The sequence below is a fragment of the Salvelinus namaycush genome, chromosome 25 (assembly GCF_016432855.1).
Source record: "Salvelinus namaycush isolate Seneca chromosome 25, SaNama_1.0, whole genome shotgun sequence".
In the NCBI taxonomy this organism is placed as follows: domain Eukaryota; kingdom Metazoa; phylum Chordata; class Actinopteri; order Salmoniformes; family Salmonidae; genus Salvelinus; species Salvelinus namaycush.
In genome coordinates this window covers 7,746,010-7,890,188 of record NC_052331.1, presented here as the reverse complement: position 1 = coordinate 7,890,188, position 144,179 = coordinate 7,746,010, and the positions used below count along the sequence as shown (strand labels likewise).

The 144,179-nt window shown below is 44.0% G+C and overlaps 3 protein-coding genes across 3 annotated transcripts; all 3 read left to right on the top strand.

Moving 5' to 3' along the window:
• Nucleotides 1-71,458: 71,458 nt before the first annotated feature.
• On the top strand, nucleotides 71,459-72,891 carry LOC120020589 (C2 calcium-dependent domain-containing protein 4C-like). The gene is made up of 2 exons (XM_038964292.1): nucleotides 71,459-72,196; nucleotides 72,340-72,891. Exons 1-2 carry the CDS (start codon nucleotides 71,459-71,461, stop codon nucleotides 72,889-72,891), a joined length of 1,290 nt encoding a protein of 429 aa, XP_038820220.1.
• Nucleotides 72,892-91,485: 18,594 nt separating this feature from the next.
• Nucleotides 91,486-136,221, top strand: LOC120020179 (CUGBP Elav-like family member 5). The gene is made up of 12 exons (XM_038963667.1): nucleotides 91,486-91,843; nucleotides 92,763-92,845; nucleotides 106,410-106,458; nucleotides 122,308-122,436; nucleotides 127,565-127,644; nucleotides 127,729-127,878; nucleotides 128,020-128,158; nucleotides 130,214-130,420; nucleotides 130,685-130,768; nucleotides 130,962-131,105; nucleotides 131,204-131,346; nucleotides 131,600-136,221. Exons 1-11 carry the CDS (start codon nucleotides 91,486-91,488, stop codon nucleotides 131,329-131,331), a joined length of 1,551 nt encoding a protein of 516 aa, XP_038819595.1. The 3' UTR covers nucleotides 131,332-131,346; nucleotides 131,600-136,221.
• A 955-nt stretch (nucleotides 136,222-137,176) lies between these two features.
• On the top strand, nucleotides 137,177-140,934 carry LOC120020178 (protein fem-1 homolog A). Its single transcript, XM_038963665.1, has one exon. It carries the CDS (start codon nucleotides 137,357-137,359, stop codon nucleotides 139,208-139,210), a length of 1,854 nt encoding a protein of 617 aa, XP_038819593.1. The 5' UTR covers nucleotides 137,177-137,356; the 3' UTR covers nucleotides 139,211-140,934.
• Nucleotides 140,935-144,179: the final 3,245 nt, after the last annotated feature.

Here is a 144,179-nt window from a genome sequence, read left to right as displayed (position 1 = left end):
GAGCTGTGAGGGGAACGGCACCTCCGTACCTTCAGGCTCTGATCAGGCCCTACACCCAAACAAGGGCACTGCGTTCATCCACCTCTGGCCTGCTCGCCTCCCTACCTCTGAGGAAGTACAGTTCCCGCTCAGCCCAGTCAAAACTGTTCGCTGCTCTGGCACCCCAATGGTGGAACAAACTCCCTCACGACGCCAGGTCAGCGGAGTCAATCACCACCTTCCGGAGACACCTGAAACCCCACCTCTTTAAGGAATACCTAGGATAGGATAAAGTAATCCTTCTAACCCCCCCCCCCCCCCCTTAAAAGATTTAGATGCACTATTGTAAAGTGGTTGTTCCACTGGATATCATAAGGTGAATGCACCAATTTGTAAGTCGCTCTGGATAAGAGCGTCTGCTAAATGACTTAAATGTAAATGTAAATGTAAATGTATGAGCGGAGAAAGACACTCATAAGACCAAAATTACGTATCACATACACTGTGGTATTCACATCTTCAAAGGCAGGCTGTTAATTAGGAACTGATGAATCTGACATATAGGTTTCCAGCAGGAACTCCCTCCTCTCTAAACCTTTAATCATAGCCAATTAAGACTAACAAGAGGACGGAAGTATTGTAGTACACTGAAATGGGAAATGGGGTTTAGGATAACGATGAAGAGTGTATCTAAGTATTGAGTATTGAACAAATTAAACCCATTTGTGTGTGTGTGTGTGTGTGTGTGTGTGTTCCAGCTGTGACGTGACCTTCGAGGGTCTTGCTCTGTGTGTGAGATGATAAGATGATTAATGTAGTTATGTTAGGGGAGAGCCCTGCTACTGTTAAGATGTGCTTCATTGATGACACACACACACACACACACACACACACACACACACACACACACACACACACACACACACACACACACACACACACACACACACACACACACACACACACACACACACACACAAACACAACACACACAGGCTAGATCGGGATGTTACTAAGTATAAACATTGTGAAATTTAGCAATAAATCATTTTTCTGAGAATCCTTTGCTTTTTAGACTGGCCTCGTGAAAGTCTCATCTTTACCGTTGATGAGGGGAAATGTAAATATTAGTGATCTGGCCGAGCTGATAACTATCTGTGTATGTGTGTGTGTGTGTGTGTGTGTGTGTGTGTGTGTGTGTGTGTGTGTGTGTGTGTGTGTGTATTTGAGTGGTTAAACCCTGTCAAACTTTTCTGATCTTTCCATTCACTCTCCTGTTGAGGTGGTCTTTTCATAATGAACCTTCCATATGAATGCCTTAGACCTGACAAACCAGTGAGTGCTGGTATATGTGCCCCAAAGGTGTTATTCAAAGAAACAAGCTGTGGAGGAATCCATGGCAATATTGTGTTGCATTTCCTCATCAAATTACCATTATTCTGTGTTCTATTCCGGACATTTCAACACTGACACCCTCTCACCAGGCTAAAAGGCTTGGTGTTGACACTGGACCTGTTGTCAGAACCCTCTCATACCCAGGCTGACAGTGTGAAATGGGATTTGGGTTTTCACCTGTTGTCACTAGGAAAGTACTTCTGGCATGATTGTAAATGATGGAGGAGGGGTGACAATGATACTCGATGAAGAGAAAGAGAGTTAAACATCCAAACCGGGCACAACAGAGGAGGCCTATACGCAGAGGAGGCTCTTGATACACCTAGGGGGGCACCCAAACCAAATCCCCCCCACCCCCTTCCTAGCACACCATCATTTTTGGTAAAAAAATCTGTGCACCAAGATGCAATTTGACGCATGGTAAATGTACTGTTGTAGAAAAGAACGCCTTCTAATAAAGCTATAATAACATTTGCAATGTGGCATATGCTACAGTTTCCACACATGGCGAACGTTTATTTGCAGGGTTCGAAATAAAATTGGCCTTTGAAAAACGCGTGTAATGAAAGAAGACATGAATGTTTCATAATACCACACAAATGACCGAAATGAGTGGCTACTCTGACACTGACAAACTGAGATCAATCTGTTCTTGAATTCAAACAAACAATAGCGCAGGCCAATGAAGTGACACCTAGATTGACCTATATTAGGAAGCAATATAAACTTAGTGAAGAAAGAAACGTCCTCTCACTGTCAACTACCCTAATTTTCAGCAAACTTAACATGTGTAAATATTTGTGTGAACATAACAAGACTCAACAACTGAGACACACAGACATGTCAAAATCAAAAGTAACAATCAGTATCTGGTGTGGCCACCAGCTGCATTAAGTACTGCAGTGCATCTCCTCCTCATGGACTGCACCAGATTTGCCAGTTCTTGTTTTGAGATGTTACCCCACTCTTCCACCAAAGCACCTGCAAGTTCCCGGACATTTCTGGGGGGAATGGCCCTAGCCCTCACCCTCCGATCCAACAGGTCCCAGACGTGCTCAATGGGACTGAGATCCGGGCTCTTCGCTGGCCATGGCAGAACACTGACATTCCTGTCTTGCAGGAAATCACACACAGAACAAGCAGTATGGCTGGTGGCATTGTCATGCTGGAGGGTTATGTTAGGATGAGCCTGCAGGAATGGTACCAAATGAGAGAGGAGGACGTCTTCCCTGTAATGCACAGCGTTGAGATTGCCTGCAATGACAACAAGCTCAGTCCTATGATGCTGTGGCACACCGCCCCAGACCATGACAGACCCTCCACCCACCTCCAAATCGATACTGCTCCAGAGTACCGGCCTCAGTGTAACGCTCATTCCTTCGACGATAAACGCGAATCTGACCATCACCCCTGGTGAGACAAAACCGTGACTCGTCAGTGAAGAGCACTTTTTGCCAGTCCTGTCTGGTCCAGCGACGGTGGGTTTGTGCACATAGTCGATGTTGTTGCCGGTGATGTCTGGTGAGGACCTGCCTTACAGCAGGCCTACAAGCCCCCAGTCCAGCCTCTCTCAGGCTATTGCGGACAGTGTGAGAACTGATGGAGGGATTGTGCGTTCCTGGTGTAACTCAGGCAGTTGTTGTTGCCATCCTGTACCTGTCCCACAGTTGTGATGTTCAGATGTACCGATCCTGTGGAGGTGTTGTTACACGTGGTCTGTCACTGCAAGGGTGATCAGCTGTCCGTCCTGTCTCCCTGTAGCGCTGTCTTAGGCGTCTCACAGTACGGACATTGCAATTTATTGCCCTGGCCACATCTGCAGTCCTCATGCCTCCTTGCAGCATGCCTAAGGCACGTTCACGCAGATGAGCAGGGACCCTGAGCATCTTTCTTTTGGTGTTTTTCAGTCAGTAGAAAGGCCTCTTTAGTGTCCTAAGTTTTCATAACTTTGACCTTAATTGCCTGCTGTCTGTAAGCTGTTAGTGTCTTAACGACCATTCCACAGGTGCATGTTCATTAATTGTTTATGGCTCATTGAACAAGCATGGGTGTCACGTTCGTTGTAGTGAGGAGACCAAAGCGCAGCGTGATGTGAATACATATTTTAATACAAGACGACTGAACACAAAGAACACTAACAAACAATACAAAATAACGTGAATGCTATAAACACGGAGTGCATACATGCAACATCAACATAGACAATAACCCACAAACCAAACTGGAAAATGGCAACCTAAATAGGATCCCCAATCAGAGACAAAGATAAACAGCTGCCTCTGATTGAGAACCAATCTAGGCCACCATAGACCTACATATGTCTAGACTAGACACACACACCTAGACATACAAAAAACCCTAGACAAGACAAAAACACACATACCACCCTCGTCACACCCTGACCTAACCAAAATAATACAGAAAACAAAGAATACTAAGGTCAGGGCGTGACAATGGGAAACAGTGTTTAAACCCTTTACAATGAAGATCTGTGAAGTTATTTGGATTTTTACGAATTTTTACGAATCTTTTACTTTGAAAGACAGGGTCCTGAAAAACAGGCGTTTCTTTTTTTGCTGAACTACCGTTCAAAAGTTTGGGGTCACTTAGAAATGTCCTTGTTTTCTATGAAAACATACATGAAATGAGTTGCTAAATGAATAGGAAATATGGTCAAGACGTTGACAAGGTTATAAATAATCATTTTTAATTGAAATAATAATTGTGTCCTTCGTCAAAGAATCCCCCATTTGCAGAAATTACAGACTTGCAGACCTTTGGCATTCTAGCTGTCAATTTGTTGAGGTAATCTGAAGAGATTTCACCCCATTCTTCCTGAAGCACCTCCCACAAGTTGGATTGGCTTGATGGGCACTTCTTACGTACCATACGGTCAAGCTGGTCCCACAACAGCTCAAAAGGGTTGAGATCCGGTGATCATGCTGGCCACTCCATTATAGACAGAATACCAGCTGACTGCTTCTTCCCTAAATAGTTCTTGCATAGTTTGGAGCTGTGCTTTGGGTCATTGTCCTGTTGTCAGAGGAAATTGACTCCAATTAAGCGCCGTCCACAGGGTATGGCATGGCGTTGCAAAATGGAGTGATAGCCTTCCTTCTTCAAGATCCCTTTTACCCTGTACAAATCTCCCACTTTACCACAACCAAAGCACCCGCAGACCATCACATTGCCTCCACCATACTTGACAGATGGCGTCAAGCACTCCTCCAGCATCTTTACATTTTTTTCTGCGTCTCACGAATGTTCTTCTTCACCTCAAACTTAGATTCATCCCGTCAAGTGTCTGTTTTCTTTTGCCCATCTTAATATTTAATTTTATTGGCCAGTCTGCCATATGGCTTTTTCTTTGCAACTCTGCCTAGAAGGTCAACATCCTGTGTCGCCTCTTCACTGTTGACGTTGAGACTGGTGTTTTGCGGGTACTACTTAATGAAGCTGCCAGTTGAGGACTTGTGAGGCGTCTGTTTTTCAAACTAGACACTCTAATGTACTTGTCCCCTTGTTCAGTTGTGCACCGGGGCCTCCCACTCCTCTTTCTATTCCGGTTAGAGCCAGTTTGCGCTGTTCTGTGAAGGGAGTAGTACACAGCGTTGTACCAGATCTTCAGTTTCTTGGCAATTTCTCGCATGGAATCGCCTTCATTTCTCAGAACAAGAATAGACTGATGAGTTTCAGAAGAAAGTTATTTGTTTTTGAGCTTGTAATCAGGAGTGGCTTCGGTACAAGTCTCTGAATGTCCCTGAGTGGCCCAGCCAGAGCCCGGACTTGAACACGATTGAACATCTCTGGAGAGACCTGAAAATAGCTGTGCAGCGAGAAACTCCCCAAATACAGGTGTGCCAAGCTTGTAGCATCATATCCAAGAAGACTCAAGGCTGTAACCGCTGCCAAAGGTGCTTCAACAAAGTACTGAGTAAACGGTCTGAATACTTATGTAAATGTGATATTTGTTTTTGCTTTGTCATTATGGGGTATTGTGTGTAGATTGATGAGGGGAAAAAACTATGTCATCAATTTTAGAATAAGGCTGTAACGTAACAAAATGTGGGAAAAAATCAAGGGGTCTGAATACTTTCCGAATGCACTGTATATATACTGTAGATAATTAAGCAGCCCATTATTAGAGCTGCACTTGTAGACTAGCACAGGAAAGCAGCACCACAGATGAAAGGAGAAACTAGTGATCAAACCTGAGTTAGTAAGTAGCCTATCTTTGTTAAATGTAATGAGCAATATGTAATACATTACTTTCCCAAGTAACTAATCATAACACTGATGATGATTACGGTTATTATTATTATTATTATTATTGCTCATGATTCATTTCGTCAGCATATTCTTGATGTTGACGTGATGATTTGAGAATGGACACAGCACACATTATTTTTCAGGTAACTTTGTACTTTTGCTATACTTTTGTGCTGCTGCTAATGTTGATAATTGGAATTGTGTATTTTATATTGATGGCTGTCAGCTCATGATCGAGTCAATTATATTCAGTTTCATTGTTTCCTATTTGGATTTTACATCTCATGTGCTCACCTTCTGCAAAATCAATTTCCCTCTGGGACAAATAAACTTCACTTTGTTATTTTGTATTTATTTTATGTAACAGGTGTATTAATACACTGAGTACACATCAGAGTAGGCACCGACGACATGCGTGAACAATATGTGCAAGGTGTGTGGGTAGATGGCACTTCCCTAACCATGATAATAATACACACTTCTACCTCTGATTATCGGCATGACAACAGGAAAATTACCAGAGAATTGATAAGCACTGCTTTATAGGGTAGCATAGCTTTATTGACATCAATGCTACAGGTATAATATCAGGACTTTTGTTCAACTCGGTTTGATATAAAGAATGTGAAATGTTCTGATCTTGTGCTTGTGCCCACTGTGCTTCCCCAAAGGACCAGTGTTTAGCCCTAAACGAGGGCCACTCTGTGGAAGTGTTATTTCTCTCTTTCTCATAGCAGGCCTGTTTGTTGTCACACCTCCTCCTGTATCTCTCCTCCTCCTTCTCAGTGAACACTACAGGCATTGTCTGTGCACTTTATTCTTTCTGTAAGTCCCTTTGGATAAGAACAACTATCACAATAACAGCCAGCTGACACTCTATGTCTTTCTGCCAGCCTTTATGTTGAACCCCACTGTTAATACCCTTTATTCATCACCTTAATATGGGATTACTTTGAAGTGATTGTTTTTAAGATGTTTCTAAGTAGGTGTAGCGGCTGCAACCTGTTTCTACTGGTTATATTACCATGGTAACTGTTCCTATCTGGCTCGAGGTACCATGAGATTTTTTTTTTAATAAGAACCTGTTGTATCGACTTACACGTGCATAGTATTGTTTATGGATTGCTGCATAGAAGGTTTGATTGAACATCAGTAAACAGTATCTGTGCACCTTTCTCTTTTATCTTCGCTCCACCTCCTTATCTGTATGAGACACATGACATGTTTCTGAGTGGTACCAGACAGATGCAGTGAGGCATGCGGACCTAGCTGTCCATAACTTGACTTGTCTGGACATGACCTGAGACTTGAGAGACATTTGAGAGTTTGTGCACAGACTTTTAATAAGATATTATATGAATCATAAAGCATGTATAAATAGAATGGCCAGGTTCGAATACCCATACCTGCATTGTGAATAGTAGGCATTTCGGGTATGCAAAAAAGAAACTCAGCAAAAAAAGAAACGTCCTCTCACTGTCAACTGCGTTTATTTTCAGCAAAATTAACATGTGTAAATATTTGTATGAACATAACAAGATTCAACAACTGAGACATAAACTGAACAAGTTCCACAGACATGTGACTAACATACATGGAATAATGTGTCCCTGAACAAAGGGGGGGTCAAAATCAAAAGTAACAGTCAGTATCCGGTGTGGCCACCAGCTGCATTAAGTACTGCATTGCATCTCCTTGGACTGCACCAGATTTGCCAGTTCTTGCTGTGAGATGTTACCCCACTCTTCCACCAAGGCACCTGCAAGTTCCCGGACATTTCTGGAGAGAATGGCCCTAGCCCTCACCCTCCGATCCAACAGGTCACAGACGTGCTCAATGGGACTGAGATCCGGGCTCTTTGCTGGCGTTGGCAGAACACTGACATTCCTGTCTTGCAGGAAATCACGTACAGAACGAGCAGTATGGCTGGTGGCATTGTCATGCTGGCGGGTCATGTCAGGATGAGCCTGCAGGAAGGGTACCACATGAGGGAGGAGGATGTCTTCCCTGTAACGCACAGTGTTGAGATTGCCTGCAATGACAACAAGCTCAGTCTGATGGTGCTATGACACACCGCCCCAGACCATGACGGACCCTCCACCTCCAAATCGATCCCGCTCCAGAGTACAGGCCTCGGTGTAACGCTCATTCCTTTGACGATAAACGCGAATCCGACCATCACCCCTGGTGAGACAAAACCGCGACTCGTCAGTGAAGAGCACTTTTTGACAGTCCTGTCTGGTCCAGCGACGGTGGGTTTGTGCCCATAGGTGACGTTGTTGCCGGTGATGTCTGGTCATGACCTGCCTTACAACAGGCCTACAAGCCCTCAGTCCAGCCTCTCTCAGCCTATTGCAGACAGTCTGTAAGCTGTTAGTGTCTTAACGACCGTTCCGCAGGTGCATGTTCATTAATTGTTTATGGTTCATTGAACAAGCATGGGAAACAGTGTTTAAACCCTTTACAATGAAGATCTTTGAAGTTATTTTGATTTTTACGAATTTACTTTGAAAGACAGGGTCCTGAAAAAGGGGCGTTTCTTTCTTTACTGATTTTAGAAAGTTGTATGTAAAAAAAAAAGACATTTTTTGGGGGGAGAATATTTATATATGCCTGGATTTCACTCTAATTTCAGCTTTTTATCTAGTAAAATTCTTTGCTTGCTATTTACGATGAGAATCGTCTTTTCAGACCCAGGTGTGTTTAACAACAGCTGATAATCAGCTGATATTCAGAGAACGGGACGGGCTGTAACAACGCAATTTCAAATACAATCATGAGTTTTCAGTATGCGTGAGCCTAGTATGTTGATATTTGTTGGCGGCTTAAGCACACGCCTACTATCGAGCTCTGCATACCAACTCTTGAAAGATAATGAAAAGTTTGTTATTTTTAACTACCAAGTTAATACTCGCTTGCTAAAAACACCCAGTCATTGACGGTTTAAGATTTTATATCTCAAAATGTCACACTGCACTGATAGACAGAGGAATCTCATGGCTAACTCCACAGCTAGCAATACCCAGGCTTCATCCAATGTCGTTATGCAGGAGGCAAATGCTTTGATTGACATCTACCACAACGATGCTGGCCCGAAAGACTCTGTGGCGGTGTTAGACAATTATTATTATTTATTTTTTTAACTAGGCAAGTCAGTTGAGAAAAAAATTATAATTTACTATGACGGCCAACCCCAGATGACGCTGGGTCAATTGTGCACCACCCTATGGGACTCCCAATCACAGCCAGATGTGATACAGGCTGGATTCAAACCAGGAACTTTAGTGACGCCTCTTGTGTTGAGATGCAGTGCCTTAGACCACTGCGCCACTCGGGAGCCCACAAAATATTTTCCTCCTTTATCTATTACCCCAAGCAAACCTCCAGCATCCAAGAAAAGCATGTTTTAACTGGGCCCAGATGCCGCTGCATATGCTGATGTCATCGCCACTCTTTCCAGGTTCATCAATACAAGGTTCGATGCCATAGAGAGAATAGTCGGAGACAATACAATGAAAATCGAGGTCTTAAAATGAAGGTTGACTTTGCATGCACGGAAATCAAGCAGAAGGTCGCCCACATCGAAAAGCGTGTCGTAAAAAAAGAGGGTAAAGATAGACTTGTGCCAAAGAAGAATCGAGGAACTCAAAAGCTACTCGGTGGAATCTGCTAATGTATGGAATTTTCAATGCTAACAAGGAGAACGTGCAAGAGACCCTCAAAGTCAGCCAAGCTGTCCTACCTGAGAAGGTTAAGCTAGCAGCTGTTGTCGACACTGTGCATCGACTCGGCACGAGAAGGCAGAATGACTCCAAGCCCAGAGGTATCATTCTCCAGTTCATATCACAGATCTACTGGCATGCCACTTGGAAAGCAGCAAAGAAATTGACCTTCTTACACGACAACAACCTGTGTTTGCTGAAAACCATTCGAAAGCATGCAGAGAAAGGAGAGAAACTGTGGCCGGCTGTGGAAAAAGCACGAAAAGAGGGGAAAGGGTCTTACTTTGTTGAAGGGCATGCGTTCATCAACTGATCCAAGATCAGCCTTCCTCCATGAGGATTTTCATCCTTTTGACAGATGTCTGATGGTCAAAATAGGTTACCTAGCTACCTTTGATGTGGGCAGATTTCTCTCCCGGCTCCCAGGTGATTTTACTGCACAGGATGACTGGGGTAATTTATTTAATTTATTTAATTTTTCACTTAATTCTTACTAGGCCTACTTTATTTCTAATATAATAAAAAAAACGCAAATGTTGATGCCAGTAATATATTTTAACTGCAGTATAAGCAGTGAGAAAGCTCTCTTTGTTGTTTTCTGGGCTGACAGTTTTTGTTATGCTTACTACTATTATACTACTTATACTCAATGCTAGGGGGTTAAGAAATATTGTAAAATCAAAGCCTTATTTATGTTTGTCAAACAGATGAATGCTTTTATCAAGAGTCTCATTCTATTTCTACTGTCATCGACTTCTGGAGATTGCAGTGGGGAAATTATTTATGGCTCTCTCATGGTTCTGAACACTCCACTGGAGACGTCACTCTAAATAATCATTTCAATGGCTCTTCTGTGGCCCTTCTGGTCACTTTCTTTGTCTTGTTATAAACATCATTAATTATTTATATTGACATTAAATTATTTGTCTGATTGTAACGTGGACGCTGGGAGTCAGGAAGCAAGTGCAGGTGGTGAGTTTAACCTCTTGACGCTATTTTTTTTAAATAACGTTCCCAAGGTAAACGGACTATTTCTCAGGTCCAGATCGTAGAATATGCATATAATTTACAGATTAGGATAGAAAACACTCCAAAGTTTCCAAAACTGTCAAAATATTGTCTGTGAGTATAACAAAACTGATTCTGCAGGCGAAAACCTGAGAAAATCTAATCCGGAAGTGATTATTATTTTTTTTACATCTGTGTTTCCTTGCCCGTTTTTCTTCCATTTAAAGGGGTATCAACCGGATTCCTTTTCCAATGGCTTCCTCAGGCTGTGACCAGGCTTTAGACATAGTTTCAGGCTTTTATTTTGAAAAATGAGCGAGATTTTTCAAAACTAGTCAGGTGTCCTTTGAATAGTTCCTGCGCGCGAGAGGGGTAGCTCTCCATTTTCTTTCTCTCTTTTATTGAATAGGTTACGGTCTGGTTGAAATATTATCGATTATGTTTGTTAAAAACAACCTGAGGATTGATTATAAAAAACATTTGACATGTTTCTACGAACATTACGGATACTTTTTGGAATTTTCGGCGAACGGAACGAGGCTTTGGTTTTCTGAACATAACGCGCAACCCAAATGACGGTTTTTGGTATAAAAGTAATATTTATCGAACAAAAATAACATTTATTGTGTAACTGGGAGTCTCGTGAGTGCAAACCTCCGAAGATTATCAAAGGTAAGCGATTAATTTTATTGCTTTTCTGACTTTTGTGACCATGCTAATTTGGGGCTAGCTGTTCTAGCATTGATTGATACACTCACAAAAGCTTGGATTGCTTTCGCTGCAAAGCATATTTCCAAAATCTGAGACGATAGGTGGATTAACAACAAGCTACGCTGTGTTTTGGTATATTTCACTTGTGATTGCATGATTATAAATATTTTTAGTAATATTTTGCGCCCTGCAATTCAGCGGTTGTTTAGGAAAATGATCCCGCTAAAGGGATCCGTAGCGCAGAGAAGTTAATAATAAAACGGAACATGGAACAAACACGCGTAGCATACAGACATGAAACACATAGTCAATAGCGCCTGGGGAATAGAACTAAGGGAGTGACAGATATAGGGGAGGTAGTCAGTGAAGGGATGGAGTCCAGGTGTGCCTATTGATGGAGAGCAGGTGCGCGTAATGATGAATCCCAGGACCGGTGCTTAGTAAACCGGCGATGTCGAATGCAGGAGGGGAGGAACGGGAGTAGACGTGAAAGTACACCCCCCTGACGCGCGGCTCATACCGCAGGACGACGCTGGTCATAGGGAAGGCCCCGAGGACAAGGAGCAGGCCGGTCCGGGTGGCGAAGATGTAAATCACGGATGATGTTGGGGTCCAGAATGTCCTCCACTGGAACCCAACACCGCTCCTCTGGGCCATTCCACTCCTAGTCCATCAGGTACTGGAGCCGACCCCCACAATGTCGGGTGTCCAGTAGGGATCTGACGGCATAGGCGGGACCTCCCTCGACATCCGGGGGGGTGGAGGGGTGTCATGGGGGACAGCATCAGCCAGGGGACCAGGACCCACCCACCTGAGAAAGGACACACGAAACGAAGGTGAGATATGGTAGTCACTGGGAAGCTGTGACCCTCCAGAAAACCTTGAACCACCCCACAAACCAGGAGCTCAGCTTCTTGCAGGGCAGGCGGAGTGGGAGGTGTCTGGTGGAGAGCCAGATATGATAACCAGGACGGAACACGGGCGCCTCACTGCGGTGGTGATCCGCCTGCTCCTTCTGGCATTGGACAGCACGCTGGAGCCTCACACGAGCATCACTCCAAACCTCCCCTGTGCGCCGGAACCATTCGTCCACCACATGGGCCTCAGTCTGGCTCGGAGTCCACGGAGCCAGGGCTGGCTGACACACTGGAAGGGAGTAAGCCCGGCGGAGGAGTGACGTAAGGAATTCTGAGCGTATTCCGCCCTTGGAAGGAATGCCCACTCACCCTGCCGGTCCTGGCAGTGACTCCTCAGGAACCTTCCCAGCTCATGGTTAACCCTCTCCACCTGCCCGTTGGATTGAGGCCGGTAGCCGGATGTGAGGCTGATCTTGACCCACAGTTTTTCCATGAAAGCCCTCCATACTCATGACGTGAATTGGGTGCCACGGTCGGAGACGATGTCCTCCGGAAGGCCATAGTGCCGGAAGACCTACTGGAACAGTGCCTCAGCAACCTGGAGAGAGGTAGGGAGACCAGAGAGAGGAATAAACCGGCATGATTTAGAAAATCTGTCCACAACCACCTGAATGATGGTGAAACCGTCAGAGGGGAGATCGGTAACAAAGTCAATGGACAGATGAGACAAGGGACGCTGAGACACAGGAAAGAGAATGAGTTTCCCTGCTGGAGCATGCCGGAGTGCCGGCTCATTCCATCCACTGGATGCTGCTACTGTCCGAAAGGTGAGCACGTACACGGCAGCAGTCTCGTCATCCTGCCATAGTTGGAGTAGGCGCTCACCCCCTCTCTGCCCTCCTGTGGATGATCAAAAATACATCTGAACAGAGCCACGAAACCCTCATACGAAGCCAGCTCCTCTTCTCCCCCAGACAGCCGGAGCCCACTCCTGCCCAGTCAGCAAAAACATAGCCATGGCAACCTTGGACGTCTCGGTGGTTGGGGCTCCCATCTGATGCTCAAAATAAAGGGAGCACTGGATTAGGAAACCATGGCATTTAGATGGGGTTCTACCATATTTATATGGGAGAAACAAATGGGCATCGCTGACCTGGGTGGACTGCTGAATAGACTGATGTGCTGGTTTGCTGGGTTGACTGGTGGCAGAGTATCCTCTGCTAGTGGAAGGTTACGACTCTCGGGCATGTTCGAGATGTTGAAGACTGCGAAGAACCTTTTCCATAGCCGTCCCCAGGTCGTGGTGCTTACGAAGTAGGTATCCCTGTTGGTCGACCATTTGGGAGATGTCTTGATTTCCTGCTGATTCCATTTGTTGAGGCCGTATTCTGTAACGTGGATGCTGGGAGTCGGGAAGCAAGTGCATGTGGAGAGTTTAATAATAAAAGGAACATGGCACAATACAGGCACCACACGTAGCGTACAGACATGAAACACATGGTCAATACTTCCTGGGGAATAGAACTAAGGGAGTGACAGATATAGGGGAGGTATTCAGTGAAGTGATGGAGTTCAGGTGTGCCTATTGATGAAGTGCAAGTGCGCGTAATGATGAATGCCAGGTTCGGTGGTTAGTAAACCGGCAAAGTCGAACGCAGGAGGGGAGGGGCGGGAGTAGAAGTGACACTGATACTGGCCTTGTCAGAGCACCCTATTGGAAGCATAATAGAGTTGGTCAAGATAGAGATAAAGAATGTATGTACATACTTCTGGAACAATGCTATAAATGACAATTCATACAGTAATAACTGAGAGTTTTTTAAATATGAGGTTGCAAAACATGGGAGTATTCTTGCCAAGACCAGGAGAGGTTAAGAAGAGAGTGTAATTACTAAGATCACCTCTCTTGCTCAGAAGCCTGTTGAATGTCCCAGCATCCCCTGTACCACTTCCGGCGCCGACCGAGATGGCCGCCTCGCTTCGCGTTCCTAGGGAACTATGCAGTATTTTGTTTTTTTATGTGTTATTCCTTACATTGGTACCCCAGGTAATCTTAGGTTTCATTACATACAGTCGGGAGGAACTACTGAATATAAGAGCAACGTCAACTCACCATCGTTACAACCAGGAATATGACTCTCCCAAAGAGGATCCTATGTTTTGCCTTCCACCCAATACAATGGATCTGATCCCAGCCGGTGACCCTAAACAACGACGCCGAAAAAGGGACAAACGAAGCGGTCTCCTGGTCAGGCTTCAGAGATGGGCACATCGCGCTCCACTCCCTAGCATACTACTCGCCAATGTCCAGTCTCTTGACAATAAGGTTGATGAAATCCGAGCAAGGGTAACATTCCAGAGAGACATCAGAGATTGTAACGTTCTTTGCTTCACGGAAACATGGCTCACTCAAGAGACGCTAACGGAGTCGGTGCAGCCAGCTGGTTTCTTCACGCATCGCGCCGACAGAAACAAACATCTTTCTGGTAAGAAGAGGGGCGGGGGTGTATGCCTTATGATCAACGAGACGTGGTGTGATCATAACAACATACAGGAACTCAAGTCATTCTGTTCACCAGATTTAGAATTCCTCACAATCAAATGTCGACCGCATTATCTACCAAGGGAATTCTCTTCGCTTATAATCACAGCCATATATATCCCCCCCCAAGCAGACACATCGATGGCCCTGAACGAACTTTATCTGACTCTTTGTAAACTGGAAACCACACACCCTGAAGCTGCATTCATCGTAGCTGGGGATTTTAACAAGGCTAATCTGAAAACAAAACTCCCTAAATTCTATCAGCATATCGATTGTGCTACCAGGGCTGGTAAAACCTTGGATCATTGTTATACTAACTTCCGCGACGCATATAAGGCCCTCCCCCGCCCTCCTTTCGGAAAAGCTGACCACGACTCCATTTTGTTGCTTCCAGCCTACAAACAGAAACTAAAACAGCAAGCTCCCGCGCTCAGATCTGTTCAACGCTGGTCCGACCAATCTGATTCCACGCTTCAAGACTGCTTCGATCACGTGGATTGGGATATGTTCCGCATTGCGTCCAACAATAACATTGACGAATACGCTGATTCGGTGAGCGAGTTCATTAGAAAGTGCATTGACGATGTCGTACCCACAGCAACGATTAAAACATTCCCAAACCAGAAACCGTGGATTGATGGCAGCATTCGAGTGAAACTGAAAGCGCGAACCACTGCTTTTAACCAGGGCAAGGTGACCGGAAACATGACCGAATACAAACAGTGTAGCTATTCCCTCCGCAAGGCAATCAAACAAGCTCAGTCCCAGTATAGAGACAAAGTAGAGTCGCAATTCAACAGCTCAGACACAAGAGGTATGTGGCAGGGTCTACAGTCAATCACGGATTACAAAAAGAAAACCAGCCCCGTCGCGGACCAGGATGTCTTGCTCCCAGACAGACTAAATAACTTTTTTTGCTCGCTTTGAGGACAATACAGTGCCACTGACACGGCCCACTACCAAAACCTGCGGGCTCTCCTTCACTGCAGCCGAGGTGAGTAAAACATTTAAACGTGTTAACCCTCGCAAGGCTGCAGGCCCAGACGGCATTCCCAGCCGCGTCCTCAGAGCATGCGCAGACCAGCTGGCTGGTGTGTTTAAGGACATATTCAATCAATCCTTATCCCAGTCTGCTGTTCCCACATGCTTCAAGAGGGCCACCATTGTTCCTGTTCCCAAGAAAGCTAAGGTAACTGAGCTAAACAACTACCGCCCCGTAGCACTCACTTCCGTCATCATGAAGTGCTTTGAGAGACTAGTCAAGGACCATATCACCTCCACCCTACCTGACACCCTAGACCCACTCCAATTTGCTGACCGACCCAATAGATCCACAGACGACGCAATCGCAAACACACTGCACACTGCCCTAACCCATCTGGACAAGAGGAATACCTATGTGAGAATGCTGTTCATCGACTACAGCTCAGCATTTAACACCATAGTACCCTCCAAACTCGTCATCAAGCTTGAGACCCTGGGTCTCGACCCCACCCTGTGCAACTGGGTCCTGGACTTCCTGACGGGCCGCCCCCAGGTGGTGAGGGTAGGTAACAACATCTCCACCCCGCTGATCCTCAACACTGGGGCCCCACAAGGGTGCGTTCTGAGCCCTCTCCTGTACTCCCTGTTCACCCACGACTGCGTGGCCATGCATGCCTCCAACTCAATCATCAAGTTTGCGGACGACACTACAGTGGTAGGCTTGATTACCAACAACGACGAGACGGCCTACAGGGAGGAGGTGAGGGCCCTCGGAGTGTGGTGTCAGGAAAATAATCTCACACTCAACATCAACAAAACAAAGGAGATGATTGTGGACTTCAGGAAACAGCAGAGGGAGCACCCCCCTATCCACATCGACGGGACAGTAGTGGAGAAGGTGGAAAGTTTTAAGTTCCTCGGTGTACACATCACGGACAAACTGAATTGGTCCACCCACACAGACAGCGTTGTGAAGAAGGCGCAGCAGCGCCTCTTCAACCTCAGGAGGCTGAAGAAATTCGGCTTGTCACCAAAAGCACTCACAAACTTCTGCAGATGCACAATCGAGAGCATCCTGTCGGGCTGTATCACCGCCTGGTACGGCAACTGCTCCGCCCACAACCGTAAGGCTCTCCAGAGGGTAGTGAGGTCTGCACAACGCATCACCGGGGGCAAACTACCTGCCCTCCAGGACACCTACACCACCCGATGTCACAGGAAGGCCATAAAGATCATCAAGGACAACAACCACCCGAGCCACTGCCTGTTCACCCCGCTATCATCCAGAAGGCGAGGTCAGTACAGGTGCATCAAAGCAGGGACCGAGAGACTGAAAAACAGCTTCTATCTCAAGGCCATCAGACTGTTAAACAGCCACCACTAACATTTAGTGGCCGCTGCCAACATACTGACTCAACTCCAGCCACTTTAATAAAGGGAATTGATGGAAATTATGTAAAAATGTATCACTAGCCACTTTAAACAATGCCACTTAATATAATGTTTACATACCCTACATTACTCATCTCATATGTATATGTATATACTATACTGTATATCATCCACTGCATCTTGCCATCTTTATGTAACACATGTATCACTAGCCACCTTAAACTATGCCACTTTATGTTTACATACCCTACATTACTCATCTCATATGTATAGACTGTACACTATACCATCTACTGCATCTTGCCTATGCCGTTCCGTACCATCACTCATTCATATATCTTTATGTACATATTCTTTATCCCTTTACACTTGTGTGTATACGGTAGTAGTTGTGGAATTGTTAGGTTAGATTACTTGTTGGTTATTACTGCATTGTCGGAACTAGAAGCACAAGCATTTCGCTACACTCGCATTAACATCTGCTAACCATGTGTATGTGACAAATAAAATTTGATTTGATTTGTCTTTCAGAAGAGGATCAATGTGTTTTGATTTATCTATAGCATACATTGGATGATATGTATCAACTGAAAGCAGAGGGAGCCTTTATCAGATCTAAGACGAAATGGCTAGAGGAGGGTGAACCAAATTCCTCCTATTCTTTTCAGGTTAGAAAATACCACTCTAAAATAATACCGATACAGTGCCTTCAGAAAGTATTCATACCCCTTGAGTTTTTGTACATTTCGTTGTGTTACAGCCTGAATTCAAAATGTTCTCATGCATCTACACCAGTTGAGGTTGGTGATGTTTAATGAGCATGACCTTATTTCTATTACAGCATATTGTATGACTGTCATTCATACCCAGCTCATCGATAGGTTTAGGCTACTACATGATACTTACATTTCCCCTATACCCATCACGAGGTTGCTACAACCTAGCCTTTGAATGAAAGTTTACAACGTAGGTGCACAGGTCGAAAGAAAGATTTGAGCAATCAGTGACAGACAGTGACACAGTCAATACCACCTTGCTCACTCTTGCCTGCATCTAGCTGATCTAGGGTGTAATCATTAGTTCAACAGTTGCAAACGAGAGTTTCTATTGGACAAATTCAGGTATGTTTTGTTCCGTTTGCTTCCGTTTAAGAAATGTTTTTCAACAGAATCGACAGAATGAATACACCCCTGATCACACGCAAACACAGTTCACTTTCATAGCAGCCACATACAAACAGCATTATCATTTTGCTCGTTGTAGAATTTCTCCTCTCATTTACATGGTCTCCTCCTCTCACCTTTTCCCTTTGCTTGTGGATTTCAGTACACAACACATCAGCTGTCTGTGACCAGGCGGAAAAACTTTTCCAAGCCAATTCTAACCACTACACGCAAGCTACCGTCATCATCGTAGCTACTAGATGTAATAAATTAGTAAACCCGCAACAATCATGCAGTACAGTGTACAGTCAGAAAGCAGTTTAGCAGTTACAATGGAGGGCCCCGGTGGCAATAAATTAACAAAAAACAAAACCTTATCTTGACTTGGAAGAGTTGGCACTAAAAAGTAAAAAAAGTGTTGATAGGGGACAGAATGCGTTCAGACCATCAAATAATTGGCATGTACATTTACTCTGACAGAATTTCCACGTGGGCAAGGATATTGGAAATGTTATCAAAGCCTATTGGATGATCACTTGTTTTTAACGCGGACAGAATCATTTATAACTGAATTTTCCGACATAACATAGGTACAGCAGATCCTCTTATTCTATGGGACACTTGTGCCTTTAGAGACCATGCAATTCAATACTCATCTCTAAAACAAAAGCAATTTAGGTCAAAAGAGTCCATATTAACAAAGGAAATAGAAGGACTAACGGTACAAATAAATGAAAACTGTACCATAGCAGCACAGAATAAGTTAGAGAAAAAAACAAAGATCAAGTGTAATACCTTATATTATAAAAATAAAGCAAACTAGATGTAACATTGGAAAAATGCACCAAATTATGTTTTTATCTTCAATGTAGAATTGCGACCAAAAATAATTTACTGAAACTTGTTGTCTACCATGATTCACCAAACGATATTTGGCAAGAGGAAGCAAAGTACTTTTAGCATATGTTTTCATTTCAGTCTCCTCGATCTCCACTAACCGAAGTTAATTGTATGGATCTTTTTTATACGAATCATGTAAAATTAACAGCTGTATAGAAAGAACCATGTGAATGCCAATGTCACGATCGTCGTAACTTTGAGGAAGAGTGGACCAAGGCGCAGCGTAATAACAATACATCCTTCTTTATTATAAACGAAGATGAACACGAAACGAAACACTGACAAACTGACGACCGTGAAGCTATACAAACAAATAGTGCTGGTCATGGCTGGCTGGCGGCTCTGGCAGATCCTGGCTGACTGGCGGCTCTGGCAGATCCTGGCGGCTCTGGCAGATCCTGGCTGACTGGCGGCTCTGGCTGGTCATGGCTGGCTGGCGGCTCTGGCTGGTCATGGCTGGCTGGCGGCTCTGGCTGTTCCTGGCTGGCGGGCGGCTCTGGCTGCTCCTGGCTGGAGGGCGGCTCTGGCTGCTCCTGGCTGGCGGGCGGCTCTGGCTGCTCCTGGCTGGCGGGCGGCTCTGGCTGCTCCTGGCTGGCGGGCGGTTCTGGCTGCTCCTGTCTGGCGGGCGGCTCTGGCTGCTCCTGTCTGGCGTACGGCTCTGGCTGCTCCTGTCTGGCGGACGGCTCTGGCTGCTCCTGTCTGGCGGACGGCTCTAGCGGCTCCTGTCTGACGGATGGCTCTAGCGGCTCAGGACAGACGGGCGGCTTTGACGGCTCGGGACAGACGGGCAGCTTTGACGGCTCGGGACAGACGGGCAGCTCTGACGGCTCGGGACAGACGGGCAGCTCTGACGGCTCGGGACAGACGGGCAGCTCTGACGGCTCGGGACAGACGGGCAGCTCTGATGGCTCGGGACAGACGGGCAGCTCTGACGGCTCGGGACAGACGTGCAGTTCAGACGGCGCTGGCCTGACGGATAGCCCAGGCGGCTCTGGGCAGACGGGCAGTGCAGGCGGCACTGGGCAGACGGCAGACTCTGGCCGGCTGAGGCGCACAGTAGGCCTGGTGCGTGGTGCCGGAACTGGTGGTACTGGGCCGAGGACACGCACCTCAGGGCGAGTGCGGGGAAGAGGAACAGGGCGTACCTGACTGCCGAGGCACACTATAGGCCTGGTACGTGGTGCCGGAACTGGTGGTGCCGGGCTGGGGACACGCACCTCAAGGCTAGTGCGGGGAGCAGGAACAGGGCGCACAGGGCTCTGGAGACGCACAGGAGAGCTAGTACGTGGGGCTGCTACAGGAGGTGCAGGACTAGGGAGGCGCACAGGAGGCCTGGTTCGTGGGACTGTCATTCCCAGACGGTTAGCACGCACCTCAGGACGAGCATGGAGAGCTGACTCAGGTAACATCACATCCCGCACACGCTCTGTCGGGTGGATGTTGTGCCTCACGCACCAACACAGCAGCTCCCTCATTTCACTCTCCTCCAAACTCCCCAATAAATCCTTAACAGTCTCTGTATCATTCCCATTGCTCACCTCCAATATCAGCCCGACTGGCTCTGGTTCCCTCTTCGGGTCCTCACGGGTAGCACGGGAAGTTGACGCAGATCTCCTATCTGAACTCGCCACACTCCCCATGTGCCCCTCCCCAAGAAATTTTGGGCGTTTCCTCGAGGGCTTCCTACCGTGCCGTCGTGCTCCTTTCTCCAACTCCATTATCCTGTAACCCTCCTCGCACTGCTCCAGCGAATCCCAGGCAGGCTCCGGCACTTTCTCTGGATCGCACGCCCACCTGTCTATCTCTTCCCAGGTTGTTCTCCACTCATCCTTTTCCCGGGTCCATTCCTCCACAAAGCGCTGTTCCCTCCTTTCACGCTGCTTGGTCCTGGTTTGGTGGGTAATTCTGTCCATGTGTAGTGTTTAGTGTCAGCACTATTTGTTTGAATAGCTTCACGGTCGTCTGTTTGTTGCTTTGTTCGTTTATATAAGTATTCGTGTTCGTCTTCTTAATAATAAAGAAGGATGTATTGTTATCACGCTGCGCCTTGGTCCACTCTTCCTCAAAGTTACGACGATCGTGACAGCCAAATTACAGAGGAGGAACTGCTTGATGCAATTAAAACCTTTAAGTCCCGGAAAACTCCAGGGCTAGATGGCATACCAGTTGAGGTACAGTGTTCCTTCCTTTAAAAGTTGCGTCATACTACAGCACAGCTTGTGGGGTGCCGCAGAGTTCTATGGCATGATATTTAACTATCAGCCGTTGTTGCCATTAATGCTAGTTAGTGCTAGTTTGACCACCAGAGGGCATCTTTGAAAAACTAAGTCAGGGTTTCTTAAACTTGTTCAGCCTGGGACCCAAATGAGAAATTCTGTGTTTTCCAGGGACCTAAGCTTAGGAAAATGTGCAACTATACATAAATATCGGTACATTTCATTGCCCTTATGCCTAAAACAAGTGCAATATAGACAAAAACAAATAACAATGAAATATCTAAATCTATGATCTATTATCTAATATCTATTAATGTTTACTTTCCCCCATTAAAAACACTCTTACATATCTGTCTAGGTTGGAACTGTTGCTGTTAAAATACAATACATCATTTTCATTCTGAACTGGAATAAACTGATTGATCACATCACACAGATGTAGACCAGAAAACACACACACACACACAGTAATAATGAGAGCATGTCTATTCTGGGCTCCGATTTTGACAGTACAACACTGAGGTGATGCTCAGCCTTGAAACTGTTTCTGTACTTGTTTTTTAAGTATGTCAGAGTTGAGAACCCTGACTCACACAGGCATGTGGTGACAAACTGGATCAGAACATCTACTGCTTTCTCAGTCAGGCAGGAGACCACTTCCTGCTGTAGATGAGCAACCCAGAACTGTGTGAGTGTGTTTGCCTCAAAAAGCATCTTGCTTCAATCAGTTTAAAAATGGTATTTTAACAGCAACAGTTCAAACCTAGACTAGTTTCCAACAATCATTTCTACAGTAAGATGTACTGTTACTAGGGTTGCACTATCAGTAGCTAGTTTGCTTTGGCGAATGTTAATCTATTAGCTGTGTACAAGGCCAGGGGATTGTTTGAAAGAGAAACGCACATCTACTACTATGACAGTTAGTTAGTGCTCCCTTATTTCTGCTGATCATCACCTGTTATAAAATGACAACAATGCATCGCTAGCTGACGTACTCTTCAACTGTCGAAACACTGTTTCCTGAAGCATTCTGCAGCGGTTCTGAAAGAACTCCCTGGGTTTACCATCGTTTGTTCGTTATGAGAGACTCATTACTAAGCACATCCCGGCACAAAACACATTGTGGGAGCTCCTCGTTATAAGTTTGTATGAAAGAGAGAGAAACTCATCGCTGTATATGCGTTTCATGACAATTGAGCTCAGTCAGAACTTGTTGCTAGCATGAGTCCATTTCATGACAGCGGTGAGTGATGGCTAGTGGTCATGACAAGTCAGTGGCAGACAGAGCATCATCTGCTGCTGAACGAAAGAGCTGCATCGTGTGTGTCGCAGAGTGATCTTCAAGAAAAAAAATCTGATAAACCGCGAAGCACACGGGCGTCTCCCTCCCACTCGCGCAGCTGCCAAACTAAGCACAGACCGCAGATGCACTTGGCCAAATCATTTCCAGTAATTAATGAAATAATTATACATTTACTCTGACACGTCGCGACCCACCATTAACAGGTCCGCGACCCACTTTGGTAATATTCATTAACTCTGTCTTTAATGCTTTTTCGAGTTGCATCAGTCATGGACAGAAACTTCTGAGACACAGTATTAATGATGAACACTCTGAGGTTCACTGATATGCCACATTTGCCTCAGGATCCTTCCCAGTTGGTATTCTATGTCCACTCGTGGTATCTCTCTTCGGTTACACATCCTTGGAATAGCAGAACAGCATAATGATCTGGACGGCCCTTGCTGTGCCTGGTGAGCAGTTCGTCAAGTTGCAGCAAATGCTTTGATCATCTCAACAATGTTTAACCTGTGGTCGTGGAGCTGGGGGGGAAGTGCAACTAAAATGTAGTTGAGATCTGATGCAGCACTCCATCACTCTCCTTCTTGGTCAAATAGCCCTTACACAGCCTGGTGGTGTGTTGGATGATAGTCTCACTAAGCGCAAACCAGATGGGATGGCGTATTGCTGCAGAATGCTGTGGTAGCCATGCTGGTTAAGTGTACCTTGAATTCTAAATAAATCACAGACAGTGTCACCAGCAAAGCACTCCCACACCATCACACCTCCTCCACTATTCTTCACGGTGGGAACCACACATGCTGAGATCATCAGTTCACCTACTCTGCGTCTCACAACGACACGGGGGTTGGAACCAAAAACCACAAATTTGGACACATCAGACCAATGGACAGATTTCCACTAGTCTAATGCCCATTGCTCGTGTTTCTTGGACCAAGCAAGTCTCACATTTTTATTGGTGTCCTTTAGTAGTGGTTTCTTTGCAGCAATTCGACCATGAAGGCCTGATTCACGCTGTCTCCTTTGAACAGTTGATGTTGAGATGTGTCTGTTACTTGAACTCTGTGAAGCATTTATTTGGGCTGCAATTTCTGAGGATGGTACTGTAACTCTAATGAACGTATCCTCTGTAGCAGAGGTAACTCTAGGTCTTCCTTTCCTGTGGCAATTCTCATGAGAGCCAGTGTCATCATAGCGCTGGTTTTTGCACCTGCACTTGAAGACACTTTCAAAGTTCTTGACATTTTCCAGATTGACTGACTGTCATGATTGACTGACTGTTATGTTTTAAGGTGTAATGGACTGTCTTTTCTTTTTGCTTATTTGAGCTGTTCTTGCCATAATATGGACTTGGTCTTGTACCAAATAAGGCTATCTTCTGTATACCACCCCTACCTTTGTCACAACACAACTGATTGGCTCAAATGCATTAAGAAGGAAAGAAATTCCACAAATTCACTTTTAACAAGGCACACCTGTTATTTCACAGTTTTGATGTCTTCACTATTATTCTACAGTGTAGAAAATTGTCAAAATAAAGAAAAACCCTTGAATGAGTAGGTGTGTCCAAACTTTCACTGGTACTGTATATGCGTGTCCATGTCCAGTTACTGATTTTTTTAACAAGGTAGAATTCTTTTTTAATTTTTTGGTGTGAAATTGCTTTATCCAACATTTTGTAGGATATTAGTAGGATTTTAAACAAACACTCAAATAGGCAACAGAAGCAGGAACAGCATAGGGCTGAGTGACTAACTCATTCCTGGCTTTTGTTCAAAATAAGTTATATTATTAAACAAAGTCTGGTGCTCTCTAATGTGTGGATAGGCCAATGGGAGTAAACAGATACCGCACTCTGGTCAAAGAGTGATGACAGACACAGAAGCCCAGTCTAGGAGTTTAAAGACTATCAGAAAGAAAGCCAAGGGGCCTCCCGGGTGGCGCAGTGGTCTAGAGCACTGCATCGCAGCGCTAGCTGCGCCACCAGAGTCTCTGGGTTCGCGCCCAGGCTCTGTCGCAGCCGGCCGCGACCGGGAGGTCCGTGGGGCGACGCACAATTGGCTTAGCGTCGTCCGGGTTAGGGAGGGTTTGGCCGGTAGGGATATCCTTGTCTCATCACGCTCCAGCAACTCCTGTGGCGGGCCGGGCGCACTGCGCGCTAACCGAGGGGGGCGGGTGCACGGTGTTTCCTCTGACACATTGGTGCGGCTGGCTTCCGGGTTGGAGGCGCGCTGTGTTAAGAAGCAGTGCGGCTTGGTTGGGTTGTGCTTCGGAGGACGCATGGCTTTCGACCTTCGTCTCTCCCGAGCCCGTACGGGAGTTGTAGCGATGAGACAAGATAGTAATTACTAGCGATTGGATACCATGAAAATTGGGGAGAAAAGGGGATACAATTTTTTTTTTTTATTATTTAAAAAAGAAAAAAGAAAGAAAGCCAAGAATGAGTGAGTCACTCAGCTTTATGCTGACAAATCCTCACGGGACTCTCTTTCATTCATTTTCTTCTTCACATCAGCAAAGAAGGACTCCATGTTTCAGAAACTCACTTTATATAGAGGAGCTATCACTCTTTCACACTGTGGTAAGTAAAGCCAGTTTGTTATTTTGAATTATTTCTTTCTGTTTTTAGTGGGAGAGAAACCAAACGCCCACCGTGCCTATTTTTTGAAAAGTGTAATTACGCCATTGCATTTACCTAAGTTCTCTCTCAACTCCAGGACCACCGCCAGCATTTTTTTTGCCTGATGCAGGAGAAGAGAGAAGAGAGAATCTTGGACTGAAACATTTACATTTCCATTAATTTACGAAAGATAGTCAATTTGTGCCACAGTTTAGAATACCGATAGATCAGCGTTGTAACTCCCCCTTGTGGTAGTGTGATGCAATGACAGAATGACGCAATTTACCACAATCTGCCACCATCTACCACAAACGGTCGCGGCATACGCTCAAAACTTTTAAACCTCTTAAACGTAAAGTCCCCATATTTGGAGACCCTATTTGATGTTTTAAATTCAATTCAGTCCGGCATGAGAACGGTAGCCCATATCTGCAAAAGCAGGGTGTCTGACGAAAGCTGAGTGTCTTGGATATTGATTGGTGCCTTCAAATCTTTGGTATGACTTACGCCCATATATGAGCATACACATTTATAAGGGCAGGCTGAGCCGATGACCTAATTTCAAGATGGCTGCAACCTACACTCCGGTTAGCGTTGTGAAGCATAAACTAAATTAACACGGAATATGTTGATACACACTGAAAGCAGGGGCTCCACAGATCATGAAGATATCTTATTTGTCTGCCTGTGACCTATCGTTATTGATCTCCAGCCCCGAGGGTCAACATTTTTATTTTACAGAACATTTTCAGCAAACAGCAAACATCTTACAAGGTAAGCTTCAATTTGGTCTGTGTTTGAGCTATAGCTACATCTGATGATGTATGACTTAATGCCAACATCGAATGTCCACCGAGTGAATATATCTTTGTGCATCAAAATGATGATGTTGACTGCTTACGTGCTGTAGGCATCCATATCCCCTGTATGTCCCCCGTCACCACCACACTGTTTGAAAGAGGTTGGTGTTGCAGACATTTTGTTTTTATAGTGGACAATAACTTTTAGGCACAGTGTGCAAAAACAGTGCAAATACCACATTCGGACACTTTGGAGAGGTTGAAAGGACATTTGAATGTACCCTGGATACCCCATAACACCACCACAATGTTTGAGTGAGGTTGATATGGTAGAAATTGTGTTTTTATACTGAACAAATAGCATTTAGGGATTGCTAATATGTAATACCACTGGAATTATCTAATTTGCAGACATATGCCACTTTGGAGAGGTTTAGGGACACTTGGAAATGCCTCGTGACCACACCTGACCTTGAGCAAAGCAGTTAACCCCCAACAAAAATGTACGTTCGCAGAACAGGTGAAATGTTTTTGTTTAAAAAAACTTTCAATTTTACTCATCAGGAAACGTATGGCTAAGTTCCCACAACTAATGTGAAATCAAAAATATACATTCCCATAACTTCCAAGGAACCAAATGTACTAGATGGGACATTTCCATTTTCATATGTGGGAAGGAAAAAAATGGAATTGGAATCTTTCAGAACATTTCTCTCATAAGTCTGGAATTCGAAAAACCAAGTGCTTCAGAAATCACTGCTCATCTGACACACTGACTCACCCTCATCACTTCCCTACATAAAGACGGGTTGATCCCAGACCTGCTCATCACAGAAACATGATGGGAATCATATTGAAGGATGGGAGGAGGAGAATATGGTGAGAGAGAGGGCTAGTTGAGTGGGCGAAAGATGCAAAACCGGGTTGGAAATAAATACTGGAGATTAATCCGATGGATCATCTCAAAAAAACTTAGGCCAAGAGTTAGACGGAGGGAAGCGATGATGGAGAAAATGGATGTAAGGGTAGGAAAAGATGGCAGGAGTATGTGCCACGGATGATTGAAGAATCAGGACAAGCACGTAAGCCAACACCTCCACATTCCAGAGATGTCATTGATCATTAGCTAGCTCTTTGTTTCAATCCTCACGCTTTCCAATAAGAGTATTTCAATTGGAAAGCCACTCCACGGAGACAATGAGTGACAAAACATGTGAAATAGAGGCCATCGTTTCCCCTTTGCAAGGGTAGACGACTTGATATGTGAGAGAGAGAACAACACTGTGCATTGCTAACCACTACATGTAATTCTCGGTCCCCGGTTCGCCTTGCGTCCACGTACTCCTATAAATACAGCCAATCATCCACGAGCACTTATGTGCTGAAGCATGGCAGTGAGTCACACACAAGGTGCCCTTATAATAGCCAAGCTAAGCACTAAGCAGGAAGGACTGAATTGAGAGAACGATGGGAAAAAGGGTGTAGTAAAGAGCAAGTTGATGTTATTGTCACGAATCTTGCCATTCCGCTAGATGGGCCAGCTGCAAAGTCATAATTGGCTATACTGTAAAAATGTGCTTCTTGGTCTTATTTTACGGTTAGGATTAGGCATTAGGGTTAGCAGTGTGGTTAAGGTTAGAGTTAATATTAGGGTTAGGTTTAAAATCAGATTGTATGACTTTGTGGATGTGCCAGCTAGTGACCACTCTATAGAGCTGCCTCCAGGGCAAGACTCATGACAATAAATGCCAACCTGCTAGAAAAAACCCCGGAGGCTCCTCACTTTGTTCCACTCGTTTGATTGGAAAGATACTTCACTCCTTCCATTTTCTCCTCTCCCTCTGGTCGATGTGTTGATGCCGTCAATCGAGCTCAAAACCAGCGGGAATCGTTCCTGCCGTCGGCGGCACTCTAAATAGACTTAAACTGCATCTATTAATACATCAATTGGAAATGAAATTCGGTTTGTTAATGGGGGCTGCTGGGGAGAGAGAGTCAGTAGTCACTTAATTGAGATCCGGCTGTCTGGAACACTCCACAGAGGGCTGTGAGATTTTTTTATTTTTATCTAACATGCACACCTTGTATATCAAGTGTTGAACAGCCTTTCATTCTGTACTCTATGGTTTAAAGTCAGGTTTGTGTTGAAGCATTTAAGTAGCCTATGTGAGTCCTATTTATTCATCCTTCAAGTGGACTTGTGATGGTTGATCTTCTCCCCCTCCTCACCCTAAGTTCAGATAGTATACATTTGATGCACACCTGATTCCCTTCTATTGATTCTGTTCATTTCACGAGTTCGGCTTCTTTCCAACCGACAAACATTTTGCAAGGGGTAGTAGTTGATTGAGTTTGGTATGAGGGTTTTAGAGAATTTTTCAGTACTGTACATCCAACTGGCCTCACAACCGCAGACCACGTGTATGGCATCGTGTGGGCAAGCGGTTTGCTGATGTCAACGTTGTGAACATAGTGCCCCACGGTGGTGGTGGGGTTATGGTATGGGGCAGGCATAAGCTACAGACAACGAACACAATTGCATTTTATCGATGGCAATTTGAATGCACAGAAATACAGTGACTAGATCCGGAGGCCCATTTCTTTTAAGGTTTCTGTGACCAACCGATGCATATCTGTATTCCCAGTCATTTGAAATTCATAGATTAGGGCCTAATGAATTTATTTCAGTTGACTGATTTCCTCATATGAACTGTAACTCGTTTATATTTTTGTTCAATATAATTCCTGTGTCATGTCTCATCATTAGGAAGACATGGTTATGAAACCTATGAGACATAAAAAAAGATGGGTAATGAGTAAGTCTGAACGTACAATGGCTATTTTGTCCGGAATATGTCGATTTTTACATGTTTAAAACTGTTATTTTCCGTGGTACGGTCTAGGGCTAATGTTAGCATTAGGGAGGAAACATTTTCTTAACGTTCAAACAACAATTATTTGATCTGTTTTCTGTTAAAACGATAAGAAAAATGCGGAAAATTCCACATGAATTCATAAAAGAGCTGCTGCCAGCAATGGTTTGGGTATCATGGTGCGTCCCTTTCAGATGGTTAAGCATTGCACCTGTACTACCATTCATGTACTGCACCTCAATTCCAACTCGCAAAGTTTGCATCTCCTTCTCATTTAAGTTCTCATAGTATTGCCATACAGGACTTCACTGCTGTCTCTTGCCTTTCTCTGCCATTTTTCCAGTTGTTAACGACGATGAAGTAGTGGTGAAGAGTCGACTCCAAAATAATGTATGAGTCAACTCCCTGCACGTCAACTCCCATTTCTAAATGTCAAGATTCAGTATTTTTGGAACGGAGGATAAGTTGCCGTACTTCCAGTGGCGATTTTAGCATGTAAATCTTTGTGGGGCAAACATTTTTTTTTATGCCTGCCAGCATAGCCACTACACAACACAATACTAAACACTATAATGGTGACAAACGGTGCCCACAAACTGTTAGGGCCTACATAAAACTGTCCCAACAGCAGAGTCCCAACAGCAGACCTTACCACTGCTACACCTGGCTATCAGCGGATCCTTGTCTGGCAGCGAAACAGTTCATTCAGCCTCATTTACTGCCTTTTAAAAAAACATAGTTGATATGACTGATTTGCCTAAACAAATGTGACAATTGAGATGTACAAACTATGGCATAAGGGGACGATGAGGGGATAAGAGGCAATCCGTAATTTCGATTAAGACAACAAGCGAGCTAGGAAGGACGTAGTCAATATAACTATTTGTTCAGCACTTTTGAAATGTACAGCGACAGAATTGAGCCGTTCTCACAGTGTTCTCCCTGTACACTACGATAAATAAAGGGGGCATAAAAGCAGACAATGAAAGCTCTTACAATATTCGATGATGACATTTCTCTAAAACAGGCTATAAGCTAAATGTGCACCACCAAGTCAGAACAGTACAATAAGTTATGAGGGGAAAAGGGACCAAATTATTATAGTGAGGCACATGGGCTACTAACAGTTTACTAAACAACATAAATGTAGTAATACTTTCTTAGTTACAGTATTTGTATTTATTATGGATCCTCATTTCCTGGGGTCCGGCAGATTTAAGGCAGTTATATAATTTTAAAAACATTACAATACATTCATTACAGAATTCACAACACACTAAGTGTGTGCCCTCAGGCCCAAACTCCACTGCCACATATCTACAACACAAAATCCATGTGTACGTGTGTGTATAGCGCATATGTTATCATGTGTGTGTATGCATGTGTCTGTGCCTATGTTTGTCTTACTTCACAGTCCCCGCTGTTCCATAAGGTGTATTTTTACCTGCTTTTTACCTGCTTTTTTGATTTTATTGCTTGCATCAGTTACCTGATGTGGAATAGAGTTTCATGTAGTCATGGCTCTATGTAGTAATGTGCGCCTCCCATAGTCTGTTCTGGACTTGGGGACTGTGAAGAAACCTCTGGTGGCATGTCTTGTGGAGTATGCATGGTGTGACCTGTTTGCTAGTATTTAAACAGACAGCTCGGTACCTTCAGCTTGTCAATATCACTTTCAAAAACCAGTAATGATGATGTCAATCTCTCTTCCACTTTGAGCCATGAGAGATTGACATGCATGTCATTAATGTTAACTCTCTGTGTACTTTTAAGGGCCAGCCATGCTGCCCTGTTCTGAGCCAACTGCAATTTTCCCTGACCACACTACTGAACAGTAGTCCAGGTGCGACAAAACCAGGGCCTGTAGGACCTGCCTTGTTGATAGTGTTGTTAACAATGCAAAGCAGCGCTTTATTATGGACAGACTTCTCCCCATCTTAGCTACTGTTGTATCAATATGTTTTGACCATGACAGTTTACAATCCAGGGTAACTCCAAGCAGTTTAGTCACCTCAACTTGCTCAATTTCCACATTATTCATTACGAGATGTAGTTGAGGTTTAGTGAATGATTTGTCCCAAATACAATGCTTTAAGTTTTGGAAATATTTAGGACTAACTTATTCCTTTCTATCCATTCTGATACCAACTGCAGCTCTTTGTTAAGTGTTGCAGTCATTTCAGTTGCTGTAGTAGCTGACATGTATAGTGTTGAGTCATCCGCATACATAGACACACTGGCCTTACTCAAAGCCAATGGCATGTCGTTAGTGAAGATTGAAAAAAGCAAGGGGCCTAAACAGCTACCCTGGGGAATTCCTGCTTCTACCTGGATTATGTTTGAGAGGCTTCCATTAAAGAACACCCTCTGTGTTCTGTTAGACAAGTAACTCTTTATCCACATTATAGCGAAGGGTGTAAAGCCATAACACATCAGTTTTTCGATAATGTCAAAAGCTGCACTCAAGTCTAACAAGACAGCCCCCACAATCATTTTATCATTAATTTCACTCAGCCAATCATCAGTAATTTGTGTAAGTGCTGTACTTGTTGAATGTCCTTCCCTATAAGCATGCTGAAAGTCTGTTTTCAATTTGTTTACTGTGAAATAGCATTGTATCTGGTCAAGCACAATTTTTTCCAGAAGTTTACTAAGGGTTGGTAACAGGATGATTGGTCAGCTATTTGAGCTTTACTATTCTTGACTTTAGCTTCCCTCCAGGCCTGAGAGCACACATTTTGTAGTAGGCTTAAATTGAAGATGTGGCAAATAGGAGTGGCAATATCGTCCACTATTATCGTCAGTAATTGTGGTTTTTTGGTTTGTCATTGTTAGGCGTACAATGTTGAGCGCAGTTTTTCGAGAGATAAATCAGGACAAGCCCGAATTGTGCGATGTAGTAGGGAGTTGTAGTTTCCAACAGGCCAATATTCTACATACTGTAGTTTAGCACAGTATGTAGAATGTGGTTATTAAACTACAACGACCATAATCCATTGCGAGTTTACTTGTCCGGTCTGAGACGGAGAGAAGAGACAGAAGAACACATTATCGAGAGCAGCTGCTTCTTGAGGTATCTACCTTGAAAATACATGATCTAAGATTGTTAGTTGGTATTCAGCAGTCATAACGTTTGCCTTATTTTCTTTGAAGAACTACTAAAATAGTGATTTTGTCAGACATCATAGGCAGCAGCTCTTCAGAGATGAGATAACTTGGAATGAAATAAAGTAATCAAATAGGCCTCAAACAAATGTGATATACACAACTGAAATATTTTATTAAAGTAATGTGAATAAATGGTTAATAAGTGAAAAGCAGTAATGGGCAGTCACTACTATCATGGGACTTGTTGTTGTGTTACAGCATTCAAACCAATGCATAGTGCATTAATGTTTTTGTTGTTGAAAACAGTGATTCTTTTTTTTTAATCTAACAAACCCAACCAACCTCAAAAGAAACTAATCTCTCAGTACGAGCAATAGCTATCTGACATTTGCTGTTGTAGCTAGCATATTGAATTATGCAGGAAAGAGAGACAGTCGTCACTGGTTCAAGGCCAAGTCACCACTAGTCAGGTCTAAGTTGAGTCACTGCGTGGGAGCTTGGTCCTAACTGCTCGGGAAAAGATGGGCACATGCTGGACGTTCAGAGAAAAGATGGGAACATGCAGGTGGTTCAGCCCCATCCTGGGGTGGGCGAAACACGTGGGGAAGGCTGCCCTGGTGGAACGGTAGGATCTGTTCCATCTCGGCGTGGGCGAGAACCATGTAGGGTAGGCCATGTGATGGCTATGATGTAGAAGCGGGAGTCTCTGCTCAATCTCTGTGTTGCGAGACGTGTTAGGAAGGCCACGCAATGGCCGTACGGTGGAAGTGGGAGGCTCTGTCCTGTCTCAGCGTGGCGAGGCACGTGTGGGCAAGGCCATGTGAAACTCTTGTGATGGAAATTTTATACATCTGCTTTTCTTATAATTAATTTCTGTGTTCTATTCATGTTCTGTTCTAATAACTAATTTATGTGTTCATGCATGTGACTGATTTAATGAATCCTCACTTATCAGTATCTACAATTTGGCAGTACGCCCAGACCTTGTTTTGAGAACAAAGATATCTCAGTTTCAAGGTCACATGTTATGAACCAGTAATGATTAATTATGCAAAATCATGCAAATATAACTTGTCTGTGTATGGCCGAATATAAGATAACTGCTGGGACTGCACCCGCAGGGCTTCTGACAAACGTTCACTATGGTGCATCGAGTTTGACAATAAACAATGATTAATTTAAGATTGACTTCAAGTGTCCCTGTGGAAGAATTTCCACAACATGGTGGTGAATTTCCACAACACTCGGGTCCATCTGGGCCTTTATAGCAGGCTGCAAGAAGAGAACCTAGACGCGAGGAAGGTCAGGAGGTCCAGGGTTTGGTTCAGGCAAAGTGCCAGAGCTCCAGGAGGGTGCCAAGTTGGACTGGCCAAGTTGCACTACGGTGAATAAGCTGAGTCATCCACTCGATCTGGTTGAAGTTTTTGCTTGTAGACATGCACTAGAGTGGAGGACATCGATGGCGCATTTGGCACAAAGGAGGTGAAATGAGCTGAAGGGGGTGGAAGAGGCAATAAGGTAGTGTAAGGAAGGCCAACCCCTCAATCCTGGACCGAGGTTGTGCTGAACCTGTCACGAATCCCGCTTCCTGAGTCTGGGTTTGCCTGTGTGTCTGTCCTGGAGTGTGTTTCAGGTGTCCTGGAACGCACCCTGTCTGGTTGCCGGGCGAATTAGCTCATTGGGAGATTGATTTCACCCGCACCTGTTTCCCGTCAGTAATCTGCACACCTGTCCTGATCATCATCTCTACCCTTCATAAGCTCTGACCTGACTTCCATTCCCTGCCGGATCGTTAGCCATGAACATTACTCACCTGGATCATTCACTCCATTCCCGCCTGGTTGACAGAGGATTCTGCTACTACATTGGATTCACCTATTTCCTCTCATCTACTCACCACCGCTGCCCGCTACGCCATCTGGATATATCTACCTTTTCACATTTCACTGTAAATAAATACTCACCTTCTTCCTACGCTCCTTGTCCTGGTCTGCTTCTGGGTTCGATCTTGAAAGATCGTGACGGAACGATCCGGCCAGTAATGAACCCAGCGGACCTGGACTCCTTTTGCCATGCCATTACCCTGCAGGAGAAGAAATTGGGACAACACAATACGGCGCTACAGGAGATAGCGGGTTCGATCCAGAATTTATCTGCTAGCTTGACACAAGTCCAGGATCAGCTCAGTTTGCAGGTGATTCATTCACCACCGGTTTCACCCATCTCACCTGCCGTGTCTGAAGCGGTTCCATTTCGTGAACCCAAGGTACCGACGCCTGATAAATATGAAGGGGATTTGGGAAAATTCCGTTCGTTTCTTATGCAGTGTGGGTTAGTGTTTGATCTACAGCCCCATTCTTACGCCACTGACAAGGCTAGGATAGCCTTTGTTATTGAACTGTTGCGTGGAAGAGCTCTGGAATGGGCTTCAGCCGTTTGGGAACGACAGGGAACCTGCACGGCTTCATATCAGGAGTTCACGGGAGAGATGAGGAAGCTTTTTGATCATCCAGTCCGAGGTAAGGACGCAGCTAAACGTTTGTTCTCTCTTCGCCAAGAGGATCGCAGTGTGGCAGATTTTATGATTGAGTTCAGGACATTGGCTGTGGAGAGTGGTTGGAATGAGGAGTCACTACAAGCGGTTTTTTACAAGGGGTTGTCAGATGAACTTAAGGATGAGCTGATTTCTTATCCAGAGCCTAGTGACTTAGACAGCTTGGTCGCTTTATCTATTCGGGTTGATAATAGAGTCCGAGAGAGAAGGAGGGAGAAGCAGTGGGGTCTATCCAATCAATCTGTAACTCGGTTACCATTCGGTTCAGGAGGTGAACCAGGACGTATTGATCGTTATTCTCCACACGGGATTAGTGGAGGAGTCTTGCCACCAGATTCTGAACCAATGCAAGTGGGGCGACACGGGCTAACTAAGGAGGAGCGCCAACGTAGACGTGAGACCAATAGCTCTTTCTACTGTGGTAGATCGGGACATTACAACTCCGCTTGTCCACAGCGCCCGTTAAACTGCCCGGCTCGCTAAATTTGGGAGGAATTTTAGCGAGCCAGTTTCAATCTCTCAAGGATCTTGTCAGACCCCGTTTTCCTGCGACCCTTATGAATAAGGATCAGAGTTTTGACCTGAACGCTTTTATCGATTCAGGTGCCGATGGCAACTTTATGGATGCCGACTTGGTGGAACAGCTGGGGCTTTCCAAGGAGCAATTGCCGGAAGCCATTGAAGCAACCACTCTGAACGGCAGTAGTCTGGCACGGATCACTATGAGGACTGAACCGGTTAAGATGTTGGTGTCGGGAAATCATTCAGAGTTTATCTCTTTCTTCATTTTGTCCTCGCCCCATGTTCCTCTGGTTCTTGGTTACCCCTGGCTGAAGGAACACAATCCCTCGTTTGATTGGGTGACAGGGAAGGTAACTAGTTGGAGCATTGAGTGTCATGCTAACTGCCTTAGGACTGCCTGTTCTCCTGCTGTTTCCAGTCAGGTCAGTGACTCTGCTCCTCCTGATTTGTCCCTGGTTCCAGAAACATATCACGAGTTGGGTGAGGTATTCAGTAAACAGAAGGCTCTGTCTCTTCCTCCCCACCGACCTTATGATTGTGCGATTAATCTGTTTCCTGGATCTGCCTTTCCCAAGGGACGGTTATACAGTATCTCTCGACCGGAACGTGAGGCCTTGGAGACCTACATCAAGGAGTCTCTAGCTACAGGTCTCATTCGGCCATCGTCATCACCTTTGGGAGCAGGATTTTTTTTTGTGAGCAAGAAGGATGGTTCTCTTCGACCGTGTATTGATTATCGGGGTTTGAATGAGATTACGGTTAAGAACAAGTATCCCCTGCCCTTGATGAGCTCGGCTTTCGATTCCTTACAGGGTGCTACGGTTTTTACGAAGCTTGATTTACGTAATGCTTATCATTTGGTTCGGATCAAGGAGGGGGACGAGTGGTTGACTGGGTTCAATACTCCGATGGGACATTTTGAGTACCAGGTGATGCCGTTTGGACTGACCAACGCTCCGGCGGTGTTCCAAAGTATGGTGAATGACGTTTTGAGAGATATGATTGGTATTTTTGTGTTCGTTTACCTGGATGATATCCTCATCTTCTCAAAGGAGCTTTCTAGCCACGTTCTGCATGTCAAGCAGGTCCTGCAGCGGTTATTGGAGAACCGTCTGTTCGTGAAGGCGGAGAAGTGTGATTTTCACGCCCATACAACGTCCTTCCTCGGGTACATCATATCCAGGGGAGAGATCAAGATGGACCAAGAGAAGGTTCGGGCGGTTCGGGATTGGGTCCAGCCCGGTACAAGATTGCAGCTCCAGAGATTCCTGGGGTTTGCGAATTTTTACCGGAGGTTTATCCGTGACTACAGCCGGGTGGCTGCACCTTTAACTGCCCTGACGTCTTGCACCAGAAAGTTCTGTTGGACTCCTGAGGCAGACCGAGCATTTCTGGACTTGAAGAGCCGATTCACCAACGCCCCGATTCTCTCTCAACCTGACACTTCCCGTCAGTTCGTTGTGGAAGTGGATGCTTCTGATGTGGGTGTGGGCGCCATCCTGTCCCAGCGTAGCTCCACTGACGGTAAACTCCATCCCTGCGCTTTCTACTCTGGTCGTCTTTCTCCAGCTGAAAGAAACTACGATGTGGGTAACCGGGAGCTTCTCGCTGTGAAGCTTGCCTTGGAGGAGTGGCGGCACTGGTTGGAGGGAGCGGAGCAACCGTTTGTGGTCTGGACTGACCACAAGAATCTGGCTTACGTACAATCGGCTAAACGTCTCAACGCCCGTCAGGCTAGGTGGGCCTTGTTTTTTGGACGTTTCAATTTTTCCCTGACGTTCCGACCTGGGTCTAAGAACGGGAAGGCGGACGCCCTGTCCCGGATGTTTTCTAAGACGGAGGAGAGTGGGGTCAAGACTGAGACGATTCTTTCCCAGAATGTTGTCGTGGGAGCCGTTACATGGAGGATAGAGGAGGATGTGATGGCGGCCCTTCGGACGCAGCCCGGCCCCGGTAACGGTCCACCCGGTCGGTTGTTCGTACCCGAGTCGGTCCGTTCTGCTGTCCTTCAGTGGTCCCACGCCAGCAAGATAGCTTGTCACCCTGGCGTTGCTCGGACTATGGCACTACTGCGCAGACGTTTTTGGTGGCCTGCCAGGGGAGAAGATACCCGGAGGTTTGTTGCCGCATGTCCTGTTTGTGCCCAGAACAAGAGTACCAATCGGCCCAGCTCTGGGCTTCTTCACCCCCTACCTATTCCTCGGCGACCTTGGTCGCATCTGGCCCTGGATTTTGTCACGGGATTGCCCCCTTCTGTTGGGAACACGGTCATTCTGACCATTGTGGACAGATTCAGCAAGTTTGCTCATTTTGTTCCTCTCTCCAAGCTTCCATCGGCTACGGAGACGTCCGAGATCCTGGTCAGGGAGGTTTTCAGGGTTCACGGATTGCCCAGTGACATTGTGTCTGACCGTGGTCCTCAGTTTACCTCTGCTGTCTGGAAATCCTTCTGTTTGGCCATTGGAGCTACAGTCAGTCTCACTTCTGGATTTCACCCACAATCTAATGGTCAAGCGGAGAGAGCCAACCAGAAGATGGAGTCCACGCTGCGTTGTCTTGTCTCCTCTGATCCCACCTCTTGGTCATCTCAATTACCCTGGGTTGAGTATGCCCATAATACCCTTCCTTCATCTGCCACTGGGATGTCCCCCTTCCAATGCCTTTACGGATACCAACCTCCTTTGTTTCCTTCTCAGGAGAGGGATCTCTCGGTTCCCTCTGTCCAGACCCATATTCGTCGTTGCCACCGGACCTGGCATCGGGCCAGGAAGGCTCTCCTTAGAGTTTCTGACCGGTATCAGATACAGGCGAACCGTCGCCGTATTCCTGCCCCAGCTTATACGGTTGGAGATAAGGTTTGGTTGGCTACACGGGATCTTCCTCTACGGACGGAGTCAAGGAAGTTGTCACCTAAGTTCATTGGTCCGTTTGTAGTGGAGAGAATCATAAATCCTGTGGTGGTTCGACTCAAGTTGCCTGCAACACTTAGAGTGCATCCCACTTTTCATGTCTCCTGTCTCAAGCCGGTTCACCTCAGTCCTCTGTTGCCTCCTCCTCCTCGTCCTCCTCCTCCTCGGATGATCGGAGGTTGTCCTGTCTACACGGTGCGCCGCATCATGGACTCCAGACGGCGGGGTCGAGGGTACCAGTTTCTAGTGGACTGGGAAGGATATGGTCCAGAGGAGAGGAGTTGGATTCCTCGGCGACAGATTCTGGATGACGACCTGATTCGTGACTTCTACCGCCTCCATCCTGGCGCTCCAGGTAGTCCGCCCGGTGGCGTTCGTCGGAGGGGGGGTACTGTCACGAATCCCGCTTCCTGAGTCTGGGTTTGCCTGTGTGTCTGTCCTGGAGTGTGTTTCAGGTGTCCTGGAACGCACCCTGTCTGGTTGCCGGGCGAATTAGCTCATTGGGAGATTGATTTCACCCGCACCTGTTTCCCGTCAGTAATCTGCACACCTGTCCTGATCATCATCTCTACCCTTCATAAGCTCTGACCTGACTTCCATTCCCTGCCGGATCGTTAGCCATGAACATTACTCACCTGGATCATTCACTCCATTCCCGCCTGGTTGACAGAGGATTCTGCTACTACATTGGATTCACCTATTTCCTCTCATCTACTCACCACCGCTGCCCGCTACGCCATCTGGATATATCTACCTTTTCACATTTCACTGTAAATAAATACTCACCTTCTTCCTACGCTCCTTGTCCTGGTCTGCTTCTGGGTTCGATCTTGAAAGATCGTGACAGAACCCCCCTTCCTGGTAGGGTAAACCCCCAATAGTTGACTGGTGTTGTGCTGGACTAGACACCCCAGAGAATGGTAGAAGTGGAGAGAGAGGTATCTTAGTTATCTTATGGTAGTTCTTACAGGAGCCAGTGAATATGCACAACGTCCTCTGGAATTAGCGCTGTCTGTCAAATCAAATCAAATTGTATTGGACACATACACATATTTAGCAGATGTTTTGCGGGTGTAGCGAAATGCTTGTGTTCCTAGCTCCAACAGTGCAGTAGTATATAACAGTGCAAAAGTATCTCAAACAATTTACAACAATACACACAAATATACAAGTAAAATGGAATTAAGAAATATATAAATATTAGATCTAGCAATGTTTTGGCCTCCCGAGTGGCACAGAGGTCTAAGGCACTGCATCTCAGTGCAAGAGGCGACACTACAGTCCCTGGATTGAATCCAGGCTGAATCACATCCGGCCGTGATTGGGAGTCCCATAGGGCAGCGTACAATTGGCCCAGCGTCGTCCGTGTTTGGCCGGGGTAGGCCGTCATTGTAAATAAGAATTTGTTCTTAACTGACTTGCCTAGTTAAATAAAAGGTTAAATTAAAAATAATGTTGGAGTGGCATTGACTGAAGTACAGTAGAATAGAATACAGTATATACATATGAGTAAAGAAGTATGTAAACATTATTAAAGTGACTAGTGTTCCATTATTAAAGTGGTCAGTGATTCCAAGTCTATGTACGTGTATGTATAGGGCAGCAGCCTCTAAGGCGCAGGGTTGCGTGACCGGGTAGTGATGGCTATTTAAGTCTGATGGCCTTGAGATAGAAGCTGTTTTTCAGTCTCTCTGTCCCAGCTTTGATGCACCTGTACTGACCTCGCCTTCTGGATGATAGCGGGGTTAACAGGCTGTGGAACGTGTGGTTGATGTCCTTGATGATCTTTTTGGCCTTCTGTGACATGGGGTGCTGTAGGTGTCCTGGAGGGCAGGTAGTTTGCCCCCGGTGATCCGTTGTGCAGACCTCACCACCCTCTGGTTGCCGTACCAGGCAATGTATACAGCCCGACAGGATGCTCTCAATTGTGCATCTGTAAAAGTTTGAGAGTTTTTTGCGGCCAGGCCAAATTTCTTCAGCCTCCTGAGGTTTAAGATGCGGTGTTGCGTCTTTGTCACCACACTCTGTGTGGGTGGACCATTTCAGATCGTCAGTGATGTGTATGCCGAGGAACTTGAAGCTTTCCACCTTCTCCACTGCGGTCCCGTTGATGTGGATAGGGGGGTGCTCCCTCTGCTGTTTCCTGAATTCCACGATCAGCTCCTTTGTTTTGTTGACATTGAGTGAGAGGGTATTTTCCTGGCACCACTCTCTCGGGGCCCTCATCTCGTCATTGTTGGTAATCAGGCCTACTACTGTTGTCGTCTGCAAACTTCATGATTGAGTTGGAGTCGTGTGTGGCCACGCAGTCATGGGTGAACAGGGAGTACAGGAGGGGTCTGAGCATCCACCCTTGTGGGGCCTCTGTGTTGAGGATCAGCATAGTGGAGATGTTGTTTTCTACCTTCACCACCTGGTGGCAGCCCGTCAGGAAGTCCAGGACCCAGTTGCACAGGGCGGGGTTCAGACCCAGGGCCCCGAGCTTAATGATGAGCTTGGAGGGTACTATGGTGTTGAAAGCTGAACTATAGTCAATGACCAGCATTCTTACATAGGTATTCATCTTGTCCAGATGGGATAGGGCAGTGTGCAATGCGATGGCAATTGCATCATCTGTGGATCTTTTGGGGTGGTAAGCAAATTGAAGAGGGTCTAGGGTATCAGGTAAGGTAGAGGTGATATGATTCTTGACTAGTCTCTCAAAGCACTTCATGATGACAGAAGTGAGTGCTACGGGGCGATAGTCATTTACTTCAGTTGCCTTTGCTTTCTTGGGTACAGGAACAATAGTTGACATCTTGAAGCAAGTGGGGACAGTAGACTGGGGTAGGGAGAGATTGAATATGTCCGTAAAAACTCCAGCCAGCTGGTCTGCCCATGCTCTGAGGATGCAGCTAGGGATGCCGTCTGGGCTGGCAGCCTTGCGACTGTTAACACGCTTAAATGTCTTACTCACGTCGGCCACGGAGAAGGAGAGCCCACAGTCCTTGGTAGCGGACCGCGTCGGTGGTACTGTGTTATCCTCAAAGCGGGCGAAGAAGGTGTTTAGCTTGTCCGGTAGCAAGACGTAGGTGTCCGCGACATAACTGGTTTTCCCTTTGTAATCTGTGATTGTCTGTAGACCCTGCCACATACAGTACGTCTCGTGTCTAAGCCGTTTATTTGCGACTCCACTTTGTCTCTGTACTGACATTTAGGCTACACGGAGTGAATAACTACACTGTTTGTATTCTGCCATATTACCAGTCACCTTGTCATGGTTAAATTAGGTGTTTCGTGCTTTCAGTTTTGCGCGAATGCTGACATCTATCCACGGTTTCTGGTTTGGGAAGGTTTTAATAATCACAGTGGGTACAACATATCCTATACACTTCCTGATGAACTCAGGCACCGTATCAGTTTATTCGTCAATGTTATTCTGAGGCTACCCGGAACATATCCCAGTCCGCGTGATCAAAACAGTCTTGAAACATGGATTGAGATTGTCAGACCATCGTTGAATAGTCCTTAGTACGGGTATTTCCTGTCTGAGTTTCTGCCTATAGGAAAGGAGGAGCAAAATGGAGTCGTGATCAGATTGGCCGAAGGGAGGGCAGGTGAGGGCCTTGTTGGCACTTCGAAGTTGAGTAGCAGCGGACAATATTTTATCAGCGAGAGTACTACAGTCAATGTGTTGGTAGAACTTCGGTAGCCTTTTCCTCAAATTTGCTTTGTTAAAATCCCCAGCTACAATAAATGCTGCCTCAAGATATGTGGTTTCCAGTTGGCATAAAGTCCAGTGTAGTTCCTTGAGGACCGTCGTGGTATTGCCTTGAGGGGTAATATACACGGCTGTTACTATAACCGAAGTGAATTCTCTTGGGAGGTAATACGGTCGGCATTTGATTGTGAGGTATTCTAGGTCAGGTGACAAAAAGACTTGAGTTTCTGTATGTTATCACAATCACACCATGAGTAGTAAATCATGAAACGAACACCCCCGCCTTTCTTCTTCCTGGACAGTTCTTTATTCCTGTCTGCGCGATGTACTGAGAACCCAGTTAGCTGTATGGATGGGGACAGTATATCCCGAGAGAGCCATGTTTCCATGAAAGAGTATTTTACAATCCCTGATGTCTCTCTGGAAGGAGATCCTCCCCCTGAGCTTGTCTACTTTATTATCTAGACTGAACATTAGCGAGTAATATACTCTGAAGCGGTGGATGGAGTGCACGCCTCCTGAGTCGGACTAGAAGTCCACTCAAAATAACTCTTCTCCGCAGGCAGTGTTTTGGAACAGCCCCTGGAATAAATTCATTTGCCCTGGGGTTACGAACAAAGGATCTAATTTGGGAAAGTCGTATTCCTGGTCGTAATGCTGGTGAGTTACCGCCGCTCTGATATCCAAAAGTTATTTCCGGCTGTATGTAATAACACAAGAAAAATTCTGGGCTAATAATGTAAGAAATAACAGACAAAAAAACAAAATAGTGCAAAGTTGCTAAGGAGCAGAGCTGCCATATCTTTCAGCGCCATCTTAAACCATCTTTAGCATCATCTTGTTCGTGGGTTGCTTTCATGATTGTGGTTTTATTTCCCAGTTTGGTGCATCTTTCAAAGGATTACCATGTTGATCGAATGAGTGATAAGACTTGCACAAAGGGCTAAAGTTGGTTCTGAAAGGTTAAGGCAAGCAAATGGTACAGGGTGTGGATGCCAGAATGGCTCATCTGGAGGAGCCAGGAACTGCCAGAAGGCAGCAGCGGCGAGAGAGGAGGAAGGGCCCTGGTTGAGCAGAGGCAGCCGGAGGCGAGGCCGGGCCGGTGAGGGAGGAAGAGGAGATAGTGGCAGAGAAGGCAAGAGGAGTGACCAAGTGATGTTTTGCTTTGTCATTCATTTCTCCTAGAGGAAGGGGAGAGAGGAAGAGGTCGCAGTAAATGGGGCAAAGCCCAGGAGCTCCATGTCGGGGGAACCCAAAGACGGAACCATGACAATGAACCCTGGCAGTGAGACATCATGATGGGTAGGTCAGGTAGGTGAGGCGGGCTTGTGGCTAATTAGAATTTGATGCAGTTGAGCAAATTGGCATGATCACGGCTCTATGATCAAATATGGAGTTCCTTGCTAGTAGGCAACGTTCCAATATGGGACTTTCTACTCCAGGGCCGCGTTCCAATATGAATGTCGGTGCCCATGTATGGAATTCCTGCTCTGGGCTAAGGTCGAATATGAAAGTCTGTGCCCATATACGGAGTTCTTGCTCTAGGGCTGCATTCCAATACAGAAGTCACGTTCCTTTTGTGGATTAGATGTGTAGTCTGAAGCTTAAAGCTCTCTACCCGAACTGAGTGATAAACTACACTTAAATAACTGAAAATGAAAGACGCACTTCAATGTATTCTTTGTGTGAGAATGGTTTGAGATATTGAAGAGGGAACTGGTGTTGATTACAAATCCATAGCTACAATAGATGCAGTGTTCTGTCCTTACTCATTAGGGAAGCTTACACATGTACAGAGATAACTGGGAGAAACACACACAGCAACAGATGCCTAGAAGAGAAGACAGACACCAACGAGACGACTTCATTATGTCTGTCAAATCAACACAGCGACTGGAGAGCGAGAAGTAGGTACAGGAGGATAGAGAGAGAAAATTAGACGGGGGATATGGGAGATAAAGATAATTACATTAATCTGAAACCTCGGATACAGTATATGACAGGCAGAGAAGTTATATTTTCTCTGTACAGCTTTCGGGTTGGTATGAATGTCTTTAAATATTTCAACTTCACAGGTATTCTGCTTGAGCTCTGGTTTGTCTGTGAATGAATTAAATAGATTTTTACAAGGATAAAGCAACTGCAGCAGGGATTTTGTTCATGTAGATGTTGAGGGATCAGAATGGTTTATGGCGGTTTAGAATGGTTTATAGTCTTCTCCCATTGCTCCAATGCAATATCCAGCCCTGTCTATGAGGAGTCTCTTATAAAGGGAAGGTATCACAGACTGTACTAAATTTACCTTTAACGAATAGTATTAATGGTATTGTTTCATGAGCATTGCTTAACAGCATTCATATGTGTGAATGAGGTGTAGTATTTTCCAAGGCAATGAGAAGGGAGATATTGTACTAAATTGTATTTGATAGGGAAGGGAAACATCCTTGACAGAGTTTATAGCTCCTTTATAGCCATGTGAAAACAAGTCCAGCTGGTAAGGGCCTGTAGGAGACAGAGGTATATAGCACACACACACACACACACACACACACACACACACACACACACACACACACACACACACACACACACACACACACACACACACACACACACACACACACACACACACACACACACACACACACACACACTAGTAAATTAAGGATAGCTCAGTGCTGTGCTAGCAGAGCTGTGGTGATAAATCTGTACAGCCCAAAGAAAATACAGAGAACACACACAATACGTATGGACCCAGAGGAGATGTCTGGATGTGAGATAGTACTAAGGAGTCCGGAGCAGGGAAGGAACACTCAGTGTTCACCCATGTGGCAGCCTAAAGTCAAGACAACCCACTAGAAAAAGTAAACCGATCAGCATTTAATTTTGTCTGGTGTTCCAGTTGTCAACAAACTTTGAATTTTCTCTTTAAATAATCTACATGTTGATCTCTTTCAGATTTCTGGGTGAAATCTGAGATTTAATTAAACAAGTCAAAGGTTGTCTGCGTCGATGGCCCACAAACACACAGAATGAGAGTGGCGATGAGACAGAGCTGATCGTTAATGAACTATGTAAACACCAATGACAAGAAAAACTATGTCGGCATAAAGTGATTCAGCCAACAAGATAATGTGTTGTGTTTCCTCTTAAACCTTGAATCCTTACTTGGTGAAACGGCCACGTCTGTTTGTGATATTGCAAAAACAAAGAAGTTACTGCAGACAGCGAACAACCTTTTTTTCGTCTCCGACATCATTGCACACGTGATAGAACAGCAGAATATGTACTGCAGGCTCTTCTCTTTCTCCTCAGTTTCAGTAACAAAACAAAAACAATAACAAAAGTGCTGGGGGCGAACAGTGGCACAGTTTCCTCTAATGCCGATTCAATCTTTAAGGTATATAGCCTTAGATGTACACTACATGACCAAGTCTGTGGATGCCTGCTCGTCAAACATCTCATTCCAAAATCATGGGCATTAATATGGAGTTGGTCCCTCCTTTGCTGCTATAACAACCTCCACTCTGGGCCTCCCGGGTGGCGCAGTGGTCTAGGGCCAGAGTCTCTGGGTTCGCGCCCAGGCTCTGTCGCAGCCGGCCGCGACCGGGAGGTCCGTGGGGCGACGCACAATTGGCATAGCGTCGTCCAGGTTAGGGAGGGTTTGGCCGGTAGGGATATCCTTGTCTCATCGCGCTCCAGCGACTCCTGTGGCGGGCCGGGCGCAGTGCGCGCTAACCAAGGGGGCCAGGTACACGGTGTTTCCTCCGACACATTGGTGCGGCTGGCTTCCGGGTTGGAGGCGCGCTGTGTTAAGAAGCAGTGCGGCTTGGTTGGGTTGTGCTTCGGAGGACGCATGGCTTTCGACCTTCGTCTCTCCCGAGCCCGTACGGGAGTTGTAGCGATGAGACAAGATAATAATTACTAGCGATTGGATACCACGAAAATTGGGGAGAAAATGGGATAAAATAAAAAATAATAAAAAAATAATAAAATAAAAAACCTCCACTCTTCTGGTAAGTGCTCAACAACTGTAGATGTTGGAACATTGCTGTGGGGACTTCCATTCAGCCACAATAGCATTACTGAGGTCGGGCACTGATGTTGGGCGATTAGGCTTGGCTCGCAGTCGGCATTACAATTCATCCCAAAGGTGTTTGATGGGGTTGAGGTCAGGGCTCTGTGCAGGCCAGTCAACTTCTTCCACACTGATCACGACAAACCATTTATGTATGGACCTCGCATTGTGCACGGGGGCATTGTCATGCTGAAACAAGAAAGGGCCTTCCCCAAACTGTTGCCACAAAGTTGGAAGGACAGAATCGTCTAGAATGTCATTGTATGCTGTAGTGTTAAGATTTCCCTTCACTGGAACTAAGGGGCCAGAACCATGAAAAAACGCAGACCATTATTCCTCCTCCATCAAACTTTACAGTTGGTACAATGCATTGAGGCAGGTAGCGTTTTCCTGGTATCCGCCAAACCCAGATTTGTCTGTCGGACTCCCAGATGGTGAAGTGTCATCAATCTAGAGAACACGTTTCAGAGTACCGCCACTCCAGAGTCCAATGGCGTTGAGCTTTACACCTCTCCAGCCAACGCTTGGCATTGCGCATGGTGATCTTAGGCTTGTGTGCGGCTGCTCGGCATTGAAACCCATTTCATGTAGCTCCCGGTGAACAGTTCTTGTGCTGACGTTGCTTCCAGAGACAATTTGGAACTCGGTAGTGAGTGTTGCAACCGAGGACAGACGATTTTTACACGCTGTGCGCTTCACACCCGGCGGTCCCGTTCTGTGAGCTTGTGTGGCCTACCAATTCGCGGCTGAGCCGTTGTTGCTCCTAGATGTTTCAACTTCACAATAACAGCACTTACAGATGACCAGGGCAGCTTTAGCAGGGCAGAAATTTGACCAACTGACTTGGTCGAAAGGTGGCATCCTATGATGGTGTCACGTTGAGAGTCGCTGAGCTGTTCAGTAAGGCCATTCTACTGCAAATATGTGTCTATGGAGATTGCATGGCTGTGTGCTCAATTTTATAGACTTGTCAGCCACGTGTGTGGCTGAAATAGCTGAATCCACTCATTTGAAGGGGTGTCCACATACTTTTGTGTATATATAGTGTAGATAGTAACCTATGGCCTGTGCTTCTGAAGTGAAAAGATAACTGGGTTGCTAATCTAAGGATTATGTTTATGTAGATACAGTGGACTGAATTTAGATGCTTTCTTATAAAGGCCGCACGGAGGAATCCTGAAAGAAAATACCTCTGGAGCATTTTGCCAGTCTTGTTTCACGAAGGAATATAAATAAGCATGTCTGTGTGTGCGCCTGCATTCCCAAATACAGGTATGCGTGCACGTTTGTGTGTGTAAACGCTCTGTATCTGTGTGTATCTAAAAGAGAGAGAGATCTATGGATGTGGCCACTACACAAATGATAGAATTTCATAGATCTATCTTCTCTTTTGTTCTTTATCAAGGCATTTTCTCTCATCTGTCCCCAGCTCCAGTCTATGGTGCTCAGTGGGAGGCAGCAGTCGCCTCACAAACCCCTGGACTTTAAATAGCAACAGGAGGTGAAAAACAGTCCCTAATTGGCTACTTGTCCTGTACCAATGAGATTTATTTATTCTCTTCATGGTGAGACAGTTATTTCTTTATTTTTCCACTGAGTGAGAAAAGAGTTAGACGAGAAAGAGAGGGGAGGTGGAAGGATACAGCAAAAGGATACAGTTAGATGAAGAGGGAGACACACAGACAAAGGGGGAGAGGTACAGAGAGAAGGTGGCGTGAAACAGAGGGAAAGACAACATGAGTCAGAGAGAGAGAGAGGGGCAGAGATATGGAAGGAGTGAGAAAGGGGCAGATAGAAAGGGTAGACATGAAGGTACAGTATACTTTGAGTGGTTGTACAGACTGTTGGGTAAGAGGGAGGGAAATAAGGAGGTTGAGAGGTAGGTAAGGAAGGATAAAGCGGGAGGGGGGGACGGAATGGGAACAGCAGAACATGGAGTTCTAGTCATAGAACTCATTATAAATAGAAACAGACTCGTTCCATCTCGGCTTTTCCTCCAATTAAAACAGACAGTGTGCCTTTGGAGGGCATGCAGCAGTTTAGCTCTGTAACCATTACATTACCCTGTGTTCTAAACCCAGCTAAACTGTGTGTGTTTGTGTGTGCGTACGTGCGTGTACTACAGGGATAGGGTTAACCTGCATGGATTGCTGTTGTTGTGCATTAGTCATGAGAGGTCTGAGCAATGCTCTAACTTCAACCAAAACATATATATATATATTTTTTTGTATAGTATGAATCAAATATTTAGAACATTCTCAAATGTTCTTTCCTTCCTGTATTCGGCTCCCTATTAGCTGTTTCTTTAGCAACCGAGGGGGGAAAATACACAAGTTACAGTCTGTGTTACAATGACATAACGACACAAACAGTGAACATGACTGTGAACGACGATGATGAGACAGCCTATAGTGAAGAGGTCAGTGACATCAACGTCAGCAAGACACAGGAGCTGATTGTGGATTACAGGAAACGGAGGGCTGAGCACGCCCCCATCCACATCGACGGGGCTGTAGTGGAGCGGGTCGAAATCTTCAAGTTCCTCGGTGTCCACATCACTAAAGAATTATCATGGTCTACACACACCAACACAGTCATGAAGAAGGCAGGAGGCTGAAAAGATTTGGCACAGGCCCTCAGATCCTCAAAAGGTTCTATAGCTGCACCATCGAGAGCATCCTGACTGGCTGCATCACTTCCTGATATGGCAACTGCTCGGCATCCGATCACAAGGCGCTTCAGAGGGTAGTGCGTACGGCCGAGTACATTACTGGGCCGAGCTCCCTGCCATCCAGGATCTCTATACCAGGCAGTGTCACAGGAAGGCCCTAAAAATTGACAAAGACTCCAGCCACAAACGTCATAGACTTTTCTCTTTGCTACTGCACAGCAAGCGGTGTCGATGCACCAAGTCTGGAACAAACGGGACTCTGAAAAGATTCTACCCCCTACATAGCAGCCATAAGACTGCTATATAGTTAAAATTCTCTGCGTTGACCCTTTTTGGTTCAACTCTTTTGCTGCTACTGTTTATTATCCATCCTGTTGCCTAGTCACTTTATCCCTACCTAGACTACATGACCAAAAATATGTGGACACCCCTTGAAATGAGTGGATTCGGCTATTTCAGTCACACCCGTTGCTGACAGGTGTATAAAATCAAGCATACAGCTATGCAATCTCCATAGACAAACATTGGCAGTAAAATGGTCAGTACCGAAGAGCTCAGTGACTTTCAACATGGTACAGTCATTGGATTCCACCTTTCCAACAAGTCAGTTCGTCAAATTTCTGCCCTGCTAGAGCTGCCCGGTCAACTGTAAGTGCTGTTATTGTAAAGTGGAAACGTCTAGGAGCAACAACAGCTCAGCCGCGAGGTGGTAGGCCACACAAGCTCACAGAACGGGACCACCAAGTGCTGAAGCGCGTAGCACGTAAAAATCATCTGTCCTCGGTTGCAACACTCACTACCGAGTTCCAAATTGCCTCTGGAAGCAACGTCAGCACAAGGACTGTTCATCGGAAGCTTCATGAAATGGGTTTCAATGCCGAGCAGCCGCACACAAGCCTAAGATCACCATGTGCAATGCCAAGCACTTGGCTAGAATGGTATAAAGCTCGACGCCATTGTACTCTGGAGCAGTGGAAACGCGTTCTCTGGAGTGATGAATCACGCTTCACCATCTAGCAGTCCGACAGACAAATCTGGGTATGGCGGATGCCAGGAAAACGCTAACTGCCTCTTTGCATTGTGCCTACTGTAGTTTGGTGGAGGAGGAATAATGGTCAGGGGATGTTTTTCATGGATCAGGCTAGGTCCCTTAGTTCCAGTGAAGGGAAATCTTAACGCTACAGCATACAATGAAATTCTGGACGATTCTGTGCTTCCAACTTTGTGGCAACAGTTTGGGGTAGGCCCTTACCTGTTTCAGCATGACAATGCCCCCGTGCACAAAGCGAAGTCCACACAAAAATGGTTTGTCGAGATCGGTGTGGAATAACTTGACTGGCCAGCACAAAGCCCTGACCTCAACCCCATCAAAAACCTTTGGGATATAATTGGAACTCTGACTACGAGCCAGGCCTAGTCGCCCAACGTCATTTCCCAACCTCACTAATGCTCTTGGGGCTGAATGGAAGCAAGTCCCCGCAGTAATGTTCCAACATCTAGTGGAAAGCCTTTCCAGAAGAGTGGAGGTTGTTATAGCAGCAAAGGGGGCACCAACTCCATATTAATGCCCATGATTTCGGAATTAGATGTTCGGCAAGCAGGTTTCCAAATACTTTTGGTCATATGTACATAGAGTATCTACCGAAATTACCTCATACCCCTGCACATCAACTTAGTATTGGTGCCCTCTGTATATAGTTATTGTAACTCATTGTGTATTCATTCCTTGTGTTATTATTTTTATTTATTTTTTGCTTTTTTTCTCTCTGCATTGTTGAGAAGGGCCTGTAACAAAACATTTCACTGTTAGTCTACACCTTTTGTTTACAAAACATGTAACAAATAAGATTTTATTTTGACTAACTTACCTCTTGTGAAACACAAAGCCGTTATGAGTGACCTGCAAAAAAGAACAGCAATGTCGTACCGTTTATGTGACCAGTCTCATACTTGGTATGACCACTGTTGGTTTCACAACTGAAAGCAAAGAGCTCCCTTGAGTATCAAATGGGAAACCCAAGTGGAAAAAATATATACTTCATGAATACGTTTTAAGTATATAAGCTCAGCAAAAAAAGAAACGTCTCTTTTTCAGGACCCTGTCTTTCAAAAATAATTTGTAAAAATTAAATTTACTTCAAAGATCTTCATTGTAAAGGGTTTAAACACTGTTTCCCACGCTTGTTCAATGAACCATAAACAATTAACGACCATGCACGTGTGGAACGGTCGTTAAGACACTAACAGCTTACAGACAGTAGGCAATTAAGGTCACAGTTATGAAAACTTAGGACACTAAAGAGGCCGTTCCACTGACTCTGAAAAGCACCAAAAGAAAGATGCCCAGGGTCCCTGCTCATCTGCGTGAACGTACCTTAGGCATGCTGCAAGGAGGCATGAGGACTGCAGATGTGGCCAGGACAATAAATTGCAATGTCCGTACTGTGAGAAGCCTAAGACAGCGCTACAGGGAGACAGGACGGACAGCTGATCGTCCTCGCAGTGGCAGACCACGTGTAACAACACCTGCACAGGATCGGTACATCTGAACATCACAGGTACATGAAGGCAACAACAACTGCCCGAGTTACACCAGGAACGCACAATCCCTCTATCAGTGCTCAGACTGTCCGCAGTAGGCTGAGAGAGGCTGGACTGAAGGCTTGTAGGCTTGTTGTAAAGGCAGGTCCTCACCAGACATCACCGGCAACAACGTCACCTATGGGCACAAACCCACCATCGCTGGACCAGACAGGACTGGCAAAAAGTGCTCTTCACTGACGAGTCGTGGTTTTGTCTCACCAGGGGGGATGGTCGGATTTGCGTTTATTGTCAAAGGAATGAGCGTTATACCGAAGCCTGTACTCTGGAGCGGGGTCGATTTGGAGGTGGAGGGTCCGTCATGGTCTGGGGCGGTGTGTCACAGCATCATCAGACTGAGCTTGTTGTCATTGCAGGCAATCTCAACGCTGTGCATTACAGGGAAGACATCCTCCTCCCTCATGTGGTACCCTTCCTGCAGGATCATCCTGACATGACCCTCACACGGAACCCAAACCGGCTGCGCATGTGCGCCGTCGTGCGCTATCGTGCATAAATTTATTTTGCCCCCCCACACAAACCCGATCACGACACGCAGGTTAAAATATCAAAACAAACTCTGAACCAATGACATTAATTTGGGGACAGGTCGAAAAGCATTAAACATGTATGGCAATTTAGCTAGCTAGCTTGCACTTGCTAGCTAACGTTAATTTGTCCTATTTAGCTAGCTTGTTGTTGCTAGCTAATTTGTCCTGGGATATAAACATTGAGTTGTTATTTTACCTGAAATGCACAAGGACCTCTATTCCGACAATTAATCCACACATAAAACGGCCAACCGAATCGTTTCTAGTCATCTCTCCTCCTTCCAGGCTTTTTCATCTTTGAACTTATATGGTGATCGCATCTAAACTTTCATTGTATTGCCACGACAACCGGCAACAAAGTTCGTCTTTCAGTCACCCACGTGGGTATAACTAATGAGGAGATGGCATGTGGGTACCTGCTTCTATAAACCAATGAGGAGATGGGAGAGGCAGGACTTTCAGCTCGATCTGCGTCAGAAATAGGAACAACTTCTATTTTAGGCCTTGGCGTCGCAGACACTCGTTGGCGCAATATTTGAATAACATGGATTTCTAAATGTATTTTGCGACGCTCGCGCACTGGACGTGTCCGGTCTGGTCAGCATGTCAGCATGACAATGCCACCAGCCATACTGCTCATTATGTGCCTAATTTCCTGCAAGACAGGAATGTCAGTGTTCTGGCATGTCCAGCGAAGAGCCCAGATCTCAATACCATTGAGCATGTCTGGAACCTGTTGGATCAGAGGGTGAGGGCTAGGGCCATTGCCCCCAAAAATTTCCGGGAACTTGCAGGTGCCTTGGTGGAAGTGGGGTAACATCTCACAGCAAGAACTGGCAAATCTGGTGCAGTCCATGAGGAGGAGATGCACTGCAGTACTTAATGCAGCTGGTGGCCACACCAGATACTGACTGTTACTTTTGATTTTGCCCCCCCCCCCCCCCCCCCCCCCCCCCCCCCACCCCCGTTTGTTCAAGGACACATTATTCAATTTATTTTAGTCACATGTCTGTGGAACTTGTTCAGTTTATGTCTCAGTTGTTGAATCTTGTTATGTTCATACAAATATTTACACATGTTTATTTTGCTGAAAATAAATGCAGTTGACAGTGAGAGGATGTTTCTTTTTTTGCTGAGTTTAGAAGTACTGTACGTCAGTGATAATTATACTTTATCTAAATTGTAACTAATTTAAATATGTTTAATACATTTTAATGTCCACTTTATTATTGTTGTATTAGCATTGATGTATTTTAAATTAGAATTAGAATTTTTTTCAAATTTTTTGTACTTAGCATATTTGATAAAGAGCCAAATAAATATTCTCTGAATACACTTTAGGTACATTTTATGTATATTTCTCATAAATTTGACATATACTAAAATCGAAGTTCAGTATAACTGTAAGTCAATATATTATTAAAAAACTAGCATGATCAATTAAATGGTATGTAAAATATAATTCCTGTATATTCTATATGAAGAAAGTGCAAGTGTACTTTTACCAACAAAAAAAACATTTGGTATTGTTATTAGCCACATAAAGGTTACCTTGATTCAACAAAGCATCTTACCCAGCTAGCACATGTGGTTCCTTTCAAGTTGTGGGAATGTATGTTTTTGGTTTCACATTGGTTGTGGGAACGAAGCCATACATTTCCTGACCAATCTTCTGAGACTAGAAGTAGAAATTTAGCCTGTTCTGGGAACATTTATTTTTTAGATTGCAGGTAGGTTCTGTGAATGTTTCACTCTGGTTCCTTTAAAGTTTTAATTAGAGCTTTTATTAACACTCTGAGAATGGAAAATATAGATTATGTGGAGGTTTTTAAATAACGTCTTTAAAATGTTCACTGAATGTTTTAATAACACTCCTAGATTATTTTGGGTTAACCTTTTTGAACTCCAAGGCCAGATAGGACACATGGAAATGTATTTCTTTAGGCATTAACCATGCAAACAGATACATGTTTTATTGTGACACATGCATCAGTGAGATTCAAACCTTTAATCTTCTGTTCTTTATCCATGGAATTAGTCCACTGCGCCACCAGGATGGTGTTTTTATGCATGCAAAGCTGTTCATTTTTGTCTATTCAAACACACCCCATTTTAAAGGAAACAAGCACTCATTAAGATCAGGTGTGGCCAATGAGTGGGTCAGGTGTGGCTAATCACTTAACAAGATAGAGGATCGAGAGTTTTGAGGATGCTGAGAGCTGAATGCATATGTTTTTAAATAACACTCTTAGAACATTTTCTGAACGTTACTAATGTTTTATTGTTTTAATTTATTTATAGAGAAATAACACTCCCACAGAGTGGCCCTCGTTTAGGGCTAAACACTGGTCCTTTGGGGAAGCACAGTGGGGAGAGTGTACAAGATCAAAACATTGCACAATCTTTATTTCAAACAGAGTTGAACAAAAGTCCTGATATTATACCTGTAGCATTGATGTCAATAAAGCTATGCTACCCTCTAAAGCAGTGCTTATCAATTCTCTGGTAATGTCCCTGTTGTCATGCCAATAATCAGAGGTAGAAGCGTATATTATTATCGTGGTTAGGGAAGTGCCATCTACCCACACACCTTGCACATATTGTTCACGCATGTCGTCGGTGCCTACTCTGATGTGTACTCAGTGTATTAATACACCTGTTACATAAAATCTATATCTAAAAACATGGGAAAAAAGGGGGTAAGTACAAGTTTTGCCTTTTTAGATCATCATCAGCAAACATCATTAGCAACGTCATCATCACCGTAATCATCAACATTACCATCATCATCATCCCCATATTATGACAACCGAGGACAATGAAACCAAAGAGAAATACCAAAAGAAAGACAGAAAGACAAAGAACCAGAGAAAGAAAAACACACGTACATACACACAATCTTTACTTCCCAGTCAGACAGTCACATCTGTTCTGGCATATGCCTGCGGCTTTTACGTTTGGCCACTTACTCATTCCACCCTTCTGCTCCCCCATCCCAGACACACAAGACCCATATCCAAAAAGCATCTCAGAGTAAAGTGCTGATCTAGGATCTGTCCATGTAATATTATTCATTATGATCTAAAAGGCAAAACTGAGTCTAGATCAGTACTCCTACTCTGAGATGTTTTGTGAGTATGTGTGGGGCCCGAAGCCAGATTTGGTTCAGGAGCCCTCTGAATATCGAGGGGCTCCTCTGTTTATCGGGGCCCCCTCTGTGTGTAGGCAGAGCACTGCTGACGTGGGCTAATTTACTGACTGTCAGTAACTGACATAAGGGGAAAACTTACGCTTTTCTAACTCTCAACAGTCAGTTGCGACACCAACTGGGTTCCTAAAAGTTTGGTGCTTTTCATGAAAAGTTTTCTTATTGTTCCCTGAACAATTTGAGAACATGACTTTAAATAGAACCACGAGGAAACATGTAGGAATCGTTATGCTGATTTACTGAAATTCCCACAGAAGAACATTGTTTCTCAAAGGCCCAGTACAGTAAAAATATGGTTTCTCCTGTTTTTTTGTCATATTGTACAACAGCTGATGAAACTACCACTGTAAAAGTGTGAAAACATTTGATCAGTGTTATATCCTGATAGTTGCTGGTTGAAAATGCAATCCACACAGGACCTTCTAATCAGCAGATTTGCATGAGCGGGAGTTTCTGGTTTCCATGGTGATATCACCATGCAGATTGGTTAATCTGCCAAAAACAGCTAATTTTCAGTCTTCCCCTCCCCACTCAGACCACTCCTAGACAGTCTATAGCAAAATTCTTGCTTGGGAACTAGTTTGCTAAAAAGCTATTTTTGTTCATTTTAATGGAAGATACTTATTGTTACCCAGAAATGATTTGATATTGATATAAAAATGGCTGCATTGAGCCTTTAACGCTCCGTGAAGTATTTGAGAACATTCCCAACGTCAAACCAGTTAAACATTTTAATTAAATGTAACCATGTTTGAACTTAGGAAACGTTCTAGAAACGTTCTATTAACCCTTTGACATGTACGATCACATATTTGTGATCATTGTTGAGTGGTCCCTCCAGCGTACCATCGCAAATATGTGATTGGAACAGTAGCAACAGAACGTATGACGCAACAAACGTGTCTAAACAGCACTGTTGTCTGAAACGCATCTAAACAACGTTTTGTGTCGATGGGAAATAAAGACCTTCACAACTGTATTCCTCAATTTCACCTTTTATTGTAGATAAATGTGAACTTCATTATCCAAGCATCACGCAGAACACATCCACAGCCAAACATATTCCATAAGCCTTTCTAAATAACAGGTTGTGCTGAAAAAAAAAAAAAACATAAGTTAGCGACCTAACAGCTAGACTTGTTTACAATTTACCACATCTCTGGTGAGCACAAGAGAAAAATGTAATATTGTTTAGAAAAGACATACGTGTGAGCTAAGCTAACAGCAGCTAAATTCTTTATGATGGCAGCCATGTTTGTTCATGTTTGACAAGCGAAAACTTTCTCATCCCAGAATGCCATTCACTATAAAACGCAAATAAACAAGTCCATGGGGGATAGAAATGGAGAAAGGTATCGTGGAGGGTTATGATGCAGGAAATATTACTATGATGGGGGATTTATCAATGAATGGGGGCAAACACAGAACAAGTTTATAAGCTAAATATAAATAAAACCCCTGTAAAGGGTGGGTCTGATCTGGCAACCCTGAGGTACCATAGTTACAATTTTTTTTTCAAAACAACTGGGAACTGGAAACTCGGAAATCTCAGACTTCAGTGGGTTCATTCCAACTCGGGAACTCTGGGTTCATTCTAGAGCCCGAATTTTCTGAACTGAAGATCACTGACGTCATTATTTGACATCAATGATCTTTGACCAGTTGTCTTGAAAAGCACAATAAGTGAGTCGAGTGAACTATCTCTTCACCTCATTTTGTTATAAGATCTTTGGTCTGACAGACACGTGACAACCAGAATGCATTGTATGATGTCAACAAACATAATGGCAAATAGCTTAGCATTAGCTTATCAACCTTGAAAAACCCTCAAAAAAGTATTTTACACACATCATATGTGTCCATTACAATCTATGTAAGAATTGGAATGTATGAATTATCACCAGTACTTGAAAACGTGAATAAAACAGTAAATACATTATGCTCCATACAGTGCATATGGTATGCTACAGTAGAAACGACAACACAATATACAGAAAATAAGGCACTTACTTTGATAGGAACGCACACATGTTCAAAGTTATTATTTGTGCGGAATACAACAATGAAGGCATTGCGGGTGCCAGCCAGAAAATGTGCCATGGGGAAAAGGTAATTTTTTTGAAAACTCTGTTTATTCAGTTTTACACACATAAAAGGACAACACAATATAAATAATATGATATGCTTTACTAGAATGTGTTTTATTAAAAATAAAGAATAAGTATAAAGATACCATCATTTAGACAAGTTAAATACAGTGGGAAGAAGGGTACAGAGGTTAAAGAGCAATCTGTAGTTAATACTGGAACTGAGTGGTCACCTCGCCATTGTTCCTGTAAACAGCCGAGGGATAGGGGTGTAGAAATGCAACCACTCACACATTCACAGTCAGTCATGGCCACAGACTGACCATCCACCAGACCAAAATTTAAGTTTACAATGCTTATTTTCCGTTTTTTTCTTTGTTTTTTACCATTACATTTTTTACAAACAGAGCAAAACAAGTTAATATTTTAGTCTCTGACAGGGAAAGAGGAATAAGGCATCCACAAGTCAAATTCAATAAGAATCAATGGGCATCAATCTCAATGACCTCCCCCCAAAACACACACAAAATAAATGCTCCTCCAACCAGCAAATCACAGGGGTGTTAAATACAGATTTATTTTGGTTTTAATAAGAATGCCATCAGAGTGGATTGTATAAAGTAAAACAGGAATGGAGTCCAAGTATCATAAACAGTTTAGAGTATTTACATTTTTTATATTTAACCTTTATTTAACTAGGCAAGTCCGTTAAGAACAAATTTGTATTTACATTGATAGCCTACCCTGGCCAAATCCAGATGACACTGTGGAAATTGTGTGCTGCCCTATGGGACTCCCAATCACAGCCAGATGTGATATTACCCAGATTTGAACCAGGGACTGTAGTGAAACCTCTTGCACTGAGATGCAGTGCCTTAGACCACTGCACCACTCGGGTACTGAATTTTTTAAAATTCTCATTTCAGAGAGCACAACACATCTCCCACCCAGTAGTTATAAGATCGGGGAACCGCCATCTTCCAGTTCTGGAGTATTAGCCGTCTAGCTAGAAGAGTTAAGCAATAGTGTCCAACTGAATTCTTGACAGAGGGCTGCCTATTGGCAGTACTCCAAAAAGTGCTGTAAGTGGAGACGGATCTATAACAGTGCCATATATATCATAGAAACATTTAAATAAGAATTCCCAGAAACCAGACAGTTTATGACAGTCCCAAAACACATGAAACAGTGTGGCTGCTTCCGTTTTACATTGAACACAGGTAGGATCAAAATCAAAGAATAATCTTCAGAGTTTCGCTCCGGACCAATGGATACAGTGAACCACCTTGAATTGAATGAGGCTGTGTCTAGTGCTAAAAGAGGACGAATGCACCCTGTACAGCACAGATTCCCAGCTGTCTTCCCCAAGTCCCTCCCTCAAATCCTTTTCCCATCGAGTCTTCCCAAGGCACCAAAGAAGGGTTGTGTAAGTCATTAATGATTGCATACAGTATATATCTGAAATTGCACCCTTAGGAAGCTTGTTTAGCTAAAAAATGCTCTCTATAGCTGTACTCGTGGGCCTATTGGGAAATTAAGAGGTGTTGGATCTAACAAAGTTCCTAGTCTGGAGATAGCAAAGTGGGATTGGGGAGGCTGAACTTTTCCTGTAGCTGAGTAAAAGAGGGAAATGTATCGTCAAAGAATAATTGGGCCAGTGAGAGGCCTAGTGAGTGCCAGATGCCAAAAGCCCCATCATTTAAAGATGGAGGAAATCAAATGTTCTGATTGGACCTGATAGAGAAAGCCTCTAAGGCTAAACGGAACTGATTCAAAATTTTAAGAGACTGCTTTACAATTGGGTTGACACTCCTTTTGCCTAGGGACAGTGGGAGAGACGAGCACAACACAGAGGAAAGTGCAGCAGGTTTACGTGATTCAGACTCGATCTGGATCCAGAGTGGTCTTGGGCCAGTAGGATGAGTCTGCAGCCAGTACAAAAGGGCTCTGAAATTTGCAGCCCAATAGTATGTCTGAAAATTTGGTAGAGTTAAACCACCCAATGCCTTAGGCTTCTGTAAATGTTTTTCTACAAATCTGCGGTACCTTGCCATCCCAAATAAAATACATTAATGCTTGGTTCAGTGAATTGAAAAAAGATTATGGAATAAAAATAGGTAAACATTGAAGTAAATATAAACATTTGGGCCACACATTCATTTTAATGACGTTAACCTTTCCAATAAGAGAAAGAGAGAGACTTCCAAAAAGTTAAAAAATTTTCAAACTATCTTAAAGCAACGTTTTCCTTAAACAAATTTGAATATTTCCTTTAAACTCCCAAGTAGGGGAATTGATCCTGGACAATCCTAAACTGAATGCTTGTAAAAGAGCACCCCTACAGTATCGGTGGGTCCCCGCGGGACAGTTGAGCTAATGTAGGCTAATGTGATAAGCATGAGGTTATGAGTACCAAGAGCATTTCCCAGGACATATACATACTGTATCTGATATTGGCAGAAAGCTTACATTCTTGTTAATCTAACTGCACTGTCCTATTTACAGTAGCTATTAATAAACCAATTAGACACATTTGGCCAGTCTTGATACAAAATGTTTGAACAGAAATACAATGGTTCATTGGATCAGTCTAAAACGTTGCACATGCACTGCTGCCATCTAGTGGCTAAAATCTAAATTGTGCCTGGGCTGGAATAATACATTATGGCCTTTCTCTTACATTTAAAAGATGATGGTACAAAAACAATGTTTTTTTCTTTGTATTATCTTTTACCAGACTAAATGTGTAACATTCTCCTATATTAATTTAACATTTCCACAACAAGTGTTTCCTTTCAAATGGTATCAAGAATATGCATATCCTTACTTCAGGTCCTGAGCTACAGGCAGTTAGATTTGGGTATTTAATTTTAGGCTAAATTGGGAAAAAAGGGTACGATCCTTAATAACCCTTTCCACTCGTGGGAATTGGTTTATATGCATAGGGCTACCTTTAAATGTTTCTTACGGAAGAAATATGAAACGCATAACCATGGTAGCAATTGAAAGGGAACAGTGTGGAGATTATGGGAAAAGTATTAGACCAAATGTGAGGACACAACAGTTCACCTGACACAAGACTGAATCCAACATTACACTGTCGATTTTATGTTTATTTCACATTTATTGTACTTTTCGCCGCATTTGTTGATAAACGAAATCTGACAATTCTCTGGATACATTCAGTATCATGATAAAAATGTTCATGGAAAATATGGGGTAGATGCAACATATGACAAAAAAATGACAAGGGTTTGAGTGAGAGCTCTAACTGGTGTCTTCAAGTGGCCACACCTCTCCACAGTGTGCATCGTTCCTAAGTAATTTCAATGCACTTTTTTGACTCAAAGAAGAGTCTTCAACTTTAAGGTGCCTATTTTTCTTTTGCTCTCCTAGCTGTTGTTGAGGAACTAGAGCAAGCACACTTGTGGTTATTATGTTTGGAACACAACCCTGCAATCCCTGCAATCACACAATTACTGCTGTTGTTTACTCAATCCAAAAATGGTCCATTTATAAATCGCAATCTGGGTGAGGTGGGCATCATTTGAAACCTTGTTCTACTGCCAACACGGCTAGCTATGTTATAAAATATGATATTACAGTGTTAGGCTTTCACAAAGCAATTCAGGGAAACACATAATTTTGGTGCGCACAGTAAGGAGCCATAAGTGCATTCAGTTGCGTGTGCAGCGGTGATATTTTATCTTCACAATAGACCAAAAGAATAGGCTCATTCGGTTCAGAAAAACCCAGGGTATGACGCCATGTCATCTGCTAACTGTACATCAAACATAGTGATCGTAAACACTGACACTGTATATGACATGAGTTTTATAATGTGAAGTGCATATTTGTACTCACAGTTGTTTGGCTTGCTTGTATGATATCAAAAGGGGGATTTATTATAATTCTCAACATCTCATTAAAAAAAACAATAGTCTTCTTCATTTACAGCATTTTCCTCACTTAGACAACAAACAAGTTACCCAATTAGTGGGAGGGATTGTCGCACGAGGTCCTCCAGTTCACCACTCACGTTCCACACTTTAGTTGTTTACATTGAAGTAATAATTTAACATTTCAATAAATGTCATAAGTACATTGTTATTCAGTTGGAACATGAACATATGAGGATAAACATATTTTAAAAAATGACCTGCAGAAAAGGATGCTGTGTAATATGCAAATATTTTTTGCATATACTTTTTGGAAAGTATAGATAAGTATATTTTGTGGACATTTAAGTTAAATATGTCTTTTTTTAAAGTATACTCATGTATATTTTCTTGAGATATGAAAAAGTGGAAGCACAATCACTATCACTGTCATCTTTCTCTTTCTCTCTACTCTTCAGGGACCTCATTTGGAAACCGTGCATACACATTTGCATTTGTTTTAGATGCATGCCAGCAAAGCCACTACAAAACATAACACTAAACAATACATTGATTGCACTACAACGGTGACAAACTATGCCCACAAACTGTTAGGGCCTACATAAAGCTGTCCCGACAGCGGAGCTTCCTTTCAGCACCATTGAGTGAATCAATACTACACCTGGCTATCAGCAGAGCCTTGTCTGTCAGCGAAACAGTGCATTCAGCCTCATTTAGTGCTGCCTTTTTACAATCCATAGCTGATATGGCTGACTTGCTTGAATAAATATGGTTTCTACTGACTCCTTTTTTTTTTTGCAAACATTTCTAGCATGATGTTTTTACTTTGTCATTATGGGGCATTGTGTGTAGATTAATGGTGGGGGGAAGTTATTTTAGAAGAAGGCTGTAACGTAGCAAAGTGTCACGTCCTGACCATAGTTCTTATGTGTTTTTGTAACGGCAGTCGTAATCCTCCTCCTCGGACGAGGAGAGGCGAGACGGATCGGACCAATACGCAGAGTGGCTAGTTTCCATAGTGATTTAATAATTAACAAAAACAATATGCGATACAAAATAACTACCGTGACAGTCCTGTGTGGCGGAACACTGACACAAGAACAAACACCCACAAAACACACGTGAAACCCCGGCTGCCTTAGTATGATTCTCAATCAGGGACAACGATTGACAGCTGCCTCTGATTGAGAATCATACCAGGCCGAACACAAAACCCCAACATAGAAAATCACACATAGACAGCCCACCCCAACTCACGCCCTGACCAACTAAATAAATACAAGAAAAAGGAAAAACAGGTCAGGAACGTGACATAACCCCCCCCTTAAGGTGCGAACTCCGGGCGCACCAGCATAAAGTCTAGGGGAGGGTCTGGGTGGGCGTCTGTCCACGGTGGCGGCTCTGGCGCTGGTCGTGGTCCCCACCCCACCATAGTCAAACCCCGCTTCCCTGGCCTCCTCCCAATGGCCACCCTCCATATAAACCCCATTGGATTAAGGGGCAGCTCCGGACTGAGGGGCAGCTCCGGACTGAGGGGCAGCTCCGGACTGAGGGGCAGCACCGGACTGAGGGGCGGATCCTGGCTGGCTGGCTCTGGCGGATCCTGGCTGGCTGGCTCTGGCGGATCCTGGCTGGCTGGCTCTGGCGGATCCTGGCTGGCTGGCTCTGGCAGATCCTGGCTGGCTGGCTCTGGCGGATCCTGGCTGGACGGCTCTGGCTGGTCCTGGCTGGACGGCTCTGGCTGGTCCTGGCTGGACGGCTCTGGCTGGTCCTGGCTGGACGGCTCTGGCTGGTCCTGGCTGGACGGCTCTGGCTGGTCCTGGCTGGACGGCTCTGGACAGACGGACAGCGCTGGGCAGGCAGGCAGCTCAGACAGCGCTGGGCAGGCAGACAGTTCAGACAGCGCTGGGCAGGCAGACAGTTCAGACACTGGCTGCGCTGGAGAGGAGGAAGGCTCTGACAGCGCTGGACAGGTGGGAGCAACTGGAGAGAGAAGATGGAGAGACAGCCTGGTGCGGGGAGCTGCCACCGGAGGGCTGGTACGTGGAGGTGGCACCGGAAAAACCGGACCGTGAAGGAGGACACGCGCTCTTGAGCACCGAGCCTGCCCAACCTTACCAGGTTGAATGGTCCCCGTAGCCCTGCCAGTGCGGCGAGGTGGAATAGCCCGCACTGGGCTATGCTGGCGAACCGGGGACACCATTTGTAAGGCTGGTGCCATGTATGCCGGCCCGAGGAGACGCACTGGAGGCCAGATGCGTTGGGCCGGCTTCATGACATCCGGCTCGATGCCCAACCTACACCTACCAGTGCGGCGAGGTGGTATAGCCCGCACTGGACTAAGCACGCGTACTGGGGACAGCGTGCGCTTTACCGCATAACACGGTGTCTGACCAGTACGACGCCCTCTCACTCCACGGTAAGCACGGGGAGTTGGCTCAGGTATCCTACCCGGCTTTGCCACACTTCGCGTGTGCCCCCCCCCCCCAAGACATTTTTGGGTCTGACTCTCGGGCTCCCAACCGTGTCGCCGCGCTGCCTCCTCATACCAGCGCCTCTCTGCCTTTGCTGCCTCCAACTCCGCCTTGGGACGGCGATATTCTCCTGGCTGAACCCAGGGTCCTTTGCCGTCCAGGATCTCCTCCCAAGTCCACGAGTCCTGTGTCCTCTGTTGCTGCTGTCGCTGCCCTTTACCACTCCGCTTGATCCTTTGGTGGTGGGTGTTTCTGTAACAGCAGTCGTAATCCTCCTCCTCGGACGAGGAGAGGCAAGACGGATCGGACCAATACGCAGAGTGGCTAGTTTCCATAGTGATTTAATAATTAACAAAAACAATATGCGATACAAAATAACTACCGTGACAGTCCTGTGTGGCGGAACACTGACACAAGAACAAACACCCACAAAACACACGTGAAACCCCGGCTGCCTTAGTATTATTCTCAATCAGGGACAACGATTGACAGCTGCCTCTGATTGAGAATCATACCAGGCCGAACACAAAACCCCAACATAGAAAATCACACATAGACAGCCCACCCCAACTCACGCCCTGACCAACTAAATAAATACAAGAAAAAGGAAAAACAGGTCAGGAACGTGACAGTTTTGCTTGTTTTAGTGTTGGTCAGGACGTGAGCTGGGTGGGCATTCTATGTTGTGTGTCTAGTTTGTCTGTTTCTGTGTTCGGCCTAATATGGTTCTCAATCAGAGGCAGCTGTCAATCGTTGTCCCTGATTGAGAATCATATATAGGTGGCTTGTTTTGTGTTGGGGATTTGTGGGTGGTTGTTTTCTGTCTCTGTGTTTTGTCTGCACCAGAAAGGACTGTATCGGTTTGCCACATTTGTTATTTTGTTTTGTAAGTGTTCACGTTTATTTGTCGTATTAAACATGTTGAGCACTGGCTACGCTGCGTCTTGGTCCGATCCCTGCTACACCTCCTCTTCATACGAAGAGGAGGAAGGCTGCCGTTACAGAACCACCCACCAAACTCGGACCAAGCAGCGTGGCTACGGGCAGCAGCAGCAGCAGCGGCCCACTACACAGGACTCCTGGACATGGGAGGAAATTCTGGAGGGAAAAGGACACTGGGCTCACATTGGAGAATATCGCCGCTCTCGTGAAGAGATGGAGGCAGCTAAAGCCCAGGAGCGGTGGTATGAGGAGGCAGCACGGAAGCGTGGCTGGAAGCCCGAGAAGAAATCCCAAAAATGTATTGGGAGGGGCTAAAGGGTAGTGTGGCGAAGTCAGGTAGGAAACCTGCGCCCACTTCCCATGCTTACCGTGGAGAGCGGGAGTATGGGCAGACACCGTGTTATGCGGAAGAGCGCACGGTGTCTCCTGTACGTGTGCTTAGCCCGGTGCGGTACATTCCAGCTCCACGTATCGGCCGGGCTAGAGTGGGCATTGAGCCAGGTGCCATGAAGCCGGCTCAACGCGTCTAGTCTCCAGTGCGTCTCCTCGGGCCGGCATACATGGCACCAGCCTTACGCATGGTGTCCCCGGTTCGCCAACACAGCCCAGTGCGGGTTATTCCACCTCCCCGCACTGGTCGGGCTACGGGGAGCATTCAACCAGGTAAGGTTGGGCAGGCTCGGTGCTCAAGGGAGCCAGTACGCCTGCACGGTCCGGTATATCCGGCGCCACCTTCCCGCCCCAGCCCAGTACCACCAGTGCCTACACCACGCACCAGGCTTCCAGTGCGTCTCCAGAGCCCTGTTCCTCCTCCACGGACTCTCCCTGTGGTGCGTGTCTCCAGCCCAGTACCTCCAGTGCCGGCACCACGCACCAAGCCTCCTGTGCGTCTCCAGAGCCCTGTACGCACTGTTCCTTCTCCCCGCACTCGCCCTGAGGTGCGTGCCCTCAGCCCGGTACCACCAGTGCCGGCACCACGTACCAGGCCTATAGTGCGCCTCGAGAGTCCAGTGTGCCCTGGTCCTGCTCCCCGCACTAGCCTTGAGGTGCGTGTCTCCAGTCCGGTACCACCAGTTCCGGCACCACACACCAGGCCTACTGTGCGCCTCAGCAGGTCAGAGTCGGCCGTCTGCCCAACGCCGCCTGCACTGCTCGTCTGCCCAACGCCGCCTGCACTGCTCGTCTGCCCAGCGCCGCCTGAGCTGCCTGCCTGCCCAGCGCCGCCGGAGCTGCCTGCCTGCCCAGCGCCGCCGGAGCTGCCTGCCTGCCCAGCGCCGCCGGAGCTGCCCGCCTGCCCAGCGCCATCTGAGCTGCCCGCCTGCCCAGCGCCATCTGAGCCGCCCGTCTGTCCCGAGCCATTAGAGCCGCCCGTCTGTCAGAAGCCGCTAGAGCCGCCCGTCTGTCAGGAGCCGCTAGAGCCGCCCATCAGTCAGGAGCCGCCAGAGCCGCCCGTCAGTCAGGAGCCGCCAGAGCCGTCCGTCAGTCAGGAGCCGCCAGAGCCGCCCGCCAGTCAGGAGCCGCCAGAGCCGCCCGCCAGTCAGGAGCCGCCAGAGCCGCCCGCCAGTCAGGAGCCGCCAGAGCCGCCCGCCAGTCAGGAGCCGCCAGAGCCGCCCGCCAGTCAGGAGCTGCCCGAGCTGCCTGCCAGTCATGAGCTGCCCTCCAGTCATGAGCTGCCCTCCAGTCATGAGCTGCCCTCCAGTCATGAGCTGCCCTCCAGTCATGAGCTGCCCTCCAGTCATGAGCTGCCCCTCAGCCCGGAGCTGCCCCTCAGTCCGGAGCTGCCCCTCAGTCCGGAGCTGCCATTCAGTCCAGAGCTGCCATTCAGTCCGGAGCTGCCCTTCAGTCCGGGGCTGCCCTTCAGTCCGGAGCTGCCCCTCTGTCCTGAGCTACCTCTCTGTCCTGAGCTACCTCTCTGTCCTGAGCTACCTCTCTGTCCTGAGCTGTCTCCTCAATTTAGTGGGGACCTTGGTGAGGATTCCTAGGCCAAGGTCGGGGGCGAGGGTCGCCACTCAAAGGACGCTAAGGAGGGGGACAAAGACAATGGTGGAGTGGTGGCCTCGTCCTGCGCCGGAGCCGCCACCGCGGACAGATGCCCACCCAGACCCTCCCCTTGAGTTTTAGGGGTGCGTTCGGAGTCCGCACCTCAGGAGGGGGGTACTGTCACGTCCTGACCATAGTTCTTATGTGTTTTGCTTGTTTTAGTGTTGGTCAGGACGTGAGCTGGGTGGGCATTCTATGTTGTGTGTCTAGTTTGTCTGTTTCTGTGTTCGGCCTAATATGGTTCTCAATCAGAGGCAGCTGTCAATCGTTGTCCCTGATTGAGAATCATATATAGGTGGCTTGTTTTGTGTTGGGGATGTGTGGGTGGTTGTTTCCTGTCTCTGTGTTTTGTCTGCACCAGAAAGGACTGTATCGGTTTGCCACATTTGTTATTTTGTTTTGTAAGTGTTCACGTTTATTTGTCGTATTAAACATGTTGAGCACTGGCTACGCTGCGTCTTGGTCCGATCCCTGCTACACCTCCTCTTCAGACGAAGAGGAGGAAGGCTGCCGTTACACAAAGTGTGGAAAAAGTCAAAGGGTCTGAAAACTTTCCGAATGCAATGTATAGCAACACTCTCCCACTGATCCTCCACATGCCATCGCAAACAATAGAGTGCACTTATTTCCCCACAGCCCAAAGGGACTACACCGCCAGGTACGTTCTCTCTAACAGCCCCATCATTGCCCATTTACTTATTGATGCAGCAATGGAAGCTGAGCTACGGTCTGTCTCCTCAGAGCCCAGGGAAACTCTTACAGCTCTCCACTGTGCAACTCTGCCCATATACCATCTCATCTCCTTCCCCCAATGGCCCAGCAATACAGAGTAATCTACTGTAATAGAGGAGCCAGCATGTCACTCTAACTTCACCAAGGGACTGATCCATCAAGTTATCACAGCCATAGACCACCACGAGCCCTGCTGGCAAAGAGGGAATGAAGGATTACATGGTGATGTCATCAACTCCAGGTTTTGCAGTAATTCTATTTCTATGGTCTATCTGCTCTGGGAGCAAAATGGAACACGACTTCCTCAGAAGCACTTGTCAGCGAATGCAGCACAATATGGTGTGAAGAAATGCCCGTCAATTTTACGTCTCCTGCATGAGGATTTCTGATCTGATTCACTGATGTCAGGCCCCTTTGATTTAATGGATAAACCCGTTAATGATAATGTTTGCAAATACAATGAGAACGTTTCCTATAGACAAATAGGAAGATTTGCACTTCGGTTAAAATCAAAACACGTAATTAGGCGTTAGATCCTATTTTGAGGAGGGTGCGTGGACAGCCTGGGAACCTCCCATTGGCTTGTCACCATGGAGAGCGCGGCAGCGGACAGGGTCCATATATAACCCAGACGTGGACTCATCAGAGCCCCAATTATTGTTTGTTTCCCCCACAGTTACTCTGTCTGACGGAAGGTAGGTTAGTTAGGAAACCCATGTGAAGCGATTCACGGAAAGTATTAAGGGGACAGGGACAGACGCATGTGAGGGAAGTTGAACAATTTTCTATTTCTATCGGGAGGAGTGGGAGGGAAACACTTCAGCCCAACGGTGAGTTCCTGTGATCCAACAGGTCCTTCGTTTGTCTTGCAGCCTACCGGTCGGCTCATCTCCGCTTTTTAATCAGTGACACTGTGAGTCGGTCTGTGTCTATTTTACAAGTTCTGCTTTCAGGGACCGTCCCGCCTAAATCTGGGTATTCTGTTTAGTGCGTAAAAGTTGTTCAACGGCGCACAATGTGAAATAGGCTACAAACTTAATGGTTACATTTTATCCTGGCTTATAGGCAACTGTACTTTTCACTAGATATACAAATGTTTCTTTGTTTGGTGGAAGCATTCATTTAAACAGAGATGCGCACTATACAGGCCATTACGCCGCTCTCTTGGATAGGTTATGCGCACTTACGCACACTTGCCTAGAGGGGGAAAACATTCAAAACTAAACACTCTAAATGTACTTATTTTAAAACATGATGTGTTTAATGTTAAGGTATTTCAGAGACTTACACTATTTATAGCAAATAAACCTAAATGCTTCATTCTTTGTTTTATTACTGTTTTGTTATTTAGGACCGGATAAAATCAAAGTCTTATCATGTTCTCATTAGTCCACCTGGACCTATTAGCACGAAACATTTTAATTAGACTACAGATAAAGATGTAAATAATGCTACTGTGTAATAGCCTACTGCAATCCGGATTCGGTTGAATTGGGTGTACCACCACAGTGGGGCGATTCTATGCGAGTTTTAAAAGGATCTAAGTAACGTAACATAATACAAAAATCCCCATCAATATCCATCAATTTAAGATATGTCTTCCGCATCTGTGGTGGAAGGTGGCCGAGCAACAGCGGTGTTTGTCAGGCCATGAGACATCCCGAAACTCGGTCTTCTCACGAAAACGTATGTAGCTTCCGAAACTAATTTGACCCACTCTATGGAAAGATGAGACTCCCAGGGACATGGTGTTATCTGATCCCCACAAGTGCCACGGGACTCGTCTGAAGGTAACCCATACAAATGAATGGAAGTATTGAGGTATTTGTGGCAACAAAAATAAGGGGTTAAATATGTGTCCCAAAAAATACAAAAATAATTACTGAGCATTTTGAAATCTCCAGGATATAGAACCCTTACAAACCTTATTCCTTATGATTTATTTTTTGGCTGACTTTTTTGCCGTTATTGAATGTGTTCAGTGCATTTATATGGGCAATAGGAAAGGCCAAATGCAATATTGTGTGATTTGTTTTATTTAATTTTTTGTAACTTAATGGGTCTTAAAATCTTAAAACAATTCCATATGTTAGCTTAGTAGCGTTTGGGAAACCGTGGTCTAACTAGCTTCCTCACCACCTCTGTTGATCCAAACTATTTTGAGATGAAGGTGGCAGGTGATATAGCAAATTAGGTTGACTTGCCATGTTGCTGTCAAACATTAGTGCAGAGATGACACCACTTCCCTGCAAACAAAAATGAGTCGTTAGGAAGTCCTCGGAACGTTACGAAATGATCTCCTAAAGTTGTTAGGGTGTCGTCATGTGGAGGTTTTGTCTAGTTCCGGGGACATCCCCAGGGAAGGTTTTAGGATGTTCTCTGGCTATTGTGTCATGGTCCTGTGGAGATTTTGTCTAGTTCCTGATTTGTTTCAGAGACATCTCCAAGGATACTTATAGGACTTTCTTAGAGCGTTCAGCAATGGTCCTCCGGAGGTTTTTGTCTACCGATCCATTCACAGCTGTTTGTCTGTTGGCTAGTGACCGCCACACAAACAGTGCTTTTAACATAGTGTTTTCAACTTACTAATTTGACACACTTTGACATGCATGATTACATTGTGCATGTTCATTTACACAGTAATTATTATCCAACATGTCCTCACCTGGGATTTGAACTCACAACCTCTTGATTCATAGCATTCCGATCTTCCTGCTACACCACCATGTCTGTGTCAATGCCTGATATCAGCTGTATTGCAACACAAAGTAAATCTCGACTCTGTTAAAAAATACTAATATTAAAACATTAGACAACTATACAGAAAAGGTTCAAATTGCTGAAATAAGTAAATCACATCAATGATGAGAGAATAAGAAGAGGAACTGATATCGGAGTTAGCAGTGGCAATGTGACTCTTTTGCTAAGTGCAGATATGTGTTACAGGTAACAAATACTGTATGTAGTGGACTTCTGAAATGTTAGACTCTGTGGCACCGCAGAAAGATCAGTGTGCTCCAGAGGTTGTGAGTTCAAATCCTAGTTGGGTTCCTTGAAAAGTCAGAGCTTTAAAGGTGATCATGTCAAGTGTATTCATTTTGTCATTAGCTAGGTTTCTATCCGATTTTCAACACATTTTCTTGCGAATATTCTAAAATCTGCATAAAACAATATGCGTATTTTCCCAACAGATGTTTCTTCCATCAAACGGACTTTTTGCCGATAAAAGGCTGTGCGGGATGATGTAGTGCACATAAAAATAACTTTTGTGTTAAATTCCCATGTACCGAATGAAAAATAGTTTATTTGGTTTCTATCACGTTTTCAACGCTACTGATGGTTTTGTCACAAACTGTTGCGTTTATATAGCAAATGTGCCCACTCGGGTCTTGGCATATGCGCTTTAGCCAACAGCTCGCAGATACAGTGCGGGTAGGCTACCTATATTATGAGATCATTATGGACAAGAGCGGAATTATTTGTAATTGTCAAACGGCAGCCAAGCATCGATCATCAGAATAAGATCCTAGATATTTATTGGAAAGGAGCTTCAAGCTCGTCACCTTGCACATTCACCACCCTGTGAAGTTCCTAACTTATCTGTAGCCTAATAAAGTGCATGCTTTCCCGAGTCGTAGTGGGAAGACCACACAACATATCATCACTTGACTTCAAGTTAACTTCGATATGATGATTATTATGTAAATATTTGCGCATAAAGGAGTTTCCACCGCCATTTCTCTCATAATTAATGTTATAGACACAAAAAGATCCCACCATGTCGAACGAACAAATTGTCTGTTTGCGTTTATAAAATTGTACCGACATTTCATGTTTCCATGAGCCCGGTCTTGACTTTTTTGCATGCGTCAGGTAATTCACCCGCATGAAATGGTTGGATGGAAACGTGGTTATTGATTATAATTTTTTTACACTATTTCAGCTGAAAAGCATCCCACTTAGCTTAAAAAGAATGTTCCCCAGAGAATGTTCCCAGAGGACCATCATACGACGTCCCAATGACTAGTAAAATGAAAGTCCTGAGAACGTCCTAAAAAAGTCTTGACATGGTCCTCAGTGAAGTCCTGGTAACTTTTACAGGGAGCTACACAAAAGTCCCCCAGGGAACGTTCCCTTTGGACCATTACGCGACGTCCCCTTGACTAGCATGAAACGTCCCATTGTGGTCATTGAATGTCCCAGGGATAACGTCCTAACAGAACCAAATAGGAACCTATTCGTAATGTTACCTAATGGACATCAAAATGCTTTATTACTATATAGCGTTATACTGAGACCAAACCGTGACCTGTACTGAACATTGTCTTATGGTCCCGAGGTTAATGCATGTTTTACGGCTCCTAGAATGTTCTCAGAACGACAATGGGATAAGGTCTCTCCGAAACCCTTAAATGGACGTAATGAGAACGTTGCCTGATGTCGTTTTCGACTTACCCTGTTTGCTGGGTTCATACTATTGAGACCCACCCACTTTTCCACATTTGCCTTTATGAACTGACTCCCACTCTTGTCTTTCTGTACGCACAGATGAATTACATGTTGACACAAGGGGATGTCATTTCCTACCTACCTGTGACTGTATGACATCATCACGTTTTGTCCTTCTGTGTCTGCAGCTAGCTAACTTCAGGCTCTGGGGGGAAGCATGTGGCTACTGGAGAAGTTCCGTGGTTCTCATGGTGGTCACTCTGCTTTGGCGGGGGACAAGCAGCAGAACCAGAGAGACCCCGTCTCCGTCCACACCAACATCATCACCCCCGGTAAGATCCCCGACTTCTTCATCCCCCACAAACTCATCTGCTGCCCCCCAGAGGCAGAGTCCCTCACGCCGGAGCCCCAGCCCCGCTCCACCCTGCGCCCCTACGCCTCCGAGCACACCATCTGCAGCCAGACCCAGGGCAGCTGCAACCTGAACCCCCGCAGCCCGCGCCTGCTCTCTCGTCTTGCCGGGGACACCCGCAGCCTTTTGAGGGCCGCTAACCGCCACATCATCCAGATTGAGAGCACCGACGATCCGGGGAGCGGGGTAGGGGAGGGGGGAGACCCCAAAACCAATGCAGAGCCACAGTCCCAGACAGACGTGTCCCTGACTTACAAGGCCCAGACTTCGTATGGGTTCTCCACACTGGTGGAGAGCCCCCACAGCCACCGCAAGGAGTCCATCTTCCACAGAGACCCCAGCAGCCCCCACACCTCCCCGGGCTCCCAGAGACACACGCGCGGGGGGGACCACCTGACCCCCTCCGTCCCCAACCCCTACCGCTACTTCAGCGGGGGTGAGAGCGACACGTGCTCTTCGGCCGAGTCCTCCCCCATTACCTCCCCCCTCCTCACCCGCTCCGCCTCCCTCCTCCGATCCATCACACAGGAGACGCAGGCCAAGGTAAACAGTAAGGATGTTAACACTGATGATCACTTTAATTACATGTTTTTAAAATACATTTAGCTCAGAATTTCGTGTATATGGCCCTATATGATATATTATATAATCATCCCTTCCCTTCACAGATTTTTTCTCCTTCTCAGGTGTCTCGTGCCAAGCATACCCTGGCACGCCACAGATCCCTGTCCACAGACGAGTGCAGCTCACCCGACACCAGCCCCAGCCTGCAGCGCCGCCGCCTGCGCTGCCCTCCCTCCCCTACCTTCCGCGGACGCAAGGGGACCGGCTCCGGGGGGGCGAGTTCAGACCTCCTCCAGCGTGAGCACTCGGTCAACCTCAACAAAGGTGGCACGCTTAGGCTCAGCACTCACTATGATGCCGAGGCGGCCCGGCTGAGGGTCCGAGTGCTCGCCGCCGAGGACCTGTACGAGAAAGAGACGGACGTGAAGAGCATCAACTGCTGCGTGTCTCTGTACCTGAACCCGGGCAAGCAGCAGAAGCAGAGGAGCACCATCATCAATAACAGCAGGAACCCCATGTTCAACGAGGACTTCTTCTTTGACGCGGTGCCGGCCGCCCAGGTCAAGAGCCTGGCCATGAAGATGAAGGTGGTGAACAAGGGAACCAGTCTGAAGAGAGATGTGCTGCTGGGGGAGAGGGAGGTGCTGCTGAGCGAGCTGCTGCCAGGCATCTAGAGATTCAGGCTTTCTTTGGGTTCTGTTTGGATTGACTGAGATCGAACCCTGAGGTGGAGCTCTTTTTTAAAATGTGTGTCCCTTAGTGGAACTAGTTGGATTGGTCACCTTGGACACCCAGCACTGTAGCAAATCAGAGTGAGGGGGTGTGTGATGTGTGTATGTTTGTGTGTGTTTTAGGGTTGAATATTTTCCTGATGTTTTCCAAATCTTCAATCCCGAGAGTAAATCCCTTTTCTACCGGGTAACCCGGTATTTCAAAAGCATTATAAAGCATATAAATACAGTATGTCTGGATTTGATTATAGCTTTGATCAACATGAAAATTCAAACCTAATGCTACCTGAGCCTGATGAGTCATGTATTAAATACATGTTATGAACCCTACATAAACAACATTTAAAACGCCCAAGTCCAAAAAGCCTAAATGATTGTGCCATTATCCAATACATACAGGCTACTGCACCTTACGCACGACAGAAAACCATAAAAGCCCATAGATGTAGCTAGCTAAATGCTCTCTTAGGTAAATAAATGAAACTAGTTTCAGAAGCTAATCTTTTTGAGTTTGAACTGTATTACTGTACTGTATTATACTGTGTTATATGGACTTGAATTACACACATCGTTTAAACCATGACATTGCTTTTTTTTTAGGTTTTGTTTACTCGCACCAAAGAAAATAAGTGAAAGACAAAGTACAGATTAAAAAATAAATGGTGAAAACGGTGTGAAGAAGAGTTTTGAAATGTAGACCTACCTGTCAAAATAAAAAAAGTTACCATGATGAGATAGATGTTAGGTCTACATACATTGTGAACTACGCTCCATACTGAGATGGGCGGTACAGTATGTCCCTACCCTGAGCGTTGATTAATCATGCAGAGGCCGTAGAGAAGCCAGATTTAGACATCGCATATACAGTAATTTAACAATTCTATTTCACTCCATGCTGTTCATTTACAGTACCAGTCAAAACTTTAGATACACCAACTCATTCAAGGGTTTTTCTTTACTATTTTCTACATTGTAGAATAATAGTGAAGACATAACTATGAAATAACACATATGGAATCATATAGTAACCAAAAAAGTGTTAAACAAATTGATTGTGTGACTTGGCCCAAGCAAGTCTCTTCTTCTTCTTGGTGTTCTTTAGTAGTGGTTTCTTTTCAGCAATTCGACAATGAAGGCCTGATTCACGCTGTCTCTTCAGAACAGTTGATGTGGAGATGTGTCTTGACATTTTCCGGATTGACTGACCTTCATGTCTTAAAGTAACGATGGACTGTCGTTTCTCTTTACTTATGTGGCAGGGTATGTGGCAGGGTCTACAGGAAATCACGGACTACAAAAAGAAAACCAGCCACGTCACGGACACCGACGTCTTGCTTCAAGACAACCTAAACACCTTTTCCCGCTTTGAAGATAATACAGTATCAACGACGCTGCCCGCTACCAAGGACTGCGGGCTCTCCCTCTCCTTCTCCGAGGCTGACGTGAGTAAGACATTAACCCTCGCAAGGCTGCCAGCCCCGTGCAATTGGCTCCTGCATTTACTGACGGCCCGCCCCCAGGTGGTGAAGGTAGGAAACAACATCTCCACTTTGCTGATCCTCAACACTGGGGCCCCACAAGGGTGCGTGCTCAGCCCCCTCCTGTACTCCCTGTTCACTGGGGGATCACTGGGGGCAAACTACCTGCTCTCCAGGACACCTACAGCACCCGTTGTCACAGGAAGGCCAAAAGATCATCAAGGACAACAACCACCCGAGCCACAGCCTGTTCACCCCGCTACTATCCAGAAGGTGAGGTCAGTACAGGTGCATCAAAGATAGGACAGAGAGACAAAAAATTGCTTTTATCTCAAGGCCAACAGGCAGTTAAACATCCGTCACTAACACAGAGGCTGCTGCCTACATACAGACTTGAAATGATTGGCCACAGTCACTTTAATAATGCCACTTTAATAATGTTTACATATCTTGCATTACTCATCCCATATGTATACAGTGAGCATCATAATTCATTGGACAGTGACCATTTTTTTGTGATTTTGGTTCTGAAGTGCAGACTGTCAGCTTTAATTTGAGGGTATTTTCATACATACATCAGATGAACCGTTTAGAAATTATAGAAGCTTTTGTACATAGTCCCCCCCATTTTCGGGCATCAAAAAACATTGGACAGTTTAGCATAATGTAGAATAAAGTAATCATTGTTAATATTTGGTTGCATATCCTTTGCATGCAATTACTGCTTGAAGTCTGAGACGCATCGACGTCACCAGACGCTGGGTATCTTCCCTGGTGATGCTCTGCCAGGCCTGTAACATCACCAGACGCTGGGTATCTTCCCTGGTGATACTCTGCCAGGCCTGTAACATCACCAGACGCTGGGTATCTTCCCTGGTGATGCTCTGCCAGGCCTGTAACATCACCAGACGCTGGGTATCTTCCCTGGTGATGCTCTGCCTGGCCTGTACTGCAGCCATCTTCAGTTCCTGCTTGTTTTGGGGACTTATTGCCTTCCGTCTCCTCTTCAGCATGTAAAATGCATGTTCAATTGGATTCAGATCCGGTGATTGACTCGGCCAGTCAAGGATTTTCCCCTTTTTGGCCATCAAAAACCTCTTCGTTGCTCTAGCAGTATGTTTAGGGTCATTGTCTTGTTGCATGATGAAGTGCCGTCCAATGAGTTTAGAGGCATTTGTTTTATCTGAGCAGGTAAAATATTTCTGTAGACTTCAGAATTCATTGTTCTACTTCTATCTGCAGTCACATCATCGATGAAGACAAGTGAGCCTGTTCCACTGGCAGCCATACAGGCCCAAGCCATAACAACCCCTCCACCATGTTTCACGGATGAGGTGGTATGCTTTGGATCATGGGCATGTTTTTTTTTCCCTCTTTCCATCACTCTGGTACATGTTAATCTTTGTCTCATCTGTCCACGATACTTTTTTCCCAGAACTCTTGGGGCTCTTTTAGGTGCTTTTTAGCAAACTGTAATCCTGCCTTTCTGTTCTTCAGGCTTATCAGTGGTTTGCACCTCTGTAGTCCTGCTGGTGTAGTCTTCTACGTATGGTAGACTTTGACACATCTACACCTGCATCCAGGAGAGTGTTTCTGATCTGTTGGGCTGCTGTTAAGGGGGTTTTCTTCACCATAGAAAGTATTCTCCGGTCATCCACTACAGTGGTCTTCCTCAGTCTACCGGGTCTTTTGACATAATTGAGTTCACCAGTTGTTTTCTTCTTGTTAATGATGAACCAAACTGTTAACTTGGGCATGTCCAGGGTTTTTGTCTTGTTAATGATGAACCAAACTGTTGACTTGGACATGTCCAGGGTTTTTGCAATGTTCCTGATTGATTTTCATTTCTGAGCCTTATGACGGCCAGCTTCATTTGCATCGACACTGCTGTCTTCCTCATGTTCTCACACCCCAACAACAACCTACAAAGGCAATAGCAAAGTCTAGAATTAATACTATTTATCAGCAGCTCTCCTGCATTCACTAACGACACAGATGAATACACCCGCCTAACGACACACATCTGTGAAGCCAATTCAGCAAATACTTGTAGTACCTTAAAATGGGGGGGCCATGTACAAAAGGTGCTGTCATTTCTAAACGCTTCATCCGATATGTATAAAAACACCCTCAAATTAAAGCTGACAGTTAAAGCTGACAGCACTTCACCCTCATTGTCATTGTATCCTTTCAACCTCAGTGCTAAAGTACAGAACCAGAATAACAAAAAAATGGTCACTGTCCAATGAATTATGGTGCTCACTGTTATACTGTATTTTTATACCATCTATTGAATCTTGCCTATGCCACTCTGTCATCGCTCATCCATATATTTATATGTATATATTCTTATTCCATCTCTTTACTTAGATTTGTGTGTAGTAGGTAGTTGTTGTGGAATTGTTAGATATTACTGCACTCCCGGAACTAGAAGCACAAGCATTTCACTACCATCGCAATAACATTTGCTAACCATGTGTATGTGGCCAATAAAATTTGATTTGATTTTGATTTGATTTGATCTGTTCTTGCCATAATATGGACTTTGTCTTTTACCAAATAGGGCTATCTTCTGTATACCACCCCTACCTGCAACAAACACTGAAACTGGAAAGTTTTTTATCTCAATATCTTCATTCAAAGACTCAATCATGGATACTCTTACTGATGTTTGTGGCTGTTTTGTGTGTTGTATTGTTGTCTCTACCTTCTTACCCTTTGTGCTGTTGTCTGTGTCCAATAATGTTTGTACCATGTTTTGTGCTACAGCCATGTTGTGTTGCTACCATGTTGTTGTCATGTTGTGTGCTACCATGCTGTGTTGTCATGTGTTGCTGCAATGCTATGTTGTTGTCTTAGGTCGCTCTCTATGTAATGTTGTCTCTCTTGATGTGTGTTTTGTCCTATATATATTATAATTTTTTATTCCAACCTCCGTCCCCGCAGGAGGCCTTTTGCCTTTTGGTAGGCCGTCATTGTAAATAGGAATTTGTTCTTAACTGACTTGCCTAGTTAAATAAAGGTTAAATACATTTTTTTAAATGTAATAACTTGTCACAATACAACTGATTGGCTCAAACGCATTAAGGAAAGATATTCCACAAATTAACTTTTAAGAAGGCACACCTGTTAATTGAAATGCATTCCAAGTGACTACCTCATGAAGCTGGTTGAGAGAATGCCAAGAGTGTGCAAAGCTATCATCAAGGCAATGGGTGGCTACTTTGAAGAATGTCAAATCTAAAATCTATTTTGATTTGTTTAACCCTTTTTTGGTTACTACATGATTCCATACGTGTTATTTCATAATTTTGATGTCTTCACTATTATTCTACAATGTAGAAAATAGTACAAATAAAGAAAAACCCTTGAATGAGTAGGTGTGTCCTTTTGACTGGTACTGTAAATAATTTATTATAATTTACCGATTTCTCAGTTATTTACCCCGGGAAAAGGGAGTGGTTTTGGGCAGTAAATCCCTGTAAATCTCGGTAACCAGGTTCCCACCATTCAACCCTAGTGTGTTTTTCCACAAAGTAGATTTGATTGAATTCTATCATCACCTTAGCTTTACTACTGCTGTCAATAGGTAAGATATCTCCCTCTTTATGTTGTGTTGCTGAACTGTCACTTATCCTGATATCTTTATTGATTCACCTGATAAATATTGTATTATACAGTACATGTAGCTGTGTTACTACATCTGTATCATAGTGATATGTATCTTAATTGTATAACCTGTTGCAGGAGAAGTACACAATCAGAATCCATAGTTAATTTTTGATTCATCCAAATGGAATGTTAATATGATTGGTGTTTGTGTGACATGTTGGAATGCCCATTAAAAAGCTTAAACTAATATTATCCTTTTCAGTGATACTGTAGCTAGATCCTGTCTTCTCTCAACATATTTTGTGACAATGAGCTCAGCAAACAAAGACCAACTGCTAAATGACCAGGGCCTGTATTCATAAAGCGTCTCAGTCAGAGTGCTAATCTAGGATCAGGTCCCCCCTGTCCACATACTCATATTTATTATCATCTAAGAGGATAAACTGATCCTAGATCAGCATTAGATGCACTATGCGCAAAGATAGATGCACGATTGTTTCCAATGTGGTTAATATACCATCTATCGCCGTTTTAATTGAACCATCGTTTGTTCTTATCTAACAGTATCTAAATTGGTTCTAAGAAACGAGGCTTTTTGCAGCATGTCTCATATGTGCTGCATTGTTTCTCAGTGCTTTCGAGCATCCATTTACATTTTTTTCAAACTTTCGTTTCCTTTTCACCAGGAGTCAAATAGCAGGTATTAAAGGTCTCATCGGGGAGAGAGATGACAGCAGATCTGTTATTATACCTACCCGAAATGGCTGAAAGATTGCACTTGGGGGGGGAGCTTTCATTGGTTGAACTCAGTCAAGTAAAAAAATCTGCACGGAATGTCTCAGTATCTATCTCTGTCTCTCTAGCTCTGTCTCTTTGAGTCTGTCTGATATAACTACCAGTTGGCGATGCTCATATCTGGATTGGTTCATACCAACTCACTTCTCCAGAGAGATTAATTATTATATATATTTTTTCATGTCCAGCTGAGAATAGCAGAGCGAGATGAAATTACTATTGTTGCTTCCTCTAGACCAGACATGGGCAAACTACGGCCCGCGGGCCACATACGGCCCGTTAGGCTTTTTAATCCGGCCCGCCGAACTTGTCCAAATTATAGTAAAAACCTCCTTTTTTTCCCCTTTCCCTGCAATGCCCACGTTTCCCCAATAGATGGCGCACTCAAAACACATTGACCGTTGTTGGAGTGGCGCGTATTTCTCTTTATTTCACTTTAATTTTCACTTCGTTTCACGTCACCATTAAGCCCTTCTGTGAAAATGAGCGGACCAAAGAGAAGGAAAGTGGACAGCGAATGCCGAGTGTTTAATAAGGAGTGGACAAACTCGTCCGTGGCGAGTTTGTAGAGCGCGCGGTCAGGACAATCCATCCATGATTTTGCGGAGTTTAACACAAGTAGATATTATTGAGCTTGAGTATTTCGTTGTGTAATAATATGTTTTGAATGTTGAAAGTGATTCCATTTTTCAATAAATGTTGATTTCTTTAACTTTGCACCTTCGATTGAAACTTATTAAAAACAGACGCAATCTTGATAAATCACAGTGCGTATGTTATTTTAATCTATTTACATTTCCTCATCCCGGTATCTGCGAAATAGTATGTAAATGCCATATCTTGCATATTCCTTGAGACAAATTTATTAACTGATAAGGGCTATTTTTCACATTTGAAAGACAGTTAATAAATTGGGTTGTAGTGTTCTTACTGTGCTATGAGGTTTGCACACACTACATTTAATGCTTTAGTATATCCGGCCCAAACACTCCCTCCAAATGCTCCTGGCCCGGCCCCTCTGTCAAATTTTAGAACCCATTGTGGCCCGCGAGTCAAAAAGTTTGCCCACCCCTGCTCTAGACTCTCCCGTTTCATATGCAAGTGCAGCTGTGACTTTCACAGGCACAGGAAATCGTTCCTTTGTCTGGATTGGCAAGAAAATGTGACACATCACGCCCTATGCAAATGTGGGGGCTGAAACCTGACACTTCGAGTCAGCTCTGCTAAGAGAGTGGGAGCGGAGAGACCACAAATAGGACTTTCTGGCACTATAAAGCACGGGACCCTATGCCATTCACAGAGCACTTTGTACATCAAAATGTCGGTCTGAACAGGTTCAGAACCACATCTAAGAGGTACTTGATGGTGAAATCAACCAAACGATGTTGAAGCAATGTGAATGAAGCTCCATCTTCGAACAATAAATTATATTAGTTACACTTGTCTTTGATAAATTACTTTGTTGATAATAATAGAGAATAAATAAAACAGGTTTCATACTATGATAGATTCTTGAGAGGTATCGAAAAATGACCCGCGGCTAGACAATGCATAGTATGCCTAATTTAAAGCTGCAAAATTCTCACGTTTCGAGTACCACCTCCGGAGGTCGCAGGCAATACTCGCCTTAGTCACCCCCTCCAAGCAGTCAACAGAATTGTCTCTTCAAACGAAATGCTCCTACAGTAAAAATCTTCATAGCAGTGCAATGTTTTTCGAAACAGATGAAATATATAAGCATATTTCACATTTTATTATGTTATTAGTCTGCTTAGTAGCATAGGCTATATGCTGCAAGTGCTCACATGTGGAACACATGGAATTGTGGTTATTCTACAAAATTCTACAGTTGTTTGGCAAATGTAGTTGTTATTCGAAATGTAGTTGCTGTTACATCATTTACGCAGCAGCATACAATACATTTTTGGACTCGCTGTTGTGCTGTGCTCACTACAACAGGAAGGTGGTGCAACGGTCCTCATGGTCAAACTTTGTCGTCAAAGTCTGGCATTCTCTGGATGAAGTCATGTTGGATTGCCAGCATGGCCATTGTATTCAAACGTTTCCGGTCTGTTTCTGTTGCATGTGAACGTTTTATTATTTTAAGCTTGGAAAAGTGACCCTTCCAGACAGATGTTTCAAATCCTTCAACTCAGATTTGGACCACACACCCTCTCCACCGTATGGCAGGCAGGGGAAGCAAAAATAGTCGATGCTTTGCAATACTTGCAGTTAGCCACTGATTCCTTCCGAAAACCACTCATTGTGAAATTTGCGATCTCCGACTTGTTGTGTAATGTTTATGTCCAATGGCCGATGAGCACCGATATGTTTTATCTGTACATTTCTCTTCATATGAGAATGATTGAAAATGATTTGCCACTAGATTGTCGACGTGATTCATGATGATGACTGCTTATCTTGCTCACTAGCAAAGATTTGGTAAGTATGGCATTGGCATGATCAGTGCAGTCAAAGCTACGCTAGATATAACGTGAATTGACCTAATTTTATCTGTGGCCAATGACCTTGAGCCTTCTTGGATGGGCACTTCTACTGTAAATCTATGGCATCACCCAAGGGGGCTTGAACTGCCTAGCTCTCCCTGTAGATTCTGTGGTGATGTAATGTTCAGATAAGTGACAGAACACTGAGCCAATCACGGCGCAACTAGAGAAGATTGAGCTAGACTGGAACACCTGCATTTTGGAGTTACCTTACTCAAGAAAAAAACATGTTTATATGCAGCTTTTCACAAAAAATTGGGAAGTGCTTGGGGAATTTTGTCCGGGTCAGAAATGTCTAAGAGATTAATTGGTCCGCAAAAGTAAAAATGACTACTTTTATGTGAATGAATGAGGCGGAACACACCACAATTCAAACTGTTCTTAGAAAATAAAAAACTTGTTAGAAAATCATTTGAAATTGACAAGTTGAAAATAGCCTATGAATAAAAACAGGCTGCGTGCCTTGGTTTGAGGGCAGCGCGGATTAAATGTACTGTTGTGTAACAATCACATTCTGGGATGGAGAGAACACTCTAACATCACGCAGATAAAAAAACTCACGCTGGGGCGACCGTTAGAGATGTTTGGAACTCACGCATAAAAGGGTTAACTCAAGGAAAATTATATATTTTTTACATTGTTTGCAAACTGATATGTGACACAAATGAATGCCAGAATAACATGCAAAACAGGCTTTGTCCCACCTGCCCTGAATGAAGGGTCGCCACTGCACCAAACATACGCAGACCATGGTTACCAGTCTCCGTATAAGAAACTCATTTTCTATGCATATTTCACATGAACATTGCAAGAACACTCCTGTGTCCAATTTTCTGAGGGTGAGGAGAATATTCCCTCAACATCACACCAAACATACACAGAACATACACCGAACATGTTCTAGACATGTTCCATGGGGACGCTGCAAGAACATTCCTGTGTATCTGTTGTCCGGACGTCGCTTGATGGTCCCAATGAAACGTTCTCACCCACAATAAAGCTTAATTAAGCGTCACCCCTTGCTACTGTTGCTCTGATTGGTGAACCCCTGATCCAGTCACAGTTCTTTGTCTGTTGGCAAGGTCAGGGACACTCACAAAGTTTTCAACTTACATTTGACAGACATGATTACATGGTGCATGTTCATAATTAAAGTCTTGGGATTCAAACTCACAACAATTTTGTTCACAGCATTCCCCCTACAAATTGCTGAGATAAGTAAATCAAACCAAACTCACTATTCTCTCACCATTAACTGATATTGTTCACATGCTCTACATGGTGGCGTAGCAGGAAGACCAGAATGCTGTCAACCAAGTGGTTGTGAGTTCAAATCTCAGATGAGGACATGTTGAAAAATAATAATAATTACTGTATGTGAAAAGCACTGTTTGTGTGTTTCTATCCTTGCCAACAGACAAACTATTAATGTCCAAACATACCAAGACATTTGTGAAGAGGGCACAACAAGACCTTTTCCCCCTCAGGAGACTGAAAAGATTTGGCATGGGTCCCCAGATCCTCAAAAAGTTCTACAGCTGCACCATCGAGAGCATCCTGACCGGTTCCATCACCGCCTGGTATGGCAACTGCTCGGCATCTGACCGTAAGGTGCAACAGAGGCTAGTGCGAACGGCCCAGTACATTACTGGGGCCAAGCTCCCTGCCATCCAGGACCTATATAATAGGCGGTGTCAGATGAAAGCCTATAAAATTGTTAGAAGACTCCAGTCACCCAAGTTATAGACTGTTTTCTCTGCTGCGGTACGGGAGCGCCAAGTCTAGGACCAAAAGGCTCCTCAACAGCTTCTACCCCTAAGCCGTAAGACTGCTAAACAGTTCATAAAATCGCCACAGGACAATTTACATTGACCCCCCCTCCCTTTTGTACACTGCTGCTACTCGCTGTTTGTTTGTTACCTATGCATAGTCACTTCGCCCCCACCTACATGTACAGATTACCTCAACTAGCCTGTACCCCCGCACACTGACTCGGTACCGGTGCCCCCTGTAAATAACCTCGTTATTGTCATTCTTATTGTGTTACTTTTTATTGTTACTTTTTATTTTAGTCTACTTGGTAAATATTTTCTTCTTCTTGAACTGCCCTGTTGGTTAAAGGCTTGGTAGTAAGCATTTCACGGTTAAGTCTACACTTGTTGTATTCGGGGCATGTGACAAATAAAGTTTGATTCGATTTGATGACTGACACACAGGAATGTTCTTAAAACATGTCTAGAACTTGAATATCTTGTATTCTGAGAACATGGCAACCATGTTCTGTGTGACGTTGATGGAATATTCTCCTAACCCTCAGAAAACTGGACACCGGAATGTTCTTGCAACGTTCCCATGAAACGTGTCTAGAAGATTAATATCTTATATTCTGAAAACATGGCAACCATGTTCTGTGTGACGTTGATGGAACATTCGCCTAACACTCAGAAAACTGGACAAAGGAACGTTCTGCGAACATTCCAATTAAAGGTGTCTAGAACATTAATATATAATATTCTGAGAACATGGTAACCACGTTCTGGGTAAGTTCTGTGTGACATTAAAGGGAATTGTTTCTTGGAAACAGTCCTTGCACATGACTGGAACATTCCTATGAAAACTTCAGGTAATGACCAAGTGAGACTCTTAAGGGAACATTCTCTAAAGGTGTGGGGAAAGTTTGTTGTTAGCTGGGGTGGCCCCAAACACCAGTAGCAGTCACCTGGTGTCAATGAGGAGAACAAGGCCCTTAAGTGTTTTAATATATATATATATATATATATACAGTGGGGCAAAAAAGTATTTAGTCTGCCACCAATTGTGCAAGTTCTCCCACTTAAAAAGATGAGAGAGGCCTATAATTTTCATCATAGGTACACTTCAACTATGACAGACAAAATGAGAAAAAAAAATCCAGAATATCACATTGTAGGATTTTTAATGAATTTATTTGCAAATTAGGGTGGAAAATAAGTATTGGAGGCTATTTTGTAAATAACATCGCAGAAGTCAAGGATTGGTAGGATAGTCAGTTTTACAAGGGTATGTTTGGCAGCATGAGTGAAGGAGGCTTTGTTGCGAAATAGGAAGCCAATTCTAGATTTAATTTTGGATTGGAGATGCTTAATGTGAGTCTGGAAGGGGAGTTTACAGTCTAACCAGACACCTAGGTATTTGTAATTGTCCACATATTCTAATTCAGAACTGTCCAGAGTAGTGATGCTAGCCGGGCGGGCGGGCGGAGGCAACAATTGGTTGAAGAGCATGCATTTAGTTTTACTAGCATTTACTAGCAGTTGAAGGCCATGGAAGGAGTGTTGTATGGCATTGAAGCTTGTTTGGAGGTTAGTTAACACAGTGTCCAAAGAAGGGCCAGAAGTATGCAGAATGGTGTTGTCTGCGTAGAGGTGGATCAGAAAATCACCAGCAGCAAGAGCGACATCATTGATATATACAGAGAAAAGAGTGGGCCCGGGAATTGAACCCTGTGGCACCCCCATAGACTGCCAGAGGTCCGGACAACAGGCCCTCCGATTTGACACACTGAACTCTATCTGAGAAGTAGTTGGTGAACCAGGCGAGGCAGTCATTTGAGAAACCAAGGCTACTGAGTCTGCCGATAAGAATGCAGTGATTGTCAGAGTCGCAAGCCTTGGCCAAGTCGATGAAGACGGTTGCACAGTACTGGCTTTTATCGATAGTGGTTATGATATCGTTTAGGACCTTGAGCGTGGCTGAGGTGCACTCATGACCAGCTCGGAAACCAGATTGCATAGTGGAGAAGGTACGGTGGGATTCGAAATGGTCGGTGATCTGTTTGTTAACTTGGCTTTCAAAGATTTTACAAAGGCAGGGCAGGATGGATATAGGTCTATAACAGTTTGGTTCTAGAGTGTCTCCCCCTTTGAAGAGGGGGATGACCGCGGCAGCTAACCAATCTTTGGGGATCTCAGACGATACGAAGGAGAGGTTGAACAGGCTAGTAATAGGGGTTGCAACAATTTCGGCTGATAATTTTAGAAAGAGAGGGTCCAGATTGTCTAGCTGAATTGTAGGGATCCAGATTTTGCAGCTCTTTCAGAACGTCAGCTGTCTAGATTTGGGTGAAGGAGAAGTGGGGGAGGCTTGGGCAAGATGCTGCAGGGAGTACTGAGCTGTTGGCCGGGGTAGGTAGGGGTAGCCAGGTGGAAAGCATGGCCAGCCGTAGAAAAATGTTTATTGAAATGATCAATTATCGTAGATTTATTGTCTCAGTGCAGTGGGCAGCTGGGAGGAGGTGCTCTTATTCTCCATTGACTTTACAGTGTCCCAAAACCTTTTGGAGTTAGTGCTACAGGATGCAAATTTCTGTTTGAAAAAGTGAACCTTAGCTTTCCTAACTGACTGAGTAAATTGGTTCCTAACTTCCCTGAAACGTTGCATATCGCAGGGGCTATTCGATGCTAATGGAGAATGCCATAAGATGTTTTTGGGCTGGTCAAGGGCAGTCAAGTCTGGGGTGAACCAAGGGCTGTATCTGTTCTTAGTTTTCCATTTTATGAATGGGGCATGCTTATTTAAGATGGCAAGGAAACACTTTTAAAGAGCAATCAGGCATCCTCTACTGATGGGATGAGGTCAATATCCTTCCAGGATACCCGGGCCAGGTTGATTAGAAAGGCCTGCTCGCTGAAGTGTTTTAGGGAGCGTTTGACAGTGATGAGGGGTGGTCGTTTGACCGCAGACCCATTACGGACGCAGGCAATGAGGCACTAATCGCTGAGATCCTGGTTGAAGACAGCAGAGGTGTATTTAGAGGGCAAGTTGGTAAGGATGATATCTAAGAGGTGTGAGATTCTGAATGACAGAGTTTCCAACCCACATGTCTGGTTTGGAACCAAAATGGATATGAACGCAAGTTGGAGCAAGGTGGGTGGAGAGTGGAGTAGGCATTTAAGGAATATTTCACTCCCAAAAGTAAAGCTAGCTACATATTCAGACATAAGAAGTAGCCTCCCAGTTTGCACAGACCATTTTGGTAACTTTCTACTACATTGTATTAGGTTGCAAAATGTTGCTAATTGGTAACGTTGTCTAGTATCAATGCAACCTGGAACATTGCAAAACGTTTTGAAACGTTCCTGAAACTTTATTGGTAGCCTACACACACAAAACAAACATTTTCAGAACGTTTTCACAACCTTACAGCAACCAGCTGGGCTAATGTCCAGATGTGTTCATTTCCCACACCATCTGTTGTGTAGTTCCATCAAGCTATGCTTCAACTGTCACTGAAACTTTAGGGAGTGACTGTACCTTATTATCTGTAACTTGACTGACGGGAGTGAGGGAGGGAGGGAGGGAGGGAAGGAAGGAAGGAAGGAAGGAAGGAAGGAAGGAAGGAAGGAAGGAAGGAAGGAAGGAAGGAAGGAAGGAAGGAAGGAAGGAAGGAAGGAAGGAAGGAAGGAAGGAAGGAAGGAAGGAAGGAAGGAAGGAAGGAAGGAAGGTGGGGAACGAGAGTGAGTGAGGAAGGGTTGGAGGGTGGGTTGATGGAAAGGTAAGGATACATGTGGGAGGGAAAGTCTTATCAGACTCATTCTTCTACAGAGCTGGGCCGCTTGAACGATGATTGCTGTTGGCGAAAGAAGACATTTGTGTGCATTTGGAGCATAGAACACACATATTTAAAAAAATCATAACTAAAATATAGCCGTTCAGACCCTTTGTTTAGGCAAGCCTAAATTAGTTCAGGAACAAAATTTGACTTAACAAATCACATAATAAATTACATGGACTCATTCAATGTCTGATTTGTTATTGTTGCCCATCTACCAATTACTGCCCTTTTTTTTATTAAGCTTTCGAAAATCTCCCTGGTCGTTGTAGTTGAATATGTGTTTGAAATTCATTACTTGGCTGAAATACCTTATTGATGTTGTATATATGGGGGACAGAGGAATGGTTAGTCATTAAAAAACCTTATGATTTCACACAGAACATCTCTGTGTCGAGCTAATAATTATGCTGTGGATTATGTATTAAACCACTCGGACACATCAAATATATAGTTCACCTTCTGAACTGAGCTGCAGGACAGGAATGAAACTTTCTCAGGGATGTTGCTATGAGGCCATTGGTGATTTTAAAACAGCTACAGAGTTCAAGTTCAGTGATGGGAGAAAACTGAGGATGGATCAACAACATTCTAGTGACTCCACAATAATGGGGAATAACACTTTTCCATAACATGCACCTTGTTTGCAACAATTCACTAAATTAATAATGCAAAAACAAACACAGCAAAGGAATACACTTTTTGACCTGAATGCAAATCCAACACATCACTGAGTAACTGCCTACTTACTTTCAAGGATGGTGGTAGATGCATCATGGTATGGGTTGGCTTGACATCTGCAAATACTGGGGAGTTTTTCCAGGATAAAAAATAAACTGAATGGAGCTAAGCAGAGGAAAAATCTTAGAGGAAAACCTGCTTCAGTCTGCTTTCCAACAGAGAATGGGAGAGGAATTCACATTTCAGCAAGACAGCAAGTTGCTTACCAAGAAGACAATGAATGTTCCTGAGTGGCCAAGTAACAGTTTTGACTTAAATTTGCTTGACTTAAAGCTTTGGCAAGACTTGAAAATAGCTGTAGCCATGATCCCCCAACATCTTGAAAAAGCTTGAAGAATTTTGAGAAAAATAATGGGCGATGTTGGACAATCCCGGTGTGCAAAGCTCTTATAGACTTACCCAAGAAGACTCACAGCTGTAATTGAAGCCAAAGGTGTTTCTAACATGTATTGACTCAGGGAGAAAATACTTATGAATACTTATGCAACAACTATATTTTAGTTATTTAATTATTTAACTTTTTTTGTTGTTGTAAATTTTTCTTCCTCTTTGACATTACAGAGTATTTTGTGTAGATGACAACGAAATAAATCTTAATGCCACTTTGTAACACAATAAAATGTGAAAAAATCCAAGGGGTCTGAATACTTTTGCAAGGCACTGTATTTACATTTTAAATTTTACATTTTTGTCAGCACACCCTCTTATCCAGAGCGACTTACAGTTAGTGCATTCATCTTAAGATAATGTGAGAGTCAACCACATATCACAGTTTAGTAAGTACATTTTTCCTCAAAGTAGTTATCAGCGAAGTCCGTGCAAGTAGGAAAAGACAAGTGTTAGTACAAAGAAGGCAAGGATGTTGTTGTTTTTGTATTTACTATTATTTATTTATTTTATTTGGGGGGGGGGGGGGGTGCTGTAGGATTAATCAAGAGACTCATATCTCTCAAGTTTTCTGAGATCAGTGGTGTTGAAGGAAATTAGACAATGGAAGGACTGGCGGGTGGAAGCTCTGTATACTGCATAGTTAGTAGAGTTATACTGCATAGTTAGTAGAGTTATACTGCATAGTTTCAGATACTATAGTATACTGTTACCGAATTGCCTTCGTATACTGTAGTAATTTTAATCACAAGTGCAACTCCAAATACCCACCTCAAAGTGTCACTCAATAACCACCAATTCTGGTTACTGCTTTGCAGCTATCGGACATATACTGCATGTACATACAGATCTAGGATCTTAATTTGAGCCAGTTTGCTACAGCGGGAAAATAATCCTGCAGCAACAGGAAATGTGAATTATTATGTGGATTATAATTAATGGACATTTGTGTACATTTTTCATAGTGGAAAATCAAGTCTGAAATTTCAAAGTGGGAATTACAAACTTCAGAAGACTTTTTAAACCAATTTAAAAATGTCCTGCATTGCAGAAAAATTCTCCTGCAACAGGGTGATCAAATTAGATCTGTAGTTTCCTTTCTCTCATTTCTCACCCCCCATTAAGCTACCACTGATGGGTGAGGGTAACACTTCTTAGTATATTTCACACCAAAAAATACTAAAATGAAACGAACAATAGATTAATATCAATAAAGTGTTTTTCTAAATAAGTCACAATAATGAAATGGGTAAAACTGTAAGTCAGAGGCTATGCTGAACACAGGTGCAGTTCCAGACTCGTCTCATAGTCTAGATACATAGTAAACGTAAATCCAGGACACTTAAATTAGTATGATAAGTTACTGTACGTTTGGTGTGGTTACATAAGACAGAACGTTACTCAAGGCAAGAAGGAAATCAGGGGTAGGTGTATAATGTGAATGTCTAGCAACCAAAAGGTTGTGTGTTCAAATCTCATCACAGACAACTTTGGCATTTGAGCTAAATAGTAACTTGCAACTACTTACCACTTTTTAGCTACTTTGGAACTACTTAGCATGTTAGCTAACCATTCCCCTAACACGAATAATTTAACTTAATTCCTAACCCCTAAAACTAACCCCTAGACTAGCTAACATTAGCCACCTAGCTAACGTTGGCGTTAGCCACAAGAATTTGAAATTCGTAACATGTCATACGAATTGTAATTCGTAACATATCATACAAAATGGATGATGGACATCCACAAATTAATACATATCATACTACACTCAATAAAAATATTTGCTGAGGAGTATTTCTGTCTGTAATAAAGCCCTTTTGCAGGGAACAAGTCATTCTTATTGGCTGGGCCTGGCTCTCCAGAGGATGAGCCTGGCTGCCAAGTGGGTGGGCCTATGCCCTCCCAGGCCCACCAATGGCTGCTCCCCTGCCCAGTCATGTGAAATCCATAGATTAGGGCATAATTTATTTATTTTTAACTGACTGGTTTCCTTATAGGAACTGTAACTCAGTAAAATCTTTGAAAATGTTGCATGTTGCGTTTATATTTTTGTTCAGTATAATTGGAGGGTCGAGGATTTACGTTTACTATGCTACACTACATATACAAAAGTATGTGGACACCCCTTCAAATTAGTGTATTCGGCTATTTCAGCCACACCCTTTCCAATCTCCATAGACAAACATTGGCAGTAGAATGGCCTAACTGAAAAGCTCAGTGACTTTCAACATGGCACCGTCATAGGATGCCACCTTTCCAACAAGTCAGTTGGGAAAATGTCGGCCCTGCTAAAGCTGCTCCGGTCAACTCTAAGTGCTGTTATTGTGAAGTGGAAACGTCTAGTAGCAACAACGGCTCAGCATCGAAGTGGTAAGCCACACAAGCTCACAGAATGGGCCCGCAGAGTGCTGAAGCACATAAAGCGTAAAAATTGTCTCTGGAAGCAACGTCAGCACAAGAACGGTTCATTGGGAGCTTCATGAAATGGGTTTCCATGGCCGAGCAGCCGCACACAAGCGTAATATCATGTGCAATGCCAAGCATGGGCTGGACTGGTGTAACGCTTGCCGCCATTGGACTCTGGAGCAGTGGAAATGTGTTCTCTGGAATGATGAATCACGCTTCACCACCTGGCAAGCCAACAGAAGAATCTGGGTTTGGTGGATGCCAGGAGGACGCTACATGCCTCAATGCATAGCGCCGACTGTAAAATAAGGTGTAGGGGGAATAATTGTCTGCGGCTGTTTTTCATGGTATGGGCTAGGCCCCTTAGTTCCAGTGAAGGGACATTTTAATGCTACTGTATACGATGACTTTCTAGATGATTCTGGGCTTCCAACTTTGTGGCAGTTTGGGGAAGGCCCTTTCCTGTTTCATCATGACAATCCTGGGCTCCCAAGTGGCGCGGTCCATACAGAAATGGTTGTCGAGATTGGTGTGGAAGAACTTGACTGGCCTGCACAGAGCCCTGACCTCAACCCCATCTAACAACTTTGGGATGAATTGGAACGCCGACTGTGAGCCAGGCCTAATCACCCAACATCAGTGCCCAATTTCACTAATGCTCTTGTGGCTGAATGGAAGCAAGTCCCAGCAGCAATGTTCCAACATGTAGTGGAAAAACCTCCCCAGAGGAGTGGAGGCTGTTATAGCAGCAAAGGGGGACCAGCTCCCTAGTAATGCCCATGATTTTGGAATGAGATGTTCGACGAGCAGGTGTCCACAAACTTTTGGTCATGTAGTGTACATGTATCCTTGAGTCAGTATACCATCATCTCCTGGAGGTGTCGCTCAAGAACCAACGATTATCTTCAAGCCTGTGTCCTTTCCATCTGAGTGCATCCTCTCTCCATCTCAGCACGAGTGTGTGTGTGTGTCTCAGTGTGTGTGTTGTCACTCTCCTCCAACCTGCTCCCCGCTCAGCATGGCCAGATTTACGCAAAGTGAAAGCAGAAGGGATCAGCAGCAGCATCATCCCCAGCCGACTCATCCCGCCCCCGTCAACCTGCTTCTACAGCAGCCGCTTCTACAGCAGCCGCTCCTACTTATCCCTCATCAGAATCAGCTCGCGCACATCCCGGTTCCGAAACCCATGAACGGACCCGAAACTGTCTCCATGCACACGGACTGCGGCGCCATGAAAGACCAGGACGCCATCAAGCTCTTCATTGGACAGATTCCGCGGAACCTCGAGGAAAAAGACCTGAAACCTCTCTTTGAACAGTTTGGGAAAATCCACGAACTGTCTGTTCTGAAGGACCGATACACAGGCATGCATAAAGGTAGCGTTTTATGTCGGGTCTGCGCCTCCTCTTAGGCTACAGTTGGTCGTTACATTGTAATTACTGTAATTATCATCTGTATGAAACGCAATAGTCATTCCATGTTTGTACCTTTTTGTGATAGATAGTGTCTCTCATCATCATCTATTCTCTCTTATGATGTCTGTTCTAGCAATAGTGTGTTAGCGAATGCACCTTGTAGGCTCCTACTAAAAACCCCATGTGACTTGTAGAATAACGTGGGATATTCGGTAAATATCAGGTACATTTTTTTGCTAGAAGGGCTACTGTAGCATCCCAACACTTTTTTTCTTGCCCTAATTATTACACACCTATCTTAATTAACAGTTTTGCGCCAGGTGCGCGCATAACCTACAGTTTATCCTCTCGCCATCGCAGTGTGTCGTGACGCAAACAAACATTTAGAATATTTGGCAAAAAAATCTAAAGGATCTCAATGTTTATTTTCGAAAAATCTGTATTTTTAAAAAAAACGTTCATGTCTTTGCATCACATTGGTAGGCTACACATACATGATCAACAGGATTAGGCTATGTGTCCTTCATGTGTGTGTGTGTGTGTGTGTGTGTGTGTGTGTGTGTGTGTGTGTGTGTGTGTGTGTGTGTGTGTGTGTGTGTGTGTGTGTGTGTGTGTGCGTGCGTGTGTGTGCGCGTGTGTGTGTGTGTGTGTGTACATACCAGTGTGTGCGAGTGAGCAAGCATGCGTGTGTGTGTGTGTGAGAGAGAGAGAGAGAGAGAGAGAGAGAGAGAGAGAGAGAGAGAGAGAGAGAGAGAGAGAGAGAGTGTGTTTGCAAGCAAGGGTGCATAGTTAAATAAAGGTTAAATAAAATAAATAGATAAATAAAAAAGTGTGTGTGTGTGTGTGTGACTAACCCTTGTTGATCTGTTTTGATTGACAGGTTGTGCGTTTCTCACCTACTGTGCCCGGGATTCTGCCATCAAAGCCCAGAATGAATTGCATGAGCAGAAAACCCTACCTGGGGTGAGTACTCCACCACCCTCATGCTGCCAGGGTTTTGTACAGAATGAAAGATGGTATGAAAGCTTTTCCCCAAAAACATCTGGGGGAGAGTTGCCAATTCCTTTAGGATTGGGGAGAATGAGAGAGAGGAGAGTGAGAGAGAGACAGAAAGGAGTGAGAGAGAGGGGAGGAGTAAAAGAGAGAAAGAGAAGGTACTGTACAAACAGCAGTAAACAGAGCCATGTAGATAGCTTGAGACTGTTCACTCTGTGAGCCATGTATGAGCAGGAATAGCAGGGGCAGGAATGACAGAGAGAGAGAGCGAGAGAGAGAGAGAGAGAGAGAGAGAGAGAGAGAGAGAGAGAGAGACATAGAGCGCGAGAGAAAGAGAGAGAGAGAGAGAGAGAGACATAGAGCGTGAGAGAAGGGAAACTGAAGAGTGAGGCAGATAGAGACAGAAAGAGAGAGAAAGCAGACATAGAGTGAGGCAGATAGAGACAGAAAGAGAGAGAGAAAGCAGACATAGAGTGAGGCAGATAGAGATAGAAAGAGAGAGAGAAAGCAGACACAGATAGAGATAGAAAGAGAGAGAAAGCAGACATAGAGTGAGGCAGATAGAGACAGAAAGAGAGAGAGAAAGCAGACATAGAGTGAGGCAGATAGAGACAGAAAGAGAGAGAAAGCAGACATAGAGTGAGGCAGATAGAGACAGAAAGAGAGAGAGAAAGCAGACATAGAGTGAGGCAGATAGAGATAGAAAGAGAGAGAAAGCAGACATAGAGTGAGGCAGATAGAGACAGAAAGAGAGAGAAAGCAGACATAGAGTGAGGCAGATAGAGACAGAAAGCAGACATAGAGTGAGGCAGATAGAGACAGAAAGAGAGAGAAAGCAGACGAGAAAGCAAGATCTGAAGGGAGAGGCAGAAAGGAAAGAGAGAGGGAGTGAGATGAAAAGGAGGGATATGGGTGTGCGTGTTGTTTGTGTGTGTGTGTTGTTCCTGCATGTTTATGTATGTGCCTGAGTGTGTGTGTGTGTGTGTGTGTGTGTGTGTGTGTGTGTGTGTGTGTGTGTGTGTGTGTGTGTGTGTGTGTGTGTGTGTGTGTGTGTGTGTGTGTGTGTGTGTGTGTGTGTGTGTGTGTGTGTGTGTGTGTGTGTGTGTGTGTTTGTTTGTTTGTCTGGATTCATTGTAGGTCAATGCCAAGTGGCAGCAGTGTAGAGTGCAGCATTCCGTTACATAAAATAATCTAATTCTGCTCCTCTTCTTTCCAGCCCACTACACATACAGAGAGCATTTGAATTCCAAAATGTTGAATTTGCATTAGGATCTAGATTTTTTATTTTTTTTATTTTAAAATGTGTAATGCACATATTGAATTACTTAATTCATAAATTGAACTTGTATTTCATGATTTGAAACTGTATTGAATTAATATTACATTCTGTTTAACAATTCAATATCAATTTAATTAAATATTCAAAGTAAACATTTATATATTAATTTGGTAGATATTGCATTCATGTCTGTGTATCACATTTAAAAACCTTAATTTCAAGTTTATCAACTCTTTGGATATTCAACTTCTCAGATGAATTCAGATTCAGTTTTCAATTTCAGTTCTCTAAATTCAGATTCAAAACCAGAGACAACATCCTGGTACTTTGCCAGCCAGGAAAAGTAGAGGAGAACAGATAGAATCAAACTCTCACTGTGGTAAACAGAAGCTTCTAGCAGTTTCTGAAGCCAATGTGGCATGTTGAATATATTTTCTTCCTATTCATTTGGCTCTAGCATTTGAACCATGTTGGGTATAAGTTATTATTCAGGAAAGCCAAGACTCTCTGGAACATGGACTCTTGTCTTCGGTTCTCCTAATATTTCACAGGCCACGCAGGACATGTTAGATGGGAGTGTCACAAAAAAAAGGAATTTGCCCTCTATAAGGTTTGAACTAGGTCTCCTACATGTCACAAGACTGTGTTAGCCCACTTAGACAAAGCATAGGGATAAGTTCAGGTAAAGGACGACACGTTGTCACCCCCCCCCCCCCCCCCCCCCCCCCCCCCCCCCCAAACTCACTTCACAGCGACCCCAGTGGTTGAACCAGCGCAACATCAGATCTGAGTCCAGTGGCATCGTTGTAAAGGATGTCCCGCTGCCTGCTTAGCGAGTACCGCTTCCCCCTGATTCAGCTCGTTTGGAGATTGGAACTCAGGACTTCTCCCTCAAAAACACACGTGACCACACTCCTGAGGCATTCCAAACCCCTCCTGCTATTAAAAAAGGCCTTCTTCAATTGTGCAAGGGGCGACACATCAGGCTGAGGAGTGAGTTTCACACCATCCCCATCTGCTACACTAATACAAGTCTTCAAGATCCTACAAGGTTACTCATCAGAAGAGCGTGGTTCGGTGAGCCATGCTTATGTGATGAGGAACATGAAGACGTGTTCCTTGGACATGTCTTAGTTTTATGGTAAACGTGTTAGTTTCAAGTGTCCAGGGGTTGTGATACCGATGGTTTCTCAGGACTGATGGCTTCTACAGTACGGTTGTGGCTAGATGGATTATAGCTCCATGTAGTTGTCACGTCAGGGACAACTGTAGCATTTTAGCTAAGCCGAACCCTTTTCCTAACCTTAACATAATTCTCCTAACCTGTTATGTTAATTCTCCTAACCTGATGCGTTAGTTATCCTAACCTGCTACGTTAGTTTCGCCTAACCTGCTGGTTTAGTTCTGCTAACCTGCTGCGTTAGTTCTCCTAACCTGCTGCGTTAGTTCTCCTAAACCTGCTGCATTAGTTCTCCTAACCTGCTGTGTTAGTTCTCCTAAACCTGCTACGTAAAGTCACTTCTGACTGTAGCTGTACTCCATCTAGCCACAACTGTAAAAGCCATCAATTCCAAGAAACAGTCAGTATCTTAACACTGGCAAGGGTAGTCATTATAAGGGTAACGTGACTGACTGAGTTAAGACTTTTCATTTTTGTTTTCAAGAAGTTGTCATTTAGCAGACACTATTATGCAGATCAACTTAGAGGAGCAATTAGGGTTAAGTGCCTTGCTCAAGGTCGCAACAACAGATTTTGCACCTAGTCGGTGAGTCGAACCAGCGACCTTTCAATGACTGGTCCAACACTCTTAAGCGCTAGGCTACCTTCCGCCCCTATGTTAACTAGCTGAACTAAAGCCTAGGCATTGGGTCCTCTGACTTGGATAAATATTTTCAAGGAGGTCAAATGGGGGTAGAGTGTTTGGTGACCATGCTCGCGTGACGAGTAACTTGTCTGAGACTTGAAAAGTTGCATTGTCTGGCACACAGGAGACCTGGGTTAGAACCCCAACAGTCAAACTAATACGTCTTCAGGTCTCAGGCAAGGTTGCTCATCCCGTGCATGGATCACTAAACCACCTCTGTTGCACTTAAATGGGAAAATATATTCAGCATGCCACATTGGATTCAGAAACCGCCATAAGCTTATGTTTAGAGAGTTTGATTCTCTCTGTTCTCAAGATTTTTTTTTTTTTTTTTTTTGGTTTTGAATTTCAATTAGAGAACTGAATTTGAAAACTGAATCTGAATGCATCTGAGAAGTTGAATACAGTATAAGAAACTTTGATGAACTTGAAATTATAGTTTGTAAACTTGATACACGGACAATGAATGCGATATATACCATATTGAAACTGAATATAATTATATAATATAATATAATTCAAAATTTGAAAACTGAATGTAATATTCATTCAATTCAGTTTCATATTATGAAATACAAGTTTAATTTATGAATTAAGTGATAAAAATTGTGCATTACAAATTAAAAAATACAATGTTCAAATTTTATATCCTAATACAAATTCTAAATTAAAGAATTCAAATACACTGAAATCGATCCATAGTGAGAGAGAGCGAAAGATGGGAGAGGGAGGTGGAGAAGCAAAGGAAGGAGACAGAGAGACAGCCCACTCTGTGGCTGAATCCTTATTCACCCCTTCCCCTTGCCCCTCGGCCCTCCATTTGCGTTCACACACGCCTCTGCCAGTTGCACAAGTGTCCCATAGCACAGGGAGTGATAACTATTGAGGGTGTAGGGGCTAATTAGACCCTCAGATAGCCACTTCGACTGAGCCAGCAAGGCATCAGGCTTTAGAGAGAAGCGCTATCTCGACGCGCACTGTGATATGTTAGGAATTTGCGCAATTTTATACAAAAGAATGGAGGCGTGCCTTATTATATTCCACGTGCATTTATTTATGTCTGATTTCGAGACTTGATACATGTAAACAGATAAAACATCTCCCAAATTAAATGTCTAACTGTGACTATATATGGTAAAACTGCAAGGGGGATTTGTTCATTTGAATTTTGTGCTTGTTTTATTTTTTAAAAGTGAATCTTTCAAGTCAGTAGTGTGTCCCGAAGTTGATGGGTTTATTGATCCCATTTCCCCTCTCTGGAAGTCAACCTCGGAGTTTCGTCAGAAACACTTGACAATGGAGGGCACTCCGAGCGAGTTGGTAGGGGCAAGGGTGTGGTTACGGATTCACAGACTCACTTACTCACTCACTGAGTTTCAGACATTTAGCCTACATACAAGATGGGAAGTTCGAATGTGTCGAATAAAATACTATAACAGGGCCAACCCCCCAAAGCAGTGTGAAATGGAAAATAACAGCTTGCTCTTCTCATGCCTACTAACCCATATTAAAGCCACTCTCCTCTCCCCCTGTCGCTCTCTCTTTCCCCTGTCTCTCACTCTCTCTGTCTGCCTGTCTCTCTGTCTCTTCCTCTCTCTTTCTGTCTTACTATATCTTTCTCTCCCTGTCTCTCTCTCGTTCTCTCTCTCACTGTCTCTCTCCCTCCCTCTAATGGTTTATCTAGTTATTTCTCACCCCACTCTTTCTTTTGAATCCTAGCTCTCTCTTTCGTGTTTGTGTGTGTGTGTGTGTGTGTGTGTGTGTGTGTGTGTGTGTGTGTGTGTGTGTGTGTGTGTGTGTGTGTGTGTGTGTGTGTGTGTGTGTGTGTGTGTGTGTGTGCGTGTGTGTGCGCGCGCAGAGGAGGTTTTCACTCGTCTCTAATTGCCGTTTCCCTTCCTCTCACATCCCTCTCTTTCTTTCTCACCCTTCTCTCCTTTTACTGGAGGAGTGACAGCTTCATCAGAAATAATTGGCTGCTTGCACTGTGCAGCTGCATGTCTCTCTGCATGTCTCTCCCTCTCCCCCTCCCCTCTCTCTCTTATCCCTCACTTCTGATCTATTATTCATCTGCGATGTTGTAATGCAAAATTAATTAGGCTTAATAATAGATTTGGTGGGGTGTAGGTTAGACAGACAGACTGCCATTAAAACAAGTACTTAGTGTGACGATTGACGTCCATGTTTCGCCAATGAAAAGGCATGGGGAAGTTTTTTTAAAGAGATTTTTATTTTATGGCATAGATAGACGAGGGGAGGTATCATTTCAAAGAGCCTACTCAAAACAGCGGATAAGGTTTTGTATGAAGATTAACGCACACACATGCACAGACACACAAACACACACACATACAGTACACACAGATTCATATGAACAATGTGCCACCAGAAATTCTATGTCTGTGTCTTAGCGAATGCTTGTGTATTGTTGATACATTGTTTACAATCTATTATGCGCTTGGCCGTGACATTTCTGCCTCACATTGATGGATTCACAACCTGAGCCAGGCCACTAGGCTATAGTAGAGCCCCATGAGCGGTACCATTGTGATTTACGCTCCCCTTGCAACTTGTGCTCTCATTAGTCCAGTGCACAGAAACAGATTAGATAGTGTTGTAGTGTTGTTCCACATGGTGATCCTTACTCTGACGGAATCATTCTCAGAAGACACAGGTGATGACACAGGGATATACTCTGTGTGTGTGTGTGTGTGTGTGTGTGTGTGTGTGTGTGTGTGTGTGTGTGTGTGTGTGTGTGTGTGTGTGTGTGTGTGTGTGTGTGTGTGTGTGTGTGTGTGTGTGTGTGTGTGTGTGTGTTAATGGGTTCTACCTCAGAATCCCTCTGTTACTCCGCGCTTTTACAGCACAGTAAACTCATGATAAGTGCACAACATTGTATATGTACAGTACCAGTCAAAAGTTTGGACACACCTACTCAGTCAAGGGTTTTTCTTTATTTTTTACTATTTTCTACATTGTAGAATCATAGTGAAGATATCAAAACTTTGAAATAACACATAGAATCATGTGGTAACCAAAAAAGTGTTAAACAAAATATATTTATATTTGAGATTCTTCAAAGTAGCCACCCGTTGCCCTGATGACAGCTTTGCACACTCTTGGCATTCTCTCAACCAGCTTCATGAGGTAGTCACCTGGAATGCAATTAAATAATAGGTCTGCCTTGTTAAAAGTTAATTTGTGGTATTTCTTTCCTTCTTAATGTGTTTGAGCCAAGCAGTTGTGTTGTGACATGGTAGGGGTGGTATACAGATAAAGGCCTATTTAGTATAAGACCAAGTCCATATTATGTCAATAACAGCTCAAATAAGCAAAGAGAAACAACAGTCCATCATTACTTTAAGACATGAAGGTCAGTCAATCCGTAAAATGTCAAGTTTCTTCAAGTGCAGTCGCAAAAACCATCAAGCGCAATGATGAAACTGGCTCTCATGAGGACCGCCACAGGAAAAGAAGACCCAGAGTTACCTCTGCTGCAGAGGATCAGTTCTTTAGAGTTAACTACACCTCAGATTGCAGCCCAAATAAATGCTTCACAGAGTTCAAGTAAGAGAAACATCTCAACATCAACTGTTCAGAGGAGACTGCATGAATCAGGCCTTCATGGTCAAATTGCTGCAAAGAAACCACGACAAAAGGACACTAATAAGAAGAAGAGACCTTCTTGGGCCAAGAAACATGAGCAATGGACATTTGACCGGTGGAAATCTGCCCTTTGTTCTGATGAGTCAAAATGTGAGATTTGTGGTTCCAACTGCCGTGCCTTTGTGAGACGCAGAGTAGGTGAACGGATGATCTCCGCATGTGTGGTTCCCACAGTGAAGCATGGAGGAGGAGGTGTGATGGTGTGGGGCTGCTTTGCTGGTTACACTGTCAGGCATTTATTTAGAATTCAAGGCACACTTAACCAGCATGGCTTCCACAGCATTCTGCAGCGATACGCCATCCCATCTGGTTTGCGCTTAGTGGGACTATCGTTTGTTTTTCAACAGGACAATGACCCAAAACACACCTCCAGGCTGTGTAAGGGCTATTTAACCAAGAAGGAGAGTGAGGGTGCTGCATCAGATAACATGGCCTCCACAATCACATGACCTCAACCCAATTGAGATGGTTTGGGATGAGTTGAACGACAGAGTGAAGGAAAAGCAGCCAAAAAGTGCTCAGCATATGTGGGAACTCCTTCAACACGGTTGGAAAATCATTCCTCATGAAGCTGGTTGAGAGAATGCCAAGAGTGTGCAAAGCTGTCTTCAAGGCAAAGGGGGGCTACTTTGAAGAATCTCAAATATAAAATATACTTTGATTTGTTTAACACTTTTTTGGTTACTATATGATTCCTTATGTGTTATTTCATAGTTTTGATGACTTTACAGTTTTTTACGATTGCTTACGCACTAAAATGTAACTTTTCCCACAATTAGCAAAACCTTACACTCAAGGAGCAAAACACAAGGCTAGATTTGCACAACTGTAAGCACATTGTCAAAACATTACACACAGTGATTTGCAAAACACTAAACACACTTGTATACATCAGACACAGAAGTATATCATGATGTCACTTCCTTGCAATTCCAAAGCACTGACTGTCAAATTACCACACCTATGAGCCAATCTGTTAAACACAGCCATCAGGTGCACAAACACATGATCGCTAAATTGTAGACACACCAATCAGGTTTAAGCACTATAAAAATGCAGCAGGTAGGTTCACCTGCTTTCAACCAAAATGGAAGGAGTCAGAAGAAGAGTGACGGTGAGAGGAGGAGTACACAGAGGAGGAGAAGGAGGTAGACGAAGAGGCAGAGGCCGAGTCAGAGGTCGAGGAAGACCTGAAGCAGGAGGAGAACGTGCACAAAGAAGAAGAGGACCAAACTTATCAAATGACATTCGTGCAACACTAGTGGACCATGTTGTGAACCACGGATTGACGCTGAGGGAGGCTGGACTGAGAGTTCAGCCAAATCTTAGCAGATATACAGTGGCATCTGTCATAAGGACTTTTCGACAGGAAAACAGGTAAAAGATCTGTCTACAGTTACAGTAATCAGCCGCTTATTGTATGGACCATATCAGCACTTGTGATACCCCTTCCTGTGACATTGTACAGTAAGTTACATGTATTATTCTCTAAATAGGATTGAGGGTCGGGAACGACAAGGAGGAAGGGGGCCCATATTCACGCAAGAACAAGAGAGATAATAAACATGGTTTTGGCCAATAATGCTATCAGGCTCAGAACTACAAGCCAACATTATCGGTGACCATGCCATTTTCAATAATGTCCATCGGGTCTCTCAGTCAAAACTGGCACGCATCCTGAAAAGACATCAGGTTCAAATGAAACAACTTTATCGAGTGCCTTTTGAGAGGAATTCAGAGAGGGTCAAACGGCTGCGACATGAGTATGTGGAGGTTTGTATTGTTCACTTTAGCACTGTGATGTTGCATACTGCACACAGGACTTCTTTACATTGACTGTATACTAGACCTATCCTGAACTACACAATCTTGTCTTTCACTGTATTTCAGGGAGTTTTGCAGATGGATGCTGAGGAAATCCTGCATGAATTCATATATATTGATGAGGCAGGGTTCAACCTCACAAAAGCAAGAAGGAGAGGCAGAAATATCATTGGCCACAGGGCTATAATCAATGTCCCAGGGCAATGTGGGGGTAACATCACCCTTTGCGCTGCCATTTCACAGCATGGGGTTGTCCTCCGTCATGCCAAAATGGGCCCTTACAACACACCTCACATTCTCGCATTTTTGGACCGATTGCACCACATCGTCACAGCAGGTAATGAAATGCACCAGATGCAATACACGGTCATCTGGGACAATGTGTCATTCCACCGCTCTGCTTTGATCCAGAACTGGTTTCAACACCATCCACAGTTGACAGTACTATACCTTCCACCATACTCTCTGTTTCTAAACCCTATCGAAGAGTTTTTCTCTGCATGGCGGTGGAAGGTTTACGATCTCCAGCCCCAGGCTCAGGGACCCCTCATTCAGGCCATGGAGGATGCCTGTGACCAAGTCGACGCCGCAGCTGTGCAAGGATGGATTCGACATTCAAGACGGTTCTTCCCGCGTTGTCTTGCTAATGACGATATTGCTTGTGATGTTGATGAAATTCTCTGGCCAGATCCAGCTAGGCGAAGAGATAATGTATAGTATGTTTACTGTAGTATTTTCTGTACAATATTGTCAGTTTTTTTCAGATTATTTTTTGTTTGTTGTTATTTACTGTAATTGTAACCTGTACTGGATACAGTATTTTACGTTTGTCTGTTTGCTGAGCTAACAGTGTTATGCACACTACTGTAGTAGCATGAAAACTGGGACATGTTTTGTTGTGATTCTCCATGTTGACTGATTTGGGTATATGGAGAGAAATAAATGATATTTTCCTCAGTCTGCAGCATTGGTCTTGTGTAGTGTTTGTATAGTTGCACTTTCTCTGTGTACTTCACTTACAGTACTCTAATCACTGACAATTAGACTTGCTAAAAGTGTTTTAGGTTAGCAACAGCAGTGTGTAACTGGTTCAAAAAGATTGAAGTCATATGAAATGTGTGTGTTTCGTATGGTAACAAAATATTCTTTTTATGAAGTCGTGTATAGTTTTGACAAGTGTTCCATTTTGCAAATGATCTGAAGTGCTGTGCTAATTGTGTGTAGTGTTTTGACAAACCGGGCCCTGTTTTCAAAATTGTGCTTAATAAAACAATTGAAAAAAACTATTATTCTACAATGTAGAAAATAGTAAAAATATTGAAAAACCATTGAATGAGCAGGTGTGTCCAAACTTTTGACTGGTACTGTATGTCCAAACTCCAGTCTCAAGTCAAATACACTACTTATATTTTGCACCAGATATGTTTGTGTGTGTGTGTTCGTGCGTGTGGTGACAGAGTCACTCTTCCCTCAGGTTGATGACCATGACCTTCTCTGTCACTGCTGAGTCTCTCATTATCTCACATGTTTGGCCCTCCACTCTGTTTCTCTCTTACTCTTTCTTTCTGTCACTCCCCTATGCCTCTCTTTCTCATCCTTCTTTCTCCCTCTGTGTCCAACTGCAGTATATGGCTGTCTACACTGCCTGTCTTCATTGGTTTTAAATGCTACAGTGCGTTCTAAGATGCAACACATTATTTATCTAGTCCATGTTTCCTAGTAGAGAGAGGTGCTTTCCAAGCACACATGAAGACGTCATAGTAGGACACACTTACACACAGGCATGTTTAGTCTTCCGCAGAGAGCTTGTGTATTAATGTACTCTATATCTTCCTGTGAGAGCGTTTTATCTCGCTAGGAGAACACTCCCCGAAGTCCGGCAGCGGCAGCAGATCCTTCGCTGGAAGAGTCAGCCCACATCTATTATTTAACCAAGTTAAACCAGAAATATTAAGTCCCCAAAGGGCTGTAGATCAGCCTCACAACAACTGTGTTTGCAATAGGCTGCTCGCAGTTAAACAAACTGCTACTACATGCAGCCTGGGATGCAGAAATATGTTAAATTCCAGGTTTCTTTACTTGCATGGTTTCCTATTTGTTTTAGTTAGCAACAGCTACCCTTTTTGGGAGTCAACACATAGAAGACAATACAAAGTGTGTGTGTCGTAACCTGAGGCTAGTTGGTATCTAAGGGCTGTGCTGTGTGTCTGTACGGTGTAATGTGTGTGATGTGTGTGTGTCTACCAGTGGAGGCTGCTGAGGGGAGGACGGCTCATAATAATGGCTGGAACGGGGTAAATGGAATGTGTTTGATGCTTTTGATATCATTCCACCTATAACACTCTAGCCATTTCCGTGAGCCCGTCCTCACCAATGAAGGTGCCACCAAAACTCTTGTGGTGTCTGTATGTATGGTTTTACAACCGCTGTTTCCATTTGTAGGGCCGTATAAAATCCCGGTCGGAATCACTGAATCCAGACATTAATTAAGATAGAATTATTTTATTTATTATAGATCAAATGTTTTTTCTTCTTCTAGTAATAAAGTGTGATTTTGAGGGCGAAAGACTGAAACAGAAATGAATGTTGAAACCTGGATTAACAAAACAGAGAAAACGGAATTTGGGGAAAAAGTAAACGGAATCAGGCAAAAAATATAACTGATTTTATATGGCTCTAGTGGAGGGGTAGTGTGCTGTGTTATGGAAGGGTGGAGGGGTAGTGTGCTGTGTTATGGAAGGGTGGAGGGGTAGTGTGCTATGTTATGTAAGGGTGGAGAGGGAGTGTGCTATGTTATGTAAGGGTGGAGGGGTAGTGTGTTGTGTTATGGATGGGTGGAGGGGTAGTGTGCTGTGTTATGGAAGGGTGGAGGGGTAGTGTGCTGTGTTATGTAAGGGTGGAGGGGTAGTGTGCTGTGTTATGGAAGGGTGGAGGGGTAGTGTGCTGTGTTATGGATGGGTGGAGGGGTAGCGTGCTGTGTTATGGATGGGTGGAGGGGTATTGTGCTGTGTTATGGAAGGGTGGAGGGGTAGTGTGCTGTGTTATGGATGGGTGGAGGGGTAGTGTGCTGTGTTATGGATGGGTGGAGGGGTAGCGTGCTGTGTTATGGAAGGGTGGAGGGGTAGTGTGCTGTGTTATGGAAGGGTGGAGGGGTAGTGTGCTGTGTTATGTAAGGGTGGAGGTGGAGTGTGCTGTGTTATGGAAGGGTGGAGGGGTAGTGTGCTGTGTTATGGAAGGGTGGAGGGGTAGTGTGCTATGTTATGGAAGGGTGGAGGGGTAGTGTGCTGTGTTATGGAAGGGTGGAAGGGTAGTGTGCTGTGTTATGGAAGAGTGGAGGGGTAGTGTGTTGTGTTATGGATGGGTGGAGGGGTAGTGTGCTGTGTTATGGAAGGGTGGAGGGGTAGTGTGCTGTGTTATGAAAGAGTGGAGGGGTAGTGTGCTGTGTTATGGATGGGTGGAGGGGTAGTGTGCTGTGTTATGGAAGGGTGGAGGGGTAGTGTGCTGTGTTATGGAAGGGTGGAGGGGTAGTGTGCTGTGTTATGGAAGGGTGTAGGGGTAGTTTGCTGTGTTATGGAAGGGTGGAGGGGTAGTGTGCTGTGTTATGGAAGGGTGGAGGGGTAGTGTGCTGTGTTATGGAAGGGTGGAGGGGTAGTGTGCTGTGTTATGGAAGGGTGGAGTAGGCCCCAATAAAATCGGCTTTACAGAGAACATGGACGGAATCACGGAATCCAGACATTAAAACGGAATTGAACAATATTCAAAAATGTATTGAATTTAGTAGGAAATCAACGAAATGCATTTATTCGACAATTCAGTAATCTGCCCAAGATTATCATAAAACATTAACAAAATGCATCAGTGATTCACAGGAATGTCCCTGTCTGTGTGCGTGTTTGTCTACCACTTTATGTAGCCGTTAGCGATGATGCTTATGTTATGACAATAAAGTGTGATTCTGAGGGGGAAAACCCCCCCAAAAATTGGGAAAAACTGAAACCGGGAATAACAAAACGAAGAAAATGGAATTAGGGGGGAAAAATGTAAGGAATCAGGCAAAAAATTATAACCGATTATATAAGGCCCTACTTTTTCCTCAGTTCGGAGATTTCACTGCATATCACGGCTTGGCATGTTCTTATGGCAGAGATGCCTGACTGTGGAATCTCTTGTGACAGCCGTGTCATTTTCATGCCAACACACACACAGACATGCGCACAAGTGCTTTTTCATGCACACTCAAGCTCACACCCACACACAGACACAGAGACACACACACACACACACACACACTCTCTCTCTCTCTCTCTCTCTCTCTCTCTCTCTCTCTCTCTCTCTCTCTCTCTCTCTCTCTCTCTCTCTCTCTCTCTCGGTCAGCAGACAAGGTTCTCTCCTCACTCTACCAGTTCTCACAGAAACCTGACAGTATTCTGTATGAGTATGTACAATCCACTTAACCCTACTTGACTCCATGTGACCATAACTAGGAAGAATAACATGGTTGTGTGTGATTTAACAGTGTGAAAGAACAAACCCGACGTGGGTTTGTACAGGGAAACCTTCATCGCCCGGGGTCCTCCTACGTTTTACTATGTCAACATTTTCTCCATGCTCACTTCCATGTCTATGAATCTGAGATACGTTAGGGGAAGGTTTATATTGAGGTAGTGGTTGGTCCCTATCAATCTAGTGGAGGAATGGAGAGATGAATGAAAGAGAGAAAAAGACAGAAAGGACGTTATCTCCACAGACACAGGCTGTCATTGTAAATAAGAATTTGTTCTTAAATGACTTGCCTCGTTAAATAAAGTTACAAAATATAATGATACATGAGGTGAACCATCTCTCTCTGCATCTCTTTCGTTCTTTCTCCTCTCACTCTGCCCTCTCCCTTTCTCTGCAGATGACTCGTCCCATCCAAGTGAAACCAGCTGACAGTGAGTGTCGTGGAGGTACTTATCTTTTATTTTCCTTATCTCTCTTTCTCTCTCTCATTTCTCTCTTATTACATGACCTTCCATTTCTGTCTCTTTCCCCTCTTCATGTTCTATCTGTGTAGCTTATCCTTATTCTTCCTCTTTCTTATTCTACCCTGGCTTTAGTGTTCCTGTGTGTGTGTGTTCCTGTGTGTGTGTGTTCCTGTGTGTGTGTGTTCCTGTGTGTGTGTGTGTGTGTGTGTGTGTGTGTGTGTGTGTGTGTGTGTGTGTGTGTGTGTGTGTGTGTGTGTGTGTGTGTGTGTGTGTGTGTGTGTGTGTGTGTGTGTGTGTGTGTGTGTGTGTGTGTGTGTGCGTGCATGCGTGCGTGCGTTGTCAGGAGGCAGGGTTGTAACTATGTAAATGTTCTCTAACCCAGTCCACCACATTAGCTGATAATAGTGTCTCTGTCTCTGCTGTTCTTGGCCCCTACCCAACAGTCGATTTTCTGCCCTAGTTTCACTTACAGCAGGCCTTTCTTTCTGCTGGGTGTGTGTGTGCGTGCGTGTGCATACGTGTGTGTTACCGCCCGCAGCGCTGTTTTTGTTTGTTGAAAGAAATATTACCGAACCTACAGTACACCATGTCCTATACCTCTCCCTATAGTCTCTCTTTCAATTGTACATATTGATTATAAAGGAATCACCACACCGCGGTCATTAGTGGTCTCTGTGGATGAACTGGCATTTTATTACGATCATAAAACGAACACTGGTTTTCTCTCAAATTGATTCATGTCTCTGTTCTGTGTGCACTCCCACCACACAATACTATGCAATCCAGAGCTTGTATTTATTCACAAAGTGTCTCAGAGTAGGAGTGATATAGGATCAGGTCCACCCTGTCTATATAAGCATTTTCATTATTGTCTTAAAGGCAAAACGGATCCTAGATCAGTACTCCTACTCTGAGACACTTTGTGAATACGGGCCAGCAGTGAGTGGAACACATTTGCTATGCTAGCCTGATTCAGGTCTGTATCTGTATATTTATGGCATAACAATGATAGTCAGTGGAGTCGACTGTTAGAAGATGATAGGTCGTTCAGCATCATGGACAGCTCCACAGCCACAGCTCCACATCCTATCAGAGCCCAGAGACAGGTTGTCAGGGGCAACAGCTGCTTCCCTCAGCCGCGAGAGAGAGAGTTTCAGAATAACTGTAGCTAAACACTCAGTATCAACAGCTTACCACAGTTGTCACCGGAACTGGTCCTACAGAGCTACAAGGTGTCCGGGTTCCTGCATTTAGAATAGTTCATGTGAATCCCAACCAACCACAGTTGGCTGTTTTTATGAAGAGGTTTGTCACCCCGAAAGAAAATCCATTAGCATGTAAATCCTATCTGGAAATAAACACACACACACATGCATGCACGCATACACACACTCGCACACACAATGCGGCTTAGTATCGAGAAGCTTCAGGAAAGAGGGGAAGATGAAAGAGAAGAATTAGAAGGAGATAATCAACCTCTCCTGGATTTATGAAGAGAGCAGTCCTCAAGCAATCAAGCTAGCTAATTAACTCTGCCTCCGACAAGCCCTATGAACTGCTATTGGTGTCTAGACACTGTTATGTAACCTATACCCTCTCCTCCGTCCATCTCTCCCTTCTCTCTTCGTCTTACACTCTGTCTCTTTTTACTCTCTCTCTCTCTCTCTCTCTCTCTCTCTCTCTCTCTCTCTCTCTCTCTCTCTCTCTCTCTCTCTCTCTCTCTCTTGCTGTGTATTGATATTTTTTCCTTTGTCTCTGCCTCTCCTCTCTTTTGCTTTCTCTCCATTTTGCTCTCTCTCTCTCTCTCCCTCCTAACCCTCCCTCCCTCGCTCCATCTCTCTCTTTATCTCTCTCGTTCCATCCGACAGTTATCCAGCATTACAACATCACTTCTGCTTTCCCAAATAAGAGAGGCTATTCTGGGCAAGGGGGCCTTCCGAATCCCAGCTTATGTTAGACACACACACAAGCACACACATACACACACACACATGCCCATTCGCAAGCGTATGCATACACACACACACACACCCACATGCATAATTTTAGTATTTAATGTTTTTACAGATTGCAGTATACTGTAGTATTTATGCAGACTTTACATTTTAGTAATTTAGCAGATGGGCTTATGTAACGGATGTGAAATGGCTAGCTAGTTAGCGGGTACGCGCTACTAGCGTTTCAATCAGTTACGTCACTTGCTCTGATACCTAGAAGTAATGTTGCACCTTGCTCTGCAAGGGCCGTGGCCTTTGTGGAGCGATGGGTAACGATGCTTCGTGGGCGACCGTTGTTGATGTGTGCAGAGGGTCCCTGGTTCGCGCCCGTGTCGGGGCGAGGGGACGTACTAAAGTTATACTGTTACATTGATGCTGTTGACCCGGATCACTGGTTGCTGCGGAAAAAGGAGGAGGTTGAAAGGGGGGTGAGTGTAACGGATGTGAAATGGCTAGCTAGTTAGCGGGTACGCGCTAGTAGCATTTCAATCAGTTACGTCACTTGCTCTGAGACTTAAGTAGTGTTGCCCCTTGCTCTGCAAGGGCCGTGGCCTTTGTGGAGCGATGGGTAACGATGCTTCCTGGGCGACCGTCGTTGATGTGTGCAGAGAGTCCCTGGTTCGCGCCCGTGTCGGGGCGAGGGGACGACGTAAAGTTATACTGTTACACTTATCCAGAGCAACTTACAGTAGTGAGTGCATACATTTTCCCCATGGGAATCAAACCCACAACCTTGGCATTGCAAGCACCACGATCTACCAACTGAGCCAAACGGGACATTTATAGTAACTATAGTATGAATACTGTAGTACATGAAAACTGTAGCATATACTATAGTAATTAAGGTAGTGTATTTGCAGACATTACTGTAGTATTTGCTATCATTTCTTATTTTATTATCTTTGACATAGAAGTGGAGGCTTTCTCATTCAGGAAACATACTGGAGAAATACTCAAATACCAAATGTTCCATAACCTGTAGGCAGTGGTGTGTATTCATAGATGCCAAGGGAAGTGAGGCTTTTCCAAAAAAAGTACCAATATATATATTTTTTAAACAGTCATTTATCTTTCGTCTCTCTGTGTTTCATGAATCTCTTTCAATTCGCAAGAGGCTTAATGTATCTATTAATGAGAAAGCATCCGAGCGAGCAAAACAGTGCATTGAAGGCAAGGGAAGCCAGCGAGCATCTGGCCTCCATTGACAAAAAAGTATACAACATTTTCCAATCAGCTTTGAGCTAAACTGAGTGAGCTCAACTGTGAATGGTCCTGGCGCACCAAAAAAAAGTGTCAAGGGAAGCCAGCTTGGATTTGGCTTCCCCCCTATCAAATCCGATTGAGAGCATATGTCATTGACAGAATTTATTTAAATTGTTGCATCTCGTTGTGTTGTTGTCCTCCGGTGGCTAGCTAGCCAGCTAGTTAAAATTTGCCCTGTCCTAAATTAGACTACTTAATTTGGACTACTTATTTGGACTAATGATTATGACGGCGATTCTGATCCAACCATTAATTCATACATTGTTGTGCCCCTGGCCTGAGTGGATGGAAGTTCAATATGTACGATAGCCAGATGTAGAAGGCTAATGTTAACTAGCTAACATTGCCCATGAATGGAAATTAGGCTAGCGAGCAAGCATTTTAGCTAGGTAGCCTAGGACAACAAAAAATAAAAGCATGTACTGTATGATAGAGTGATGAAAGAGAGGAGGATGGCTGAGGGTGAGTCAACATGTTTTTCTACTTGCCTGAACACGCACACACGCATCCAGAAATCAGAACCATGGACAGCCACATCATATTTAGCTTAAGTTGATTGGACTAAACTGTTTTTGGTATCTTTTAGTTGTCACTGTATCAGACTAAGCATAGGTGATTTGAGGATGTTGAAATGTTGAAGTTGAAATGGTGCTGGAATAGCGGCAGCACCTGTTTTCCTTGCGACTTGCAATAACACTCTTTGGTTCTATATCAATAGTTGTTTAGTGGTCCGAACATGTAGGAAGCATTAACCTGCTTGACCAGGCTTTCGGTCATGTAACTGTCTGTTACTGTACATGCAATATGCTTTGTGAACTTAACTGGACAGATGTTGCTATCAGGTTTTGTGATAAAACAAAGGTTTGGTTGAATTTATTCTGTGTCTTATTGTTTTCTTTGCCTTTAGGCCTGTATATCACGGTCGCAAGGCGTATGAATTAACAGGTTATAGAGCAAACAACGCAATTACTGGCTTCCCCAGTGATTTTACCCACGCACCGCTACTGCCTGTATGTAGGTAGGACTGGGGTCTGAACGGATAGGAAGCACAATATTTAGTCAATACTTGGCATGTAAGTTTCTCAATTATGGGTGGCACAAATTGCGAGTGTTTTAGCGGACTGTAGTGTTTTTGCTGACATTACTGTAGTATTTACTACAGTGTTTTTAGCGGTATACTACAACATTCAAGGATCAAGGATTACTACAGTGTGTAGTAAAGTATTCCACGTATACTACAGTTAATTATAGAATTCTACAGTAAGTAGTGTTGTATTCTTTAGTAAACGGTCGTATTTTTTTCATGTGGGCACAAACCTTGTAGCTGAAGGAATATGTGTGTGTGTGTGGTGTGTGTGGGTTTGTGCGTGCATGCTTGCGTGTGTGCACATGCGTGTGTGTGTGTATTCATTCATTTCTGCCTTGTGCTTCAGTATGCCCTATTCTGTGTGTATATGTGCCTGAATTTGTCTCTCTCTCTCTCTCTCTCTCTCTCTCTCTGTGTGTGTGTGTGTGGGGGGGGGGGGGGGTCTGTCTCTTCTCTCTTTGGTGCTGGAACATCGAGTCCACAGTAGCAGGGCTTAGGGGAAGAGAGGAGCAGAACAGATGAATATAGGTCGATGCACTGAGCTGTTCTCCTCTCCTCTGAGCTCTTAGACTGTGATTATCTATACCTGAACACTGGAGAGACCCTGGGGAGGCAGCAGGATACATACACTGTCTAGATGCTTCCAGAGGTTACTGTAGTACAGCAACCATTCAGCCATCATGGGTCTTTATCTATGAACACCAATGGTGGATATGCGCACAAATGCATCCATTAGACTGCTGCTATGAGATGAATCTAAAGAAATATCTCCCCCACAGGACCTTTGTATTTCAAGTTGGATTATATCTCCACACTGTCGGGGAACCTCACATTTCTTGTTTGCTTGACGACTCAATTCTTCCAATCTGTTGCTCTGACGTTTGAAGAAACTCACGTCGGCGGGCGTGGCATAGCGTTTGGGTAGGAGTCTGGGTAGCCAGGCAAATTTATTGTAGATCTTTGGGCCAAATTCTAATTTGCTGTAGTCTCGTTTTCATGTTACAATCATGTTGCCCATATACTCATTAATCTCTATGTGTGGGTTACACACTCCCATTGTTCTGTGTACTATAGCCTACCCTTTCCCTGACAATGCGTGCCTGCACAAGTGAGTGTGTGAATGTGTGTGAGTGTGCGCGTGTGCGCACAAAGCCACACATTGCAGCCTTATTTGTAACCTCACCATATACTCCCTTATTCTCTATCATTCCCCCTCAGGAAAGATATTAATATGAACAGATACAGTATATCCCTAACTCTGCACCTTTCTAATCTCTTTTAAAGGGAGTGTATACACCCGGGTGGAACCTTTGATCGTAGTGAGGGGTTCTCCAGGTGTCAGGGGGAATAAGTAAGAGACGCACCCCTGTGGTTGAGAGGTAAATCACCTCATCCACCGTCCATGGATGTAGTGCGGTGCTCCCTCACTTTTTTCAATTTGAGAAAACACAGATAAATTCAAAATAAATTGTATTTAAGTATCACTAAAATTCCATTAAAATTATAAAATGACAAACTAAATACATATGTAGGCTATAGCAGCCTATAGGTAGGTAAATGGTGGTTTCTTCCCTGTCGTTCTCTCTGGCGGTGGCACGAATGATGAATAACTGTCTGTTGGCATGTGTGCAGAGGCCCGTTGGTCGGAGGCCAACCCAGACAGGAAGATCACGTCAGTGACTCAAACCACTCAAGTGACGCACCCCTCCTAGGGACGGCATGGAAAAAAACTCCACGGACCCTTCTTGCGCAGTTGAACCCAGAACGATATGTGACCACTTGGTTATGGTGTTGTCCTTTCAGCACCATGATTCAAAGGGCGCTCAAATCGCTTCAAATAATCCACATCCAGATGTTGTATCCGCCTAATAGTCCTACTCATCACTTACTATTGTTTTTACAAATAGTCGATTAGCACTTCTCACAATGGTGCTCGTTTAGTAAAGTTAGAGCACAGCGGAATCAATTTCTCGCAAGATACATAGGCACATAGGCTAATGAATAATTTGTATTTTACATAACAGACCCATAACAGCCTACTGTAGCGTAGTAGGCCTATAATATGTTACACCAAAAACACCTCCGCAGTCATTTCTTATCTGAAGCTGAATAATCACATTTATTTCGTCATGCGGCCAAAGGTCAACAGCGCGCACTGCAGGCTATGCTTTGATTGAAACCAAATAGACCTAGAAGAAAGGCTATTAGTTCGCATACAGTTTGGACATTTCAGGGGTAAAACGTGAAGAATCGTCATGTATGATTGAAAGTGATAATGGCCTATTTTGGTGTTTGAGGGTATTAAAAATAGAACGTTTACGATGTTAAAAATAGAACACAGAAGACGCGTGGGCATAGGCAGACGTTGCAATTGGAGGATGCATTTTATGCACCTATTTTATAATGATATTTAATCTGTCAGTACAAACTTTGATTGAGTAATGATAATATAAAAAAAAAAAAACATCCATGTAAAAAATGATGAGATGCGTGTGTATGAACGCAGCTATCTCTGTGTTGAATATAGTTGTACTTGATTCATTCGCTTGGGGAAATGATTGGTTACAATGTGACATTAAAAACATTGCCTTCAGAAATCATTCACATCTGTTGACTTTTTCCACATACCCCATAATGGTTGTGTTACAGCCAGGTTGTGTTACAGCCTGATTTTAAAAAGGATTCAACTGAGATGCTGTGTCACCGAGCTACACACAATACCCCATAATGTCAAAGTGGAATTATGTTTTTAGAAATTATTACAAATTAATCAAAAATGAAAAGTTTAAAGGTCTTGAGTCAATAAATATTACTTCTTTTTTTTCATTTTTTTATTTTTTATTTTTTTACAATCGCTAGGACCCATTTCTCAATACTTTCACTTTTTCAAAACTCTTCACACAGTGAACACAACAGCAGTCTATGTGGGCTAAACTGTGAATCATTTTTCATTGCTTTGGCATAAAATGCTGTAACGGCAGCCTTCCTCCTCTTCAAGAGAAGAGAAGGTGTAGCAGGGATCGGACCAACACGCAGCGTAGCCAGTGCTCAACATGTTTAATAGGCAAAAACAGTGAACACTTAACAATTACAAAATGTGGCAAACCGATACAGTCCTAGCTGGTGCAGAGAAAACACAAAGACAGGAAACAACCACCCACAATCCCCAACACAAAACAAGCCACCTAAATATGATTCCCAATCAGAGACAACACAAAACACCTGCTTCTGATTGGGAACCATATTAGGCCAAACATAGAAACAGACAAACTAGACACACAACATAGAATGCCCACCCAGCACACGTCCTGACCAACACTAAAACAAGCAAAACACACAAGAACTATGGTCAGAACATGACAAATGCATTCAATGACTACATCAAATCAAATTGTATTAGCCCCCAACCAACAATGCAGTTTCAAAAAATATGGACAAGAAAAAGAGATAAAAGTAACAAGAGTAGCAGTAAAACAACAATAGCGAGACTATATACAGGGGGGCACCGGTACAGAGTCAATGTGCGAGGGCACCGGTTAGTTGAGGTAGTATGTACATGTAGGAGTTATTGTTAGAGTTATAGAGTTATTGAGGTCCCTATGCATACACTGTAGATGACAACAACAGACATCTGTCAAATTTCATGAATTATTTTCTCACTCAGACACAACCACCACCAAATGTACCTACAGGCCAATTTGCACATGTTTACATACACTTTTCAAAACTGTTACACTTAAGTTCAAAACCTAACATAACACAAAATTGAATAAGACAGCAGCAATTTGCTACATTTCTACAGTAATATGTATTGAAATATATTCCAAATCTAAAAAATGAAATACTATCAAAACAATTACACAAACCACAGCTGATTCCCATTGTAGCTGAACACCTACCCAGGTGTTAGTCTTTCAATTTCATTACCATCTATTACAAAAGGGGACACCTTAGGAATAATGCTGTACTGTAATGTTAACATGGACCCAGCCAGAGATAGAGAAGTGGCTGACAGAGGAAGAAGAGTGGCTGGGAGAGGGAGAGGGAGAGGAGTACGTACGCGTGGTGGAAGAAGACTGAGAGGAAGATCAAGAGCTGTAGTCTCAGATGAGATTAGGGCTGCTATAATTGATCATGTAATAAATCATGGTCTATCAACGAGAGAGGCTGGTCTGAGAGTGCAGCCAAATCTGCAACGCTCAACAGTGGCATCTATTGTGAGAAATATCCGGCAAAACAGGTAAGATGTGCATTCTGCAAGGGCATCTGACTGAACTGCACATTACAGAAGTAAATTGAGCAAAGCCTCCAAACCCACTTGTGTGTAATTGTAATTGTATTTCTGCTTAGAACCCAACGGTTACCTCCCGCAGGCGGGAGAGGTAGGATTTTCACTGCTGTGCAGGAAACTGCAATCGTTGATATGGTCATCAGAAACAATGGCATAAAACTCACAGAGATTCGGGACAGAGTGTTGGCAGACAACATTACATTTTGAAATATTCACAATGTAAGCATAACAACTATGTCTAGAGTCCTGAAACAACATCACGTCAGGATGAAGCAGTTGTACACTGTCCCCTTTGAGAGGAACTCTGAATGAGTCAAGCAACTCAGGATCAATATGTCCAGGAAAGATGACTATAAAATACAGAACTGGTTTTGAACAAAACCAAACAGGGCAGAGGCACATAATGGCATGTTTTTAGGTATAATGTAAACTACCGTAATAGCCTAACTCATGTTTCCTTGTGGATTTATTTGAGATAATCATGGAGATTGAAGCCAGGCAAACACCCAACATATTCATCTTTGTGGATGAGGCTGGTTTCAACTTGGCCAAAACACGGCAGCGAGGAAGGAATGTGATTGGGAAAAGAGCCACAGTGGATGTCCCGGGCCAGAGGGGTGCCAACATCACAATATGTGAAGCAATATCCTCTGATGGATTGCTGTTACACAAACCGCTAATTGGGCCATACAACACCGAGCGTCTCATTTCATTCCTGGACGACCTCTATGGAAGGGTTGTGCCAGGTGACGAAAGGGTTGCAGTGAGGCGAAATCAGCTAACGTTTGTAATTGTGTGGGACAATGTGTCATTTCACCACTCCCGTGCAGTCACAGAGTGGTTTGCAGCCCATCCCAGGATGGTGTCACTTTTCCTCCCACCTTACTCTCCATTCCTCAACACCATAGAGGAATTATTTTCCTCATGGAGGTGGAAGGTTTATGACCACCATCCACATGATCAAATGTCCCTCCTGGATGCAATGCATGCTGGATGCCTGGACATATCTGCAGAAGATTGCCAGGGATGGACCAGGCATGCCAAAAGGTTCTTTCCTAGGTGTATTGCCCAAGATGACATAAGATGTGATGTGGATGAGAACATGTGGCCAAATGCAGAAGACAGGGTTGACTAGCATTGCTACTGTATCTGTATCGGTAGATTGTGTATATACAGATCCTTGTATTTTAGAATCACTCAATACCAAAAAATGACAAAAATATTAAAGCATATTGCATCATGTCTAATTCATTCCTGTAACATATGCTGCAGTGAATTCTAAACAGTAGAGAGGTGTCATTCTTGTTTTGGAAGGACATTTTACATTAGAAAACATTGTGTAATGCTACCTGTTGTTAGTGTTGTTTTAGGTCATTGTTTTATGAGTGACAACGTGTGCTTGTTGGGTGACAACCTTTGCTAGTGTTATGGAAGAATGAGTTGATTTGAGACATGTATGAAGTGTTTTGGTAGTTTTAGTGCATTTTGGATGTGAAATTAACTGCTGTGCCAAGCTGAAAGTTGGTTAGGAGAACTGTGTGAAGAGTTTTAGGAATTGAGAAATGGGTCCTAGCGATTGTAAAAAAAAACAACTGTAAACCCCTTTGTTGTGGCAAGTTCAGGAGTAATAGTTTTATTAATGAGTCACATAATAAGTTGCATGAAATCATTCTGTGTGCAAAAATTATATTTAACATTCTTTTTTTATGACTACCTCATCTCTGTATCCAATGCATACAATTATCTATAAGGTCCCTCAGTCTAGCAGTAAATCTCAAACACAGATTCAACCACAAAGACCAAGGAAGTTTTTCAATGCCTCGTAAAGAAGGGCACTTATTGGTAGACGAGTATAAAAAAAACAACAGACATGGAATATCCCTTTGAGCATGGTAAAGTTATTAATTACACTTTGGATGGTCCATCAATACACCCAGTCACTACGAAGATACTGGCGTCCTTCCTAACTCAGTTGCCGGAGAGGAAGGAAATCGCTCAGGGATTTCAACGAGGCCAATGGTTACTTTAAAGCGGTTACAGAGTTTAATGGCTGTGATAGGAGAAAACTGAGGCTGGGTCAACAACATTGTAGTTACTCCACAATACTGAACTAAATGACAGAGGGAAAAGAAGGAAGACTGTACATAATACAAATATTCCCAAATATGCATGCTGTTAGCAAAAAGGCACTAAAGTAAAACTGCCAAAAATGTGGCGAAAACTTTACTTTTGTCCTGAATCAAATCAAAATCAAATCAAATTGTATTTGTCACATGCGCCGAATACAAAAGATGTAGAACTTACAGTGAAATACAGTTTTAAGAAAAAAGGGGAAAAAAGTGTTAAGAAAGTACTTTCTAAAGTAAACTGAAGTAAAAAAGAAATAAAATAACAATTAAAAATTAAAAATGTAAAAATGTAAAAATGTAAAAATGTAAAATGTAAAAATAACAAATAATTAAGGAGCAACAATAAAATAAACAGTAGCGTGGCTATATACAGGGGGTACCGGTACAGAGTCAATGTGCGGGGGCACAGGTTTGTCAAGGTAATTGAGGTAATATGTACATGTAGGTAGAGGTAAAGTGACGATGCATGGATAATAAACAGAGAGTAGCAGCAGTGTAAAAATGTGGGTGGGTGGGGGGGGGGGGGGGGGGGGGGGGGCATTGGAAAGCATTATGTTTGGGGTAAATCCAACACAACACATCACTGAGTACCACTCATCATATTTTCTAGCATGGTGGTGGCTGCATCAATGTTGTGGGTATGCTTGTCATCGGCAAGGACTAGGGAGTTTTTTGTATAAAAAGAAACGGAATAGAACTAAGCACAGGCAAAATCCTAGAGGAAAACCTGGTTCAGTCTGCTTTCCAACAGACACTGGGAGACAAATTCACCTTTCAGCAGGACAATAACCTAAAACACAAGGCGAAATATACACTGGAGTTGTTTACCAAGACAACTTTTGACTTAAATCATCTTGAAGATCTATGGCAAGACTTAGAAATGGCTGTCTAGCAATGTTCAACAACCAACTTAATTTAAAAAAGAATGATGTGCAAATATTGTACAATCCAGGTGTGTAAAGCTCTTAGAGACATACCCAGAAAAACTCACAGCTGTAATCGCTGATTAAGGTGATTCTAACATGTATTGACTCAGGGGTATGATTACTTATGTAAATTAGATATTTCTGTATTTAATTTTCAATAAATTAGCAAAAATGTCTTAAAACATGTTTTCACTTCATCATTATTGTAACGGGTGTCGTCGTCGGAAGAGACCAAGGCGCAGCGTTCTTTGAGTTCCACATAATTTAATAACAAAGTGAAACTTAGAAAGGACTAAACCATAAAGAATAACAACAACCGAACAGCTTCGATGTGCAAACTCCCTGCACACAAACAAAGAACAAGATCCCACACAGAAGGAGGGAAAAGGGCTGCCTAAGTATGATCCCCAATCAGAGACAACGATAGACAGCTTCCTCTGATTGGGAACCACACTCGGCCAGAAACAAAGAAATACAAAACCTAGAAATAAAGAACATAGAATGCCCACCCAAATCACACCCTGACCAAACCAAATAGAGACATAAAAAGGCTCTCTAAGGTCAGGGCGTGACAATTATGGGGTGTTGTATGTAGATGGGTGAGAAGAAAAATACTATTGAATCCATTTTGAATTCACACTGTAATACAACAAAGTGTGGAGTAAGTCAAAGGGTACGAATACTTTCCCGAAGGCACTGTACTGTATATGTAAAGTTCTAGTATGCATTAAAATGTGAGCATAACACCAGATGGAAGGGGAATAGGAAATTCCATAGGATTCGGCTGTGTATCAGTACCGCATAGGCCTTTGATGGTTGTTTTACATCATGTGTGCCAATATCATCCAGAGAACTACTTACAGTAGTGATATGAACATTATCACAGCAAAGGCACCTGTTTTGCATGTACAACTTGTCCTCCACCAACACAAAGTCACTTTTAACTTGTTTCATAGCTTTCTAACTTATTTTACCCCAAGAAGTTCAAATGTTATGATAATACCCGAAGGCAGCAGACAGACTGCTGTTGCTCCACACCGTCAGAGAGATGGAGGGCAAGGTGTTTACTGCTACACCACCGTCCTTAGATACCAACCAGCCTAAGGCCAGAACACACATACGTACACACACATACGTGCACAGTAACACACGTACACAAACACGCGTGCGTGTACACGCGCACACACACATACGCATACACACGCGCGCAAACACACACACACAAACACACACACAGCATCCCCATCTCTCTTTGATGTCTCCCCCACACCCCATACACACTTCAAACACTAAAACACCTTTGAACCTAGGAGAAATTTATGTAAATGGTCAGTAATGGCATTTGGAGTGGGAGTGAAGTTTGTTGCTTTTAAGACATCTAAGCAAGCACCGTCTGCAACTCAAATTTCTGATGTTTTTCGTTACTTTTCATAATGATTTTTCAGATGTTTTGCCTGATTTTGTTTGGCAGAGAATTTGACGCATAGGTTCTGATTTAGCACAAGCTAGTCCTTAATTATTCAGTACATGAGTATCCATGTCCATCATGACAGCACCTAACTGCCTTGCCCGCCTGTACTGAACGCATGCATTAGTCCACTGAGCAGAAGCCTAGGCGTTTGCTCTGGGAGCTAACATAGACAGATCCTAGACAAGGGGAGAATCTCAACTGCATTTCCTTGTTCCTCTCCTGATTCCCATTAGACGAAAAGGTCAGAGGGGAGGGACCTCTGACCTTATCATCCAATGGATTTTGAGAAGGAGGTGAGGATAGAGGACGCAAGTAATCAAGGAAATGCAGTTGAGATTCTCCCAAGCTTACTCATCACACTAGTTAGGCCAATAGTTACACTTAATACCAGACCCAGATATTGTAGGAGAGATGAGAGAGATGAGAGATTCATGGTGGTTAGGCCTTTGGAAGCTCCTCTTCTCCTCTCTTCTGCTCCGGTTACGTTCCCTCTCTGCTCCATCGCTATCAGTTTCTCCCAGGCCTTTGGAACAGGGACTCATCTCCCTGGCCTCAGCACTGATACCAGATGGCCCTAAGCCCTGTGTGGAGATGAAAGCACACATGCATGCACACAGACATACACACACACGCACAGACACACACACACACACATACACAAACATACACAGTCACACGCTGAGACCGAATGTGCCAACACTAAATGAGATGCTAGAGTCTGAGATGGGAGATTGGAGTTAGCTAAGTGTGCACTGCTACTGCGGGGGTGGGGGAGGATAAAAAGAGGTTGGGGGAGAGAGAGCGGTGTGTGTGTGGGAAGGGGGAGGCTTTGTAAGGAAAAGGAAGAGGGGTGATGTGAATATGAGCTGGGCTGGGAAATGGAAGATCTCGCTCGAATTGTGCTTTTGGGGTCAGCAGTGTGTGTGTGTGTGTGTGTGTGTGTGTGTGTGTGTGTGTGTGTGTGTGTGTGTGTGTGTGTGTGTGTGTGTGTGTGTGTGTGTGTGTGTGTGTGTGTGTGTGTGTGTGTGTGTGTGTGTGTGTGTGTGTCAGTGTGGAGATAGGGGGAGGGGTGAGAGGATGATCTGACTTGAATTGTGCGTATGAATCTTTAATCCTGTTCTCTACACTCGTCTGATGCTCTCTGATGCGCTCTGAGCTCTGGTGGGGGAGAGGAGCATTTCACAGTCTGTTTTTAGTTTCTAGGACAGAGCAGATGAGAACACACACACTTGCCTACACGCACACACACACACGCATGCACGCACGCACTTACGCACTTATGCACACACACACACACACACACACACACACACACACACACACACACACACACACACACACACACACACACACACACACACACACACACACACGGCCCTGAGCCCCTAGGGCCAGGATTTACTAGTAAAGCGTTTAATGAATGAATTGATGAGAAGCAGCTAATGATTGCAGTGGAGTGACGAGGGGCATTATCCTATCTACCGCATATGTTTATGATAGAGAGAGAGAAAGGGATGCAGGGAAATAGAGAAAGTCAGGGACAGAGGAAGAGAGGGAGAGAGAGAGAGAGAAAGAGAGTATGGGATAAATAGAAGAGTGATATAGAGAAAGGAGTGACCAATACAGATAGAGATATTACCACAAAGAGAGAGATAGAGAGTGAAAGTGGAAGAGAGAGAAACTAATTCTCCTATAGAGTTTGGTAATCACGCTGTAGAAGAGTCTAGGCTCCAGTAGCTCTCTACTCTCATCTAATCACTCTTGCCCCCATAGACCCTCCGTGTGATTTACATTACTGATGCAACGCCTTGCTCTGGGTGTATTTGTGTGTTTCACACTCCTGATGCAACACTTGCCACAACCAGCGTATGTGTGTGTCAATTTCTCTCTCTGTCTTCGGTTTGTGAATATTTACTTATCGGTTTGTCTGATTTATGTGTTCAGTGAAGTCAGCAGGCGTGCTGATCGCAGCAGTGGAGTGAGGGGGCGGATGATGTCACACTATTGTGTGTGTGTGTGTGTGTTTGTGTGTGTGGGAGCTTGTTCGCGCTTCAAACTTTAATGTGCCAGCCCACCACTTTCTGTTGGTCTGATAACACGGATCCCTGAAGTCATCAAAAAAACACAAAGCACAGCAGGCCTCCGCTTTCATGTCGCCTTATTCAGAACCCTACCACACACACACATACACCAACTCCCACCGCCCCCTTTTACCACACACACATAGCCCTCACCCCTTCCGACCCCCAACACACACACGTGTCTGCCACCCCCGCACATGACAAAGGCTCTAGGCCTAATGTTGGGTTTATCCACTGATTAAATATGAAAGTAAATTCATGTATGTGTGCCTAGTCCTCTGCATTGTGTGTATGCATATGTGGGGTTAGTATGTGTGTATCAAAGCAGGCTATGGTACAGTCCTCTAGCCTATAGCCCAGTTACGGTATGAACCTTTACACAGAGCTGTCTTGGCAGAGACAACTCTGGGTGCTGCTGGGATAGAGCAAACACTCCTTCTCCTTCACTCTGGTAGTTTCCTCTCCTTCCTTCTCCTAGTCTCATTTCCTTCTCTCTCTTCATTTCTCATGTCCTTGTTGACAGTACAGACTACAGTATTTTTGGGCTGTGCCTCTGACCATACGGCTCTTCCTCTTGTCCCTCCAGAGGACAGGAAGCTGTTTGTGGGGATGCTGAACAAGCAGCAGACAGAGGAGGATGTGTACCGCCTATTTGAGCCCTACGGCGCCATTGATGAGTGCACCGTACTAAGAGGTCCTGACGGAAACAGCAAAGGTACATGAACCTTTCTTTCTTATTCTCTCTTACTTTATCGCTTTCAAACACACTTGTAGGGGATACTCTAGTAGATTCCATGGCATTAGCTAGGGTTGTTGGGTTGAATATGCACAAAAGGACGAAATACTTTCTCTTCATCCATCATTCTAGCAACATTTTGTAGTCAGTCTGACACCAATCTTATTGATAGACTCGGATGATCTGCCGATGTATTCCAGGACAGAAACGTTTTACATATTCCATTGTCTGTCTGTCTCATACCTGTCTCTCTCATGTCACAATGATGTTGTTCTGCCTGTATACGCACACACACGCACACACACACGCACACACGCACGCACACACGCACACACACACACACGCACGCACGCACGCACGCACGCACGCACGCACGCACGCACGCACGCACACACACACACACACACACACACACACACACACACACACACTCCCGATGTGTCATACCTGCATCTCCCAGGTCAGAGTGATGTTCCGTCTGTGTGACAGCTGACACAATGGCTTGACTCTGCAGTGACAGAAGTCATTTCACACACCACACTGAGATATATACCTGACAGGCATCGCATGAGAGCACACACACACTGGTCACATACCACAGCAATATTCTAGTCAGGACTGTGTGAAGACACTATCGCTCAAAGAAGCGAAAAATGTGAGTGAGGAAAAGAAAAGAGTGTGAATACTACATTCGTTTTGAGAGGAAAGCGAGGCAGCTATACAGACTCTCTCAACTTCATTCTCTCTCAATTCAATTCAATTCAAGGGGCTTTATTGGAATGGGAAACATATGTTAACATTGCCACAGCAAGTGAAGTAGTTATAATATACAAAAGAGAAATAAACAATAAAAATGAACAGTAAACATTACACTCACAGAAGTTCCAAAATAATAAAGACATTACAAATGTCACATTATGTATATATTATGTATATATTATGTATATTTACAGTGTTGTAACGATGTGCAATTTCTCCACCCCATCTCTCTCCCTCCCACTAACCCCTCTGTCTTTCTCTGTCTCTCTCTCTCTCTCTCTCTCTCTCTCTCTTGCTCTCTCTCTTTCTTTCTCTCTCGCGTTCTCACTCTCTCTCTCTCTTTCTCTCTCAATTCAAAGAGCTTTATTGGCATGGGAAACATATGTTTTCATTGCCAAAGCAAGTTAAATATAAAATAAACCAAAGTGAAATGAACAATAACAAAAAGAACAGTATTACACTCACAAAGTTACAAAGGAAAAGAGATATTTCAAATGTCATATTATGGCTATATACTGGACAGTGTTATAATGATGTGCAAAGAGTTAAAGTACAAAAGGGCAATAGGTCATACATCTAGCTGCTGTGATGACACACTGTGGTATTTCACTCAATAGATATGGGAGTTAAACAAAATTGGATTTGTTTTAGAATTCTTTGTGGGTCTGTGTAATCTGAGGGAAATATGTGTCTCTAATATGGTCATACAGTGCCTGGCAAAAGTATTCACCCTCCTTGGCGTTTTTCCTATTTTGTTGCGTTACAACCTGTAATTTAAAATAATTTTTATTTGGATGTCATGTAATGGACATACACAAAATAGTCCAAATTGGTGAAGTGAAATTTAAAAAATGACTTGTTTAAAAAAAGAAAAGAAAAAGAAAAGTGGTGGGTGCATATACAGTAGTATGTGTATAGTGTATGTATTCACCCCCTTTGCTATGAAGCCCCTAAATAAGATGTGGTGCAAGCAATTACCTTCAGAAGTCACATAATTAGATCAATAAAGTCCACCTGTGTGCAATCTAAGTGTCACATGATCTGTCACATGATCTCAGTATATATACGCCTGTTTTGAAAGACCCAGAGTCTGCAACATCGCTAAGCAAGGGGCACCAACAAGCAAGCGGCCTATGAAGACCAAGGAGCTCTCCAAACAGGTCAGGGAAAAAGTTGTGGAGAAGTACAGATTAGGGTTTGAACATCCCACGGAGCAACATTAAATCCATTATTAAAAAGTTGAAAGAATATGGCACCACAATAAATCTGTCAAGAGAGGGCCGCCCACCAAAACTCACCGACCAGGCAAAGAGGCAACAAAAAGACCAAAGATAACCCTGAAGGAGCTGCAAAGCTCCACAGCGGAGATTGGAGTATCTGTCCATAGGACCGCTTTAAGCCGTACACTCCACAGAGCTGGCTTAACGGAAGAGTGGCCAGAAAAAAGCCATTGCTTAAAGAAAAAAATAAGCAAACATGTTTGGTGTTCACGAAAAGGCATGTGGGGAACTCCCCAAACATATGGAAGAATGTACTCTGGTCATATGAAACTAAAATTGAGCTTTTTGGCCATCAAGGAAAACGCTATGTCTGGCACAAACCCAACACCTCCCATCACGCCGAGAACAGCAGGGACTGAGAAACTGGTCAGAATTGAAGGAATGATGGATGGCGCTAAATACAGGGACATTTTTGAGGGAAACCTGTTTCAGTCTTCCAGAGATTTGAGACTGGGACGGAGGTTCACCTTCCAGCAGGACAAGACCCTAAGCATACTGCTAGAGCAACACTTGAGTGGTTTAAGGGGAAACATTTAAATGTCTTGGAATGGCCTAGTCAAAGCCCAGACCTCAATCCAATTGAGAATCTGTGGTATGACTTAAAGCTTGCTGTACACCAGCGGAACCCATCCAACTTGAGGGAGCTGAAGCAGTTTTGCCTTGAAGAATGGGCAAAAATCCCAGTGGCTAGATGTGCCAAGCTTATAGAGACATACCCCAAGAGACTTACAGCTGTAATTGCTACAAAAGGTGGCTCTACAAAGTATTGACTTTGGGAGAATGAATAGTTATGCATGCTCAAGTTTTCATTTTTTCGTCTTATTTCTTGTTTGTTTCACAATAAAAAATATTTTGCATCTTCAAAGTGGTAGGCATGTTGTGTAAATCAAATGATACAACCCCCCCAAAAAATCTATTTTAATTCCAGGTTTTAAGGTGACAAATTAGTAAAATGTGAAGGGGGGTGAATACTTTGTACATTTGGCAGGAGGTTAGGAAGTGCAGGCTTAGATTCCACCTCATTTTCTGGGCGGTGTGCGCATAGCCTGTCTTCTCTTGAGAGCCAGGTCGGAGGCCTCTCTCAATACCAAGGCTATGTTCACTGAGTCTGTACATAATCAAAGCTTTCCTTAATTTTTTGTCAGTCACAGTGGTCAGGTATTCTGCCACTGTGTACTGTCTGTTTAGGGACAAATAGAATTTTAGTTTGCTATGTTTTTTGTTAATACTTTCCAATGTGTCAAATTATTCTATTTTTGTTTTCTCATGATTTGGTTGGGTCTAATTATGTTGCTGTCCTGGGGCTCTGTTTGTGTTTGTGAACAGAGCCCCAGGACTAGCTTGCTTAGGGGACTCCTGTCCAGGTTCATCTCTTTGTAGGTGATGGCTTTGCTATGGAAGGTTTGGGAATCGTTTCCTTTTATGTGGTTGTAGAATTTATTGGCTCTTTTGTGGATTTTGATAATTAGCGAGTATCGGCCTAATTCTGCTCTGTAAGCATTATTTGGTGTTCTACATTGTACACAGATGATATTTTTGCAGAATTCTGCATGCTGTCTCAATTTAGGTGTTTGTCCCATTTTGTGAATTCTTGGTTGGTGAGCAGACCCCAGAACAACCATAAAGGGCAATGCGTTCTATAACTGATTTAATTATTTTTAGCCAGATCCGAATTGGTATGTCAAATTTGATGTTCCTTTTGATGGCATAGAAGGCCCTTCTTGCCTTCTATCTCAGATCGTTCACAGCTTTGTGGAAGTTACCTGTGGCGCTGATGTTTAAGCCGGGGTATGTATAGTTTTTTGTGTGCTCTAGGGCAACAGTGTCTAGATGGAATTTGTATTTGTCGTCCTGGCAGCTGGACCTTTTTTGGAAAACAATTATTTTGTCTTACTGAGATTTACTGTCAGGGCCCGGGTCTGATAGAATTTGTGCAGAAGATCTAGGTGCTGCTGTAGGCTGTCTTTGGTTGGGGACAGAAGCACCAGATCATCAGAAAACAGTAGACATTTGACTTCAGATTCTAGTAGGATGAGGCTGGGTGCTGCAGACTGTTCTAGTGTCCTGCCAATTCGTTGATATATATGTTGAAGAGGGTGGAACTCAAGCTGCATCCCTGTCTCACCCCACGGCCCTGTGGAAAGAAATGTGTTTGTTTTTGTACATGGATTTTATAATGTCATATGTTTTTGCCCCAACACCGCTTTCCATCAATTTGTAAAGCAGGCCCTCGTGCCAAATTGAGTCAAAAGCTTTTTTGAAATTTACAAAGCATGAGAAGACTTTGCCTTTGTTTTGGTTTGTTTGTTTGTCAATTATGGAGTGCAGGGTGAATACGAGGTCTATCGTATGGTCATTTGGTAAAAAGCCAATTTGACATTTGCTCAGTACATTGTTGTCACTGAGGAAATGTACGAGTCTGCTGTTAATGATAATGTAGAGGATTTTCCCAAGGTTGCTGTTGACGCGTATCCCACGGTAGTTATTTGGGTCAAATTTGTCTCCACTTTTATGGATTGGGGTGATCACTCCTTGGTTCCAAATATTGGGGAAGATGCCAGAGTTGAGGATGAAAAAAGTTTTTAAAAGTATAGCCAATTGGAATTTGTGGTCTGTATATTTTATCATTTAATTTAGGATACCATCAATACCACACGCCTTTTTGGGTTGGAGGGTTTGGATTTTGTCCTGTAGTTCATTCAATGTAATTGGAGAATCCAGTGAGTTGTGGTAGTCTTTAATAGTCGGTTCTAAGATTATCATTTGATCATGTATATGTTTTTGCTGTTTGTTCTTTGTTATAGAGCCAAAAAGATTGGAGAAGTGGCTTATCTATAGATCTCCGTTTTGGATAGATAACTCTTCGTATTTCTGTATAGTTTTAGTGATTCACCATAGTGAAGGCGTAAGGCTCAGGTTTTCTGTGTCTCTATGTTTTTGGTTAGACAGGTTTCTCAATTTCTTTCTTAGGTTTTTGCATTCTTCATCAAACCATTTGTCATTGTTGTTCATTTTCTTAGGTTGTCTGCTTGTAATTATTTGATTTATCTTGCTCTCTCTCTCTCTAGGTTGTGCATTTGTGAAGTTCTCTACTCATTCTGAAGCGCAGTCTGCCATCAGTTCCCTGCATGGGAGTCAGACCATGCCGGTAAGTACAATACACGCAAACACACACACACACACACACACACACACACACACACACTGATCCATGCTGTGTTCCTCTCTCTAGGGAGCGTCGTCCAGCCTCGTGGTAAAGTTTGCAGACACAGATAAGGAGAGGACCATACGACGCATGCAGCAGATGGCTGGACAGTTTGGCATCTTCAACCCCTCTGTCGCCCTACCTACGTTCAGCAGCTACAGTAGCTATGCACACGCCGTAAGCACATACACACACATACACGCAATTTGGTATCTGTCACTCTGACGCCTCACTGACAGCTTGCTCTCATTCCACTTCTCCCTCCCTCTCTCCCCCTTCTTCCCCCGATCCACCTCCTCTCCCTATCAGTTGATGCAGCAGCAGCAGGCAGCGGTGATGGCCGTGTCTCAGGGGGGCTACCTAGCCCCCAGCCTCTCCTTTCCCTCCGCCCAGATCCACCAGTTGGGGGCGCTAGCAATGAACGGTCTGCCGCCCAACCCCCTCAATCTCGTGTCAGGTCAGTCACGTCGGATAAATCAGCAATATGCGTGACGAGTAAGGTGGGAGACCTGGAAACTCATGTTAGCTCCCAGAGCTAGTGCTAGGCTGTAGCTTGGTGGGCTAACAGTCTCGAGGTGCTCAGACAACCTGGGTTCAATACCGGGTCAGTTACATATGAGTCTTGGAAATGTGTGATATCACATTTCACTTCGCAGTCCTGGGATCTATCGCTCTGACTGGGGGTAGTTTTTAGGCTTGGGCGATATACCGTTTATACCGTATATTAAAAAAAATATTATACAAAATTAGGGGTTGGGGGGTGCGTGCTATGCCACTGCTCATAACTATAAGAAATCTAAGATGTGTCAAATAAGTGATATCCAGCTCAGGGGTCCAGCTATGCATGTGGTTTGCTAACTGGCTGCTAAGTGGCTCGATGTCAAGACCAAGCTCCTTGGTTACAGCAGAGACATTCAATCCCCTCCTGAATCAAGATCCCTGTTGCTTTAAAAAAAAATGGCCCCTTGTGTGCACTTCCAGTAATACCGTAAACCCTAGTAAGACACAGAAACGGTATAAAAATCTAGATACCGCCAAACCCTAGTAGTTTTACAATTCACCATTGATCCCACAGAATCAATACAGTGTAATTCTGCACTGGAGACACATTATAGACAGACTGCCTTTGTATTCTTACTTAGTGTACTGTAGATGTTTGTATCATGGCACAAGGCGAGGCCCAGATGCAGATGGTTGGAGTCTTACAATGTTTATTAATCCAAAAGGAGTAGGCAAGAGAATGGTCGTGGACAGGTGAAAGTTCAAAACCAGATCAGAGTCCAGGAGGTGCAGAGTGGCAGACAGGCTCGTTGTCAAGGCAGGCAGAATGGTCAGGCAGGCGGGTACAGAGTCCAGAAACAGGCAAGGGTCAAAACCGGGAGGACTGGAAAAAGGAGAAAGCAAAAAGCAGGAGAACAGGGAAAACCGCTGGTTGACTTGGAACATACCAGACAAACTGGCACAGAGAGACAGGAAACACAGGGATAAATACATCGGGGATAATAAGCTACACCTGGAGGGGGTGGAGAATAACAACGAGGACAGGTGAAACAGATCAGGTGTGACAGTTTGAGATTTCTCCCTCAAGTCAGTTGTGATCAATGAATTGCTTGAGAGAGTGTTCACACCTGGTTTCTAGGTTTAAATCAGTTTCTGGGAACCAGCAGACAATGTGGTCTATAAACTATGTCCAGGAAAAGACCTTTAGTGAAATGTATTCTACTATGGTTGTTACAGTCTCTCTTCTCTCTCTCTCTCTCTCTCTCTGTATTGAGCCAAATTGGAGTCTGGTTTTATAGATCACATGGTTCGTATTACTGTGGGGGAATCTCTGTGGTCCTTGAAAGTGTATCATGTTTTATAGTCCATTAATGAACAGATACTGTATCTCGTTAACGCTTTCTATCATTCTCTCTCTCTGTCCCTTCCTCCCTATACTCTACTGTATTGCTCTCACTCTGTCTTTCCCTCTCTCTTACACACACATCGCTAAAGACTATCCTATCACAAATACTGTACACAGAATCGTGCAGGCGAATTACAATGCAAATTGAAGGCCCTAGCCGTCCCGAGGCTGTATCAGTTTAGGACAGACAAACATCCAATCCATTTCACTGTGGGAGAATGTCTTTATTTGTCCCAGCTGTAGATAAGGCAGTGAGCAGTGAGCACAGTGAAATGCCCCTGCTGCTGCCTTAGTGAGCAGAGCCAGGTTGCTCTGTCTTACAGCAGCATATCATTGTGTTGCTATTCTGACATCGCAGAGTGATTTTATCACCATGTGAGCTTTGAGATGCCTGCTGTTACACACACACACACACACACACACACACACACACACACACACACACACACACACACACACACACACACACACACACACACATGCACACTCACTTTCTCTCTATTCTGTATATCCCTTTCTCTCTCATGCACATTAAGTCCAATCCTTGTGCCGTGCAGTGAACATTTCTGTCTCCGGTGTAGTGAATTTTTATTTCCCCCCCTGCAGGTCTGAGCTCTCCTCCAGCCGCCCTGCCCTCCTCCCTGACCAGCCTGGTGGCCCCAATGATGAACGGGTACACCGGCCTCACCCACCAGGCTAACGGGCACCCTCTAGAGACCCTCTACACCAATGGCCTGCCGACCTACTCCACCCAGAGCCCTACTGCTGCAGACACACTGCAACAGGCCTTTACTGGGGTACAGCAATACACAGGTACAGTACACTACACATCTCTGATCTCTAACCCTGACCTTGATATCTCCAGGTCTTCACCAGAGTCTGTTGAATGTGACTCATGAAATATTATCAACTCAATCCCCACTCTCTCTTCTTTTTCACTTCATCCCCCTTCATGCCTGTCTATCGCTCTCTCCTCTCTCTCTCCCTTTCTCTCTCTCCTCTTTTGTCATTTACTTCTCTCTCTCTCTCTCTCTCTCTCTCGGTCTCTGTCTCTCTCACACTTTCTCTCCTCTGTAGCCATCTACCCAGCAACTACACTCACCCCTCTAGGTCAGTCACTTTCACAGCACCCTCAGGTCATTGGCCAACAGCAGAGGGAAGGTGAGGGTGAGGAACTATATTTACTAATTCTTCATCATCATGATCATCATTGTCAACAACATCATGAGTGTCGTCATCATTGTGATTTTGTGTGTATTAAAAATGGACTGCACCATCATGATACTAGCGTCAGTGCCTCCAACTGTGTGTGTCTGTGTGCCTGTGTGTCTGTCTGTGTGTGTCTGTATTCCAGGACCAGAGGGCTGTAATCTGTTCATCTACCACCTGCCCCAGGAGTTTGGCGATAACGAACTGATGCAGATGTTCCTGCCCTTCGGCAATGTTATCTCCTCCAAGGTATTCATGGACAGAGCGACCAATCAGAGCAAGTGTTTCGGTGAGTGACACCACTTCTAAACAATCAAAACAAGCACCTAGCTGATTGACACTACCACTGACCATTCCGAGCATCTGTCTGTGTCTGTATGTATGCAGGCTTTGTGAGCTTTGATAACCCGGGTAGTGCCCAGGCTGCCATCCAAGCCATGAATGGTTTCCAGATTGGTATGAAGAGACTCAAGGTGCAACTCAAACGTCCCAAAGACGCCAGCCGCCCCTACTGACACCCCCCAGCACAGGTAAGATACTGTCCACTATTATACATAATATAATGAAGTTACTAGTGTTGTTATCGATGCTGTTTCACCCTGATTTTAGCTGCCTTACATTGATCAAAAACTGTATAGCAAAGTTATACTTCACAGTAGTCTCTCGAGTCAGGTTCCAGTGTTTCTCTTTCCCTCTCTTCCATTCCCCTCCCTTTCTCATTATCTTGTATTTCTCTTCCCTCTTCTTTCCACTTTCCCCCTCTTCCTTTCTCTTCCTCCATAGGTTTAATCAGAGGTATGGAGGACGTCTTTGATTGAATAAGACATTTTGTGTTGAATAAGACATTTTGTGAAAGGAAAAAACGAAAAAGTGATTCTGTTTTTAAAACAATGGAAAATAGACTTCATATGGGAGTTGGGAAGACATCTCTTTTTATCTTCAATCATATCTGACTGGCAGAGGAGGACTCACAGCTCTGCACCAGTGAAGGTTTGGCATCACAGATGAGAGAGCAATGGGATGATGCATAGGATAGAACAAGACATTCAAAACAAACAGAAAACTTTTTTAAAGATACAAACACACAAAAAAGCTATTTAGAATCTTTGGAGACTTGAGAGTGAAGAAGAACACCACAGACAGACTAAGAAACATTGTTAAAAATAATATGGATTTATGATGAACTCAAAGAGGAGTCTAGTGAACAAAAAGAGACTTCAGGTTTTTCCTACCATGTAATGGACAAATGAGGGTTCAAACTTGATCTGAGGATTCTAAGTATATCTGGAAAAAAAGATTTCTTTCTCTGTGAGTCCTGAACCTGCTCTTTCTCAAGTTTCCATAGCAACCGAGCAAACTGCACCCCCTTGGGATCTGAGGACCAAATGTTTTTCTCTTTAACAGTCTTGTACAAAATACTAACAATCATATAATACAATACAGTATAATGTTTAGTCTAGTACAAACTAACAATCATTAAATACTTAAATGCAGTATTCTACCTTTAGTTTAGTACACATAACAGTGACAGAGAAGTACTTCAGGTCGGCATTGGATTATTCACCATCAGTGTACTGCTGACTACTAAGGAGTATGTAAATGTAAAATGGGATCATGTAGAATTCAGTTTGAGAGGTTAGTGAGGAAGAATGTTGCCCCGAGCTCTATCTGTGGGATGGAATACATTATGAAGTGTTTGTTTGTTTGTTTGAAAGCCACCTTTTATCATCCTTTTACTGATAGGCTACACTTCCTCTTTGGGCACTCAGTTTGACCCTTGAACTTTTAGTTTTATCTCCCTCTGTGCAGCAACCACTCTGAGCCTCCATTCTATTCAAAGTTGCCCATAGGCACAGATGTAGGATTAGCTCACTTTGCCCAAATACTAACCTTAAGCATTAGGAAGAAAATGCTAAAGGGGCTATGTCATCCTACTTCATTCTATTCTGCCTATAAAGCAAAGGCTATTGGCTCACATTCCGTTTCAGAAGCTTACTACAGTTCTCGGCTCAGGGGTTAAAAGGTCTCGAGTCAGGTGTGCCTAATGTTCGGATGAGATTGTCCATAGAAACTGATCTTAAGTCAGTTTTCTGGTTAAGGTGGTTAATGGTAAAAGTTACGATTTGGGGAGGGCCAGCTGATCTAAGACCTGTGTGTCCACTTTGATTAGCCAGTAGATTTAGCAGGATAGATTGCTTCGTTCATTGAGTCTGTTGACAAAGAAAGTATTTGTGTATTTACATTTCAGGGATTATTTTAACTAGGGCCAGGAGTTTTTTCTGGTCAGGTCACATGCTCCGGAAAAACTCCTTTAACTTACCATAACACAAAAAAACACTAGTACAGATGTAGGATCTTAATTTGAGCCAGTTTTCTACAGCAGAAAAATAGTCCTGCAGCAACAGGACATTTTAATTATTATGTGGATTATACTGTAATTAATGGACATTTTTGTAGGGGTTGATAACATTTTTAGTAAGGGAAAACCAAGTCTGAAATTTCAAAGTAGAAATGACAAACTTCAGAAGCCTTTTTAAACCTCAAATGTACCGCATTGCAGGAAAGTTCTCCTGCAACAGGGCGATGAAATTAAGATCCTACATCTGTATGGCACAGGTTAGAATTTGTTTATGGCTCAAGCTATTTTATCATTGTCTAACTTCACTGTGACTTTTTTTTTCAACATATATAACTATATGGCTCATATCAATTTGAGCCCGCATTGCAGTACTATTCACACTCATAAAACAGGACTAGCTTTTCTAAAGTAAGTCAGACTCCTCTCACATAGATGCTCATGCTAGAAAGCCTCCCCTCACGTAGATGTGTGCCGTTTTGATGGAAAAGACTGGTTGAATCCAGCCAGTTATCTTGTGAGGGGAGGCGTCATCGTCAGCAGCACAGAGCGGTGCAGAGTTAGAGTAGAAAGCCTTCTGATCCATTTGAGTCTGACTCCATTACATTTTAAGGAGGTGCCTGCAGTCCCCTCTCGCTTGCATTTGGGTGAATGTTTTATTCAGTATGGAGAGAGGGAGTGGAGACTACTTTACTGTGAGTAGACTTCAAATCTGCTTTTAAAGAGCTATACAAGGTCAAATGTTGAGCACAAGTCATTCTTTGTGCTGTGCAGGACAGGTTGGGAATTCTGTCACAGTACCTCCCTCAGGGAACACAAGAAACCAATGGAGGAACATCAAAACACACTCTAGAATACATTGGAGGATGATTCCAAGAGACACTCAAGGATGGAGGGAGGGAAGGAAGGGATGTTTTCAATCTTTTTCCTTCATTTTTTGGTCATCACATATTCAATAGTGAACCATATTTTCACTAACTCCTAGTGAATGTTACTGCCTATATTACTTACAGACCATTCCTGACCCTCATATAAGTGAAGTTGCCAAGTAATGTTTAATCGTTCTATGAATTCTAATATGTACATTTAATTATCTTGTAACATTCCTAGCCAGTTGGCAGCCGAGCGATAAATATGAAGTAGCTATTTTAGTTTAATCGACATTAGTTTATTCACTGTGCACAGAATCCTAAACCAACCAGAAATATGGATAGACCAATGCACATTTGTATTTATTTTCATGGATTTTAATCATTGCCTAAATCTAGCCTACTTATCATTAGCTAACTGCCAGCCTATTCTATTTTATCTGCATGTTGTTTCCTCTCACAAATATGTATTCAAAGGAAGAAACTGGCATTTTGATTAGAGTCAAGGGTCAACTCCATTTCAATCACTTGTCAGTTGAACTGGACATTATAACTTCTCTATAGGAATGCAGTTCAATTCCTATGTCGACTGTGAAGACAGCAATGTTGGTTTTGATGATGCCTCTGTGAAATGTTTACTGACCAGCAGCCTCTCACCACTGTTCGCAGCATAGATATCGAGAATTTGTAATTTGTCAAATTGCTATGGTCTGACAGGCTTTAAGCCTTCTCGGGATTATATTTCTATGGCAAGCAGAGCTTGGCCTGCGACTGGTGCAGGAAGACAGTCAGTCTTATGTTTGATTCAGATCCTGAGGTAACAGCAATAGTCCTAGTTGCACTAAGAGACAAGCCGTGCACTACAGTAACCTGACAAGTCCTTTGACCTTTGCTTGTCCTGTAAACATAAAGCAGTAGCCTAAAGGCTAAACGAATGCTATTATTGCCAAGCAGCTGGTTGTAAATGTACTTGTATATTTCTATGTTCTATTCAGGTTCTGGGGTTATATGCTTTTTCAGGGGTTGGGGGACATAAAGATAGTTTACTGTGCTTTTTCTATATACATTTATTAACAATTACCTGAATGAAGCCATGTTACTTTCTATCAAATGACTACCCACTGGGCAAAAACTGGTTGAATCAACGTTTCCACGTCATTTCACCCCCAAAAATTAAATGTGATGATATTGAATCAACGTGAAGAACTGATTGGATTTGGAGAAAGTCATCAACGTGAGGTGAATCTTGTCTTTTTTTCACCCAACCTTTATCCCAAATCCAATGACATGGTGATCTTTTTTGTTGATTTCAGGTTGAATTCATGTTAGTTGACAACTCAACTAAATGTAAATCCAAACTTGACGTTTAACTGATGTCTGTTCTCAGTGGGTACATGTATACTTAACATTCCTACTGCACTACCTCTATAAGGTGATGTGTATAAATCTTTTTAAAAAACAAGACCTCAATTTTCATTTTAAGATGATGGATTTTCATGTGTTTACTGCCAAAATCCACCTTCGTCCATTCGTACTGCTCAAATGGAGGCTTGGATGACGGGAGGGAGTAGGGGGTCATGACATTCTTATGAATGACGCCGTATGATCATGTACTATGTTTTGAATGCAGTGGGAAAATACAATATAGCTTGATGTAAATAGGAGATCTGTTTTATTTCATAATCTTGTCAGCACACAAATCTTTTCAGGTAACGGGGCGAGGAGGGGAAGAGGGATGGAGAGGGGGTGTTTATGGAGATACTGTCAGTGGGTGGGGTTGACATTTGAAGATGGTGTCTAACTTCAGTGGTTTCTTAGCACAATATACAAAATGTATAGTCGATTGAGAGACAGGGACAAGGACACTTGTGGGTAATGCTGAGGGTAGAAAAGGTGGACATGATGATGTCTGAGAAACCACAGCTCTCTTATCCTGCCCATGTCTCTCCTATACTTGCTGCTTTGACAATTACAATTTTCATATGGTTTAATTTATTTACTTATTTATTAGGTCATATTTAATCAAATGTGTCCTTCTATTTATTATTACCTATCATTATTATGATATTTATTTTTATTTCATGTTTTTTTTTCTTCAGATATGAATGATACAGATTGCTTACTGGGACTTTTCTTCTCTTTCTCCTTTTTCAATTTTACAATAAAATATTCTAATAGTACCTTAATCTCATCTCAAAATCCTTTCTGCAGTGATCATTAACCCCAGCTGTGAATAAATGTGTTTTTGCTGCCCTCTGCTGTTTACTATCTACCAGTTTACAATGCATTACATTACAACGGGCCAGTGGCACCAATTTCTCAACATAAAATAAAGTATGTTATGGGATTATTATGGCACAGTTATAGCACAACTTGGAAAACATAAGAACATATTTTTTTCCCATAACTTGTTTTGCACTGCATGCGCAGACTGGATAAGTCTGGTAATAGCCAACAACCTACAGTATATATGTCATACAGGCACCAGTTATTTGATTTAAATGGACTATAGTGCCGCCTAGGGATCTACTACCCACTCATCATTAAATTAGAGCCAAACCATGCCACGCTGCTTTTCATTAGTGTCGTGCATTGATGGTATATATTTGTAAATATATATTTTTTTGTATTTGCATGTCATGGTTAATTAACAAAAACAAGTATTTGGGAATGATCTGTGGGGGCCTAATGCACACCCTCATACTCGCTGACAGACGGAACAAGATACTATTTTCACTCTATTGAAATATGTTTTGTATCAGTGTAGATATGGGAAGGGTGTTATGCTTAAAAGCCAGCAACAGAAATACAGTACCATTCATATTTCAGTAAGATTAGAAGTGTTGCCACTTTAGTTTTGAGGTTTGCGTTGATCCTGCGCATTGTGTTTCTGGGTGGTTGGGGATTGTAGTTTAAATACGTTTAACTACAAGCTAGTATTGCATTCCAGTGAATGGAACACACGTTCGCCTAAAAACTACTCTTCCCGTTTCAACTATTGCTGAGTTCACGTGTACGAAATGCCTCATGGGAATTATATTTATAATCAGAAGGAAAGTGCCATTTCATCCATAGTGAAAGGATTTCTTAAAGACTACAGTAACCAAGATGCTAAGCGTAAATTGTCAATATAGAGCTGTCAAACAACACAAACGCCATCTTGACAGCAGCCTTAAAATGGCAGAAAAATGCCAGGGAGAAACCGAACTACGGACAGGGTTTATTTTCTTATTTTGAAAAGACTGTCCCTTCCCTGTTTTTCTAAAAACGTAGCTAGGGGGTTGATGGCCAGTGAGAGAGACGAAATACGTTAAAATGGATATCACGACGGCGGTTTTCAACGCGGCCAGAGATGGTAAGCTGAAACTTATCCAGAAGTTGCTGAGCAACAAAAGTCCGGAGGAGTTGGAAGCTCTCGCCGAGGAGAAAACGCAGGGAGGCACACCTCTCCTCATTGCTTCTCGACACGGACACTTAGAGGTTGTGGACTATTTGCTTGAACATTGCAAAGCTAACGTGGAACTAGGAGGCTCGGTGAACTTTGACGGCGAGACGATTGAAGGGGCTCCCCCGCTATGGGCGGCTTCGGCGGCTGGTCACCTCCCTGTCGTCCGCACACTTCTCAAACACGGTGCCTCTGTCAACAACACTACGCTGACCAACTCAACGCCCTTACGCGCTGCCTGCTTCGATGGTCACCTGGAGATTGTCCGTTACCTGGTGGAGCACCGAGCCGATATGGAGGTAGCCAACCGCCATGGCCATACCTGCCTGATGATCTCCTGCTACAAGGGCCACAAAGAGATAGCAAAGTTCCTCCTGGAGCGTGGTGCAGATGTCAACCGTAAGAGTGTGAAAGGCAACACTGCTCTCCATGACTGCGCTGAGTCCGGTAGCCTGGACATCATGAAGATGCTGCTGAAATGTAATGCCCGCATGGAGAGGGACGGCTATGGCATGACCCCTCTTCTAGCTGCCAGCGTCACGGGGCACACCAACATTGTGGAGTACCTCGCCCACCAGCCCCGCTCTTCACGAGAAGAACGCGTTGATGCACTCGAACTCCTCGGGGCCACCTTTGTAGATAAGAAGAGAGACCTGCTGGGGGCTATGAGATACTGGAGGAGAGCCATGGAGCTGAGACAACCCGCTGACAAGGTGGGACTCCTGGCCAAGCCCCCTCCGGGTCCCCCTGTCCCTGCCTACGACTGTGCCCGAGAGGTGAGCACAGCCGAGGAGCTGGAGGCTCTGATCACAGACCCCGATGAGATGCGGATGCAGGCCCTGCTGGTCCGTGAGAGAATCCTGGGGCCCTCGCACCCCGACACCTCCTACTACATCCGCTACAGAGGGGCCGTCTACGCCGACTCTGGTAACTTTGAACGCTGCATCAGCCTGTGGAAGTACGCCCTGGACATGCAGCAGAGTAACCTGGACCCCCTCAGCCCCATGACGGCCAGCAGCTTCCTGTCCTTCGCTGAGCTCTTCTCCTTCGTGCTGCAGGACCGGGCCAAAGGTACACTGGCCACTCGCGTCACCTTCCACGACCTGATGGGGGTGTTGGGGAAGAGTGTGAGGGAGGTGGAGAGGGCAGTGGCCCAGAGGGACAGCCCCCCCGAAGCCCCCCAGTTCACCAAGGCCCTGTCCATCATCCTCCACCTGGTGTTCCTGCTGGAGAAGCTTGAGTGCACCACGGAGCAGGAGCACCAGAAGAAGCAGACGGTGTACCGCCTCCTGAAGTTGAACCCGCGGGCACGGAGTGGCTTCACCCCCCTGCATATGGCCGTGGACAAGGACACCACGTCGGTGGGCCGCTACCCTGTGGGTCGCTTCCCCTCCCAGACCGTGGCCTCGCTGCTGCTGGAGTGCGGAGCGGACGTGGACTCCCGGGACTGCGACAACAACACGCCCCTGCACGTCGCTGCCAGCAACGGTTGCCCGGAGATCATGGCGCTGTTGGTGAGGGCAGGGGCACACTTCGATGCCACCAATGCCCAGAGGAAAACGGCGTACGAGCTGCTGGAGGATCAGAGCAGTGGACACCCGGCCCTCTACCCCCTCAACTACGTCACTCTGCAGTGCCTGGCGGCGCGCGCCATTGAGAGGCACAGACTGCCCTACAAGGGCCTCATCTCAGAGGAGATGGAGACCTTCATTGAGCTGCACTGACACCCCCCCCCCCCCCCCTTAAGTTCCCCACCCTGTCCCCACACTCTCCCTCAGACCCCTCTAAGCCACCCAACAATGACCCCCTTCACCCCACCTCACCCATGTCCCACCTGACTCCCCTCATTGTCACCATACCCCAGCCCACCCCCTTTCCCCATGGCCTTTCCCCTCTCAGTACCCCTTCTAACACCAGACTATTAGCTCTGTCTCAGACCAAATCGCAGCAATAATCCTCCTGGCTTCTAAACGTTACACTAACAACAGACTGGGAGCATTTTAACTGTGGCTAGATGCATCCGGTCAGTGCTCTCTCTTTAGGTTATGGGAAATTCCACGGTAACAGAGTGATGCTGAGATTCAGATTTTTCACTTTTAAAATGTATGTCAAACAAAAAACTATGATAACAAAGTTAAACAATCCATATAACGCAATTGCACAAGGCATACTTTTAACAATTTCCACAGAACATTTTATAAGAACATATTTACTCTTAAGAACAGTGAAGAATCTGAGTCTCAGCATTGCTCTTTTATTGTGGATTTGCCCTTATCTGTTATTAAGACATGGACACTTTCTAAGTGCTAGGTTGCTATTTGTTTGCAGGTGAGGGGAAAAAAACTTTGGACTTGATTTTAGGATTTGATGCTTTATCTTCTCCTGTTTCTCTTGATAAGCAAGGAAGACTCCTCACAGAAAGGAAAGTATGGCAGTGCCTATATATGTATTGGGTGGTGGCTTGTTTTAAGGTGGGAATGGAAGCTGTATTACTTGATAGTACATGATCAAATATTGACAGTTAACTGCATGAGAGGCTTAAGAGTGAATAGGATAGCTTGTTTGTTAAATCGGTCTTGTTTTGCAAGGTTATCCAGAAGCCTCCTTTGAACAAACGAAGTACACATTGTATGCTTGGCTGCCTGGTATCGATGTATTTTTTTTTAAATAATTCATTTTTGCGTTATTTAATCCTCCGCACCCCATATCTTGACATTTTAAGGAGTGTTTGAAAATCCATTTTGTGCCAAAACTCAGCCTTATATCGTTTCTCTAAACGTGTAATCTTACAGGTTAGCCTGAACCTAGTGAACTTGCTTACTACAAATGGAGCAACTCACAGCTGTAGAACGCAGACTTTCTCATAAGGATACAGTTTGTTTTAGCCTAGCCTACATCTCTTTAGCTCTGTGTTTTTAGACTGTGTGTGTGTGTGTTTTACAACCTGGTCAATGTCTTGAAGTCTCCCTCTGGACAACTTGGACAAAGTGGGAGAGGAAAGCTGGAGATTGCTCTTCATCTCCTCCTGAGTGAATGTTTCTGTTGATCCCAGTATCAGATCATCTATTCTAGTCTATCTACAGTCCATGCAGAACAATTGGGAGTCTATGCAGTCACTCAGTGTGACGATATCAAAACCCAGGGGTGATCCGATTAACCACAGATAAGGATGAGGAACAAATCGCACCCAGCATTTTAGTCTTTTTTTTTTTTACAATTTCAGTTTTGTGTTATCATACATGCTTTCTTTTATTTTGTTCTGTTTGTCCCTTATGTAACAAAAAAAACACCTGATTGAATGCACTTTGAAAAACCTCCCTGAATCCTAGTGTCACTGTGCAACATCCAGGCTATGGACTCTTGCTCTTGATTCATGTAACTGATGATGATAACTTCAGAACAGAACTGTGTTGAGATACTTGAATAAAATTCAGTGTCCCTGCAGCAAGTCGGTTTGTGTGTTGGCTAGGGAATGCTTTGAATCTCCTTTGTGTCTCTCTTCCCTCTCCTTTTCTCTGTTTGTCACTGTGGTGTTGTTGTACCTGTTGAGCTTTTGAGAAAAGAGGTTTATTTTTCATAGGAGTCTTTTAGGTGTTAGGCTAATGTTATAAACTCTGACGTGAGTGCAAAATCTCAGTGCGATACAGTACTCCAGTCCCAATTCAATTATGGTATTTTTAATTGCTTCTGATAACTGCTTAGTTCACACTGTTAGAACAATCCCAAGCCGCTGTTCATTAGCAGTGGACTGTAATCTCCTCTCACCTTTAACCCTCACTGTGTTCCTGTCTCTACTGTGTAGAGCATGTACAGGGCTGGCTAGACTAGCACCACCCCAGTGCTCTGCTGTGAGAGGGCTGGGTAGAGTGTATATGAAGGGGTAACAGACAGCTGGACTAACTAATAACACTGACTCATATTACGGAGGCCCTTAGATGGATTGAAATAGGTGTGATGGAAGAACACACTGTCCCTCCCTGCTCGACGGGTTCCCATGCAGCTTGCTTATTAAAGCTAGGTGCCTAAACTTAAAGGCCCAGTGCAGTTAAAAAACTTGATTTACCTGTTTTTTCTATATATTTCCCACAATGTGGTTGGAATAATATTATGAAAAGGATAATGCCCTTTTACTCTAAGAGCTGTTTGAAAAGACCGCCTGAAATGTCTTCCTATTTTGGTGGGATGGAGTTTTGATTACTAGACCAATAAGAAAGATTTCCAAACCTCTCTGCAAATAATTGTTAATTTTCAGTTTTCCCCTCCCTACTCCCAGATAGTCCTAGCTAAATTCTTGCTTGAGAAATTGCTCTTTGCTAAGAAGCTATTTTTGTTTATTTTTTACCGTTTTAATTGAAAACTATCACAGTAAGGTACTTATTTTTTATCCTGAAATGATTTGATATTGAGTTAAAAATGGCTGCATTGGGCCTTTAACTGATGCGGGTTCAAGTTTGAGCTCTGAGCCTTCCGTGCTGGTTTGGTTATTTCTACGGGCCAGGAAAAAATCAGGGCTCTAGGTATAGTCTATTGCCAGGTGTCCTAGGCATTTCCCCTTGGTCAGGTCACATGGTAAGGAATAACACCTGACTAAATTTACCCCCCCCCCCCTCCCCTTTTTCCACAGCACTTTGCAAATGACCTGAGTGTCATATTTTGGTTGTCACCGCAGTCCAATGCCTGTGGTTTTTAGGCGTTAAAGTACCTCTATATTTCTATTATGTTTCTAAAATTCCAGTAAAAACGAGACTGTATCCCTTATATTTTATTACTTGTATTTTTTTTCCCTTAAGTGACAAACAGAACATACTCTTTGTTCTCCCTTTCTTACTCTCTCTGTGGTTACAGAACGTGAGGTGTAAAAATCTTGATCTTTCGGTGGGCTCTTAAAGTATAAATAGAGTGCAATCAACGTCACTGCGGGGCAGTGGTGGAGACCGGGCCATTTCCCCTGCTATTTTAGGGTCCTTTCACCCCAGTCTCTCCCCTGTAAACAGGCTTACACTAAGGTAATACACACAGTCAGTCAGGTCACTGGATGACTGGCAGGGACAGTGTCCTGGAACCACTCCAATGAGTTTGGTCCTTCGTTGAACCAATTTTGTAAATATCTATGTTTGACTCTACTGCACATTAGCCTATTGAAACTTCTGATTATTGATCATCACATTTATGATACTGCCATGTTTTACTCTGCGCTTCCACTGCCTACAGTTGAATCGCTATGGGGCTATCCCTCATGTTAGTGATTTATTATTGTTATTCAGTGTTAAACGGTTATTGTTGTTGTTAAATTCACATTTAGTATCTGTTTTCTTTGAAAGGTCAGAGGCCATGGAGTTGAACTTTCGAGAGGTCACAGGTGTGTCAATAAACCCCAGCCTGAAACAACAACCCCCAGTCCCTGACTCCCTGCTCCCCTGTGGTGTCTGCAGATCAAATGGAACTGAACAGGTAGAAGCAAGATAGACCTATCTGGGCCAGTCAACCCCTAGAAAGTAGAGAAAGGAAAGGAATCCGAAGCAAACAATATGCTAATTGCTCCTGCAGCTAGCTCTCTGGTATGCAAGGTGTTTCCACCATAGGCCTATTCCTGACACCTAGGGTTACAATATATTCAAGTTAAATTCAGTCAGTAAGGAATTATTGAATTGGGAATTTGCATTCACCTCCTGAGTTGAGCTGATCTGGAAAGGAATTCCCACCGAACCTGCTGACTCCCTTTTGGCTTAGGAGAAGGGCTAGGGTTTCGATTTATGACTGGACATACTGCATATGTGCTCAGACCCCGTTTAGGAAACAGCAGTAGCCTGGAAGGTTACTGTTATAGGTAGTCTCACTTGCCTGACTGACGCTCCACCAGTGGCTGTGGGACGGGACTGTTTTGTAGAGGGCCTTCATCTTGAGTAAAAGATACGAGGCTGATATTTTGTCATACATTCCATCAAGTCTATCGGTATATGAGTCCCTTTTGGGTATAGTATAACTAACTTTAACATTCTGTCATGAAGAGCTAATGTTTATCTTATTAAAAAACATTTTCCCATCTCAAGAGGTTAATTTAAAAATGACAATAGTAATTGTCTAAATGAAGTAACATGGTTGACTGTGACAGGGTTGATCTGTCTGTTTATGGGTAACAGGGTTGACTTGTTCTGCTTGAACCCATTCAGTTTTCCACCACAAAACACCTGAAAATTGTCAAAAAATATTTATCCAGCTCACCTGATTTTACAATGATTTGACTATTAGATATTCAATGTTCCTTTTCAAAAAAAAATGTTTTAAAGGAAGAGTTTTACTATGTTGAAACGAGAGGTTAGTTCACTTAACAGGGTTGACTTTAAAATTAGGGACAGTTTTTTTAGTTTTCCTTCAAATTAATCACTAATCACATGAAATAATCTAGAGAAAATACTTTTTTAAGCTAAACAACTTAACTAAGGCTTTACACATTTTCCCATCAGTGGTGTGTTTCCACGAAATGGACTTGTTGCGGATAAAAATCTGTGCGTGATGATGTAGTGCACAAAATGTACTTTTTCGGGACATTTTTCATGTACCTAATACAAATCTAAAGTTCAATATGTTTCCATCACATTTTCAACTCTACCTATAGTTTTTCATAACTAAAAAAAACGAAATAGAAAATGTGCCTACTCTGGTCTTGTCACCTGCGCTCTAGCCAACAGCGTG

Bases quoted from the DNA above. Each gene is read 5' to 3' on its own strand.
- LOC120020589 (XM_038964292.1), top strand. From the start codon at position 71,459: ATGTGGCTACTGGAGAAGTTCCGTGGTTCTCATGGTGGTCACTCTGCT. The intron at 72,197-72,339 runs GTAAACAGTAAG...TCTCCTTCTCAG, and splicing joins CACAGGAGACGCAGGCCAAG to GTGTCTCGTGCCAAGCATAC.
- LOC120020178 (XM_038963665.1), top strand. From the start codon at position 137,357: ATGGATATCACGACGGCGGTTTTCAACGCGGCCAGAGATGGTAAGCTG.
- LOC120020179 (XM_038963667.1), top strand. From the start codon at position 91,486: ATGGCCAGATTTACGCAAAGTGAAAGCAGAAGGGATCAGCAGCAGCAT. The intron at 92,846-106,409 runs GTGAGTACTCCA...CTTTCTCTGCAG, and splicing joins AGCAGAAAACCCTACCTGGG to ATGACTCGTCCCATCCAAGT. The intron at 130,769-130,961 runs GTGAGGGTGAGG...TCTGTATTCCAG, and splicing joins TGGCCAACAGCAGAGGGAAG to GACCAGAGGGCTGTAATCTG.